The following is a 123,869-nucleotide window of genomic DNA, read 5'->3' on the forward strand; positions in this document are numbered from 1 at the left end:
GCCTGCCAATGCAGGAGACATGGGTGGGATCCCTGGTCTGTGCAGATACCATCTGCGTCAGAGCAGCTAACACCATGTACTGCAGCTGCTGAGCCTGCGCTCTAGAGCCTGGGAGCCACAACCGCTGAAGCCACCGCAATGAGAAGCCCTCGAACCGCAACTCAAAGGTAGCCCCTACTTGCCACGGCTAGAGAAAGGCCCCCGGAGCAATGGAGGCCTAGCACAACTAAAAATAAATGAACGCAATTATTTTTTAAAAAAAGAAAAGCATGGCTGATTGACCGACTGAAAAGGTACAGCGTGACAAATATGTTGCTTTAAATCTTCAGAGATGATTTTTCTCATAAATGATTATTTGCCTACAGATTTGTTTTCCCTTTCCTTTTGCTGTTCCAAACACCATCCATGCCTCGCATCTCTTGGCTGTAAGCAGAAGCATAGCGTTGGTGCCTGGAGACATTTATTTTCAAATACTCTTTTCCCACTAAGAGTCTCATTGCTGCTTGCTGTCTTCAGTCTCTGAGGCTTCAGGCCACAGCTGATTTGCTTGACTTTCTTTCCTTTGTTGGAGCGGTAGAAGTTCAAGGATATCAACTGCATTGCTATCAAAATGCTGTGATGAATTTTTCTTTATCTTTTTGTTACCTATTTTCATTGTGTTGTATTTTTTTAACGAACAGTTGCTAATTGCTCCTTGTTTTTGGCCCTCTGCCTTCTGAGCAGCGGAAATGGAGCTGGTGAAAGTCTTTCCGTTGCCCCTGGGGCTTCTGCAGGGTATTTGGACTTCCATTGAGGCTTTATGATAAAGCCAAGAAAGTGCATTTCCAGAGGGATGCTCCAGTCTCTTCTGTTTCCAGCAGGATTCAGGCATCACGGGGAGGAAATGTGGTGCAGGAAGGGAGGACACAGGCAGTGGGCCAAGGTGGATGGTCCCAGGGGGTCAGGTGACAGGGTTTCTTACCAGCTTTCAACTTCTGCACAAACTCCATCTCCAAGCATTTGGTTATGTTCTACAGTGTCTGTTTTTTTCCTACTCTGAGAGCTACCGGACTACCTTGCCTTGCATGGGCTTCATTTCATAGGAGGACCTTGTACCCTCCACCCCCAAAGGGTGGGCAATCAGCGGTCTCTCCTGGTGCGTGAAGCTCTGACTGGCCAGTAACTGACTTTTCCTATCTATTTAGGCTTCAGGGCACTTTAAGGATATGAACCTGACTCTGAAAGGCCACCAGCCTTCCCACCCTTTGCCCAAACTTTCTTCCCGAGCAGGGCTGGTTGGGGGCTTCAGGTGGCACCAGGTGCATGGGGGAGGCTCCCAAGCGCTGGCAGAGCCTGTTAATTAGTACATGAACACCCCAATGCTCCATTAGCCAGGCCAGGCATTTGGAACCTTCCCCTCCTGTGGCCCCTTCCTCCTAATGAGAGCTGGAAGAAGGACCCTCACAAAACACTGCCTCAGAATAATATTCCGCTTTGTCCCCACCAGTAACCAGGGCTGACAGGATCACTCTGTCCATTTCTCTTCTAATTAGCACAATTCCAGCATAGCCTGAGCCAGCAAACGGAGAAAAGCGATCAAAAGCGATCGGACAACCGTACCGAATCACAAACACAAAGAGGGCCATTCCCCGTAATTAGGTGAGACAATTCCTCAGTCTTTTCTCGGCTGGAGTTTGCCGCTAAGACTCTTGCTGTTTGGGTCCCAGCAACACAAGTTACATGTCTCCCTGGGACACTAATAAGCCCCAAATTGTCTTCCGCTTCACACAACTCTAGCCAGAAGACAGATTCAAGGGGAGGGGGCACAGGGAGGGGATAGGGGCTCTAAACGAGCAGCTGCCACAGTTTCCCCAGCTCCTAGAAGCAGACACTGGGGCTTCACAGAGGGAGTTGCCTTTGAGAGAACAGCCCTGGGGCCTGCCTGGTCCCTGAACTGGGGTCTCAAGCACTGAGAACTCCTGACCCTCAGGTGATGCCCATTCTGCCCTGTTTATTCCCCACCTTCTGCCTTTGGTCCCCATTTGGGCTTCTCATCCCTTCTCAATGGTGGCCTCATGGGCAGCTATAACTGGCACCGTTCCCAGAATGTTGAAGCCTTATGCAAGTTAGTTACCATTCCACTCTCAGCTCACGACCTGGAAGGGGCCTTCCCTTCCAGCAACCATCGCCTGTTTCCCCACTCCCGCCTGCTATCCCCATTCGCTCTGGTGGAAGGTCTCTGGTTTTTAAAACAGGAAAGTGGCCCATCGGCTGCCAGGGCAGGAAGCCACGACTGGCCATACTCCATGTGGCTCAGAGGTTGGCCATTTAATAACCAGAAACAGTTCCCCCAGGACTGCAGCCCATTACAGGGATTACTGGGGGGTGATACAGCCATGAACTTGGTCAGGGACAAAGGAATGTGGGGCAGAGTGGCAGTTGGAATCTCAATTAAACTCAAGCTCTGAGTTGAGTTGGACTCACACACGTTTTCATCTTTATCCTGCCCTCTGCGTTCTGTTTTGATCTATACTTCATGCTTCTGAAAGTGACCTCCAAAACCAGAAAACATTGAATTATCTAGAATCCAAGGAGCCAGAAAACTCAAAGAATCAAAGTTGCTTTGTTGTTTTTCCCCATTGTTTCTATCCCAGAAACAGGTAATGAGATGATTTGACTATTTAACTTTTGAGAGATGTCAAAGGATTGATGCAGATTTGTTCAGTCTCCTATAGTTTCTTTGGCTATAAACAGAACTGAGAACAGCATCTGGCACATAATAGATACTTAATAAGAATCTGTTGAAGGAATGATCTGCTATGATGCTCAGTGTTCACAGCCTTGTTGCTGGTCTAAAAGACACAGATGTGTATAACGGACTTTTGGACTCAGAGGGAGAGGGAGAGGGTGGGATGATTTGGGAGAATGGCATTCTAACATGTATACTATCATGTAAGAATTAAATCGCCAGTCTATGTCTGACGCAGGATACAGCATGCTTGGGGCTGGTGCATGGGGATGACCCAGAGAGATGTTATGGGGAGGGAGGTGGGAGGGGGGTTCATGTTTGGGAATGCATGTAAGAATTAAAGATTTTAAAATTTAAAAAAAAAAATATTCAATCAACTTCTATTATTTATCGAATTAACAACTGGAGGAAATCCTAAATTCATAACCAAATGTTACATAGGAGCTTTTTCCCTAATAAAATTATTCATGCATAAATTCTTGGGAAAAAAAAAATAAATAAAGTATAGTAAGAGCTTGGATTTGAGAGAGGAAAAATGAGCTTATCAAGTCACTTCTTTCTGAGCCTCAGTGTCCTCGGGACCGCTTCCATTTTAAAGAAGCAGGCTAGCATCATGGATAAGGGCAAGACGTGGATGTCAGGTTGCCTGGGTCCAAGTTTTATTTCTGCCATCTGCTGTCTATGTCGCTTTGGGTAAATTGCTTAAGCTGTCTGTGTCTCCATTTACTCATTTATGTAATGGGTCCAGTGCACCTAACTCCTCGGATTATTGTGGAGACTAAATTAGTACCTGTGAGTATTTAGAACAGTGCATGGCACATCTTACCCATGTTTAATTTTTTTATTATACCTGTAGATGTTAGAAATTGATCATCCTGGGACTTCCCTGGTGGTCCACTAGCTAAGAATCCCTGCTACCAATGCAGGTGGTCCCTGGGTTCGATCCCAGGTTGGGGAACTAGATCCCGCATGCCGCCACGAAGAGTTTACATCCCGCAACTAAGGAACTAAGATCTGGCACAACCAAAGAAATACTTTTTTTAGAAAAAAAAGTGATCATTCTTGCGGGGGAAATATGATTACTTTTGATTACCTTGAATAGCCAGCTAAGCTGAAAACCCACTTCTCAACTCTTCGGGAGAACAGATGGTTCACACCTCTCCTGCTCCATCCTTCAGCTCTCTGAAAAAGCCTGTGCCAGCGTGTTCCTGCAGGAAATACCACTGTTGACTGCACAGACAGTGGCCCCTAAGGACCAGATGTTGCCGATAAGCAAGGGAGGGGAGGGTATTCTTTGTGACCCTGGCGGATTTCCGAGCGGATGCTGAGCCTGGCATAAGCCCTGAGTCCCATGTCTCACCAGGCTTGGTGGGCCGAATGTAAGCTAAGCAGCCGTGGGACTCTAGTCACCGCACAGGGGTGCTCCTCCCCATTCTGCTCCGTCCTTGTCGCCTTTGCCCCCATTCTACCGCCCTTTCTCCAGAGGCTCCCTACCCAGAGCTGAGCCAGGTCCTCTTGGGCCTGAGCTCCCCAGCAGCCTCTGGGAGTCTATAGAGAGCAAACAGCCTGGCCTGACTGCATGGCCCGAGGCCTCAGGGTCAAGCAGGGCTAAAGGTCACATCCCAGGGCCTTCCCAGATGCACGCAAGCTGGCCCAAGCCAGCGGCTCCACACAAAGGAGCAGCTGAGAAGAGTCAAGTTGGAAAAGTCAGTGACTCGAGACTGAGTGGAAATGAGAAGCCGCGGGCAGGGCCAGGAGGGTATGTGGGGGTCAGAGCCTGAAGTGGTGTCTGAGGGACGGGGGGCGTGTGGGAAAGCAAGCCCCGAGTACGTCTTCCTTGGCTCCTGACCCCCTCCTCTGTCTCTGCTGCCGCCACCTCCATCAACCTTAACTGCTGACTGTCACCAGCCTTGCTCACCCAAACCAGCTGGCCCGAAGATCCCTCAAACCTGTCTCTATCAAGTATGTATGGTCTGTTCACATAATGAACTAGTTGGCAGCCACTTAGTAGGTTTGCAAAGATGTTATGGTATCATGGGAGAAATGATTCATCCAAAGAAGTGAAATAGCATGATATAAAATTATAAATGTGGCATGGTATTGAGTGTGTGGGGGAAGAAAATAGACCGAGGTTGGTAACAGTGCTTGCTGTCTGGTTGGAGGGTTATGAGTAATTTTCATTTTCTTCTCTGTTTTCCAAACTCCTTCCCAGAAGCTTGTATTGTTTCCATAGTATAGAAAGGAAAAAACCTCTAGAGCTGGGTGTACAGTCTAAAATGCCTTATCAGTTCAGGCTACTAACAAGCATGTGTGCACATGTACACACACACACACACTCAATTCATTAATGAGATTTCTTTATGGTAGTTATATTAAATCTTGTTTTTGAAAATGTCGATTTGTAAACCTCTTAAGTATTTACTAGGCACCTACCGAGCATCCAGTCCTGCCTTAGACTGTCCACTCCATCACATTTAGAGTGTGTAGAACGACGTTTTCCCTAACCAGCTCTGTGCCATGACCCATCCCTGTCCCATGACCCCATCCCCTCTCATTACACCACAGAGCTTTTGCTTTGGAACAGAAAGAGCTTCACTCAATAGGTGTTTGATCAGAACTGCAAAATGATTTTTTCTTCAGTCCCTTCTTACACTGAGAAAAATACATCTGATCTAATTTTGTTGTAGACCCTTTAAGCTGAATTTTCCCATTTCTGGGGCACACAAAACACTACTTCAGATGTTGCGTTTGTGAGCGTTTCATTCACTGCTTTCTTTCTGTTCACTTTCCTGTTCCCAATTGGGAGAGAACATAAAAAAAAGATGATTTAGAAGTCAGAGGAGTAGGTGTGGGTCAGGAAAGAGTCTGGAGTGACACCCATGTTCACAGCAGACCGAGGTACTGCTCCATTGAGAAAGGGAATGAAATCTTTCTGCAAGCTGGGATCTGAGGGACTCAAGGGATGTGAGGAGGTGGTTCTCACCTTTATGGGCAGACAAGTGTGTACATAAAGTCAGTTTCTCTACAAGATGAGATTCAGAGTCATGGAATTGATAAAAGATGAAAGCATCAGGGCCAGAGGATATAGAAAAATCGTAGAGAGGGACTTCCCTGATGGTCCATCCAGTGGCTAAGATTCTGTGCTCCAGAAACAGGGGGGCCCAAGCTCAATCCCTGGTCAAGGAACTAGATCCCACGTACCACAACAAAGATCAGAGATCCTGCATGCTGCAACTAAGACCCAGCAAAGCCTAATTAACTAATTACCTTTTAAAAATCATGGAGAAGAACAGACTTTGTCTCTGAGAAATGACTCACTCATCCCAGCCTCTGGCAGCCGGACTGTACAAGCCCAGGCACCTGACTAAGCCTTGGAGTGTCCAAAGGAGCCTTGCTCCTCATTTTCCTTCAGCAGAAATAGATGTCATGATGAGAATGAAAAATGTTGTGCCTGCCACACCCACGTCCTCCTCCACTTTGCCGGTATGTACACTTGTCCATCCTGTTTCCCAAAAGAGGGGCTACTTTCTGTCTATCTTGGGATGCAAAACAAAGGGAAAATGTCAGCCACGTGCAGCTGTGAACCCTGCCTAAGCGTTCCGTTAGCGCTGGGGCTTTCAGCTGTGTGGGCCAGACCTGATAGCCCTCTGAAGGAGAGGAGGAGCACTCCAGAACAGACAGCTGAAGCCCTTGTTACAACGTGAGGATTGCAGGGCAGGCGACACTTCACAACATCACCAAAGATTGATGCAAATTGGTTTGGTTCTGACCCTGTCACACCAGGAAGGATAATGATTCTAGCAGCGCCAGGCAGGGGAGGGGGCACATGGTGGGGGCCGGGAGAATTGGTGTCTCACTCTGCATCTTCATTAATGATCTGAAAGACAGGGGTAAACAGCATGTTAATGAAACCTACAGATGATTGGTGTTACAAATCCCAGAGAGGACAGAGAAATAGCACGGCAAGACCCAGAGAGCTTAGAAATATGGGCAGGAGATTGTCAAATGAGATTCGCCCTAGGAAAATGAAAGTCGACATGTCAAGAAGGGATGATGAAGGCACCTCTGGGTGGGGGACCACAAACACGAAGAGCAGAGATGGGTGGGTGGCAGGGTCAGGTGGGCTGAGAGGGGATGAGGTCTGGGGGTGCTGGGGAGACTGAGAAGCGGGCCTTGAGGACTCAGGAGATGGGTTCCCTTGTGTGTTCCTGGCAGGACTGACTACAGCAAGAAGATGGGCCAACGCTGTGTGCAGCGTGGGGGCCAGGCAGGTTGACCTGTGACCGCTCCTGTGTCTCCTGCAAAGCTGGGCTCTGACTTCACAGCCAGGAGCTGTGCTTATTTGCACTCGTCACTGAGGCTAGCAGTGCCATTCTGACCTGAATGATGACTGAAATGAGACAAGCCAAGACACATTTTTCCACTTTGCCCAGAATGATTGGGAATAGGATATTCAAGAGCAGAGGAAAGAAAAATGTCCCCCATCTTCAACTGTTTCCCATTCAATAAACACAGCTTGGAGGTATAATTCGCTTATATTAAGGACAAAAATCTTAAGGCTATATGCATACAATTCAATGAGGTTTTTTTTCCCCTTGAGCAAATCACTTAGCCTCACCAAGTCTTCCTTCCCTCCCTCAAATGGGTATAACTGGAGTTATATATGTCACAGCTGTCTTGTGAAGATTAAATGAGATAGAAGAGGTAAGGCCTCTGGTACACAGTAAGCACTCAGATATTGGTGATTATTATTATTGTTTGTTACCCTCCAATTTTATTCCCTAAGTTTTACTCTTCACTGCCCAGAGAAAAGATAACCTTCTTGAAATCAGGGACTGTCTTAAATTATTTTCCAGTGCATGGATACTGGGCGAAGCAATAAAACCGTCTTTGGGAGATTGAAATGCTAGAATCCTCTGACTGTTGTTTTTCCTTTTGCTCCGCTGCACAGCATGTGGGATCTTAGTCCCCCAACCAGGGATCAAACCTGCGCTCCCTGGACTGGAAGTTCAAGAGTCTTCACCACTGGACCGCCAGGGAAGTCCTAGAATTCTCTTTGAATATGAATAATTTTATTTTTACCCAACTCAGATTTACTTTCAATGAAATCTCTTTCTTCAAAATGGAATAACCGCCCCCCCCCAAAAAAAAAAGGAAAGAAAGAAACAAACAAAACCAAGTAAAATTCTGATATCACAGAGGTTTTTTGAGACAAAACATTCCCCCATGAGATTGTGCTAACAACACGTACAGTGTCTGGTGAAATTTTAAGCCAAAGGAAGAGATCCCAGGCTGATGATTAAGACTCCAATCGAGTTTGAACTAGGGTGGCTAACCATCCAGTTTGCTTGGGACTCTGGGGTTTCCCAGGACAAGGGACAGTCCCGCTAATGTGATGGGTGTTGACTCAAGTTTGAATCCAGGCTCTGCTTCTTGATAGGTTTGTGGCCTTGGGTAGGAGTCTTAGCCTTGTTGAACTTGGTTTTCTCTCCAGTTAAAGGGGGAACAAATTGTTGGAAGGATCAAATGAGGTACCATTTGATAGTATTAGCAATGTGTTTGATGCATAATAAAAGCCTGGTAAAAGTTGACATAAACTGTCAGAATATGTGTAAATAAAGTTTAAAATAGGCACAAACAAATCTACGATGGTAGAAATCAAAAGAGTGGTTACTCATGTCAAGAGCTAAAGGGAGGCTTCTGCAAGGCTGGAAACATCCTTGGAGGCAAATACTGAGTTTATAGTCTGTTTGAAGCAGGCATGATATTTGGGTTACCAAGAAGATAAGAAATTTAAAAAATTTTATTTTCTATGGGGTAAATTAAACCAAAAAACCCTGGGAACTTTACTTCTTCTTCCCTCTTCCTTATACCTTCTCCACCTTACAAACCAAAGGCTTCTGTTTCCCTAGGCTCCGCTGTCTTCCCAGCCTTCATTCATGTAGACACATTTCTGATGTCATTATCATATGGCCTTGATTTGAAAATCATGTTGTGATTCTTTGCTTGACTCTCTCCCTGCCTCCTCCCCCTCCTTTTTTTTGGGGGGGGGGCGGGGACATGCCACAGGATCTTATTTCCCCAACCAAGGATCAAAACTGTGCTCTCTGCAGTGGAAGTGTGGAGCCCTAACCGCTGGACCGTCAGGGAATTCCTTCTTTTCTGATATGAGCTTCTGTCCTCTCCACAGCCAGTGAGGGCACAGTTTCTCAAGAGAACTCTCAAAGCTGACTCCCTACCCCTACCTCAAAGGTTTCCCACTGCTGGGAAACTGGAGTCACCAAGTCCTGTGACCTTCAGGAAAACACAGGCTTTGCTAACTCCACTCTCAGGATACACCCAACAGAAGTGAGTGCTTTCTTGCACCAAAAGATGTGCAAGAATGTTGGCAGCAACTTTCTTCACATGAGTCAAAAACTGGCAGACACCTGAATGTCCATCAGTAGGAGAATGAATAAATTGTCATATATCCCTATAATGGAATGCCACTGATGATAAGAACAAAGTACTGTATTGCCTCACAGAATCACATAGATGGTTCTTGCCAACAAGAATGAGGACCCAATTAAGGCAGGCACAGAAGTGCATAGTGTATGATTCTACTTGTATGAAGTTCTAGAACTGGTAAAACTAACTTACGGTGGGAGAGGTCAGAATAGTGGTTACCTGGGGTATTGACTGGGAAGGGTTATGAGGAACCTTCTAGGGTGTTGGAAATATTCTCTATTTTGATCTGAGTAGTGGTTGCATAGATGTGTGACCATGTGTGTGTGTGAACACTCATCAAGCTGTACATTTTAATAGTTATGTGCTTTACTGTGTGTAAACTCAATTTAAACAAATGAATTTAGGGTCATCTGAGCCTCTAAAGGAAAACTGATGAAAGTTACCCTAGCCCTAGGGAGGTGATTTGGGCAATAACACAGGCGAATTATCTGACTTCTGGGCTATGGAGGCATAAGGAATGATAGAAGATGGTCAAAGTGTTCCTTTGGCAGCTGCCTTCCACGCTCCACCAGCAGCTGAGCATAGGGCTTTGAGGCTGTGGTCTGGAAGCCTCATCTGCGCCTTTGAGACAGGAGAGGGCTGTCAATCAAGTTCCTAGGGTCCCTGACACTTCGTTGCTTGGGCTCTTTTGTGAAGGAGCATCATTGTCTATGGCACAGGACCCCAACCTCTGGGATCTAATGCCCGATGATCTGAGGGGGAGCTTATGTAATAAAAATAGAAATAAAGTTCACAATAAATGTATGTGTTTAAATTATGCTGAAAGCACTCCTTGGCTCCACCCTGGTCCATGGAAAAATTGTCTTCCATGAACTCAGTGCCAAAAAGGTTGGGAACTGCTGCTCTACAGCCCTGTCTGTGGATTCAGTCCAGAGACCGTGGGCTGCTCCAGGGCCAGGACCTGGTCTGTGCATCGCTGTTGCACCAGACCCTGACACATCTTAGGCTTTCAGGGTGCCGCTGCCAAGTGGATGCCCAAATCCATTGCCTCCAATCACCTACGGCATTATTAAACTCTTCCCAGCTGGAAGTGACCCTGAGCTCAAAGCCAAAGATGTGCTTTCTGATACGTGGTTATTCAGGTGATCTTCCCTAAAAGAGCTGGCATCCAGGTAAGCTACAGGCATCCCTGACACGCTTTCATCCAGGACAGTTCCGGTTCTGCTAGAAAAGTCCTCCAGTTCTCTCTCTAACCAAGTTTTCCGGCAGCATCCACCCTGGACAAAGAGGCTTCTACCGCAGGTAACTGGAGTTCTCAGTGGTGTTGATGGCAGTCTCTCTGGGTTTGGTCTTCCCTTAAATGAAGGTTGGAAATGCTGGGTTGTTTGGTTCCTTGAAGAGATTTCTGTGCCATCCAAATACATAGCCATTAGCCACATGTAGCTCTTCTATTTAAATTAAAAATAAACAAAACTTAAAATCCAGGAAGGGGCTTCCCTGGCAGTCCTGTGGTGAAGTCCCCACACTTCCACTGCAGGAGACATGGGGCTGATCCCAGGGTTTGATCCCTGGTCGGGGAACTAAGATCCCACATGCCAAGGGATGGGGTCAAAATTTTTTTTCCAGGGAATTCTCTGGTTGTCCAGTGGTTAGGACTCCATGTTTTCACTGTCAAGGGTGTGGGTTCAATCACTGGTTGAGGAACTAACACCCTGCAACTGTGTAGCATGGCCAATAAATAAATAAGCACATTTTGAAAACCACATTTTCTTCCCAGCCTCAAACTACTGGTTATCAGCTTGTGGGAGCTAGAACCTGTCTGACATCTTATTTTCCCACTTAATTTACCTTGGATCTTGTTCAGACTGGTACATACAGTTTTCACAGCTATATATTATCCCACTCTATGGATGTGCCATAATTTATTTAACAAGTGCCTGTGATGGACATTTAGGTTGCTTCTAATCTTCTTCTACTACAAACGATGTTGTGATGAACAAATATTGTTGTATTTAAATCTTTGTGACTGAACAAATGTATCCTTAGACTAGATGTCTAGGGAGGGAAGTGCTTGCTCAAAGGCCATGTGCATTTTAAATTTTAATATTGTGTATGAATGTGTGTATTCAGTCGCTTCAGTCATGTCCAACTCCTTGTGACCCCATGGATTGTATAGCCCACCAGCCTTCTCTGTCCATGGGATTTTTCCCGGCAAGAATACTGGAGTAGGTTGCCAATTCCCTCCTCCAGGGGATCTTCCTGACCCTGGGATCAAATCCATGTCTCCTGTGTCTTCTGCATTGCAGGCAGATTCTTTACCACTGAGCCACTGGGGAAGCCTCAATATTATATATATGTATATGTACATATATTTAATATTTACTATACTGAGTATCTTTCACTTGATATATAATGTAATATGTTTCTGTACTGCCCCCTAAAGTGGTCTTCTCCCCACCCCCTTAGCAGTGCTGTTATCAGGCATACAGGTTTCCTGCAGAGTAACAGTGGCTCCTCTTGCAAGGGGGCTCCATTGCCTCCACACAGCCCACCCCACCTACCTCTCCTTCTCACTCCTTTTTTTATTTTTCTCTTTTTTTCTCACTGCTTGCTGCCAGAAGTGGTTGGCATTTACCCCAGCATTCACCCACCCCCCAGGTACCGGCCTAAAGTCTTTTGCTTCAGTGACTCACACCTCGTGGACTCTTTGCCACCCTCTCGTGAGGTAGCTACTATCATGACTCCCATCTTCCTGATGAGCAGCCTGAGACTTAGAGATCACTAACTTGTGCATGGTCACCTAGCTGGTTAGTAGCAGAGCTGGGGTGTAACCCCCGGACCGTCTCACTTCAAAGTCGGTGCTTCTTGGGAACTAAATGCTTCCCCAAACCCCTCCCCTGACACTGTGGGCTCCCCTCCCCATGTGGGTAGACACCCGCCTCTCTCCAGCGCCTTTGCCCCTGTGCCCTGAGCCCTCCAGCCCCGCTCACTCCCTCCTCCCTGGGGTCAAGGCACACAGCTCTCCCTGTGACCCTTCCTCCTCCACCAAGAAACAGTGCAGTTTCCTGCACCCTTGGCCTTGGGACTGTCGCACCTGACCAGCTGGGTCCGCCCAGGCCCCCAGGTGATCACCTTGGCCTACTGGGGGGCCGGGGAGGGAGAAAGCAACGGCTTCCATCACCTGACCCTACTCAGCCAATTCACGAAGACAAGATGTCAAGTTAATGAGCCTGTGGGCCTCTAATTAGCTGTCAATTACCTCAAATTAATCAACTCCTCGCCTAATTAAGCATTATCGGCAGGTGGGCACAAAGCAGACCATTGTGTGGGATCCCTGAGAAAGGCCCGGCTGGCAAACTTGGTTAGGATCAGCGCGGTGCACCACGCCTGCCCCCCCACTGCGTAGCACGGGGGCCCTCTGCCCACCACTGCCCCCCGGCACCGAGGCCCCGGGCACCTCCTGGGCGGCGGGGTGGACCGCGCGTCGTGAGAGGGAGGTGTAGAGCCTGGAGGCCGGAGGGATGTCTGCGGGGACGTGGGGCAGCGGGAGCCGTGTGACCGGGCAGGGGAAGGCCACGGCAAAGGAACAGCGGGTAGCAGGGCCAAGTGACAAGCTCCCGGCGTTCGCTGGAGCCAAGGCGAGGGCTGGGCCCAGAGCTGGGCAGACTGCAGGCCAGGTCAAGCCCAGAGTTCAGGCCTGGGTGGGCGGGCAGCTCCACTTCCGACAATCCTGGCCCTGCCCCTCTGGGCTCTGTGACCCCAGGAAGTGACTTCGCTTTGGTGAGCCACAGTTTCCATCACTAAAAAAAAAAAGAGAGAGAGAGAGAATAACTTTGTTAGATCTTCTCAGGCCTCTGTGAGGATTAAATGAGATTGTGCTGGTGAAGGCCTGCCAGGCAGTCAGCGCTCAGTGGATACATAGTAGTGACAGTGGAGGTGGGTGAACCGCTCAAGCTGCATGCTGTGTCCCCAGACCCTGAGCCCCCAGGCTGCAGCGCACCCCTGATACACGTGGAGCCCTGCCGAGGACGCACTGGGGCCTGGACGTTGGGATGTCCCGGCCGCCTGCTCGCCACCATCTCCCAGTGCCTTTGAGGGTGGGGGCCATACGGAGCTCAGCTGAGGTGACAAGTGTCTGACTAGTGGCCAGGAAACAGAGAGCATGTGTACGGACCCATCTCCCCTTGGGTCTTAGGGCTGCAAGCCCAGAGAAGAGGGTGTCTCCGTGCAGCCCCCAGGCACCAAACTCGTGCCCTGACCATGGTCCTGGAGGCCGAACTGGTACCCACTTCGCTTAACACAGGGCGGGGTGAGGCTGGGAGCTGGCTGGGTAGATCTCTACACCCACTGAGGGTCAAATGCCACCACACCCATGCCAGTTCTGTCCCCTCCCCCATTCCAACCATTTCTTGTCGTCAACCCACCGAAGTTCTCATCTGCTGTTGTTCTGTTGCTAGTCACATCTGACTCTCTGTGACCGCAAGGACTGCATGCAGCACGCCAGGCTCCTCTGCCCTTCACTGTCTCCCAGAATTTGCTCACGTTCATGTCCACTGAGTCAGTGATGCTATCTAACCATCTCATCCTCTGCCGCCTTCTTCTCCTTTTGCCTTCAATCTTTCTGGCACAGGACACCCTCTCCCTGCTTCCTGGGGTAACGGCCATCCTCAGTCTCGCCTGTGAAAGCTTGGTGATATCTTTCCCTTCACCGTTTAAATCAGTCATTTAGCAAACATTTATTGTGCCTACTAATTAAAGCTCGCCGTGTAAAGGGGAAATGGTTGGAAAAACACAAATCATCAATGCATGCACTAGAGATGTGAGGAACAGAAGGGAGCAAGGATTGGTTATGTACCTAATGTAATGCTAGCAGACGTGGCACAACCAGACATGGATGCCAGTGCTTCTGACTCCTGTCCACCAGGAGACATCAGGTCTGTGCCCAGGGTTGGGAGTGTTGATGGGGGGAGGCTGGTGGATGCGCCTGGGCAGGTGAGGCCTTCCAGACAAAGGGAAGCTGGAGCTGAAGCTTGAACAAGGCGATGTATTTCAGATGACGGGAACAGCATATGTAAAAGCCCAGAGGCGTGCAAAGGACATGGAGATTTCAGCAAACACTGGAGACCTCCTGAGTACCCTAGACCTGCAGCAGAGCCTCCAGAGGCACAGTGAGGAAGAGCAGGATCTCAGAGGGCCTTCAAATAGGGCCTTTCTAGTAGGGATTTGAAGACTTCCCTAAACTTTGGCCCCTCCTAAGAAAGAAAGAAAGTGAAGTCACTCAGTCGTGTCCAACTCTTTGTGACCCCATGGACTGTAGCCTGTCAGGTTCCTCCATCCATGGGATTTTCCAGGCAAGAATACTGGAGTGGGTTGCCAGTTTCTTCTCCAGGGGATCTACTTGACCCTGGGAACCGACCCAGGGAACCAACCTGGGTCTCCTGCACTGCAGTCAGACTCTTTACCGTCTGAGCCACCAGGGAAACCCCTGATCCCTCCTGCTGCTAACTCACTGCAGTCGTGTCAGACTCTGTGCGACCCCATAGACGGCAGCCCACGAGGCTCCCGCGTCCCTGGGATTCTCCAGGCAAGAACACTGGAGTGGGTTGCCATTTCCTTCTGCAATGCATGAAAGTGAAGTCGCTCAGTCGTATCCAACTCTTAGCGACCCCATGGACTGCAGCCAACCAGGCTCCTCCATCCATAAGATTTTTCAGGCAAGAGTACTGGAGTGGGGTGCCATTGCCGTCTCCGATGATCCCTCCTAGAGAAGCTGAATTCTGCAGGGATCGAATCCATAATTGAACCAAATGAAGCTGCTTGTGTGCCTCCAGAAGGAAACGGAAGCATCAGGGGAGTGGACCTTCCCCAAATCAGAGGAAACATACTGACTTTGTGGTCCACTTCCTGGGAGAAAGGCATGCTTCTCTCCCTTCTGTGTCCCAAAGCACCCAGAGGGGAGCCAGCACCCAGCCAGGCTTATGAATTACTGCAGAAAGTTATTGATTTCTCCCTATCACATACTGACATGTGCATGGATGCAGGGACTTGCATTAAGCCCAGACATATTTATCCCTCTGAAAAAATGTTCCATCTGGTGTGAGTGGAGGAGATATAAGTTTGGGAGGTGAAGGGCAGCCATGGGACTTAGACAGCCAGGCTGCAGGGAGGAGGAGGAAGCAGGAGTGTGTGGGAAAAGCCGAGGTTCCCATCTCTCTGGGGCCCATCCTATCCCAGATCCCACAAGGCCCCTGAACATCCTTGTGGTTCTTTCTAACTTAAGCAAGTTCGAGTATCTGTTCCTGCATTCCACCTAGCGTCCCCCACTCCAAAGCACCCTGACGTATCTGGCCTGGAACAACCAAAGAAGCCCCAGCCCCCAGGTGGAAAGGCATCTTCCAAACCAGCCAAGGCAGTGGTTCTGATGGAGCCACAGGCTCACCCAACTCCAGGGACACCCCACAGCGTCCGGCTGGCAGGTGGCTTTATTCCACAAACAGTGCAGGAGCCCAGTATGCAGCAGAGACAATGCATATATTATACCCACATGTACTGTTATGTTTAATGTTTTGTTGTTGTTTAGTCAATAAGTTGTGTCTGACGCTTTTGCGACCCCATGGATTGTAGCCCATCAGGCTCCTCTGTCCATGGGATTTCCCAGGCAAGAATACTGGAGTGGGTGGCCATTTTCTTCTCTGGGGGATTTTCCAGGGATTGAACCCACGGCTCCTGCCTTGGCAGGCGGCATTTATGTTTATGTTTATAAAGCTAGATAAAAACCAAATGAACACAAAAGTGTATAAAATAAAATGTAGGCTTCCCTCACACCCCTCTTCTCCAGTCCTCTGATTCCCTTCCCCACAATCAACCGCAGCCAGTTTTTCCATTACCCTTCCAGAAATTAAGATAGTTATATATACTTTTCTTACATATAAGTTATGTATACTGTTCTTATATATAAGATAGTTATATGTATCTTTTCTCTTTCACAAGTGGCAATAAAATAGACTATCGTGCAGCTTCCTATTCATGCTAATATTGTTCTTGGAGAGTGTTTCAGATCAGAGTGAGTAATAACAGCCCCGCAGTGTTCCACTGCCCAAATGTGTACTTTTCTTTTTTCTTTTTAAAGTTATACAAAATCATCACAGCCAAGAGGAGGCTATGGAGACATGAAGATTAGATGTCCTGTGACGAAAGGACAGGACACTGGAGTGGGTTGCCATTTCCTTCTCCAAAATATATATATAAGTATAGTGTTGTATATATATATATACTATACCAATGCCAGATGTTGACAATGTGGGAATTTTGGGTGTGGGGTTTACAAAAACTCTGTATAATATTCACAACTTCTCTGCATGGTTAAAACTGTTGTAAAAAAAAATGTTCATTTAAAAATCATTTTAAAACATACAGATAAGTATCACTTCATGTAAAAGCCTTACTGACCGCCTAACAGTGCTGGGTCGTGATGTAGGTTCCTCAGTCAGACAAATACAAGCACTTCCCGGAGAGAGAATGTCAATTGTTTCACGTTTCCATAGGACTGTGCCCCTGAAATGGTGGAACCACCCTAATGGCAGCCTGTCAGTTTACCACGGGGAAACGGAGGCTAGAGAAAGGGTGACGGGTGCCGCGTCACAGACTACCACCTCAAGCCCCACCCACGCGGGCACCGGGCCGGTTGGCACTCCGCTGCCCACCCTGGGTCAGCAGTGGGTCAGACGTCTTCCTGGGAGGTTATTTCATTTTAACAGGCTGACTCACAAGCTGAAGGAAAGACGCTCTAACGATGGGTGTCATGCACTGGTTAGCAGAGGGAGCCTCTTAGGACCCTTGGCATCCCTCCCCTTGCTGCCTTCGAGGAAGGTGGACTGAGCACGGGGTTCCCGGGGACACTGTGACAGCAGCCGTGCCTCGCGGGCCGGCGCCCTTCCCGGAGGGCTATCCGCGCCTTCACCGCTAGAGGGAGCCGCGAGCAGCCCCCACGGCGCCTGGCTGCCCTCCTTGGGCCCGGGCCGCTGCCGCCCAGGCTCCGCCAGCAGACAAGGCACCTGGTCCAGTCCTGCGGCATCAGGCTCTCTGCCGCCCCGATTCGGGGAGGTACCCAGCACCCTGAACCTCGCTGTGGGACCCACTCTCAGACCCCACCCACCTCTGAAAACCCTCCCGTGCTCAGTTCAGTTCAGTCGCTCAGCCGTGTCCGACTCTTTGCGACCCCTTGGACTGCAGCATGTCAGGCCTCCCTATCCATCACCAACTCACAGAGCTTGCTCAAACTCATATCCATCCAGTCGGTGATGCCATCCAACCATCTCATCCTCTGTCGTCCCTTTCTCCTCCTGCCCTCAATCGTTCCCAGCATCAGGGTCTTTTCCAATGAGTCAGCTCTTCGCATCAGGTGGCCAAAGTTTCAGCTTCAGCATCAGTCCTTCCAATGAACACTCAGGACTGACCTCCTTTAGGATGGACTGGTTGGATCTTGCAGTCCAAGGGATTCTCAAGAGCCTTCTCTGACTCCACAGTTCAAAAGCATCAATTCTTTGGCTTCTCTGGGGCTACTGTTCTCGTTTTATAAGTTAGGACCCAGAGAGGGTAACAGTCTTGCCCAGGGGCACCCAGCTAATATTTGTCAGAACCAGATTCCGAGGGGGTCTGGCCCTGACCTCCATGCCTCAGGAGTTCCCCTCCAAAGGGTGGCAAACATTCTCACTGTCTCCTTCTATCCCGATGGGGAAACCAAGGCACAGGGCAGTGCTAGGTAGGATGTGTTAATATACACTGTGTGTGTGGGTGGCCGGCCTGTCAAGGATAGACAGGAGGCTGAGGCCGGGAGGCCAGCCCCCTGACAGATGATCACCACAGGGGAGCCTGTGGAGGGCTGAGGGTGCCAGCCTGCCCAGGGTGGGGGGCGATGCTGGTGACTCGCTCCTGTGGATGGGTGCCAGCTGCGGCCTCGGGTGGGAGGCCAGATGCCCCACACGCTAATAACTTTCACTCACTGCCTGAGGGCTAATCCCATTACTGTCCTGGACCCCCTGGGACCACCCTCCCTAATCCCCTGCCTCCCTCTGGGAATGGTCCAAGGCCCTACCATGGGCCCTTGCCAACCTCAGTCATATGCAGACCTCGGGCCCTATCCATCACCTGTGCCCACCCATGCCCAGTTCCCATGGAGGTCCACCCTTCTCCACCTGCCTCTCCTGCCAGCCCTGCCCCTGCCTGCCAGTCCCCAAGCCACCTGCCCCAAATGGCCTCCAGCTGGGCTCCAGGTTTTGCGCTCCCTCCTTGCCCTTTCCAAGCAGGCTGCTGTTTTAGTTTCCCGTCAGGTGAGAGCCTGGGTCCACAGTGTTTTTACCTGTCACATGGAGACAGTAGCGCCCACTTCATCCTGTTGTTCTGACGATATGATGGGGTGCCATACAGCAAGTGTTTAGTTTACTGCAGTTCCTGGCTCAAGGGACACCACCAGTGTCAGTTGCCGATGTAATTAACATCAGTGGGATGGATATGTCAGCTACGCAAGGTGAGTGGACATGTTCTGTCATCGGAAGGAAGCTCCATGGCCGGGAGGCAGTTGTTAGAGGGAGGTCAATATGACCCAAGTGCCTAGTCCTCACTAGTGATAGGAGCCACTGTGTACACTGGGTACTGGGCTCTTTCTTTTCCTCTGCACCAAGTTAAACCTCTGCACCCCTTCATGAGGCAGGCCCTAGCCATACCTCCATTTTGCAGGTTGGAAGCTGAAGTTAAGAAACAGCTGGGAATTCCCTGGCGGTCCAGTGGTTAGGACCCTGCACTTTCACTGCCAATGGCCCAGGTTGGTTCCCTGGTTGAGGAACTAAGATCCCACAAGCCTCGTGTGCATGTTAGGCACTCAGTCGTGTCCAACTCTTGACAACTCCATGGACTGTAGCCCGCCAGGCTCCTCTGTCCATGAAATTCTCCAGGCAAGAATACTGGAGTGGCTTGCCAGTTCCTGCCTCGAGGGATGGACAAAAAAAAAAAAAAGAGAGAGAGAGAGAGGCAGTTATGAAGTGGTGGAGCTGGAATCAAACACAGCTCTGACTCCAGAATTCTCTGTAGCATTCTACTGCTTCTCAAGACCCTCTTCTAATGAGAGCTGATGTTAGAGAGACGCCCGGCCCCCAAAATGTAGTGGGCTTCCCTTTTGCCAGAAACACTGAAGGCGATGCTGAGGGCCAACCAGTCAGGAACCCTGAGGTTCCATGACAGGCCCCAGTCCCTGCAGTGTCCCCAGCCACCCGTTTCCAGGCCAGGTCAAGCCAGGTCCCTCCCCAGCCCTTGGTCCTCAGCCTCCCACTTCCCTACCTTCTGCTGCTCCTCATTTACATAAATTATCTCTCCCCAATTATCTATCCAGCTGTCCCAACCGTGATCTGTGAATGAATTAAAAACGGAATATAATTTAATAATGGCTGATTAGAAGGAGATTAGCTGTTATATAAAAAGGAAAAGCCAAGAGCCAGCTAGTTGCCCTTAATCTGAGCCAATACCATCGTTATTCAGGAAAGGCTACCCTGGCTGTCATCAGGTGAGAGAGACATGCAGACAAGGGTCAAGGGAGAGTCCAGGGGAGGCCAGACCACCCTAGAGAGAAGATCAAGGCACTAGGGGCTGGGAATTTGAGCTCCAGGCAACTCCTGTTACTTCCCTGGGCCTTGCTCCATTCTTCTAAGTGGGTTTGGGTGGTTTCTGGGGTCCCTTCTTGCTCTGAAGTCTAGATGCCCACAAATCAAGGCACTAGGATTCCCAAGGCAGCCTCTGCCCCCACAACAGACTCTGTTCAGCCCTCACTGGCATAAGAACTGGGGGTTCCGGAATCTGGTGTCTTCTAGGAACACATAGGAGCTGGGGTTAAAGACCTTTCCAGGAGGGTACCCTGTCTAGGGTAGATGGTAGAGAAGGGGCTGGGGTTGGTTGCGTCAGGAAGGCTCCATGAAGGAGAGACTGGCTGAGACAAAAGGGTGTCGGTGCCTAGCAGGGTCTCTGGCCCCCTTGCCCTCAGCTTAAGGACTGGATGTGTCTCTGAGACTCCCAATCATCCTTTCAGTCTCAGCTCATGAGCCCCTCCTCCAGGAAGCCTGTCCTGATCTCCCGAGCTTTGGGGTCTCCCCAGTGCTCCCATATTTGTCCATCAGAGCCCATAGCACATCTGCTTATGGGACATTATGTCCCCGTTTGTGAGTTCCTTGAGGGTGGAGACCAGCTTTTCATCTCTATGTCACCAGTGCCAGATACACAATTGTTGCCCAACAACATCACTGACTAAATAAAGATACCTCCTCCAGATCACCCTCATGTGAGTTCTGTGCTCCTCAAACACACTGTGATTATGCCTTTAAAAATAAAGCAAATCAGAGACTTCTCTAGTGGTGAAGTGGATAAGAATCCGCCTGCCAATACAGGGGGCAGGGGTTCGATCCCTGGTTCGGGAAAGTCCCACGTGCCACGGAGCAACTAAGCCCATATGCCATCACTACAGAGCCCATGCTCTAGGGCCCGTGAGCCACAACTACCAAGCCCACGTGCTGCAACTGCAGAAGCCCATGCGTCTAGAGCCTTTGCTCCACAGCAAGAGAAGCCACTGCAATGAGAAGTGTGAGAACGGCAATGAAGAGTAGCCCCTGCTCACTGCAGCTAGAGAAAGCCTGTGCAAAGCAATGACTACCCAGCACAGCTAAAACTTTTAAAAAATAATAAAAGAAAAAAATAAAGCAAGTCACCTATGGAGAAATAATATATTAATATACAAACAGTTTTAAGGATGGATGGATAGACAGAGGGCTTGGAGTCAGATTGCCCAGATATGAATCCCAATCCACCACTGATGACTGTGTGACCTTGGGCATGTGATTAATCTCTCTGTACCTCAGTTTCCTCATCTATACAATGGATGCATTTAATATTTCCCACCTCATAGGGTTTTTATGAGGATGACATGGATGGATAGAGAAAAGCACGGAAAACTGGGCAGTGAGCACTTAGTAAGTATTCACAGTGTTACCCCAGTAGCTCAAACAGTAACGAATCTGCCTGCAAAGCAGGAGACCAGGGTTCAGTCCCTGAGTTGGGAAGATCCTCTGGAGAGGAGAAGGGCAACCCACTCCAGTATTCTTGCCTGGAGAACCCCATGGACAGAGAAGCCCGGCGGACAACAGTCCGTGGGGTCACAAAGAGTCGGACACGACTGAGAGACTAACCCTTCATGGTGTTACAATGCGTGTCACGCTGGTTTTTGCCAGTGGTGGGATCTCTGAGCACAGGACTGGCCTTCTCATCTCTGTGGATGGTGTTGGATGGACAGACAGGCCTGCACGGGGCTAGCTCAGCAGTCCTGGCTGCTGCTTTCACACCGAAGGTTCTGAGGGGGCACACGCTGGCCAGGACCAACACGTTTCTCCCACCCTTGATGGGCAGTCTGTCTGCTCAGCGTCGGACCTGGAGTCCCAGCCCTTCCCGAAGAGGCTCTCAGCCTCACGAGCGAGCAACGTGGCCATGAGAGGGCTCCGACCCGGGGTTCTGGTCTGGGTCACAGGCCCCATGTCCTCTACATCAGAGGATGTCTGCCCGGCCTGAACTTGGCGTGGAGGGGCTCTGGGAAGACATGGGTGAGCTGACCAGGGAGAGAAGGCTGAAGAGTCCTCTGCAGCAGCTGACTCAGGGCATCAAGGAACAGATGACAAAGAGGGCATGGTCTCCAGGGCCAGAGCCAGGCACGGTGGATGCCAGAGATCGACTTTCTCAGAACATGAGGAGATGCAAAGTGTCTGCACGGCAGGTGTTTGCTGATTGACTATTCCAGAAATTGCCAGACCTGCTCGTTTATGAACACCTTGATTCCTCCTATGTGGGGAGGGGCCTGGGAATCTGTATATTTGACAAGACTTTAGGTAAAGTCTCATGAACAGGTGATTTCCTCCCCCACCTCCTCCCCAGGTCCAGGAGCTGCAGTGCCCTCTGGGGACAGGGGCTAACTGTGACCTCACCCTCCCCAGCACCCTCAGACAGCCCACCGAGCCCTCCACTGCACACACACACACAGCCGAGAACAACCTCCCTGGTGGGGCCCAGAACACATCCATCCATCCTGTGGCAGGAGGCCTCCCGGGGCCAGCCTGGGCTGTGGGATAATTTGATATTCAAATCCTGGCAAAGACCTGCTTCAAATTGCTGCAAATTAAGCTGATTTTGTCCCTCCGAATGAGGGATTTGCTCCTGTGGATCAACCCTTCCCAGGACTTGATGAGGTCAGGATTAGAGCCGGAGGGCCAGGGAGAAAAGCCTGAGGTGGGAGGCTGGAGGGCTGGTTGTTGGTGAGAGTGGGGGAGGCCGGCCCCTGCATGCCTGTCTCCTCAATCCTGGAGTCACGGAAGTTTCCCAGGGTCTCAGAACTCAGCTCTTTGCAGCGATGAGGGGGCCTCTGGGTCCCTGAGGGCCCGGCCTCGCTGCCATCCCCGTCACCCGCCATCCTCAAGAAGAATCCAGCCCTGTACCATTCCCAAAGTGGACTGCATCTCATCTTTCCAAGCTCCTGAGATCCAGGGCCCCAACTAAACGCCCCCATATCACTGATGAGTAAATGGAGGCTCCAAGAGGTAAGCTGAGGCTTCTCTGCCCTAAGACAAGCTGGGCTCAACCTCTGCCACCAACTTGCTGTGTGGTCTTGAGCAAAGGGTTATTCATGGTGCGTGCACAGTGCTAGGCTCAGCGGAAGCATATCAGTAAGCATCAGCTGAAGTTACAACCCACAGAGCCAAGGCGCCAAAGCTAGGAGGTGGCAGAACAGGGATTGGGACCCCAGCCACTCTGACCTGAAGCAGAGTCATCCCTGGCTTCTCCTGGAGGTCTATGCCAGCTCCTGACTGAGCCCCTCCTGACAGCCCCCCTTCCTGGAAGAACCTCATTTCCATCTGCTTTATCAAGGCCTGCACTGTATATTGCAGCCATTTCGAATTGCACCATTAAAGATTTTATGCTGGAGACGTTAAAATTAAAAAGATCTATGTGCAAAGAGTCACAACGAATTTAATCAACTTGATTTAATAGAAAACAGCAAATGGAATTTATGATGTTCCAAAAGACAAGGGAATTTTTTTTCAACCCAAAATAATAAAAAGCACTTTGTGGAAAACAGAAAGTGGGGTGGGGTGGGGGTGGGGGCTCCCCATCTGAGAGTTTATCAGAACCTAATCCGCGGGGAACAACCCCAGTCAGGGCTGTTTGCCCGCTAATCCCAGCTGCCATTAAAATATTAAAGATAAATCTAATCGTCTCTTTATCCAAAATAAGCGACTTTTGTGTGGGGAGAAAACATCTAACCCTTTGGGAGGAGAATTAGTCCTAATGCATCAAATGGAATTCGGTCCAGGCTGGGGCGAAATAGGGTTTAGAGGCAAATGAGATGGTAATAGAAATAAAACCCAGAATAACAAATTAAAAACCCTCATTTACACGAATTAAAAGGGCTCACAAAAGGGCTGGAAGCCCAGGCCTCCCGTCCTCATCCTCCAGGCCCACCGCCCCCTCCCTTGGTCTCACTCCCACCCCCTCAGCTGGTCACCCACCCACAGGCGCCCAGGAGAGGAGCCGTGGCCTGACCTCATCCTCTTGACTTGGGCCCCGAGCCTTTCTGCAGATGTCCCAGCTTCCCCCACAGAGCCCGAGCCCAGGCTGGGATCCTGAAGCCTCTGACTGAGTTAGGCATCACTCCACACCCCTGGCTGGGGATGGGGGTATGGTAGGGGGAGTAGGGAGGGAAGTGGGGGGTGGTCTGGGGTCAGACAGAGCTGGGCCCCTGTCCCAGTGATGCCCCTCACTACGTGGGGTCTTGGTTTAACTTCTTAAACTCCCCAGGACCCCCACCCCCTTAACTCAGGGGAAAATATGGATAATGCTAGTCTCCACCCTTCTGCAGCCCCTCGCCACGGCCTTGACTTCCTTGCTGCCCCCTGACCCAGCTCCTCTGGATTCAACAAGGTGACATCGGGACAGCCCTCACCTCTGACCCAAGGTGACCACTCAGTAGTAAACTCTTGTCAAACCCTTCTTCAAGGCTCCCTAGGCAGCTTGGCCACCTCCCTGCAGAGGGCAGGCCTGTGCCCCAGTCCCCCATGGGGAGGAAAGCTCAGCAGTGGGTCAGCCTGGAAGGCAGAGGGGTAGCCAGCAGCCAGTCAGAAGAACTAACTGGAGTCACCCCTGAGCTGTCGCTCGGGAGGGCTGAGGCCACACCAGATCTACAAGCTTCTCACTCAGCAGCTCTCTGTCCCCTAGGTGGTCCCAGGGTTGACCTGTGGTTCCTCCATCAGTGGGATTTGGGGGCTCTGACACGTGCCTCGCCCCACCTGGGACCCCCCTCCCCAGCTTTGGGTCCAGGTCTGAATTCCCCACTTAAAAATCATACTTTCTGCCTTCGTGGCAGGATGCTTATCAAAGGAGACACACTCAAATTAAAAAAAAAAAAAAGAATAAACAAAAAAAAGGAGACACACTCAAATGAAAAGAAGAAAAAAAAAAGACACACTCCCCTCTGGGGGGCTCTAGGGCCCCTGTGTGAGCCATCACCGACTTGACAGGTACAGACAAGCCCCCTTTCTGGGAGCTTCTTTGGACTGCAGAGGGGAAAAGGTGAGGAGGGGCTCTTATGCCTGAGGCATCCCCCCCACACACACATAGGAGGCCAGAACACATCTCTGACCTGCCCAGCCTTCTTAACAAATCCACTTGAACAGGAAACTCATGTTGACAGCATGTTATTACGGGATATTAAGTAGAATTGGATTGTGGGGCTAACCCTTTTGCTGGGTGACTTTCCGTGTTGTGTTGGCCTCCTCTCTGCACCCACCACAGTCCCTCCCCACTCTGGGGAGTCCTCGGATGGGGGCTGAGGGGGGTCTCTCTTTCTACTTTCTTTGACACCTACCCTCCCCCACCCTTGGACTCGGCCAAGTGGTGATTCTGAGCAATTGGAACGGACTGGAAGATATTTCTGGCCATGTGGGAGTAGGTGACCTTCTCCCCAGGACGACTGACTAGAAATGTGAGAAGGTGCTGGGTGGGATGGGATTTTTCCAGAGAGGTGTCCTAAAGCCTGAGGTCTGATGGACAAATGTGGAGGAAAGACAGAAACAGGTATAGGACTCGGGAGACGGGGGCCATTGCTGGAACCCGTTGTAGCACCCAGGGAAGGCGATGGGTTCTCAGAATAATACACACTTCTGGGTTAACACCTAGCGGACTTCCCTGGCGGTCTGGTGGTTCAGAATCCACCTGTCAATGCAGGAGACAGGTGTTCGATCCTTGGTCCAGAAACTAATCCCACATTCCGAGGGGCATCTGAGCCTGTGCGCCACAACCACTGAGCCCAGTACTGTAGAGCCCGTGCTTCACAAGAGAAGCCACTGCAATGAGAAGCTTGCCCACCACAATTAGATAGCAGCTCCACGCTCGCCTTAACCGGAGAAAGCCTGGGTGCAGCAATGAAGACCCAGCACAGCCAGTAAATAAATCAACAAACAGCACCATTATACAAGGTTGTTGTAAGGATTAGAAGTAAATACAACATTTGTGAGTGCCTACCATGTACCAGGCACCATGGCAAAGGGTTTATGCATGTTCCCTCATTTCCTCATAACCCTACAAAGTGGATTCTTAACTTATCCCCATTTTGCAAAAGAGGAAACTGAGGCTCCCAGAGGTCTCATAAATGCCTGAGACGGTACAGCTTGAGAGTGTTGAAGCCAGGGTCTGACCCCAGCCATCTGACTTCAGAACTGTGCTTTCAGCCATTGTACATAATAGCTCATATCAGTTGCGGTACTAGCCACTTACAACAAAATAGCCAACGTGTGGATTTTGGGGCCAGATGGCTGCTCAGATAGTGTAGGTGTTTGTCCACAATTCTTCCTTCCCTCTCTTCCCTTGTCAGGGCTTCCCTGGTTGGGGGAGATCATGGTCCCACTCCATTGCCTTTGGTCTTGACTATGTGACCAACTTCAGCCAATGGGGTGTTAGCCGACATGATGCAAGAAGAGGCTTTGAATGGCTTTGTGTGGTTTGGCTGCCTCTGTTCATCCTGAACTCTGCTAGAAGAGCAGGTAGCCACAGTCCCAGAAGGAGATGTATAAAACAGACCTGGAACCAACCCACAGTTCACAGCCAAGCCTAGCTGTGCCTGGACCCCAGGACCCAGAGCAAACGATAAGCCGTCTGAGCTGTTGTTACACCTTATTTGTAGAAGCCATGGAGCTGCCCTGCTCCGATCCCCCTTCAAGAAAGAACTTGCTGTGGAGGGGTAGGAGCGTGGTTAGCAGAGAGTCACCAGCTGTAGCCTTTTTCAGATCTGCTGCAGTGCTGCTCTTTTTCCCTGCCAGCTTTATTGAGATATAACTGACACATAACACCGTGTGAGTTTAAGGTGCATAGCATGTTAATTCAATACATTTATAATCTGCAAAATGATTACCACCATAGCATTCACTGCCACCTCCATCCCATCACATGGTTACCAGTTATTTTTTTGTGATGAGAGTATTTAAGATCTACTCGCTTAGTAACATTCAAGTACATGATCCAGAAATACTAGTTATAATCACTCACTGTAGTGTTTGAGTGACTGGGCATGCTGAACATAGGTCCTAGGGTCTAACCATTTCTGCCCAACTCAAGGCTCCTTTAAGGGGCAGTCTTTGCTCTGGAGCTCCCTGTTAGATTGTCTGAGACTTTGTCAGATCTTCACTGTGGTTTGAGACTCTTCCTGTCCAGTCCTGCTCCCCCTCTCCTTTACCTTTCACAGGTGTTACCCTCACCTCCATCCCCAATAAACCGTTGCATTCCTAACCCAGTCTCAGCTTCTGTTTTCTTAGAGTAATTGAACTGATATAGCCTTATTGCCACAAGACTTAATTCACCTGGATTCAAATACTGACTACACAGTTCACTAGCTGCCTGACCGTAACCATACGATGACTCAGTTTCCTCATCGGTAAAAAAAAGAAAAAACAGAAACACCCATCTCATAGCTTTTTTCTGAGTATTGCTAAGATAATCCATGTACAGTGCTGAGCACTCGATAAACGTTAACGGAGATCGCCAGAGGTAGTTGTAAATCTCAATAAATAAATGCTAGCTATCTATGAATGATGCACAGTAAAATATAAAAAACAGATATAAATCTAGGGCAGATCTTAAAAGACTGAAAAATGAGGAAGGTGGGCAGGTGAGTTGCAACTGTGGACAAGTATAAAGTAGAAAAAAGAATGCAAGCTTGCAAATGAGATGGTCAATATATTCTGGGCCATCATTTGTAACCAGAAAAAAGATTACCAGACTTCTGTGTGATCCTTCACCAGCTTCTAAATACTTTCATGCATATTTTCCTCCAAGAGCTCTCCAAGAAAGCCAGTTCAAGCATGACCATCTCCATTTTACAGGTAAAGGAACTGAAGCACAGAGATGCTAAGAGCTCACCCCATAGCACACAGTAAGTCCTGGAGGCAAGAGTGGAGCCATGTTTGCAGATCTACCTGCAAATAGCATGCTGGGAAAGCACCAGAACAAAAAAGTAAGGGGCTATCTCAACCACTACAAAAGTGATTCTAGGGTCTACCACTCAAGAAGGCATTTTAGATTGCACGGAAGAGGATCAAAAGAACATCAGCCTCTATGAGGTTGGAGAGGAGAGACAGATCCAAGAGAGGTTTTCATCTGTCAGGACTTGGAGATAAACCAGATCTCTGCTGTGATGACAAGCCCTTAAATTACCCCCCAACCCAGGTCAAAATATTTGATTTCAAATTCTTCTCTGTGATATCAGTGAAGAATCACTTCCAGCCTCTAGTAACAGAGACCCCCCCCCCCCACCAGTGACTCAGACACTGGTGGGTAGAGGGAGATGGAAATTTTTCTCTCTTTGTAAAAAAAGCTTGTTGGGGACAGAACAGGGCTGATATGGTAGCTCCTCAGTCTTCAGGTACACAGACTGCTATTATTCACTCCACTTTCCTAATGTTGCCTTCCATCCTCAGGGTCATCTTACAGCCCACAGCAACCACTGAAGCACTAGCCATCATGTCTGTATTCCAGAGAGGAAGTGGAAGAAAGGCAGAAAAAAACAAAAAAGGTATGTACAAAACATCTTAAGATTTCTGGTCATATTTCTTTGACTACAACTTTACCAAATGGACACTCTAAGCTGAAAAAAATAGGTTGAGAAATGTAGTGTTTTACCTATGGACATCACCACTCTGAATAAAATGTAATACCAAGGCAGAGGAGAGAATAGTAGGCAATATTAGTCTCAGCAATAGTAGGCAACTATTAGTCTCAGCTATACCCATAGAAACAGATTTTATTAGGAGAGCTGTCTCCAAAGTCCTGCTCTTTATAGTCCCATATTATTCATAGCTCAAATTTGACCCAAATTATATTGTTAAGGGAAATTAAGGTTCCCAGATAGGACTGTGTTGGGGTTAGGTCCTAAACCCACAATTTTAATAGCTTGGTTTCAGGTTTATAAACAACTCTGTCTGATTTGACCCAAAAAGGAATTTACCAGAATGATACTGAGTAGTTCAAAATTCCTCCAGGAGGCTTGGAATCTATAATCAATGCCCCAAAGCCTGTCACAGCACTGGTCTGGTGTAGAAGCCACTGCAGTTACTGCACTGCTTACTGGATCCTGAGTTGCTGGACCTCCCACTGCTGCTGCCACCAACCCTGAGCAAGGATCTGCTACAAACCCGTCACTCTGCAGCTCAAGTCTTGCTGCAACCTCATTGCTACCAGCGGAGATTCTCACACAGTTTTTGCTTCTTTGTGTCACGGGCTTTGGATTCAAAGTCCAGGGTGTTTGCTTCTGACTGGTACAGCCCAGGTCACATGGCCATGTTCTAGCTGCAAGGGAAGCTGGAAGGCAAGTATCTGGCATTTCCAGTTTTGTTGCAGAACTGGGGCTCTGTCTTCCACTAGGACTCATAAGTTGGGGAATTCTCCCAAATACGGATCAAGTTCAGATGGTGGGCAGCCCACAAAATTGTAAATGACTGGATTTACAGGATTTTGTAGAAGTTTCATGCAAACCTCACAATAACTCATAACCTTCCAAGAAAAATCCAAAAGGTATGGATTATATCATGGAGAACTAAAGGAAGGAATCCAGCCCAAGTGTTTGAGGTAAGATGCTCTTATTAGACCAAGGGTCTGGGGATTCACCAGCCTTGACCTCAGTAGCCCTTCTTAACCCCTTGAGGGTATCCCTTCCTTTTCTCTCTGGGGTAGGGGCAGAATGGTGGCTCAAAGCATTGCTGGGGCAACATTTGCCTCCCTATACCAAAGGTCCTTTCCTCTTCTTGAGGCTCTGGTTCCATCTTTAAGAAAACAAGAATACAGTGGATTTGGACTCTGATTAGCCCTTGGTAGCTGCAAATTCCTGGGGAGTTCACCTGGCCTCACTGAGGTTGCTTCCTCATTTGAAAATTGATACACATCTTTCTGGATAGTTGGGAGGATTTGTTGAGGCAGTGTGAAAAAGCCCAGAACTTAATAAAAAAAAGTTCATTGTGTATAACTTCAATGTGAATCAAAATCGCTCCTGTTTTTCCTCCTAGCATTAGCCCCTTACTGACCAGAGGGGATGGGATATCTGGTCCAATGTCTGATGACAGGAGGACGAGAGAGCTGGAGCTCGGGGATGCTGTCAGGACACTCTCAGGACGACTGTCCAGCACAACAAAAGACAAGGTTTACTCTCAGGGGTAAGCGCGAAATACACAAGAGCATTAAAAAAAGTGAAACACATTCATGGGTGACAGATTCATAATGGGATTATTGATTCAAATACAGATCCTTTCTCTTCCTTGTATTTTCCACCCTCCTCCCTCCAAAAATTGTTGCTGACGGCTGGGCAGTGACTCAGGGAAGCAGCTAGCAGGGGACAATGACTTGGCTGCAGCTGGTGCTAAAAACGACCAGCATCACAGCAAAAGAGGGAGATGGCATCGTCTCTCAACCTAATCTCCCTCCCTGAGACTTGGTGTCTTATATTTGTAACAAGGGGGAAAGAACTTGAGAAGTTGAGTGGATTAAATGCCATAAGGGGTCAGACACCCATTAATAATAGTGATAAGAATCATGATGTCTGGAGTCCCCAGGGCCAGACACCATGTTAAATGCTTTAAAAACAGCAGCTCCTTCAATCGTGGACTCAAACTCCATGAGGCTAGGGCTAGGTTTGTCTTGCTCCCTGCCATATTGTCATCTTGGAATCTTCCTGCAAGACGATAATAACAATCAATACTTCCAGGAACCTTCTATTGTAGCCTTATTTTGTATATTCATGGTATTACCTTACTCACTGTTCTTAGCACTGTACATTTCTAATCTTCATGACAGTTTTAAGGGGTAGGTACTACTATTATCCCCATTTTATGGACGAGGAAACTGAGGCACAGGAGGAAGACAGAAGCTGGGTAGATTTCCCAAGATCATCAAGTAAGTGATAGAGCTGGAGTCTGAATCCAGGAAATCTGGCTCTAGAGTCCATGCCCTTGACCCCTATGCTAACTCAAGGAGACAGAAGATGCTCACAGGTCCACTGTCTGGCTATTTTATAGGTAAAGCAATTGAAGCCAAGATGGAAGTTACTTGATTGGCTCAAAGTCACAGAGTTATTAGGTAACAGATCCAGGATGTGGATGCAGGGTGACTAAGCTAAATGTCTCTGAAAGGCATTTATTCCTCCAGCCCAAGCCCCGGGGGCCTGCCTTTCCCTATATCTTTCCCCCACTTCAGAGTCCACAAATGGTCTCAGTCTGGGTCTAGCCTCAGTAGGGCAGCTCAGAGACACTCCAACCAGGAGTCCTCCCAGAGTCCAGTTCCAAGGGGGGGGGGGGTGCTGGCTGCAGGCTGACCTGGGTCCTCCCTTCACTGCAGCTTCTAGCAAGTGTGCCTCTCAGAGGGCCTGGGGTTGTCCTTGTTCCCAGCCTCCTAGGGTGGGATGGAGACCATCTCACTGAGAGTGGGAACTAGCAGCTTCAGACACAGGTTTGGTCAAGAGATTTTTCATTCTCATCTCTTGGCAAGAGCCGAGTTTCCATCACTCACATGCTTGTTTTCCATCACTCATGTCCTTGCCCATTGGCTGGCATCTGGCTCATCGTGGATATCCTGTGATAAGTCAGGGATATGACAACTGCCATTTATGAAACATTCCCATTTATCCTCCCAGGGTAGGCTGGCATAGAAAGGAGGCCAAGAGAGGGATGGAGTCAAAAGAAAACAGCTTTTGACACCAGATTCATTTGATGTTGAGTCTGGCCTCTGCTACTTACTTGCTCCCAAGCTAGGGAGCTTGGGACAAGTCACCTAACCTTCCTGGAAACTTAAGTTTTCACATTCAAGAAATGAGGATAGAAATTCTTATCTGGAAGCAGAGCCACTGCTTTGCACAGCTCCAGGGGGCACCATTCACATGGTTGTCTGTGTGACTGGTACCACAAGGAATCCAACTCCATAGAATAAAGGTGAAGGATGCCTTTGAGACTGCATATCCCTGAGTCTACACCTTGCAAGTAAGAATAGCTATGACAGCTTCAAAATGTGGAACCAAGATGCTAATTGGGTTCTTGTGAAGACCTGATAACATGCTGTGTAAATGGACTCAGGAACATGGGTGCGCAGTAAGCAAGGCATTATTATGGGATAAGGAGGCAGTCATTAGAGTGAACAGTGCCTATTTCCCAGACAACCCCTGCAATGAGGGATGTCCCTGCCTAGTTCTGGCTCCTATGCGGACCAGGCCAGAGGAGATGAAGACCCACCTTCCAACAGGCCTGTTAGCAAGGCCTCAGCTTCCATATCCTATAAGGTTTCCTCTTACTTCTCAGATTGGCCTCATGGTGACCAGAGGGCACTGGATACTCTGGCGGTAGGCTGGGAGAGTGATGGGATTTCAGTCTATTTGGAAGTTTGCTGTTGACTAGCCCAGAAATCCTGAATGGAATTTCTCACCAGCCTTGTTTTCTAGGGTCTGCCCAAAGCAACTGACCCTATCTTTATTTCCCCTTGTAGAGTGCTTTCAAGTCAAGAAGCCCTTATTAAAAGCCTACTATATGCTATGCTAGGCACAGTGGAGAGGCAAGTATTAAATACCAAGGTGGACAGTCCTCAGCCGCAAAAAGCTCACAGAAGCATTAGCTGAGGAGATGGAGTGCAGGCACTCCAGGGTCCACGGTGCATGCATGCGTGTGTGTGTGTGTGTGTGTGTAGAATCACCTTCACTTAACACTTGGACCCAAAGGAGCCGTCCTCCCTGAAAGCAAGGAATCAGTAGCTCCACTGCCCACCTTTGGAATTCAGGCATTTCTTATTTCTCTGGATGAGGGGCCTGCCTGCCTAAAGCAGTATCCTGCTGCCTCTCATGGACCGGTTCCCTTTCAACTGGCCCAGTTGGGTGCATTTCTGCAGCTTCCAACACAGGAGTTAGGCAAGGGATCCCCTGTAGACTGGGAACAGAAGCTCACCTTTTGGTTGCCCCTCACACCCTCCTCCTTCCCTCCACATCAACAATGCTCTCCTCTTCATTTGTTTGCTCAGTGAACTCTGAGGTATAGCAGACCCTCTGACTTGGCCACCTGATTGACTGGGAACCCCTAGCTCCTAGCTCAGAGCTGGTAAGGGCTCAACACTTATTAGTTAAGGGAATGGATAGAAGAGCAAATCTTTGGGGCGAACTTCTTGCTTTATTCTAGGAAAGTGTTCAGATGTCCAGTGTCCTCCAGAAGAAGTCACCACCACTCCTCTTTACCTCCAGGGATGCCTACACCTGACCCCTTCATTCATTCATTCATTGGGGGATATTTACCGAGTAGCTCTTCTGAACTAGGCATTGTATCCCATGCTTTGGAGATCCCCACATCTCCCACTTCAAACCCCAGGCCCTTCCTTCTCCCCATTGTCACCACACAGCTTGCCCAGGACTCTTGGCCTTCCTTGCTCTTCCTTTTCCCCAGGGGTCCCATATCTGGGCTTCTTTGACCCTGCCAAACCTGAATGGGAGTTGAGGGAGGGAGGGAGCAGGGCTCCCAGTCTCCAGCATCTGCCCTCATCCCATCCTCCCACCCTACCCCAGGGACAGTCCAAGCTGGCTCTGCCCAGAATCCCCAGCCGTCCACCTCCTGGGACTGCCCTGAATCTTGTTGCCTCATCTCAGTCTCTGGGGGCCCCTGCCCATGGATGTCCTACAGAGCCCATCCGGTGCCCCGGCCCCCAGCGCCCTGGCCCCTCAGCGCTGCCTGCGGAGGGAGCTGCCAGCTTTTTGGAATTCCTAATCGCTCTTGGCCCCGGTGATTGGCTGCTCAGCTCTGACCCCACTTGGGCTGTCGCCTGGTTGGATAAAAGGGGAATCTCCTTGGGGCTCCAGAGCATTAGACATCGCAGGGGGCACCTGGGACCAACTTCGTGAAGCGGGGAGCCAGCCGGGGGGGTGGGGGGAGCACAAGGCTTGCGGCCTCGGCCCCTCCAAAGAGCCGAGAGATGACCGGGAAAGCGGGAGAAGCGCTGAGCAAGCCCAAAGCCGAGACAGTGGCCAAGAGTACCTCGGGGGGCGCCCCGGGCAGGTGCACCGGGTTTGGCATTCAGGAGATCCTGGGCTTGAACAAGGAGCCCCCCAGCTCCCACCCGCGTGCTACCCTCGACGGTCTGGCCCCCGGGCACTTGCTGGCTGCGCGCTCCGTGCTCAGTCCCGCAGGAGTGGGCGGCATGGGGCTACTGGGGCCCGGGGGGCTCCCCGGCTTCTACGCACAGCCCACCTTCCTGGAAGTGCTGTCCGACCCGCAGAGCGTCCACTTACAGCCGCTGGGCAGAGCGTCGGGGCCGCTGGACACCAGCCAGACGGCCAGTTCGGGTAGGTGAGGGTGAGGATGTGTGGCTTGCCCGACTGGGGTGAGAAGCGGGAACCTCACGCCGTCGGCTCTGGCTTGCATCGCCAGGCCTGCTCCTCCGGGTGCAGAAGTTGGTGCCAGGCCGAAGGGTCGCAGCGCGGACCTGGGGCCGACGCGCCCTTGACCAGGGGGCCGGGAAGATGCTCCCCGCGGTGGCCGGCTTTGGGCCCCCGCGTTTCCGGAAGCCGAGCTGTCCTGTCTGCGCGTTGAACCCTGTTCTGCGGCAGCGCCCAGTTGGGGCCCCACTGGAAAAGGGGCTTTGGGTGTCGGAGCCCGTGGGGCAGGCCGGGGGTCCCCCTTTTCTGCTCCACTTGGGCTGCGGCCTCTCAGAGGAACCACGCTCCTACAGCCCGATTCCGTTCCGGGCGTCAGCGCCCGGGGAAGCCGATGTCAGCTTCGGGCCCCAGCCCTGATGTCCAAAGTTGTCTTGTCCTTCTTCCTTCTCTCCGTTCCAACCCCCGACCCACCCACCCCGCACTGGTCAGCTGCGTTTGATTTTTCGCCTCTCGAGCTTCAGGACCACCTGGCCACCGCGGCAGCCCAAGCGGTCGGCATCCGCGATCCCACCTGAGCGTCACCTTATCCGGGATCCCGACCCTCGCGGGCTAGGGGGCCACCGAACCTCCGGGCCGCTTTCCCGGCCGCACCTCTCCGTCGGCTCGGCCCTCTGCCTCTGGTTCGCGCTCTTCGATTCCCCTGATTTTCCGCTCTCGTTTTATTTGTTTATTTTTATTAATATCTGGAGGGGCAACGAAAGTGGCGCGCCGCAGTCTCTCCAGATCCGAGCAGGGCCGCACGGTGCGGGCAGTGGCAAGGGGGCTGTGCCCGGGAAGCCCCTCTCTCTTTCCGGAGTCCGGCTCTCCGCGCCCCGGGCTCCGCTCCGAGGGGATGGGGGGGCCACCTTCTGCGCCCGGCGCCGGGTCTGCAAGCGCAAGGGAGGGCGCCGAGCCCCGAGCACCGCCGGAGGGGGACCCTGCGACCCGGGAGGCTGTCTCGCTCCCCCGCCGTCCGCGTCCCAGGCGTGTCTGGGCCTTTGCTTCTCTTACAACGAAATCTGTCCACCACCTCCGGATTCCGGCGCCGGCCTGGGTAGAAACAGCCTCGGCTTAGGGATGGGGTCGCCCTCGCCGAGGGCTTCCCGGGGAGACCGAGCAGGCCGGGCGGCTCCCCGAGGCCGCCGGGAGTGGGCCCCTCGCTGGGCTTCGGGAGCCCGACGCGCCCGGGGGTTGCCGTGCGCGCCCCCCTCCATTCGGCCGCCTGTACCTCCGCCCGCTTTTCAGATTCTGAAGATGTTTCCTCCAGCGACCGGAAAATGTCCAAATCGGCTTTGAACCAGACCAAGAAACGGAAGAAGCGGCGACACAGGTAAGGCCCCTGCAGCGCTTTCTGTCACCTTCGTGCTCACCCATCCCCTGCTGTCCCCAGTTCGGAGGATCGGGTCCCTCGGACCCGAATCTTGCCGGCTGTAGATCCGAGGTCCGCGGCTGTGCCGGGACGGGGAGGTCGGACTGGGAGACCAGGCGTGGTTTGGGGACATCCTCCCGGGGCCCTGGCGTCCGGCCATGCCGGGTGAGGATTAGGAGAGGCCGCCGAGGAAACCGCACGTTTCGGGCTTTCTCCTGCTTCTCCGGGAGAAAGGAGAGGCCTCAAATAGGGCCAAACCCTACCCAGAGAGGGGCTGGACACCCATATGTCATCCCCGCCTCGGCACATTGGTAGAGTCGCGCACATCACTGGGCGGGCAGGTCGGCTCTCGCCTCCCGCCCCAGCCGGTTCCTCTGCCCCCTGCTCGGTCCCCGGTTCCTCCCCGCTGTCGCTGTCAGCGCCACCAACCCCCTGTCTTTCTTCTCTCATCGCTGGCCAAATCTTGAGCGTGATATCCCCATGGATGGCAAATTTGCTTTCAGCCTCTGCTCCTCTGTGATCCCTAAGCCTCAGTTTCCTTGTCTGTAAAATGGGAGGAAGGAGTGAGTGGACTGGATGCCCCAGCCAGCCCTGGCTGGAGTGGAATGGGCTGCATTGCAGCATACAGACGAAAAAGAGAGGTTATTTGGCTTTGTTTTCCTTTAAATATTTTAGACACAGACATCACTTGCACAAAGTTGAAATTCAGTCCTGCAAAGTAATGCCCCTGCCCGAGACCCGCGTTCTCTTCCTGGCCTGCACCTCCGCTACCAATTCCTTGTATAAATTTATCAGGAGGGTTTCAAGAAATAAAGAAGTGAGAAACAAAAATTGACCAGACTTTCTGCCGGTGCTGCTTGCAGGTGCTACCCTGTGCTCGCCCTGGCCCTGTTTTCCCGCTTCTCTCTCTGTCCCTGTGCGGGTGGGCTCCCCATCCAGGGTTCCCTCCCGCCCTGCGGACATTTCCCCCTGGGGCGCTCTCCTTCTCCCCACCCACCTCATCCTCTTCTCCCCAGTTTGTTCTCATCCTCTTTGCACATTGTCTCTGGGTGCTTGTCTGCGTTTCTCTCTTCCTTCACCCCCGGAAACGACCCCACATTTCTAATCGGTTCTTCCTGACTTCTCAGACCCCTACAGGTTTCCACTTGAATGCGGGTGAACTTTGGCTCGGTTTCTTGGTGACCTCAGTTTGTTCCCTTCAGGCAGCTGTTTGGTTTTGTTTTGCTGTGTTTTATTGTGAACGGAAACGTTGTTTTTAGTCCTGATTCTGGGTCATTTTTTAATATTCATTGGTTCAACAAATATTCATTAAAACACCTCCTATGCACCCAACTCAGGCTGGTCCCAGGCTAGCAGGTTGGGGTGGGGGTGGGGGGTTGCATCGGTAATCCTGTCTGCCATTGGGCTGCCGGAGGGCAGGTGGGAGTCCGGCTGACCGGGTTCTGTGCTGCTGCCCGAATTGGGTTGGGGGAGGGATTCCCTGAGCAAGGAGAGCAAGGACAGTGTTTCTGCACAGCGGCATCTCCTTGTGTGGCACTTGGAGCTGGCTGACACACAGTCCAAAGTCCATCCTAAGGTTCTCAACCTTCTGTCCTCACTTGATACCCTCTCCCCTGGGGAAAACTTTGGGTGCTTCAGGTCCCCTAGGAGACAGGACAGCTGGTCAACTGCACTAGGTTTCAGGCTATTTCTAATGTGTGAGGGGAACAGGTCATTGGAGACAGGAGAATGGCTGGTGCCATTTTTAATTAGTAAAAAAAAATCTGAGCATCTCTCATTTGGGGAGTTCAGGTAAGAAACCTTGGAATCTGGTGATAAGAGATGAAGATCCCTTAACCTCCCAGAAACAGGGGGCTTGGAGGAGTTAGAGAGGGGAGTGGGGATGGAGTCTCTCCGATTTTCTTCTCTTTACCTGTGAGGCTCAGCTCTGATAGACTGGTCACGATGGGAAACTGAAGGGTCTGATAGGTTACTTCAGTCATGTCTGACTCTTTGCGACCCCCGTGGACTGAGTCCACCAGATTCTTCTGTTCATGGGATTTTCCAGGCAAGTCTGGGGAATCTGAGGCATCGTTTCATTTCGTTTCTTAATTCCTTTCTTTCTTTCTTTTTTTTTTAATAAGAGTTCTCCCAAGCAGAGTCTGGCACTCGAACTGCTGAACTGATCTGCCCTCATCTCTCTTCTTTGGCTTTGGCCAGGCCACAATAGATTTGGGTCTCATTTTTCCTAGTTTTGAAGAAGACGTACACGTTTTGATTGTTTATTTTGACTGTCTGTTCAGGGGCCCTTTCAGTAAGTGGCAGGAGAGAAATAGAAAGCAGCAGATCTTCAAAATTCTGAAGAATTAACTTTCTGTATACATAAGCATTCCATTCCCCCCAAGAGAATAGGAGCAACGATTTAGAATCAAACCAGTCATTTTCCATAAAGAGCAGAATCTTTCTCTCTCACACCTCCCCTATATCATCCTCCAGGATGCCAAAGCCGACACCGGCAGCAGGAATACCTGGGGTTTCCATCCGTACTTTTTCCTCAGGATGGGTGACATCAGGGGCTGCAGGGAGAGATTTTAACCTCCCCTCATACTGGCCCCAGGGTTCAAATCCCAGAGGCTCTACTTCAACCATTGTAGAAGCTGAGTCTGTAAAATCTGGACCGTATTACACCCCAGCTTGTTGAGGAAGGTGCAGGATAAAGGTCGCCTAGAACTTGGTGAAATTCAGGTTTGAAGAGAAGAATTTATGTTGGTAAGGGGGTGTGTAGTGCGTTTATTTGAGAAAGGGGGATTACGAACCCCCTAAATATCGGAGGTGGAAAACTGTGTGCTGGAGCATATCCATTTGCTAGCGGAGAGGATGTAGCTTTTACTGGACTCTTAAAGCAGTTTATGTTAATAACTCAAAATAGGTCAATGTAAACTGCTCTGCGGGGGTTGGGGGCTGTGTAGGTAGGCTCTCTTGGGATGACCTGAGTTAACTGCCCCTAAATGGGGCTCCCGCCGGGTGAGTGGCTGAACCTGGGTGTGGTGGGATGGTGGGAAGGTGGCCCTTGCCTTCCGGGCACCAGAAAGGACAGAGCACCCCCCCTTCCCTCCCTCCCTGCCCGTAAGACTCTGAGGGCAGCTCTCCTGAGCCAGCGAGCAGGGTGGGGTGAGGGGCTGGGAGGTGCGGTTAGTTCCCCACAGTAGAAACCCTGGGGCGGCAGCTGCATTTGACCTTCCGGTGAGTCTTTGAACTCTTAAGTACATTTTAAAAGATCAACTCTCCTGTCTGTGAGGGGAGCCCGGGGCGGCAGGTCCTGCCTGGGACTGAAGCACTTATTTACCTGGTGAGCCCTTCGTTCAGTGCCTGGGAGGAGGAATAGGGCCTTTCTGCAGTTTCCTAAAACTTGTGTCTTAACATCCTTCCCCCAAAGCACTTTCAGAAGATTCCCAGTATGAAATGTCCCCGAAGGCTGAAATAATGCCTAACCACTAGAAGGCAGTGTGGGCCCTCAAACTGGAATGAAGAAGAGTCCAGAGGGTGTCTGGGGATGGGGGCAGGAGAGAGGGACTGTATTTGATTGTACTGGCCCAGGCTGGGTTTGGAGGAGGAGATGGCAACCCACTCCAGTGTTCTTGCCTGGAAAATCCCAGGGACGGGGGAGCCTGGTGGGCTGCCGCCTATGGGGTCGCACAGAGTCAGACACGCCTGAAGCGACGTAGCAGCAGCAGCAGGAGCCGTAGGAGAGGGCTATTCTGTCCTCTCTGGGACAAACTCTTTCCATTTTCGGGATTTGCTGGGTTTGACTCTCTGGGTTTGCTCCCCTCAGGACAATCTTTACCTCCTACCAGCTAGAGGAGCTGGAGAAGGCATTCAATGAAGCCCACTACCCTGACGTCTATGCCCGGGAGATGCTGGCCATGAAAACGGAGCTGCCAGAAGACAGGATACAGGTAAAACAGCCCTGAGTCCCTCTCTCACATTTTCTTCACCCTCAGGGACATCGGCTGCCCCAGGGTCCCACACATCCCTCTCTCTCCCTCCTGCTCCAGTGTGTGCTTGTCTGTAACCACCTCCTCATGGAACAGTTCTTTTAAGCAGATATTAGCTGAATACCTACCACGTGAGATGGGGGCTGCTGGAGGGACGGGAGACTTGGCAGACAAGATGTGGCCTGTGGCTGCAGACTGTGGTCTTCCTGAGGAGTATGGCAGGCCATGAGGGGCACCTGTGGTTGCAGACGGAGTTCGGGGTGGGTCTAGGATTCTGAGCAGGGTCTCTTGGTGCGGCAGGTGTCTCCCAGGCGGTAAATGTCTGCTTCAAGGCCTAGGTGCCTGGGGGTGGAGGGGAGCTGCCTCCCCCATGAGGAAGACCTTGCCCCCTCCCTTCCTACCTACTCCCCACCGCCTCCATCCACCTGAGGCTCCTTACTTCTCACAACCCAGCAGCTGGTCCTGCCCAGGGCTCCTGCTCCTGGAGTCTCCTGGACCAGCCCAGGAGGTGCTCATTAAGTCGTTCCCCTCACCTCCTTACTGGAGAGTTTTGTGGAGAGCCAGCCCTGACTGGTTGGGGCTGTCCTCAGCTGTGCTGGGCACCAGGCCTCCTTTCAGCAACAGCAGGATCCTCCCAAGTCCAGGACTCCCCTTGGTGGACAGAAATGGGTTGCTTAATCATTCCTCCAGGAGGAAATGAAGTCTGATGATTCTCCAGACAGGGCCTCCATGAAGAGGAAGGGTGGCTGGGGTGGAAAAACATTTCCAGAAGATTTGAGGTTGCCATAGCTGATTCAAGACCTTGAATCAGAGCTGCGTCTGTCGGGACACCTGAGTGGCCCGGAGTAGTTGACCTGCCAAGGCTGGGAAAGGCAGGGAGGGTCCAGACTTCCTGAAACCCTTCTGCTCCAAATTTCCTCCTCTGTGTCTCCAGGTGTGATGTGTGTTTGGGGGCAGGGGGAGGAGTGGGGAGGGGACAAGTCCAGCGAAGGAACCAAATAAGGTGTGTAGGTTCTTTGTACTCCCTTACTGGAGAACCAGAGAATGGGGAATGAGGCGAGAGCTGCTTTTCCAGAAGAGCCTTCCTCTCCCCTGGAAGTCTGTTGGGAATTTAGACGGTGACACTAACAATAAGCTCAATTATTCATAAGCAGATTATCTGTTTGGTGTATTATCCATGGTGGCCTGGATCCATCATCCCCACCCAACTACGTTACAATGGGGAAAGGCTGGATGTTGATTTTGAATCCTCTGTGTGTGTGTAGGTGTGTGTGTGTGTGTAAGCCAAGACCCAATCCAATTCATATGTGGTGGTAACCCCTACCTGGCCTTTATTAGGGTAAAGCTGGTCCTTACAAGCAGCCAGGGTTGGTGAGGTTGCCAGACTTCCCCTTTGGTTGGTTGCACATTTGCACTATTGACCAGTAGAGTGGAACAGCTCATCTCCTGCAGTGGGTTGCCCTAAAATCTGGCCATGGTGGTGGTAGTGGTGGGTGGGAGAGTCCGAAGGCTGTAAGGAGAGCTTGCCCTCAGCTGTAACTGCATTGCTATAAACGCTCAGCCCGCAGACTCTAGACTTCTTAAAATTGTCTGAGGGGTTGCCTACAGGTTGATGTCTGAAATCACCAGCACCAGCATGGAGGAGCAAGGGTGTGGAGTACCTTAATTTCCTGGACTGCAAGGATTGACTGTGGAATCTGTGGCTATTGGTGAACCAAGGCAAGGGTCTCTGTAACTCTTCCAGCACTGCCTAGTTCTTTAGCTACATGCTGCCCCCAGAGGGTGCGAGTTATCAAATGGCCCAATCACCAAATATTTTGAGGCTTCCCAGGTGGCATTAGTGGTAAAAGAACCTGCCTCCCAAAGCAGGAGACTAAGAGACACGATACAGGTTTGATTCCTGGGTCGGGAAGATCCCCTGGAGAAGGGCATGGCAACCCACTCCAGTATTCTTGCCTGGAGAATCCCATGGGCAGAGGAGCCTGGTGGGCTACAGTCCATAGAGTCGCAAAGAGTCAGACACAATTGAAATGACTTAGCATGCATGCCCAACCAAATGTTTTTACCAAGTGGCCTGGGAAAGGACTTCACATCTATTAGTGACAACTATCTATCAAAGCTCCAACCCGCAGAGCAATTCCTGTGTGACTGGTGTTCTAAGTACAGGACGTGCGCAGGAGAGGCAGGGTGGTGCAGTGGTTAGGGACACCCACTCCAGAGTTATACCATCCTGGCCTCACCAGGTACCAGTTATTTGAATGGCTGTGGACAGGTCACACTTCACCAGCCTGCGCCTCCATTGCTCATCTGTAAAATGGGCATGACAGCAGCAGTTGCAGCTATGATGAAGTCGTGTGTGTTGTGTTTAGCAGAGGGCCCAGCGTGGGGCCTGGGTGTCCACCTGGGGCTGACCATTCCACCATTGGATGCACTCTACTGTTGCTGTTTGGTCATGTCCGAATCTTTTGTGACCCCATGGACTGTAGCGTGCCAGGCTCCTCTGTCCTCTACTATCTCTCGGAGTTCGCTCAAATTCATGTCCATTGAGTCGGTGGTACTATCTAACTATCTAATCCTCTGCCACCTTCTCCTTTTGCCATGAAAAGAAGGAAGGGGGAAGTTATTAGAGGCTCCAAGTCTGAAGTTAGACATCCTCAGGTGGAATGGAAAGGTTAAGGGACTGGATATTCAATCAAGGATCCAGATCTTAGTTCTGGCTCTGACACTGACCAGGTATGGCAGAAGCCAACTCACTTCCCATCTCTCATCTGTAAAAGGAAGAGGGGGAATCCCTCCCAGAGAGCCGTCTCCTCAGTGTCTCCTCTCCCATTCTGGCTCTGGGCTGCCATTGGTGGAACCTACCCAAGGAAGCCCTTGGATGTGTCTGAGACCTACTATCTAATGAGAACCCAGTGTAGATGTGAAAAGTCAGACATGTGCTATGCTTAGCCGCTTTCCAGACCTTTTTTCATCGCTTCTTCACAATTAGATGAGTTAGATGCTATTCTTATCCCCACTTTCTGGATGAGGTAACTGAGGGGCTGAGAGGTGAAGTAAGTGGTGGACTGGGATTCAAACCCAGTACCACTCAAGTACTATCTCAAGAGAGCAAATGAAGGTAAAGGGAGGACTTATCTACAGAAACTGGAATAATTAATGCCAATTGCAGTGATGAGGGGTCAGCCCCCTTAATAGTGGCTGATTTCCTCGACCTTTATGCTTTGAGGGCAAGCACTTCCCCCCTGTACATCTCTCTAAGTTGGGGTGAAGGGATAAGTTGCACTGTTAGGGGAAGAAGAGATTTCTAGTCTTCGTATTAGTTCAGTTCCGTTCAGTCACTCAGTCGTGTCCGACTCTTTGCAATCCCATGGACGGCAGGCATGCCAGTCTTCCCGGTCCATCACCAACTCCTGGAGCTTGCTCAAACTCATGTCCATTGAGTCAGTGATGCCATCCAACCACCTCATCCTCTGTCATCCCCTTCTCCTCCTGCCTTCAATCTTTCCCAGCATCAGGGTGTTCTCCAATGAGTCAGTTCTTCGCATCGGGTGGCCAAAGTATTGGAGTTTCAGCTTAGCATCATTACTTCCAGTGAATATTCAGGACTGATTTCCTTTAGGATGGAATTCATATCAGAGCCAGATGCAAAGTCCTTTCTGTGTCTCTGAGAAGTGCTAGGATGTGGCATTCTGGAAGCCCCCACCAGATGTCAGCCCTGGGGAAGAGGAAATGGTTTCCAGACTGAGTTTATTTCCTCTGTGGGCCATTCATTCTCAATTTTGATATGTTCACTTATGTGTTACTATATGTTTTCTGACAGAAGTTATACTTATTTAGAATGCCTATATTACAGACGTGCAAGTGAACAGAGCCATCTCACCTCCACTCTTAGCAACCTGGTATGTTTGGAAGGATGAGGTTTGGATTCTCTGACTAGCGCTGTTCCATTCTGTCTCTTTTAACGTGGTCCCTGCCCAAGGGTTGGGGAACAAAGTTTTAGAGGATTACATCCCAGAAGTTAATAGATAACCACATGGATGGGAAAAGACTGCAGTGTGTTTCAGCCTGGGAAATGGATTAGAAACACAGGGCAGCTTTCAACTGATTGATTGCTTTTTTTTACTTTATTTATATTAAAAAAAAAAAAAACTTTTGGCTGCACTGGGTTTTTGTTGAGGCATGCAGGCCCTTCAGGGCTTCCCTGGTGGCTCAGCATTAAAGAATCTTCCAGCAATGCAGGGGATGCAGGAGACTCAGGTTCAGTTCCTAGGTGAGGAAGATCCCTGGGAGGAGGGCATGACAACCCACTCCAGTATTCATGCCTGGAGAATCCCATGGACAGAGGAGCCTGGTGGGCTACAGTCCATGGGGTTGCAACGAGTTGGATATGACTGAAGTGACTGAGCATGCAGGCTCTTCTAGGGCTTACCCTGAGGCATGTGGGATTTTAGTTCCCCAATCATCCCTTGCATTGGAAGGCAGATTCTTAACCATTGGGCCACCCGGGAAGTCCCAGGGCAGCTTTTAAAAATTACTCATGCCAGAGACTTCCTTGATGGTCCAGTGGCTAAGACTCTGTTCTCCCAAAGCAGGAGGCCCAGGTGTGATTCCTGGTCAGAGAGCTAGATCCCACATGCTGCCACTAAGAAGCTGGTGCAGCCAAATAAATAAATAAATATTTAAAGTAAAATAAAATTACTTGTGCCAGCCTCCCACACTTAGCAATACTGATTTAACTGGTTTGGTGTGTGGCTATGGCATCTATTTTTTTTTTTTAATTTTTGGGTACACTGGGTCTTCATCGCTGCACAAGGGCTTTCTCTAGTTGTGACAAGCGGTGGCTATTCTTTTTTTTTTCTTTCTCAAATTTCTTGAATGCCTTTATTTTGAGAAACTAAAATTGAAAATATAACTTCAAGATTTCTAGACTATTGTATTATTTTTTCCTTTTAAAAAATGTATTTATTTTTAATTGGCGGGTAAGTGCTTTACAGTATTGTGTTGGTTTCTGCCATACATCAAGATGAATCAGCCATAGGTATACATATATCCCCTCCCTCTTGAACTTCTCTCCCACCTCCCACCCCATCCCCCTGCCCCAGGGGTTAGTCTTTAGCTGCCATGAGCAGGTTTCCCATTGCAGGGGGCTTCTCTTGTTCTGGAATCCAGGCTCTAGGGCGCAAGGGTTTCAGTTCTTGCAGCACATGGGTCAGTAGCTGTGGTGCACAGGCTTAGTTGCTCCGCAGCATGTGAGATCTTCCGGGGCCAGGGATTGAACCCTTGTCTCCTGCATTGGCAGGTGGATTCTTAACCACTGGACCACCAGGGAAGCCCTGTTTGTTTTTAAAGCTCTCCAGGTGACTGTATGTAACCAGTGTAAAAATGCTGGGTCAGAGGCTCAGGAAAAGTGTCTCTGCTTTAAGTGAGTTAATATGAGTGGAAGAAAGAGGAGTATTGAGTGACACAGTGGAATGACCTGTCCAGGAATTCAGGGAAGGATGCTCCCTGGGCCTGCCAGGAAACATAGGCCAAGCTGCCCTCTAGTGGACATCAGAGGCTACAGCAACGCCAAGCTTCTCTGAGCCTGAAGCTGGGACTGGAAAGGGTGTGCTGAAATATGTTGTCAGAAGTGCTGAGTGCGCGTGGAGTGCAAGGTCGTTAAATCACGCCAGCAACTAGCTCAGATTAATCAGCTTCCAGTCAGAGGAGAGGAGGGAAGGTAGGTGAATGTGTTGAAAACTGCCACGGGGCCAAAGAAGCAGGGCCTGATAGCCTGGGGCAAGGCAGGAGGGCGGGGCCTGGGGGTAGCCAGGGGGCCAGAATGTGCAGAATATCTATTATGCATGGTGTCTCCTTTAGGGGGTGACCATGGAGAAACCTCAGAGGGAAGGAAGCCTGGGCATGTTATCATGTGGGGCTAGAAGGCTGGGAGCTTGCAAGGACAAGAGATGCCCTGGTTACCCGCAAAGGGGACAGAGGGCTGATAGCCTGGCCGGCTTGAAGGGTGCCCTGGACCAGAAGAGCATCCCTCTGGCAAGAAGCCCTTTTATGGATCCGGTCCATCCATGAAGGCACGAGCTCTTGGGCCCCTCTCTGCTGGGTGTGGAGGCACCAGCTGTTGACAGCCAGAGGCCTCCTAGCTGGGCTCTCTGAGTGCTACCGGGGCACCACCTGTGAGAGGAAGCACACCAGGAAACCCAGGCTCTTCCTTGAGCTGGAAGACCTTCCCCACTCTCCCTTGCCTGGGACTCCCACGTTGGTGACCCTTGATGTCCCTTGTGAGCCCCTTCTCAGGCACTCGGAGGCCTGGAAGAGGAAGGCAGGGCTCTGATCCTTGCCAGGGTCTGCACACCGGTCCTCCTGAAGAGTTCCGACCTGACTGCCTTGGGCATGGAGTAGTGGCTTCTAGAAAGTGTGCAGTCTGGAAAGTAAGAGAGGAATTGAAGGAGGACTGTGGGTTTGCCAGAGCTAAGGGACCAAGCAGGAAACAGGGCCTAAATGAAGGAATCTCAAAGGTGGGAGATGAGAGGACCCGGCTTTATTGTGAAGACTGTCACTGAGCATTTGGTCATTTGTCCGTAGAATTCATCCAGCACCAGGCCAATGATTTCCAGTTCTTACAACATGCTGGGTGTTTCCCATGCACTATTCTATTGAATTTTTACAACAAACTTGCAAGGAAGTGGTATCATAGGGCAGACAAAGAATCAGAAGCTCAAAAAGGTTAAGAACATGCCCAAGTTCACAAAGGCAGTTGGAGGCAGAATAGAATTCTCCAGTCCAGGCCTTCAAGCTCCCTCTCATAGCCGTCTGCATAGGTGGTCTCTTACATTTGAGCCTCAGGGGTCTGGGATACATTACAAATGCGGAGGGTGTTGCAGGGGGCATCTGTTTGGCCCCTAGAGGGGAAGTCTAGTCTAGTGTTAGTCACTCAGTCGTGTCTGACTCTTTATGACCCCATGGACTGTACCCACTAGTCTCCTCTGTCCATGGAATTCTCCAGGCAAGAATAGCAGAGTGGGTTGCCGTTTCCTTCTCCAGGGGACCTTCCCAACACAGGGATCGAACCTGTGTCTCCTGCATTGCAGGCAGATTCTTCACTGTCTGAGCCACCAGGGAAGCCCCTAGAGGGGAAACTAGAGACTATCTGTATTAAAATCTTACAGCCTGGACGTTAATTCTGTCCCCCCCACCACACCTCCTGGGGTGGTGGTTGTTATTAGTTAGTCCAGCCTTGCTGCAGGGCCTGTCTTGGAAGAGGCCAGAGGAGCAAGTAATGCCACTAATGAACCTGCTCCCTGCACAGACTCGCACTGACTTTCTGTGCCTCCACTGAAATAATAATGAAAGTGAAAGTCGCTCAGTCCTGTCTGACTCTTTTCAACCTCATGGACTATACAGTCCACGGAATTCTCCAGGCCAGAATACTGGAGTGGGTAGCCTTTCCCTTCTCCAGGGGATCTTCCCGACCCAGGAATCGAACTGGGGTCTCCTGCATTGCAGGTGGATTCTTTACCAACTGAGCTATCAGGGAAACCAGAAGTAATAATAAGTAGCATCTGTTGATGCTAGGATGAGATGAGATGAGGATGAGATGGTTGGATGGCATCACCAACTCGATAGACATGAGTCTGAGCAAGCTCCAGGAGTTGGTGATGGACAGGAAGGCCCGGCGTGCTGCAGTCCATGGGGTTGCAAAGAGTTGGACACAACTGAACAACTGAACTAAGCATCTATTGAGCACCTTCTGTGGGACAAACACTGATTTTAGGCACCCCTCACTTATTTCATTAATCCCCGAAACAACCCAGAAAAGTAGATATTCTTATTTTATGCTTGAAGAGACTGAAACTGAGAGAAGGCAAGTAACTTGTCCAAGATGACTTAGCAATTTTGGGCACAGTTGGTAATTCCAGCTCAGGACTAACTTTCAATGCGTCCGGCAAATGTTTAAGTTCTGCATACATACTGGTTGCTTCCTGGAAAGGAAGAGAAAGGCAAATATGAAGAGTGGTTAGGGTTAATTCTAATTCCTTGTCCACTTCCCTCCAAGGCACCAATGCCACAGCTTCTCTGCCAACTGTCCTAAAGAGAAATTGTTTTGGCTGTCCAGGTTTCTTCCATAAATTGGAGCAGCATCTGGTATTCAAAGAGAGCCAGGCGTTTCAGGAACCCATAACCAAGGGTCCGAATGACTCCTGGATTGAAAGACCAGCTGGCGCCAACCCCTCTGGGACTGTCTGTGGACAAAATCTGATCCGCAGACTAGTTATTCATTTGTTCAGATCAGGAGACTGGGGAAAATGGTTCTGTTTACAGATCTCAGAAATGATCTAAACCCCAAGTCAGCACCCCCTTCTTTGGTGTTCCAGTAAAGATGCTGTTTTCATCTGAGAGCCCTGCCCCCTCTCTCAAGCTCATGGGATCCTGGGGAAGCCAGGGCAATGCATCTTTCCAGGCAGGGGCGGGTAGGGGGTGAGGGGGTGGTTAATGAGCATCTCTGCCTTTGCTTCCTCCATAATCCCTTCTTCAGGATACCTGATTCTAAACCGTGCTGAAACACACTTCTTCCATCAGTTTGTCATCAAAACTCATTCTTGGCAAAAACCAGATGGGACTTCATGCTCTTTATTCGTCCCTCATGCATATGTGTATGTTTTGCTGCAGAAATCAGAACTGATGGATTTTACTACGGGGAGGTGCTGCTGCTACTGAATGTTACAGAACATGTAGTATATGCACCTCATATTTTTTCTAAAATCCAAAACATTCTGGAGTCTGGCCCCCACCCCCCACCCCCGTGGGTTCCAGTGGCCTTGTTCTGTAATGCACTGTATTCAAGCAGGAAGGTCATCTCCTGCCCAGGAGGCAGAGGGTTACTTAAGATTCATCAAGATAGTCTTCTCAGCCTTCTGTGGTCAGACTCGGAATTCCACATTGGAATTCCATCACTAAGGGGTTCATGCTTTGCCGTCTTCTCTGTCAGGTGGATAAAACCAGAGGCCACATACACCTTTCTGTGGCTTATCCCTTTTAGATGCTTCCCCTGTGTGAAAATGTAGCTTAAGATACGTGGGTACCTGTAGAAGACCACCAAGCGCTAAGGGGGAAGAGGGGACAGGACAGAGGACAGAGGTCTCAGACAAACCGCAGGCCTTGGGTATTGCTGAGGGCCTGCTGGACAGGCAGGGCTGCTGGGGAGAGATATATGCACAACGCAGAGCCAGGCCAGGCGGAGGGCCGAGTTCCTCCGAACTCCATTGCGCACCGCTATGAGCTCCTTAGCGTCCAGAGCGCAGCCGTCTAGTAGACTTCCGGTGACATAGACCCATTCCTTGACCGGGTTCACTCAGTGCGGTGTGAGTCCAGACCCGGGTGGCGGGGAAGGCCTTGCGTTGGTTCCACAGCTTTCCAGGAGGTGTCAAACCCAGTGGTGGCAAGCGTGCGGCTCACTGGGGGCGACGCCACCCGGGGGACTCAGGAGTGGTCGTTTTCTAACAGGCGCGGGCGCCGGTCAGTGTGGGGTTGGAGGGGCCGGTGGGGGGGGCAGTCTGAGGCCGCATCGCTCCCATTTTTAGAAGTTCCTAGTTATTTACAAATGCGTAAATGCCCAAACAGGGTTCACACAATCAGGGTCAATGTAAAGGTGGGTACTGATCATGCGGTCTTTCCGCAAAGCGCCGGTGACCGCGGAGCCCTATGAGGACCGGCCGCGCGAGTGCGCGGCTGTGCGGCCGGGGCGCCCCCCTTGCTGGATGAAGCTGGACACGCTCCGCCGCACACCCCGGCCCTCCGGGAGCTGCCGCGGCGCTCACTCCGCCACCTGGCGGCGGCGGCGGCGGGAACCGCAGGGGAGCACGGATTTCGCGCCTCCCCCTACCCCTTACCCCCGCGCCCAGGCCTCCCCGCGGCCGAGGCAGCAAAGGGTTAAGCTGTCAGCGGCGCGATGTTAAACAGGTGTCAAAGGCGCCCCATATATCTGCAGATTGAAATCAAATTCTTCGCCGTATAAAAAGATAAATTACCCAGGCGCTGCCGCGCGTCCCACTCATCACGCCAGCGCCAGACGGCAAGCAATTTTTTTTTTTAATGTGCTAACGACCTAATCAAGCAATCAAGTCGGAGAAGATTGCAGAGTGACCGGGGCAGCCATCTGCCGGCGAGCCCCGCATTCATTTCCCGCGCCCCCGCGCGTGGAGAGGGAGCCGGGAAGGGAGCTGCCGGGAGGAAGGGGAGGGGGGAAAATCCTAAACAAATTAACACCCAATTTTCCCCGTCTAATTAGTTAAATGAGGAGTGTTTGGGGTCCCCCGGGGAGGGGGAGCGGCTCGCGGCGCGGTTCGCGCTGCCTCCCCTGCATTAATTAGTGCGGGTCAATGCCGCGGATCCCGGGAGGGCAGACGCTTTAATTTCCCGTGATATTTCAGTGCCTGAGGCCCATCGATTCAAACAGAAATTAACTTATTTTTCAATCAGCCCAGGGCTGCCCCTGGGGGTGACTCTTCTTTTGCCGCCTCCTGAATAGAGCTGGAGCAATTTTTCATCAAAAGCTGAAACCTCCGCCGCCCGGGGGGCGGGGGGCGGGGGCGGGGGCCCAGAGGGAGGGGCGGGGACCTGGTCCAGGCGAGGGAATGGAAATCGCCCAGGAAACTAATAGATTTTTCCGAACCCGCCTCTGCCCTCCCCTCCCCCCACCCCACCCTCTACTTCTGGGGTGCTTGGGCGTCTCACCACCACCACCATCCCCCAGGAGTCAGAGCCTGTGGAGCGGCTGTGAAGAGAACACGAGGGGGCCACCGGGACCCCAGGTCCTTCCTGCGTGCACCCGTCTCCCATGGGCTCTTCACCAGCTTGAGGGACAGTGCAGCTGGCCCTGGCCCTGACGCCTGTCAGCTGCCGGAAACCTCAGGAAAGCTGCTTGGGGGGACCAAGACATTTCTCCCTCCTCCAAGCAGGGCCGGGACCTGGGGATCGCCTCCAAAAACCCGGATGGGGTGTCGCTGATAGATCCAGCGAACCCCATGCTCATTCCCACCCTGCAGCAGGCAACTTCGGGGCCAGAGAAGCGACCGATAGCGGTTGTCTCTCACCGCGGTCTTCTAGGTCCCCACCTTTACCTGCTCTACTCTTCACACCAAAGAATTTTATCTTCCCTCCCTGACTGAGGTATGGCTGCCCAGCTCCTCCAAGGATCACTCAGGGTTAAAGTCCAAACCTGTGGAAAGTGGGTGAGAGGAGGCCCCACAGGGATTGACCAGGACAGGGCAGAGAAGGGAGGCTGACTCAGGCCCCCTGGGAGGATCCCCTGCCTGGGGCTCTGGGTAGGTTGAGGCTTCCTGACACCTGGATGAAATGCCTTCTGCTGCCTGAGTCCACAATCACCTTGCCTGCCTGGGACTGCCCTGGCCTCTGGAGTTCTGGTGTGGAGGAAGAGCCTGAACCAAAGGCACTGCTAATTCATCCCCTGAAAAGGACTCTGTCCCTCTGCAAGTCAGACAGGGATGCTGGAGGTGTGAACCCTTGCATGAGAGCTATGAGGCTCAGGTTTCTCAGCGGCAAACTGAGGACCACATGGGAACTGCCCAGCTCCAAGACCCAGTCCAGGAGGCATCCTATTGCATCACCCTAAACTGCTTTGATTGAAAAAAAAAAAATCATTTTGCCCATCATATTCTCGCAGAACTTGTATCTCACTCTGAACACCCTGAACCAAGAGGAACCTGAGGGGTACCGAGGGGTGGGTGAGCTTAAGTAAGGATGCCCTTACTTGGAGAAACCAAAGTCACCAGGTAATGGGGCCACTGGCAATCAAAGAGGTGTGGCCCTTAACTCCAGGCAGACACGGGTGTGGGTGTGTGTGTGGGGTGCTGGCCTCTGCCTCATAGAGGACGCCCCTGACCTGTTCCTCTGCACTAGCAGGTCTGGTTCCAGAACCGAAGAGCCAAGTGGAGGAAGCGGGAAAAGTGCTGGGGCCGAAGCAGCGTCATGGCTGAGTATGGACTCTACGGGGCCATGGTGCGCCACTCCATTCCCCTGCCGGAGTCCATCCTCAAGTCCGCCAAGGATGGCATCATGGACTCCTGCGCCCCGTGGCTGCTGGGTAAGAGCCCACACCCTCCCTGGGGTCCTGCCCCTGGGGCGAGGGGAGCGGGCTCCCGAGGACGGGACAGAGCCCTGGGGCAGGAATGCCTAGTGGGCACAGCAGCCTGGGGGGAGAGAGGCCCCAGGAAGCTGGCCTCCCAGTCTCCCTTGGCGGGGGGGCCTTCGAGGGCAGGCTGCACCCAGGGCTGGGTGTCTGCCCCTCGGTGCCTAGGACTCTCATTCTGTGGGTTCTGTCTCTCTGTGAGGAGGGGGTGGCTATTGCCCCAGGGGATGTATCCTATTCCCTTGCCAGAGCTGGGGCTGTGGTCAATGAAATAGCCCCTCTTGGGGGCCCCGAGGTCCCTTTGGCCATCATTCTGGCTTTGCCCAAAGGACTTCTTCCCCCTAAATCTCCCCACCTGCCAGTTTGTCTGGGGTTCGGAGATCTGGTATCCCAGAGGGAGGGCGGGGGAAGCAAGTGCTGTGCTGGTGAAGGGACAGACAGGATCCCCGGGGTGGGGGCCAGGAGCCCAGGGACATGGCCTGGAGGAGCCCTCTGCCGGGCCTGGTGGTCCGCCGCAGCCTCTGCCCCCACCCCCCCGGGACGCACGTGACATTGGTGTGTGTAGTAAGGCTTTCTGCTCGTCCTTAATTCTGGCCTCTCTCTATCTTTGCCGTTTTTTCAGTTCAAGATGGCTTTCCCAGGCGCTTTTCTAAACCCGAATACCAACAATTCTTTTTAGGGATGCACAAAAAGTCGCTGGAGGCGGCAGCCGAGTCAGGGAGGAAGCCCGAGGCGGAGCGCCAGGCGCTGCCCAAGCTCGACAAGACGGAGCCTGAGGAGCGGGGTTCCGAGCCCCCCGCTGCCATGTCCCAGGAGGAACTGAGGGAAAACAGCATCGCCGCGCTCCGAGCTAGAGCGCAGGAGCACAGCACCAAGATGCTGGGGACTGTGTCCGGCCCTGACGGCCTGGCCCGCAGCGCCGAGGAGCCGGAGCGAGAGGAGGCCGCGGACGAAGACAGGCCGGCGGAGAGGCTGAGTCCAGCGCGGCTCGAGGACGTGGCTTAGGCCAAGGGTGCGCGCAGACGCCGGAGCCCCAGACTCTGCTCTTCTCGGGGGCCTGTGGTGTTGGGAGGTGTTCTCCCAGGCGAGGCCTGGGCTCCGCAGGCCCTCCATGCACCACCCTCCGGGTGACTCCAGGCACAGCTCCGTTGTGGCTGAGGCTTTGGGCCACGCTGAGACATCCCTACCTGGTTCTGACCTGTCCAGCACCTTCCTCATCCTCACATCCCTGACTCAGAAGCCTTCTTGCTGCCCCAGACCACCCCCTCAGGCTGCTTCCACTCAGTTCTTGGGCTCCTCTCACTGTCTGAATCCACCTCTGGTCTCTTGCTCCAAAGCGCCCTCCTTCCCAGCTCTGTACCCACCGGGGGATTCTGTTCTGCTCGACCCAAAGCCCTCAGCTGCAAATACTGCCACTGCGGCCCCAGGGATGGAGAACCTGCTCTCCACGCTGGTGTCCGGAGCACCCCAGGCCCCCAGCAGAACTCTGCTCCCCCCTTCCGAAGTGTGGGTATCCTGTCCTGCCAGCCTCCGGGCACAACCTCTGCCCGCCCCCACCACTGGGGCCCAGATTCCAGACTATACTTGGAAAGCCTAGGCCTTGGGCCCCTCAGCCAGCCCTTCAGAGTCAGCGTCGGACACCCGCCCTCCCTGCAAAGATGCCAGGGTCACAGGGGAGCTGTGTACAGTACCTGCAGTGAGGCCAGGGTGGGCCCTGCAGCCACGGGGCACCTCTCACAGGTGCTCTAGCTATTGCACCTTTGGGAAGCCAAATCCTCCAGCCAGGACCCTTGGGTATGTGGTTCTGGAACATCCTAATCTCTGATACCCTGCCTGTGACCCTGACTTGCTGTGCAAGGCATCCTTCCCCTAGAGCTTCTTGCAAATTACTGGCTTGCTTGTGCCCTGGCTTGGAGCCACCCAATCCAGCTGTAAAATGAACACACAGGAAACCACAGATCTTGACTCAACTTGATCCAGGTCATTCCTGGAGTGGGCCTGGGGCTATAAATAGGCATCATGAGTTGATCACAAGAAGGGCTGAGAAAAGCTGAAAGGAGAGTAGAGGAGGAGCCAGTGTTAGACCCAAACTATAGGCACACACACCTTCAGGCCAGATGTGAGCCGCGGAGCGTGTTCTCTAGAGTCAAGCAGTGATGGTGTTGGAAGAGGGGACGGGGGTTTCTTCCTGTCTGCTGATGGGAGGACTCATCCATACTGATGGGGTCTTTGCAGCGGTCCCTTCCACCCCCAGGCCAGACACATCCCTCTCCCATGGATTTTTCTCTATCATCCCACCCACCTTTGCAGGGAATCCCTTGCAAGAGAAAGGCCTGAGACAGTGAGTTGGGATTTTAATTTCATATCAGAAGTTGATTTCTTATTCATTCCGTTCATGGACCTTTCCCCCAGTTCTTCTTGTCTTTGTCTCCCTTTGGTTTGAAGAGTTAGATGGTAGCCCCTGGTGTGTAAATAATGTACATAGAGTCAACAGAAAGAAACTTGATATTGAAGTGTTTGAAATATGGAACTGTAATAACTTCTAGGTATTCCAAACCTGTGATTTCTGTGCCATTTTCTGTAAAGATACAAATAAGAATAAAATTGATGTAAAAACAGCAGGGGAGGGATTCAGGAGTCCTCTGTGGATGAGCATAGTGTCTGTGTGTATGAGTGGTATAAAAAGTATTGGGTTGGCCAGAATGTTCGTTCAAACCCTGACCAAACATTTTAGCCTACCCAATAAATTGACGAAGTCAAGTTTAGGTCAAAATGACTAGATTCCTATTTTTAAATTACTACTACTGTAGAGGCACGGTGGCCTGCCTTTCTCCACTAAGCCAACATCACCATTTGTCACTGCAATATGGGACCCTCCTCCATTGCAGGCATAACTGGAATATCCCAGCCAGTGAGCCCCTAAATTATTACCTATGACTCTTCCCTGTTCCCCACACAACAGATTACATTGACCTTTCTCTCTGGTCCTTACTTACAAACAGCCCTAGTTCCTTCACATCTCAGGTGAGGCCCACAGCCCACCTTGGCCCGCAAGAGCACTGAGACCTTTCCTTTTGTGTACACACGTGCGCTTGAATATCTCACCTACAACTCAAACACTAAAACAACAATGAATGGAAAAGGCAGAGGCATCTGCAACTGAAAGTCAGATAAATATAGGCTAAATCCCTGGAGAGGAGAAGCGGCGTAAACAAGGGAAACAGCAAGGGGGAGAGTGCCTGAGATGGCTTGCAGACACCTGTGCCCCGCTATTCATCCGGATGATGTGTTGAGTGGAATTACAGGATGAGAGACTAGAGGGAGCAGACTTGGCTTACAGTTGAGCTTTTTGCTCAAGAAATCGTATAAGATTGTTTCAGATTGGCTCAGATGTGCAACTCCCTCCTCGGAAGAGGTTTTCCTGGCAGCCCGTCATCAAACCAGAATGACGGGGTGAGCGGTCCCTGCACCCGACTGGGCCCAGGTACAACCCCCGACCCTGAATCTGGAGCCTGGGGGGCACACGTGGGAGATCTCTGACTTTCATGTGCTGAAGGGAATGGCCAAGAGCCTGGCTTCAAATGCTGCCCACCCAGGGCTCCCCTAGGCACTCCCTTTCGAGATTCACTGCCACCCTGACTCTAGGTAAGCCTGCCCTCGTGACGCCCACCCCCCACATTCCTGCAGATGCACTTCTCATCTTTGCAGACCCTCCAGGCAGAGTCTACTACCTGTTCTCTCACATAACACTTGAAAAAGTCAGTCCTCCACTATGGCATTCTATGCACTGTGCTGTCATTTTTTTTTTAAAGCTTCAAAAAATTTTTTTATTGTGAAAAGGTTAAGCCATGACAAGCCCCAAAGCACCAGAATTAAGAAGATAATTTTTTTACACATAATTTTTTATACACATGCTTTTCATACAATAGTGAAAAAGTGAAAGTCGCTCAGTCGTGTCTGACTCTTTGTGACCCCATGGACTATACAGTCCATGGAATTCTCTAGGCCAGAATACTGGAGTGGGTATAGCCTTTCCCTTCTCCAGGGGAGGCTCCCAACCCAAGGATTGAACCCAGGTCTTCCGAATTGCAGGTGGATTCTTTAGCAACTGCGCTATGAGGGAAGCCCTTTTACCCAATAATAGGTTGATTTTCACAGGAATTAAAGTAATCTGAAAATCGGTGTTACTGACTGCAAAATAAGTATCCGGCTCTTAGACTCTCTCAAGGTGATCAGCCTTTTATGTGGCCAAAAGATGAGGCTTCTGATGTCTGTTCTGAGCCTGGATGGCAGGTCTCTGGCAGAGATTTCTCACTCATGCACTAATTTCTTATTTACAAGTGTATCTTCCCCTACAACAAAGGTATCTTACTCATTGTTTTTAAATATTTGTTTATTTGGCTGTGCTGGGTCTCAGTTGTGGCACGTGGGGTATAATTCTATGACCAGGGATCCAACCGGGGCCCCCTGTGTTGGGAATGTGGAGTCTTAGCCATTGGGCACCACTTATTCATCTTGTATCTCCAAACCCATCAAAGTATTACCTAACCCACTGTTGAATGAAAGAATGAATGTTCTTCCTCTAACTCACCCATTTATTTAATCATATTAAGACATTTACTGAGCATCAACTGTGTACCAAGCAGTGGGGCAAGGCACTGGGGATAAGGTGGTGGTTCCAGCAGTCCTATTTGAAGGGACGTGAGATTCAAAAATTGAGTGAGCCTAAGGTGGCTCAGCGGAGAAGGCGATGGCACCCCACTCCAGTACTCTTGCCTGGAAAATCCCATGGATGGAGGAGCCTGGTAGGCTGCAGTCCATGGGGTCTCGAAGAGTTGGTCATGACTGAGCGACTTCACTTTCTCTTTTCACTTTCATGCACTGGAGAAGGAAATGGCAACCCACTCCAGTGTTCTTGCCTGGAGAATCCCAGGGACAGGGGAGCCTGGTGGGCTGCCGTCTGTGGGGTCGCACAGGGTCGGACACGACTGAAGCGACAGCAGTAGCAGCAAGATGGCTCAGATGGTAAAGAATCCACCTGCAATGTAGGCGACGAGGGTTCGATCCCTGGGTTGGGAAGATCCCCTGGAGAAAGGAAAGACTACTCCAATATTCTTGCCTAGAGAAGGACAGAGGACTATGGTGGGCTACTGTCCATGGGGTCACAAAGAGTCAGACACGACTGAGTGACTAACTAAGAAACAAAAGTGCAAGTATCCTAAGGCATCAGAAGCTGGAGATAAGGAACCGTGAAAGATCACATCCACAGGGCTGGGATCAGTCAAGGTGTTCTCGTTCATGACGGGTTCTCCTGTGCTCTAAACTGAAATAAAAACATTGGCTCCTTTGGACTCATATTGTTTCAAGTTAGAAGCGAGGACAATGGCAGAGGTGTCAGATGAGCAGGAGAGAAGGGTGGTTGCACCACGGCAGCCTCCAGGAACTGGCGGGGGCAAGGGGAGGGGGCTTGGCAGCTGCTCCACCCTGAGTTAGATCTCGGGGACAAGTGGGACCCTCAAAGGCTTGGGAGCTGCCAGAAATCCTCCTGGATGACCACCCTAGGGAATTTACACTGGGAAGAGGCACACAGCTTTCTGCAGAAGGACATGCAAATAGGGCTCTGGGTAATCAAGGTGGGGAGAGGCCATGATGCCACAAAGGGAAAACAGAGGACAGGAAAGGACGGGCCTGAACAGCCGGGACCCTAGGGTGCAGGACCTAGAGTGCAGCACTGCGAGGTGTGACAGCACCCCAGGGGGGCCTTCTCCCAGAGAAGCCTGTGGAGCCTGGAAGGGAGATCTTACTCCAGGCTCCGCAGGCCCGAAAGGCTGCAGATAGACGGCTGCCTGCACAGAGCCAGGGTGATGAAAGGGCAGGAGGGGCTGATTTATGAGCACAGCCTGGAGCCGGGGAACAGGGCTGGCAGGGATAGATGAGGGGTCTGGCTGGCAAGGGGGGCCATCGGGGGGGTGCTTCCGAGGCCCAGTCCTGCATCCTGCAAGAAAGGGGCCATGATGGGGGATCTCCGGGACCCAGTCCATCCAGCTTCCTGCACCCCCAGCTCCCTGGGAGTCTTGGGGTCTTCCCCCTGCCCCCGCTGAAGCTGCAAGGCCTTCTCCCCTCAGGTGTGGCTGGTTCATCAATTGGAGCGAAGATGCCACACTAATGTGAGATGCTCAGCATCCTAGGAAAACAGGGAGAGGCTTCACGAGAACTCTGTATGTCGTCACTGTTTCTCTGTCCATCTAAAAATACTGTGTAAATCATTAACTTTAAAAAAAAAAAAAACAAAACTAGTTTGTTTTCTAGAGGGAAAAACAAGGCTCCTGAGGGTCAGAACAAGCGTGGGGGCTGCTGCTTTCTCTGTCTCTGACCCCGGGGCTCTGCTCACTCGGTATCACAGTTCCAGGCTCCCCAAGATCACACTCTGGGGACACTGGGTCAAGAGCACTGGCCTCAACAGCTTCCGTCTCCTGGTGCTTCCTTGCCACCTGTTTCTCCCTTGGGTCTCCCCTGTGTCCCCCCTCTGCCTGGCTGACCTTGACTGAGGACATAGTGAAGTCTCTGCTTAGTCACAGCCAAGCAGGTGCAGCATGCTCTGCTCCAGGAATTTCTCACTCAGACCAGTCTCCCCAGTATTGGCTCTTCTCCAAGGTAGATGGCCTCCTCCCCTCCCTGATTACTCCTCTCTGAGCCAAGGCCCCCTCTGATTCATCTCCCTGGCTCCACTCCCAACATGTCCATCTCAGGGAGGGGTCTGGAGGATGAGCTGGCCTTCCATGGAACTGGAGAATGGCACAAACTGTCCTATGTGCCCTCAAGCTGAAAGTGAAAGTTGCTCAGTTGTGTCTGACTCTTGGCATCCGACTCATGGTCTATATTCCACAGTAAATGGAATTCTCCAGGCCAGAATACTGCAGTGGGTAGCTTTTCCCTTCTCCAGGGGATCTTCCCAATGCAGGGATCGAACCCAGGTCTCCCTCATTGCAGGAGGATTCTTTACCAGCTGAGCCACAAGGGAAGCCCAAGAATACTGGAGTAGGTAGCCTATCCCTTCTCCAGCGGATCCTCCCAACCCAGGGGTCAAACCTAGGTCTCCCACACTGCAGGCGGACAATGAGAGATGAGAGGGGGAAAGAGGAAAAATTCTATTTCCTCCACACAGCCCTAGCGAGGGTGGACCAGAGCAGTTTTTATCTGCCCAGAAGTAGAAACAAGCTGAATCCAGGCTCAGCCAACAAAGTTTTGCAGTTGAGATGACACCACAGTAACTAAGTAAGTGGATACCTTTATGAATGAGAAAATAAGACAAGTGCTGAGCTAAATGGATAAAATAATAGATACAGGTGAGTCTTCTGGAACAAATGTGTCCTTTAGCAAGAGTGCCTCTCCCTCCTCCTCCACATCTCTGTCTTCCACAGTGACTTGTTCAGGAGTCCATCCACCTGTGGTTTCCACTCAGGAAGAGCAAGAGCCCAGGAAGGGGCTGGTGGACAGTGTGAAAGGTCGGTGCGGACTCAGGACCAGATCGATGGCCCTCCTTCATCTTCGGATCATCCCTGTCTGACTACAAGGCCCCATCACGCAGGCATGACAATTCCTGATGAGAAGAGTGCAACCTGAAAATGGGAAGAACATCAAAGTGCATCTGGAAGGCCTGGTTCTAGGGGCAGAAGCTCTTCTTCTTCTTTTTTTTTTTTTTTTTAATTTGGCTGCTCTGGATCTTAGTTGCAGCAGGCAGGATCTAGTAGTTCCCTGGCCAGGGATGGGACCCAGGCCCCTGAATGGGGAGTTTGGAGTCCTAACTGCTGGACCACTGGGGAAGTCCCCAAACTCTGCTACTTTCCTAACTTGCTCAAGCTTTGGTATACATCCATCTACACAACTGCAGCCTTGACAGTACTGAACAGGAATGCTGTGAAGAGCCAAAGAGATGATGAGATGGCTTGCATTAAACTCTATTTCTTTTTGAGTTAGGTTTATTGTTTTAGCTGTTACCAAAAAAAAATTTCCCACCTTCTGCTAACTTCTTGAACTGAATACCTCTTTCACTTTTTAAAACTGAAGTCTAGTTTATTTACAATGTTATGTATCTCATTCATTTTACTTTTTTCTTTATTAAATACTTAAAATGTACTTAATACACTTAACTATACTTATTACCTCAGGGAAGGCAATGGCACCCCACTCCAGTACTCTTGCCTGAAAAATCCATGGATGGAGGAGCCTGGTAGGCTACAGTCCATGGGGTCGCTAAGAGTTGGACATGACTGAGCGACTTCACTTTCACTTTTTACTTTCATGCATTGGAGAAGGAAATGGCAACCTACTCCAGTGTTCTTGCCTGGAGAATCCCAGGGATGGGGATGCCTGGTGGGCTGCTGTCTATGGGGTTGCACAGAGTCAGACACAACTGAAGTGACTTAGCAGCAGCAGCAGCATACTTAACACCTAAGATACTTTGTCATACATTTCTTAATTTTAGTATGTGGCATTCCAAAAGGCTTACATGTAGAGTTTTTCTTTTCAGTATTGCATATTTACTAAATCCCATTTTTTCCCTTCTGAATATTTTAAGTGTTTAAAAAGTTCCAAGTATATGGGATTTTTGTGGGATAAGAAATTATTGACTTCTAATTTTATTGTATTATGATCATAGATCATTATTTTCATTCTGTTGATCTTTTGGTATATATTGATACTTGGTTTAGGCTAATACGTGGCTAATTTTTGTAAATATTCCATGTATTATAAAACATATGTTTTCTCTCATTTTGGAGTGTAGTGTTCTATGTACTATTAGCTGAGCTGTTCAGACACATATGTTTTATTTTATTTTTGACACATATGTTTTAAAATTTGGCTGTGCCAGGTCTTAGTGGTGGCCTGCGGGACCTTTAGCTGTGGCATGTGGGATCTAATTCCCTGACCAGGGATCTAACCTGGGCCCCCGGAATGAGGAGTGCAGTCAGCCACTGGACCACCAGAGAAATCGCCAAATATTTTATATTACTCCTTTTTTTTTCTGTTAAAAACTTTGCACTCTGGTTGTGGATGTGCCAATTTCTCCTTGAAATTCTATCTTCTGTTCTTGCATTTGCTGACCCATGGTATATTCTCTGCCTGTGCATTCTGTAAGTCAATACGACAAGGTTCTCTCTTAAAGTGTTCTTCAGTCACTCAGTCACTCAGTCGTGTCTCTTTGCAATCCCATTGACTATAGCATGCCAGGCTTCCCTGTGCTTCGCTATCTCCCGGAGCTTGCTCAAACTCAAGTCCATTGAGTCAATGATGCCATCCAATCATCTCATCCTCTGTCGCTCCCTTCTCCTCCTGCCCTTAATCATTACCAGCATCAGGGTCTTTTCCAGTGAGTGAGCTCTTCATATCAGGTGTAAAGTGTAAAGGTCTGTAAAATGTGAATAACATGTTCACCTCTCAATCCTCTGGCTTCTGTGCAACCTTCCCCACTGCAAGTGGTCCCTGCCCCACCTGACTCCCCATTAGGATACTTCCTCCAATCCTGACATTGGGTTATCTTCTTGCACTTGTTTCATTTGGTTCTTGTCAATCCCCTCCAACCACTGGCACCCTCCTCTCCATTTCTGTCCTCTTTATCCAGAAATATCAAGCAAGCAGTGGAGGAGGAAAGATACGTGGCATGTACCAGCACTAGCTCTAGCCCAAGCTCCAGAGCTACAGCCAACAATAGAGCCTTTGGCAAGTCCAGAGCAGGGACCAGCTCCAGCCGCCGCCCTAACACCAAAGCCAGAGCTAGGGCCAGCGACAGGACAGAGCCAGTGCAGAGGCCCCACCAGTTCCTGGACCAGCTCGCACACCAGCTGCAGGGCTACATTCAGCCGTAGCTCCAGCTCCAGTACCAGTTACAGATGGAGAGTCAGTGCGAGCTGCCAGCTCTAGCATCAAATAAAGCCAAAGTTAGGACCGGCTCTAGGGTTTCCTGTAGCGATCTGAGCATATTACAGTTGCTTTAAAGACTTTGTCTAAAAGGTCCAATGTTTGGGCTTCCTCGGGGATGGTTTCTGCCCATTTTCCTCGGCTTTGAGTGGTCAAAATCCTGTTTCTTTGTTGAAAACTGAGCATTTGCATATTATAATATGCTAACCCTGGAAATCAGTTTCTCTCCCTTTCCCAGAGGTTACTGTTGTTGATTATTGAAGACTGCAGTCATCTGTTTAATAATTTCCCCCAACTATTTTTGTAAAGACTGTCATCTCAGGTCATGTGTGTTCATTTGAAGTCTCTGTTTGACTAGTATTTTCACAATTTTTACCAGAAGCTAAAAACAAACAACTCATCTCTTCCAGTCTTTATAGGCTGGCCCTTTGCTGTCCACTCCTGTAACACTTAGCGAGCAGCTTATAACTCTGCCTTAAACTTTACTTCTTGTTTCAACCAAGCCCAGTGATCAGCCAGGGGTGAAAGCTTCGGGTCTTCTCAGGTCTGTTTTAAACATGCATCCTGTCCTGGCCATGCGTGTAGCTTTCTAAATTCCTTAGTACACAGGGTCATTTTAGAATACTCCAATTTCTCGAAGAAACTTCCCGGCGTTTCTTCCCAGGCTTAGGTGGTCTATCGCAGTGAGTTGGCCAAATTGTTCATTCGGGTAATTCATTCCATTATTTTCTTTCAGTAATTGTTTTTCTTCTCACAGCATGTGGGATCTTAGTTCTCTGACCAGGGATCAAACCTGCGCCCCCTGCAGTGAAGTGCAGGCTATTAACCACTGTACCACCAAGGAAGTCCCTGAGCAGTGTTTTATATTTTCAGAATACAAAGCTTGCATCTCCTTGGTGAATTTTATTCTTTCTGATGTTATTGTAAATAAAATTGTTTTCTTAATTCTCACTTTGTGCATTGCCAGTATACAGAAATACAACCGATTTTTTGCATATGTATCCTGCAACCTTGTTGACTTTGATATATTTTGTGTAGTCTTTTTTCCTTAGGATTTTCTAAATATACCCTCATGTCATCTGCAAATAGCTTTATTTCTTGCTTTCTAACTTTGATGCCTTTTATTTTTCTTGACTAACTGCTCCAGCCAGAACCTCAATGATGAATAAGAGTGGTAAAAGCAGTCATTCTTGTCTTGTTCCTGATCTTAATGGGAAAGCTTTCAGTCTTTCACCAGCTGAGTATGATGTAGGGTTTTTATATATGTCTTTTATCATGTTTCGGAAATTTCCTTTCCTTCTAGTCTGTTTATCGAGTGCTTTTGTTATAAAAGAGGGTTGGATTTTATCAAATGCTTTTCCTGCACCAATTGCCAATTGAGATGATCATATGGTTTTTCCTCTTCACTCTACTGGTGTATTACATTGATTGATTTTCATATGAACTACCCTGCCATGCCTGGGCTAAATCTCTCTTGATCATGATGTATAATGCTTTCAATATATGGCTGGATTCTGTCCACTAGTATTTTGTTGAGAATTTTTACATCTATATTCATAAAGGATATTTGTTTGCAGTTTTCTTGTAACGTCTTTATATGGCTTTGGTGAAGGGGGATACAGACCTAATAGAATGAGTTAGGAAGTGTCCTTCTGCTTCTGTTTTCTGGAATATATTGAGGACTGATATGAAACACTGTTTAACTGTTTGGTAGAATTTACTAGTGAAGCCACTGGCCTTCAGATTATTGGCTAGGAGGTTTCTGATTACTGATTCAGTCACTTGTTACAGATCTATTCAGATTTTGCTTCTCCTTGAGTCAGTCTCGGGAGTTTGTGTGCTTCCAGGAATGCATGGGGAACAAAGCTCTCAGCAGGAGAAACTTGGCCCAGCCTGGCCCATCCCTGACGCAGAGGTCAATGGACTCCCAAGGACAGGGATGAGAATGCAGCCTTGCAGGCTCAGTATTTTGGACTTTAATGTAATGAGTAGCTAATCTGCATTTTTAAGGTCCCTCAGGCTGCTTTGTGGAAGATGTGGTTGGGTGAAGTGTCAGGGAGACCGGGGACGGGGCAGCCACAGTTGTCCCAGTGGAGATGCTGAGGGCAGGAGTGGACGTCAGATGTATTCTGACGTAGTGACAGACATAGTGATGGATTGGATATGGGTAAGGTCTGGAGGGTCTCAGGTCTCTAGCCTGAGCTTGGGGTTGACAGTGGACGCGCCATCCCCTGAGATGGGCAAGACAAATGCAGCAGGTGGGGGCGGGGCAGGGGCTCAGGAATTCTGCTTTGAACTGGAGATTCTTAAGTTATTTCAGGCTCTGGGCTGACCCCTCAACAGGAGTAAAAAGGAAAGGAAGCATCTTCCTCACAGGTTTCTTAAGAAAATGTGGCAGGAGCTGGGCTTCCCTTAAGCATGCAAGCTCTGCACAAATCCCTTCGCGAGTTCAGGACTGAATCTTGTCTATGTCCTCCTTTAATCCCTTGGGATCTGGCAGTTCTGGGCCTGGGGCCTGGTCTGAGCTGTCACTAGGTAAAAGTCTCTGCCCTGTCTTCAGACTTTCCCATGGAAACTGCTCCCAGAGGTATCTGACCTTCAAAACCCTTAACTACCCTCAGATGGGCAAATTCACTGGCCAGTTACCCAGCCTCACCCTGCCAGGGGTTTAAGGACAGTGTTCCCCAGCACATGTCCCCTAACTGAGCCCTATCCACACTTCCCTACCTCCTTGGCAGGGCAGTCTCGACAGCCCCCTAGTCCTGGGCTCCCTTTCAGCTAGCTTATTCTCCAGGCACGGGTTCTCCGGACAACTCCTTGTGTCTCCAGGACTTCCTTCCTGACCTAGCTTTAGCCCAGGCCCACGCATCATTCCAACACCTAGACAGGATGTCAGGAACAAGACAATGTTTCTGGAAAGGCAGTTTTTACAGAGGGCACCCAGCATTGCTCTTTGGCTTCCTGGGAGATTGTCCTCAGAACACAGAGCACACAGTTCCCTGTGGGCTGTGGCAGAGCAGAGACTGGTCTATCACCCTTCATCCCAAAGTGACTGGGGTGGTCCACAAGTGGGTGTGGTAGGTAAGCAGATACTTGATGGAGATGACAAAAGATTGCTTTTCTGCCCTGTCCCATGGCCCAGGACTCTTCAGAAGAGTGATGTATATAGGATAACATTTTTATGGGTTATCCACGTGGGTCTGTGTAGACCCCTGGACGGCAGAATGAAACCTAAGTTTGGGAAATCATCTGTCTGGCTTATTTTAAACATTTAAAATAAACACTTTGGTCCTCTTCATAAGGACACAATACCTGACTTTTCCTCATGCAGGTTTGTATCAATTCATCTACAACTCTCTGTAGCCACCATCTCTGAGATGGGTGATGGAAAAGCGTACAGTTTGCCCCTAAGAACAGCTTTCTCTTGGCAGAGTTTCTGCATGGGAGAACACTGGGTACTTGAGTATTAAGAACAGAGTGCGGGAAACATGTTTGAGGCAGAGGAACAAACTTGGTCTCTATAATAATCTGCTAGCAGCAGCAATTGTGAAAAACACTTAGGAGTTGGAGCTTATGAGGATGAAGTAAATCAGTGAGGCAAGGCTGTCACAGAAAGGCCGAGGGGAGCTCCTGCTATATTGAGAAAAGTCCAGAAATTAAACCAGAGAGGGAGTCCTCCCACACCCAAACCCCACAATTTAAAACATGCCCAAGGGGTGGGAGTCAGGGCACTCCTGAGGGAGACAGGCTTCCCCTTGGCCTAGGGGAGAGCTCTCCTCAGTTGGCGGGGTCTGAGGATGGACGTCCCCCAAGGCTAGCGGCGTCTGAACAGAGGCCAGAAGAGCACTCGGCAGGATATGGTTTGGGAGAGTCAAGTCTGGGAAGGTTCCTGAAGCAGACGCTGACCTTGACGGTCCGTTTCAGCCCCGAGAGAAGGGCTGCCATCGGCCTTCTTAGCACTGACATCCTGCAGGTTCCTACGGAGGCTTCACTGGGGACTGGGCACTCCAGGTGCCCACCCCAGAGTTCTCAGCCCCTCAGCACCTGGACACACTGCTTTAGTTCCCTCAAGGGGTGGAGCTGAGAATAGGCTCCAGGCCTCTGTGCCAGCTAAGCCATGGGGTGGGGGCGGGGGGGTGACCTTTTACCCGGGGCAGCGTTTCCCCACGTCTGGGATCATTTCCAGTGATATCAACAGGCATGAAATAACCTCATCTTATACAAAGGAAATCATCCCTTGTAGCCTTGTGGTTCTTATTCCATTTCCCCACATCTATTAAGGGGAAGAGTCTCAGTTGGGTGCTAGGGTGTCTGACTCCACAGTAACATCCCTTAACCTCCCTGTGTACAGATACCAAGTCTCATGTGTAGGCACAGTATTGGGCTGTCATTTCATAACACCATTTGTATTAATTTTTAGTTACTTTCTATTTATATTAAGTGTAAACTTTCCTTTAAAAATGCACTTAAGGAAATGAATTAACTTAAAAATATATTAGAAATTTATTTTCATCTGTGTTGAGATTAGAACAGCTGAAGGGCCGTTGAAGTTAGTGGCTAAGGGACAACTGGCAACTGGGGAGATGCCAGTGAACGACTAGGGGCAGAAGGCTCAGCACAGTGGAAAGTCCTGCTCTGGCCCTCCAGGGTCTCAAAGACAAGTCTGGAGAGTCAACTAAAAAGATCATCTTAGGGACCTCTCGGTGGTCCAGTGGTTAAGACCCGGCATGTCTACTGCGGGACATGGGTTTGATCCCTGGATGGGGAACAAAGATCCTGCATCCCACATGAATCCTGCATCCCACACGCTGTACTGTGTGGCCACAAAAAAGAAAAAAAAGATCATCTTATGATGAAGAAAGAGAAAATGGGAAAGCTGCAAGCTGAAAAAAAGGTTTATCTTTTAAAAAGTTATAAAATTTATATAGCTGGAAAGTCTCCTATGGCAAAACTGAAGTGATCTAAAAGACTGCTGGCTCTCTTGACTCCCAAGTCCAAGACATTCTTCCATTTCGACCCTTCATCTCTGGTTTTTATTTATTCATTTATTCATTCTTTATTTTTGGCTGTGCTGGGCCTTTACTGTTGTATGTGGGTTTTCTCTGGTTGTGATCAGGGGCTACTCTCTAGCTGTCGTGCATGGGTTTCTCATTGCACTGGCTTCTCCTGTTGTGGAGCACGGGCTCTAGAGCACAGGTTCAATGGCTGTGGTGCACAGACTCAGTTGTTCCACGGCATGTGGGATCTTCCCAGATCAGGGATTGTACCCACGTCTCCTGCACTGGCAGGCGGACTCTTTACCACTGAGCCACCAGGGGAAGCCCCGACCCTTCATCTCTTATAGATCCCACACTTGCACGTTTTCTTTAGAAAACATGATCTGAGGTTATACGTAAGTGATCAGCATTTCAAGTGTACAAAGCGGTGGCTGAGGTAGCAGGAGGCATGCCGGCAGGATGAGGGGTGTGGAGGTTCACACGTGGGCTGAGCCCACTGCCGCTGGCGTTCCCCACACTGTGAGGCAAACCTGGGGCTCCTTCCTTGCCCGCCAGCCCTCCTGGTCTCTCCTGGGGACCTGAACTCCTGAGCTTGGCTCTCCTTCTGGTGCCCAGCCTTGGCTTCATTCCACTTTGATCCTGGTCAGCTCCCACCTTCCGTCTCCACAGAGTCTCAGAACCAAGGAGTGAAACTACAAGAGACCATCACCACCGCACGGCGATCAGGCTGCCCTGGCTGTAATCGACCCCCTGCCCACTCTGCCATCCCCACTCCCCATTCCACGGGCCCCCTGTCAGGCCCAGTCTTGGGGTTCTTCCTGGTCCTCAGGCCATCCTGCGGGCACGGGTACCTTCTCGAGGCTGCGTCGGTGGCCCACGCTGATGAACGTCATGCCCAGCTGCTGGCCGATGCGGTACAGCTCGCTCTCCACCTCCTCAGTCAGGGCACTGGTGGCTTCATCAAGCACTGGGGACAGAACCCAGCAAGAGGATGTGGGGGCCTGCGGTCCACCCACCTCTGTGGCTCCTCCAGCCCACGCCCACCTCTGGCTGGGGCCTGATCAGAGGCTGAAAACTGCTCTGCCTTCCAGGAGCCCTGCCTTGGGGAGACCATGGGCCAAAGGAACAGAGGGTGAGGCTTCATGTGGGAAGCCACTGGCAGCAGCGGGACAAAATCCTTCAGCTTCCTATAGATGAATACCAGCCACTGCCTTGGACCTCTCAATCCGAGGAATCCTAGTTCCCTCGAGGATGTCAGTTCCTAGAAAAGTTCATACCTGCCATCCCTCTGCCAGGTACAGCTCGGGAGATGGCAGAATCTGAGGATCAAAATCAGAAGCCCTCTCAAGATTGCCTCCAGCTGCCACACTGGCTGAAAGCCTAAGACTCGGTAGTTTAATATATGGGGGCTTCCCAGATGGCTCAGTGGTGAAGAATCTGCCTGTGATGCAGGAGACTCGGGTTTGATCTCTGAATGGGAAGATCCCCTGGGAGGAGGAAATGGCAACTCACTCCAGTACTCTTGCCTGGAGAATCCCATGGACAGAGGAGCCTGGTGGGCTACAGTCCAAAGGGTCACAAAGAGTCAGACACAACTGAGCGGTTTTATATATATATACCTGAGGATTGCAAGCACTGCCGCCTCATGGGCAGAGTTCTGTTGTCCCCCTCGGCAGGGACAGACACCTGGCCAGGCACAGGTGTGCTCTCCTACCCATACCCATGACTCTCCAGGTGCACTTGAACAACACGCTGCTACACCTGTGAGCGCACACGGTACCTGGATGGCACACATGCCTACAGGGCGAACCTCACCTGCGTACTTCGGCTGCAGGTAGAAGAGCCGGGCAAAGGAGAGCCTCTGCATCTCTCCCGGGGACAGGACATCGTACCTGCAGAAAGGGAAGTGGAGAGGCCAGCTGGAGGAAGGAACATATAGCTTGGCTTCTGCACAAAATGTTCTGGGCAGGAAGAGGCTCTCACTGTAGACAGACTGTCCCAGCACTACCCCCACAACTTTCCCACCAGAGCCACACTGCCCACAAGAGACAAGGCCAAAACTCTGTATGCAAAGACATAAACCAGGCCCCTACTGGGCCAGCAACGCCCTGGGATTTGGGGTCAGGAGTCAGTTCATCCCTTGCCAGGACCCCTGGGAGCCACTGTCTTTGGGGGAGCTGTCTCTGGAGCACCCCAACCTCCTTCTTACCAGTTCCAATCGACCTGCTGGTCCAGACCCTTTGTCCTTGCAACCAAGCTGGACTGTAACACACCAGAGAAAACGATGGGTCAAATGGAAGGGCCCATCCCTGCCTCCTCCCATCCTGAGGACCGCCTCAGTCCCACCACATACATCTACCCCCAGCAGCGTAGCAAGTGGGGGCTGGGTGAGCAGTCTGCCCCAAGCAGAGAGGAGCAGTCCATCAGCTACTGTTTAGACTTGCTGGAGCGTGGGGACCAGAAAAAGCAACCTGACATGGTGTTACCATTGTTTTAAAAGTTGCTACAGAGTGAACGCTGCTTATTCCCCATACCTGGCCAACAGCTCCCGCTGCTGATTTATATGCCCACCCCTACTCCCCTCCCTTGCCCCAGGCTCAGACCTCCAGACCCTGGCCAGGACAGCAGGGCTGGCCCCACTGGGCTGGCACCTGTGTGGTCGGTGCTACCAGGTGGGCTTGGACCTCAGGGTCCATGCCCTCACTTACCAGGCCTGCCAGCTCCAAGAATCTCATGATCCTCTCATCATCAGTAGAACCTGCAAGACACAGAAGTCAGTGCCTCTGGGTGGCCAGAATGGATGGAGTGCATCACGACAGGGGGCGAGCAGAGGTGGGGCACCAGAATGGGGCCAGGGGTCTGAGCGACAGGTTACAGCACTTAATACACTAGGGAAGGGCCAGGGAAGGATGTGATCCATCCCTTCCCTCCCATGGGTGTCTCTCCTCTGCAAGGGGGAGACAGAACAAGATAAGGTCAAGGTACAGACCCTAAAACAGGAACCAGTCAGAGGAGGTGATGGAGGGGACCCAACCAGAAACCAGCAGCCTGGTGGGGGGCCTCCCCCAACAGGCAGAGAAGGAACAGTGGGATGGGGGACATGTCTCAAGGGGGCCCAGCTCACCTGAGTCTGGGTAGATCTCCTTCAGGGGATATATCACCTGATAAAACCACAGGGGCCTGGGGTAAGGGCCAAGGAGAGGTGGGACGGCACACAGCCCACCCTTGCTTGGAAACAGGAACCACCAGAGACCAGGCTCCTCTTCACCCGAGGAGAGGAAGAAGCATTCTAGCTGAGGAGCTGGGCTTACAGACAGCAGGGATGGCCCCATAATCCAAGGGGCTCAACAAATACATGCGATATTTGGCTTATGGCCCCCACAGGTTAGCCTGCCCCCGGAAGCTGCCCTGACCCTCAGATGTGAATATGAAACAGGAGCAGTCTGTCAGCTACCAGTTAGACCTGCTGGAGTGTGGGGACCAGAAAAAGCAACCTGATGTAGTGTTATCATTGTTTTAAAAGTTGCTACAGAGTGAACGCTGCTTGTTCCCCATACCTGGCCAACAGCTCCCACTGCTGATTTATATGCCCACCCCAACCCCCTGCCTCGCCCCAGGCTCAGACCTCCAGTCCCTGGCCAGGGACAGCAGGACCGGCCCCACTGGGCCAGCAACTGTGGTTGATGCTACCAGGTGGGCTTGGACCTAGGGGTCCTTGTCCTCACATGTTGGGCATGGTTCATTTATGTCCTGCCTGCTGTACCAGCTCTCTAGTGCTGAGACCTGTCACCCTACCAGGGCCATGTTGGGGGGGGCGGGGTGGGAGGAGTGGGCCCCGGGCTGACCTGCTCCCGAAGGGTCCCATCAGTGAAGAAAGGCTTTTGGGGCAGGAACAGCACCCCTTGGGGTCCAAAGTCCGCCAGCATCTGCACTGAGCCTGCAAGGCCCACAGAAACCTTTGTTTGGGCATCTTCCAAAAGGTAACTGCTCCTCACTCTCCTCCAAGAGGCTTGATCCTTACAGACAGATGCACACACATACCCACACGCACACATATGCACCCCAAACCCCCAGGCCAAGGCTGGCTCAGAGATGGGGCAGGCTGGTCCTCACCCCGTGCGCTGGCCCAGAGGCCGCCCAGAACCCGGAGCAAGGAGGTCTTGCCGGTGCCCGTGTTGCCTGTGATGAGCAGGCTCTGCCCCTCAGAGATCTTCAGACTCAGGTCCTTGATTAACGGTTTGTGAGAGGAGGGGGCGTAGATGCAGACCCGCTCGAGGAGGAAAGCTGCATCTGCTGGCTCTGTTGCTGGCTCTCCCGGGCCCCTGGGGTCCGAGAAGGGAGGAGATGAGGGGAAGATAAGCACTGTCAGTGCTGCTGGGAGTAGGGGAGCCCCTTCTCCTCGGGGGCAAATCACCTCTGGACTGGGGGAGGGGCTGCCATGGGCTCAATTGTGACCTCAGAAATCACATGCTGAAGTTCCAACCCTTGTACCTCAGAAGGTGACTGCATTTGGATATAGGGTCTTGAAAGGGGTGAAAGCGAAAGTCGCTCAGTTGTGTCTGACTCTGTGACCCCATGGACTACACAGTCCATGGAATTCTCCAGGCCAGAATACTGGAGTGGGTAGCCTTTCCCTTCTCCAGGGGATCTTCCCAACCCAGGGATCGGACCTCAGTTTTCCACATTGCAGGCGGATTCTTTACCAGCTGAGCCACAAGGGAAGCCCAAGAATACTGGAGTGGGTAGCCTATCCCTCCTCCAGTGGATCTTCCTGACCCAAGAACTGAACCAGGGTCTCCTGCATTGCAGGCGGATTCTTTACCAACTGAGCTCTAAGAGGTGAGTACATTCAAATGAGGCTGCGAGGGTAGGGCCCTAATCCTGCAGGACTGCTGTCCTTTTAAGAGGGAGAGACACACCAGGGGGTGAACAGCAGAGAAAACACCATGGAAGGACGCCGTGAGAAAACAGCCGCCTGCAAGTGAAGGAGCAAGGCCTGGGGAGAAACCAGTGCTGCCGCCACCTTGACCTTGGACTTCCAGCCTCCAGAACTATGAGGAAATAAACTTCTACTCTTTAAGCTACCCAGTGGGTAGCTATGGGTGTTCTATGGTAGCCCTGGCAAACTGACAGAGGTGGTCTGGGCACATGCTCCGTGGCAGGCTGGGCCAAGTCCTGCCCTTGACTGATCTTAATCAGTCTTACCAGCCAGGCACCATAGCGGTTATCCCCTCTTGGCAGATAAGGAAACTGAGTCTGGTGGCTAAGTAACTGCCTCAGGAGCACAGAGCTGCATCTGTCCAGTTCTAATGTCAAGAGGTTTTCACAGCATCACAGTGCGATTGAAGGTCAGAAGGGGAATGGAAATACTAACCCGTTCTGGAGTTTCTGGCTCTCCATTGACACCCATCTTCCCCACAGAACAGCAACTCCAGTTTCCTACAGTCCCTGCCCCAGTAGCCCACCCCGGTCCCTAGGTTCAGAGATGCATAAAGTTTTCATCCTTAACAGAGGCAACAGTTAAGGTGTTAGCTCCTAAGAAGAGAGTTGAGCATAGTTCTTCAAATTCAGCTTGTTTCCATTTTTTAAAGCTTACTCTGCGGCCTCCATCCAAACCACCTCCTATGAACTAGGGGACCCAATCCCCACAGCAACCCTAAAACAAAGGTTCCATGAACATGTTCCTTATGGATATGAAGATACTGAGAGCAGTTAGGTAATCTGTTCAAGCAAAGTGAGGATGCGAGACAAATCCTCGATGCCCAGAAAGGTCAGAAACATCCCAGAGCCTTCAAGGATACATGAATGAAGACACCTCTGGGCCTGTGCGGAGACAAAGAACAGACAGGCCCCAAGGAAAGGGGTGGGTGCAGCAGGGCTCCACAGGAGGAAGGGGAAGGAAAGGAAGAGGAGGGATTCTATTTGGAGTTTCATTAGCTCAGGCCCAGGCGGCTTGTGCACTTTGCTTTCGTCGGGTGGGAAGATGGTGTAAATGAACACAGATGCCGCAACAGCAGCACAGATGGTGAACATTTACAATGTGCCTGCACACGACACGGGTTTCTTTCATTTGCTCCGCCGGACTCTCCTGCCCAGCTGGGAAAGGACCAGGCTCCGGGGCGGTTCCGTGGCCCACATGGTCCATCACCGTGCTGCCGGCCCACGGCTTACCTGGCCAAGTCCCACTGGCTCTCATCCAGAAACTCCCCATCCTGTGACTTCGGGTTCATGTCCAGCAGGGTCTCCTGAAGCTCCCCGATCCTGGGCAAGAAGTGAAAGCCTGAGGAGGGTCTAGGGGCCCTGGTAAAGGCCTTCCTCCTTTCTTCCTCTCATGCCCACGAGTGTTTGGTGAGGTTTTTTCTGCTCTTTTATTTTCCCCTTGGCTACTTCTCCCAACGGCACACACCTTGCTCAGGACCCGGCGGGGCCAGAGGCAGCCTCACCTGTGTGTGTAGCCCGCCACGTCGGAGAGAGTGGTGGAGAGTTCGATGAGCTGGCTGAAGCAGTTGATGAGATACAAGCACACGAAGGCGTTCTGGGCAGGAGAGAGGGCAGAGAGCCCAGGCCTTGACTCCAAGGCCGAAGGGCAGGGGAGCAAGTGTGACCGGGGATTGGGGAGGCGTTCCCAGGAGGGAGGCTCACCTTGCTGACTAGGCTGCTGAGCTCTGTGGGGCTCAGGTCTCCGTAGACGCCACTGAAAATGGGGATTGCGATCACGATGTAGCTCAGGATGCTGCCCAGATAATCAAACATGTTGATGCCGACTGCAGAAGACACAAGAGAAACCCAGGGTGAGAGGCCCGGGCATTGAGCGTGTGTGCTCCAAGGAGAACAGGAGGCCAAGTGGTATCTCAAGTGATTTCCCAGATTCTCACTTTCCTGAGGACACTCACAGCAAAGGCAAACTGATCAGTGCAGAGAGGGAGGAGGGGCTTGTGTGGGGGGGGTGCCATAGACTATCCCCACCCCGTGGTTCCTGCCTCCGGACTCCCTGCACCTACTGCACAGCCATAGCTCCTTGGACATCAGGTCCCGCTGGGTCTGAAGGAGTCGCTGCAGCCTGCGGTCTGTCCTCATGTGCTCCACGTGACCAGCCCTGATGAGAAAGGCCAGGATGTCCACCGGGTCTAGAGAGCCTCTGCCAGACTCCTCACACTCCCCTTTCGGGACCAGGCCCACCCAAGTGATCTTTCCTGCAGACCGTTTTGGCCACTAGCAGTCAGCCATTGCTGCATTCATTCAACCTGGTACTGCCTGTGCCAAGAACAGGAACTCTATAGCGTGGGCAGACCTGGTTCAAATTCTGGCTCTGGCCAGTGACTAGCTGGGTAACACTGACAGGTTATTAAGCCTCTGAGTCTCAGTTTACTCATCTAAGAGATGGAGCTTATAATACCTATGTAATAGGCTAATGTGAAAATTTCTGAATTTAAGGTGCCAGACATATGAGTGGCTCCTGATAAAAAACTGTTATTAAACAAATATACACTGAGCAGTCACTAGGTGGCAGGCTTGGTGCTAGTCAGCCAGACAGAGGTGGATAAAACAGCCCGGCAGGCAAATACATGCCTTCTTCACCTGGAACATATGGAAAGTGTTACATAAGCCGTGCGTCTGCAGGTCTATGGAAGCAAACAGGCCTGATCACTAAGGGAGTCTGGGAAGGCGCCCAGGAGACGGTGACTTCACGCTTCAAGGATGGGCAGAAATTCTCCAAGCAGAAAGGTTAGGGGAGGACAGAGGAGTTTCAGATTTAGCATCAAGCACAGAAAGGCTGCAGGACGACAAACTCAGAGCCCTAAGAACCAACCTGCTTGCCCCAGGGCCCAAAGCTTCATGAGCAGAGGTTGCAAAATCCAGAAACAATTTAGCACAGGCCCGGCTATACCTTTGCCAACAAAGGTCCGTCTAGTCAAGGCTATGGTTTTCCCAGTAGTCATATGTGGATGTGAGTTGGACTGTGAAGAAAGCTGAGCGCCGAAGAATTGATGCTTTTGAACTGTGGTGTTGGAAAAGACTCTTGAGAGTCCCTTAGACTGCAAGGAGATCCAACCAGTCCATTCTAAAGGAGATCAGTCCTGGGTGTTCTTTGGAAGGAATGATGCTAAAGCTGAAACTCCAGTACTTTGGCCACCTCATGCGAAGAGTTGACTCAATGGAAAAGACTCTGATGCTGGGAGAGATTGGGGGCAGGAGGAGAAGGGGACGAGAGAGGATGAGATGGCTGTTTGGCATCACCGACTCGAAGGACATGAGTTTGAGTGAACTCCGGGAGTTGGTGATGGACAGGGAGGCCTGGCGTGCTGCGATTCATGGGGTCGCAGGGAGTCGGACATGACTGAGAGACTGAACTAACAGCTATACCTGCTCCCCACAACAAACCTCTTTCAGGCATGCTGAATGCATGCTAAGTTGCTTCAATTGTGTCCGACTCTTTGCGACCCTATGGACTGTAGCCTGCCAGGCTCCCCTGCCCACGGAATTCTCCAGGCAAGAATACTGGAGTGGGTTGCCATGCCCTCCTCCAGGGGATCCTCCCGACCCAGGGATCGAACCCACACCTCTTGCATCTCTTGCACTGAAAGGTGGGCTCTTTACCACTAGCATCACCTGGGAAGCCCTCAACCTCTCTCATAGATTCCTGAAACTTTTGGTGCCCCAGAAGTGGTGGCAGCTACAAACTGTAGCAGAGATGGACAGAAGAGCAAAGTCCTGGGGCTATTAGATCCATGTGATCCAAGGACAAACTTCCATTCCTTAAACACAAACCTCTGGGCCCTTACTATCAATCCAAACAAGAGTCCAGAGTCCTTACAGCAGGCAGAGTTCAGGGACCTGCCGTGGCCACAGGGGAAGGAATGGGATTTCACAACACAGCTGTCGGGACAGAGTCTGTGGGGAGAGAGTCTTCTAATCTGAGAGGCTCCACTCCCTCCCATGCTACAGAGACGCAAGATGAGCTGTGGACGTCACTGGGCTTCGGGCACTGGTGGAAAGCCACTTTTTTACAGACAGAAAAGCAGAGGCAATGCCTTATAGTCATCAGCCAAGAGGATGAAGCAAGCACTCATTTCACTCTAAAACAAATTCTGCCCCATGCTACACCACGAGGAGAAAGGACTTGTTTCAGAAGCAAAGCCACGGACAGAAGGATGAGGCAGACGAGGACAGTGAGACACGGGGAGAGGGTCACGGCCAAGTGTGAGGATGCCTGGCCTTGGCAATGGTAGGAGGGTGGTATGATTCACTTTGCCTTCTCTGCCATCTATCTCCCCGATCAGTTCTGATGAGGCAGACAGGCAACTATCTCTAGGACTCACCTGAAAAAAGCAGCAGGCTCAGCATTCACCCGGATCTGCATGTGCTTGAACCTGGGCAGACCAGAGGTAAATGTGTGCTGACGGTGGGCAGGACTGGGCTCTCTCCTTTCAGAGTCCTGGATCAACAGGACCTCCAGGCAAAGAGGAACATGGGTCCCCTTCAACATTGTGGCTGCTTCAGCCCAACCCTTCCCTGAACTGTCACAGGGTGGGAAATCCCAGGCCTGGGTGGGGTGGCAGGAGTCCAGTGGACAGGGCAGCCCCTCGCCTTGCTCCAGAGAGGACAGGTGCATGACTACCACCGCCCCTCCTTCTCCCAGGGCCGGGTCTGAAGGAGGCGGCCAGGAAGCACAGAGCAGGGCACAGATCCACGGGCTGACTTGAATGAGGGCGTCTGGAACAGAAGCATGTGAGAAGGCCAAGGGATGACGGTGACGAGGGCCAACCAGTCATCGTTCTCACTGCTGCTCATGTATCATCTCATTAATTCCCCTTATAATTCTCTCCATCGGGGACAGTACCATCTCCATTCTAGAGATGAGAAGATGGAAGTTTAGAGGTTAAAGACCTCCCCCAAGAGCACGGCTAGTGACTGGCATAACTGGGATTTAAATTCAGGCAGCCTTTTTCCAGATCCCATTCCTTATGCCTTATGCTCAGCCCAGAAACCCCCGAGCAAGGGAGACATACCTGAAATCCCCCTCCAGCTTCTCCTGCTGCACCAGCTTTGCCACAATGGGACTCATCAACACTCTGTTCACCACGGTTCCCAGGATGAAATACCCGAAGATGCTCACAGGCCCGAGCCAGCTGGTGCTGAAAGGCGGAGAGAGGGAGGGTGTGGAGAGGGACATATACCCGCAGGACTTGGCCCTGACTCCTGCCCCAGTTCTGGGCAGCCCGTCCCATCTCAGAGCCCCGTGGGGCCTCTGCTCCTACGTGGGGGCACCGAATACCTGGACAGTGACACATTACAGGGCCAAAGGGAGGGCCAGGGTCCGAACACACAAGATGAGTAGACTTCTTGGGGTGCAGGTGGGAAGGAGGGAAGACCTCTCTGGACCCTGACCCGGGAGAGCAGACTCCCCTCTGGCATGTGAGTGCTGGACTCGGGGGAACCAGCAAGCAGGGGAGGCTGGGGGGCATGCCAGCAAGAGGAGAGGCTTCACCTCCGGAAGCACTGGTAGGTGTAGTAGACGAGGGTGAAGGGAGAGATGATCAGCTTGCTGGCCATGCTGCTGAGTTGCCGACAGAACCGCTCCACGTCCTGGCTGATACGCTGGTCCCTGGAGCCAACGACATACAGTGACTGGACCCAGGGAGCTGGGCTCTGGGGTGAGAGCTAAGGCAGTTCCAGGTTACCTCTTATTCTGACCTTGCCTTGCAACGACTCCGTGGGAAGAGGGACCCAGATAAGGGCTGGTCTCCTAAACGCAATGAGACCCTTAGGATCTTCAAACAAGGTTGTGGAAAGTGGCTTCTTAAGGCACTTCAGTCTACCCCTCAGAAAAAAAATGGCAACTGAAAGGTCCAGCACCTGAGTGGCCTGAGCTGGCTCCGAGCAGAGCCAAAGAAGAACTTGAGGGTGGGTGACCCGAGTTTCTGGATGATCAGGAAAGCTATCTGGCTTATCTCACTCCTCCCAACCTCTCCCTCATGAACCGGAGCCCGCCCCCATTTTAGCTATGTGGCTGTGGAAGCTCTGTATGGGTTCAGCCATGGAGAAGATGCCTAGAAGAAAAAGTCAAGAAGCATCACGGTGGGACTTCTCTGGTGCTCCAGTGGTTGAGAATCCACCAGTTTCTCTGGTTCCATCCGCAGTCAGGGAACTGAAATCCCACATACCACAGGGTGACTAAGCTCGCATGCCTCAACTGAGACCCCACGGAGTCAAATAAATAAATAAAGAAGAAGCATCAGGGCCTTCCAAGAGCCTTTGCTGCAAAGCTCTGCATAAGCTGAGGAAAGGTTACCTCAAGCAATGAAGAGCTTCGAAGGGTGGTGAGTGCGGAGGAAATGAGTGTGAAGACAGACTCCATACGTCTCATCCCAACACCAAGGCCACAATGACTCCAAACTCCCAGAGAGGCGTGAGCTTGGGCAAATCCCTTGCATTCTCTGGGCCTCAGTTCCCTCACCTGTAAGGGGACCCGGGGCTCAGTGAACCTAAGAGGGGTGATAGAATGGGGACTGGCATCCCAGACTGAGTCCTAGACAGCAGCAATTTTTTACTGGTAAAAATCAGAGCGTCGGTTTTCTTGCTTTTTTCTAGCAAGGACTTTTATCTCGGTCTTCAGAGGGTGCCTTGTTTGGAGGCCCAGGATATGAAATGGACAAAAGGGAGCTGCTCTTGGCCTCTTCTTTCACCTTCCCGTCCTCAGGTGTGCAGAGCACCCGCCCCCTATGGCTCCGGGCAATGACATTTGCAGATAACTGCAGATGACCTCATGGGGGTCCCAGCAGGGCCTCTCCTGGGATGAGTCAGCCCAGATGGATGAACCCCATAGAGGATGGCCCAGACTGACAGGGGGCGCCTACGGGTTATCGACGTCATCACGAAGCACGTTGAGGGTGTAGTACACGCGGCTGCGGAAGTAGAGGCGGTGGAGGTGCTCCGTGAGGTCCTTCCTCCAGCTCACATACAGCAGGTTGCAGGTGAACTGGTCGAAGCTCTTGAGCTGAGCAGTGGGGGAGACAAGGGGAAGGGAGAGATGTATAATTCTTCCTGCAAGCGTCAGCTCCCAGCTCAGGCTGGCAGAAAGCCTCTGCTGACCAGTCCCAGCCCAAAGGCTGTCCACTCAGCACTAGGGCCTGTTAAAGCCTCAAGTCATGGGATTCCTCCCTTCCTCATTCACTCATGTGTTCAATCCTTCACCAAGGACCAGCCCCCACGTGCTTCTGGAGATTGGGGACAGTATTTTCTCTTCCATTTATGTTCTTATTTTTCTGTCCCCCCAAACCTGGAACGGGGTTCTATATACACAGGTGCTTACTTAGAAGACCCAACAGAAGTGCCGAAGTGTGATGAGAAGTGCCTTCCCCAAGAAAACAGGTAGTGAAGCCTGACAGCATTAGGCTTGAGTCCTAGCAGAACCCTGACTCTCATCATTTACAGAGCCTCTGTATGCTAAGCACGAGGGAGGTAACAGTGAGTTCACAGTCTAGTGAAAAAACAGTCCAAAGGGTATAAGGGGTGTTAGAGCAGAGGTAAACTCAAAAGGATTAACAGGACTTCCCTGGTGGGCCAATGGCTAAGACTCTAAGCTCCCAAAGCAGGGGTCCCCAGGTTCGATCCCTGGTCAGGGAACTAAGATCTCACATGCCTCATGGTGCAGCAAAAAAAAAAAAAAAGATTAGTAATTCAAAGGGGTGGAGTTGGGTGGAGGAAACAGGAAAGAAAAGTTGAGGATGTTCTGAAGGAGGTGATAGCAGAGGAATCCTGAAAAGTCAGCAGGCATTAAGCAAGTGAATGAGGGGTGGGGAGAGGAGGCCGTTCTGTGAGGAAGCAGCAGGTGCCAAGGCTGGGTGATGTGACAAGTGCCAGGCTCAGTCACAGCCTCAGTGCGTGAGGACAGCAGTGGCTCTGGCTGCTGGGCCCGGTTTTCAGAGGGTCTGAGCTCCCTGAGGCAAGACTTCTGGGAACAGAAGCGACAATGATCTTTTCTGTTAAATGCTGAATTAAACCAGAACCCTGTGGCCGAGCCCCAAGAGCTTGAAACAGTTGCGGCATTGGTCTCACGTGGGCCAACGGGCAAGATCAATGCCCTGCCTAGAGTTCTGACCCCACGTTCCCAGAAGAGGGAGGGAACTCACACGCACAGCTTGGTTTCTGCTTCCTGATGGCTAAGTCCCACCAGGCACTGGACAGACATCATACTAGGCTGGAGAAGAGAGATGTGGGGAGAAGACCTTACCACGGAATTGAGGACGATGAGCACAACAGACAGGAACGTCAGTGTCTTAAATCCATTTAAGTCTTTGTTTCCTAGGACTCCAAAGTATTGACTGGGGATCAAGCCAACCCGGTAGATCACCAGTTGTTCTGGCGGGAGGGGGAGGAGTCAGGAATCAGTAACGAGGGGGGAGAAAAGTCAGAGGAAGGCTTCTTCTTGTATCTTTGTGTAATCAACACCCCGCAGAAGGAAAAGGACCCCACGAGCTTGGGCTCATTCACTCACCCAGTAGGGCCACACACAAAAGGGTCAGGAACATCAAGGCATTCTGTGATGACCAAGAGGGAAACAAAACCTTCTGTATCTGCAGGAACCGCCGGAGAAATTGCACATCTAACCTGGGTCTGAAGAAGAGAAGCAGAGAGAAACCTAAGAGAACAACAGAGGCTTAGAGAGCAGTGACTAAACTTATCTACACCTGTTGTGGGTTGGGGCTGAGGCCACACAAAAAGAATGTTTTACAAATGCTGAAGTCGGTAGGCTGGGAACAGACCAGGGGATTAAAAAGGCATTTCTTTAAGCTGACAAATGCTATGAAAGGTTAGGACTTCCCTGGTGGCTCAAACGGTAAAGCGTCTGCCTACAATGCGGGAGACCCGGGTTCATGGTAACCCACTGCAGTATTCTTGCCTGGAAAATCCCATGGATGGAGAAGTCTGGTAGGCTACAGGCCATGGAGTCCCAAAGAGTTGGACACGACTGAGAGATTTCACTTTCACTTTCACTATGAAAGGTTATTTACCAAAAACCTATAGCTAAATTAATAAAGAAATTTTAGCCACAAGACAAGGAAACCCGCTACATCCATTCTCAAATAAGACCTCCAAATCAAAAACTAAAAAGCAGGAAAACTCACAACTTTAACTTAGAATTAAGTATTTTTGTTCAACATTGTGCCATAGATTCAAAGACTTGGAGAGTGGAAAATAAGATAATAAAATTTGCAGACTGGAAAATAAACAAGGTAATGAAATCTACGCATACAAGAAATTCCTGTGTCAGGAAGACAGGAAATCCACAGAAAAGTGGGAAGAGGACATAAAAAAAAGGGGAAATGCAAATACTTAAAAGAGGAAAGTTAACACAATGGAATACCGCCGTACACTGATTAAGTTGATACACATTAGAAAACCCAAACAATACCAAACCCTGGATGGGTGGGGGTCGATGGCTGAGGGGAAACAGGAACCTTAGGCAGTGGTGTTGGGACACTGGGTGTGGTCACTCCGGAGAACAAATTTAGCAGGATTAAGTGTGACCAAGCATCCTACCCTGGGATGAACAATCCAAAGAAAAATCTAAGCAATCTAAGTGTCCATCACTAGGAGAACGTATAAGTAAACTGCGGTCTCAAGACCGAAGCACCACCCAGCACTCAGAAGTGAAAACTAGATTACTATAGCATGCATGATCTCAAAAACACAATGTTGAATAAAAAGTTTTTTAAAAATCACAGCATATTATGCAGTTGGAAAGTAGCTGTATCTTTTCCCCAAACAGCCCCGAGTAAGACGTCCCAAGGCCCGGCCCTCTTCCCCAGCCGCCCTGCTAACCTGCCGCCAGGCCGGGGTGCGGGCCCCGGGATCGCCATGAACAGGAATCTGACCGACGCGGGAGCGGGGCAGCTCCCGGGTCAGCTCCGGGCAGAGTCCGAAGAGCGCGCTGCCAGCCGAAGAGGGGCGCGGCCCCAATTGGGGGCGGGGCCTGGACCCTGCTACCACAGAGACGGGCGGATAGAGAGGAAGGCGCCGGGCGACGCAGCCTCTGCCGGAAGCGACAGACTTCTCTAAAAGAACCAGAGCGCTGTCTGTCGACCCGGCGCCTAGAGCGCCCTCTCCTGGATATGGACAGTTTCCCCTTACGCAAGAAGCGGAGAGTGTGACCGAAGTATTTTTAACTCGAATTATACAGGAACCAGAGATCAAATTGTCAACATCCGTTGGATCATCGGAAAAGGAAGAGTTCCAGAAAAACATTTACTTCTGCTTTATTGATTACGCCAAAGCCTTTGACTGTGTGAATCACAAACTGGAAAATTCTGCAAGAGATGGGAATACCAGACCACCTGACAGGCCCCCTGAGAAATCTGTATGCAGGTCAAGAAGCAACAGGTAGAACTGTACATGGAACAACAGACTGGTTTCAAATCGGGAAAGGAGTGGGTCAAGGCTGTTTATTGTCACCCTGCTTATTTAACTTACATGCAGAGTACATCATGAGAAACGTTGGGCTGGATGAAGCACAAGCTAGAATCAAGATTGCCAGGAAAAATATCAATAACCTCAGATATAAAGGCGATACCACCCTAAAAAGCCTCTTGATGAAAGTGAAAGACGAGAGTGAAAAAGCTGGCTTAAAACTCAACATTCAGAAAACTAAGATCATGGCATCTGGTCCCATCACTTCATGGCAAATAGATGGGGAAACAATGGAAACAGTGACAGATTTTATTTTGGGGGGCTCCAAAATTACTGCAGATGGTGACTGCAGCCATGAAATTAAAAGATGCTTGCTCCTTGGACGAAAAGTTATAACCAACTTAGCGTATTAAAAAGCAGAGACATTACTTTACCAACAATGTCTGTCTAGTCAAACTATGGTTTTTCCAGTAGTCATGTATGGATGTGAGTTGGACTGTAAAGAAAGCTGAGCATGGAAGAATTGATGCCTTTGAACTGTGGTGTTGGAGAAGACTCTTGAGAGTCCAAGAAGGAGATCCAACCAGTTAATGCTAAGGGAAATCAGTCCTGAATGTTCATTGGAAGGACTGATGCTAAAGCTGAAACTCCAATACTTTGGCCACCTGATATGAAGAACTGACTCATTGGAAAAGACCCTGATGCTGGGAAAGACTGAAAGCAGGAAGAGAAAGGGATGACAGAAGATGAGATGGTTGGATGGCATCATCGACTCAATGGATGTGAGTCTGAATAAGCTCCCAGAGTTGGTGATGGACAGAGAAGCCTGGTGTGCTACAGTCCATGGGGTCTCAAAGAGCTGGACACAACTGAGCGACTGAACTGAAGTGATACATGTTTCACTGGAGAGGGGAAAGGCTAGCCTCTCCAGTATTCTGGCCTGGAAAATTCCATGGACTGTATAGTGCATGGGGTTGCAAAGAGTCGGACATGACTGAGTGACTTTCACTTCACTTCATACATGTTTCATACATTCTCCCAAAGACACCAGAATGGCTTTTTTTTTTTTTGACCATGCTGTGCAGTGAGGACTTCAGGGATCTTAGTTCTCCCACCAGGAATTGAACCTGTGCTCACACAGTGACAGTGTGGAATGCTAACCACTGGATTTTCAGGGAATTGCCTAGAATTATCTTTTAACAATTTCAGTTAGAATAAAATCCAAATGTTTCTATGGCACAAGTGATCAGGTCTTCTCACCTTGGTCTTTTTTATTGGCCACTTAATTTTGGTCTCAGGGTTTTTGCCTGGATCATTCTTCTCCCTAGCCTAAAGCTTTCCATGACTGGCTCATTCTCATCATTAGTCCAATAGGATGTCAGCTGCTCACTCTATGCTGTCCTTGCCCCGACATTCACTATTACAATATACTTTTATTGTCTTCATGATAGTTATCCCTGTCTGAAATCATCTTGTTTCTTTGCTCTATTGTTTGTCTTCCTTTAGAAGAATACATTTCATTGAGCAGGAACTCTGTCTTGCTCATTGATGTATTCCCAGTACCTCAAACACTGCTGAGGTAAGTGCTTAATAAATATTTGTTAAATGTCGAATGAATGAAATGCTTGTCAACTGGCTGGTGATGAGCAGCATGATCTCCCAGGGCCCTAAGTTTGAATCTAGATGTACCCTCCCCTCTTCCTTCAGTCCTTAAGTGTCAACTATATTCCAAACACTCAACAAGATACATGTATCACCTGTCTTCTTGGAGTTGACAGTCTAGCTGGGGAGGTCAACCAGCTGACAGTATCACCTGTCTTTGTGAAGTGCTGTGACAAAGGAACCATACAGCAAGTTTTCTCAGCTTTGGCATTATTGACTTTTGGGGCCTGGTAGTTCTTTCTCGGCGGAGTAGAGAGACTGTCCTGTGTATGGTAGGATGCTGAGCCGTATCTCTGGCTTCTACTCACTAGATTCCAGCAGCACTACCCCAGATCCAGTTGTGCCAACCAAGACTGTCTCCAGACATTGCCAAATGTCCCTTGTACGGTGGGGGTGGAAAGGAGCAAAACCCTAGCCTTGTCTCACCCCCCTACCCTCAGCACTGAAAACCAATGTCTCAGAGCCATAGAGAGGGCCATCTGGCTCATGATGGAGAAAAGGGGAGAGAAGAAAACCAAGTGATTCCTAGACATGGCAAGAGCATGACTTAGTCTCAAGTGTGATTTCCTAAGTATGTCTTTGTTACTCCGAAAATAAAACGTCAGGAGACAGTTTCTGAAAAATTAATAAGGCAACCAAAGTATCAAGGCAAACAACCTCAACCTACTAGGAAAACCCCTGTTTACAGCTCTCGTCGCCTTTCACCCTCAAAAGTATTCTGGTTTGGTGTTTGTCCCAGGGCCCCTTAACACTGTTTATTACTTTAAACTTTACAGAATGCTCTAAACATCACAGCATTCATTAATATTTCTATTTATATTTCAAAATTATCTTTTAAGTAATTTCCAGCACTTTAAATTCTAGTAGGGTAGTGGAAACCTAATGAAACAACAAAATTGAAACAAATAATTTTTTAATATCAGATACCTCTGTTAAAATTTCCCATTGTAACTGTGACATTTCCTTTTTTTTTTTTTTACTGTTTTTTTTTTTTTTTAATAAAGACCCAAATAAGGTCCACACATTGTCGTCAATTGATATGTCTTCTAAAACTCTTGATCTCCTCCATCACCTTAAACTAACCACATTTATCTCTCTCCTGTTTGCAGAAACATCCAGCTGGTTTTTCCAGTTGAATTCTTGCTGCTGTTCTAATCCAGCTCCTACATGACAGCCAGGGCAGACTGCCAAAAACAGATCAACACCTTGCTTAAAACCCTTCAGTGGTGTCCATAGTGCATGGACTTATCTCTGGGCTTTCTATTTTGTTCCATTGATCTATAAACCAATACAATATTGTAAAGTAATTAACCTCCAATTAAAATAAATAAATTTATATTAAAAAAAAAAAACCTTCAATGGTTCTAAAGTCTCTAGTCCCCTGGCTCCGCTATCCACTCCAAACTTTTAAGGCACCAAGAGACAACCTTGTCCCCTCCTGTTAATTTCTCTTCCTTCTGTCTCCACTGTAATGTCTCTTCTCAGAAAAGTCCTCTCCAACTGCCTTCTCTAAGAAGGACTCTTATTCCTTCCCATAACAACCCATTTTTTCTCCTTAAGACACTTACTGAAGCTTGGTATTATATTTTCATTTTGTGTGTTTACTTCATTAATGCCTCTCTCCACAGACTGTCAGCTTCAGGAGGACAGGGACCACGTCCACTGCATTCACCATTGTCCAGAAGCACTCTGTAAGGACACTGTAAATCTTTGTTGAACAAAGTTAAGCAAGACAGTCCCTGACCTCACAAGGCGCATGGGCCACTGTCTCATACTGTTTACTAGGACGATTGCCAGTCTTGGGGCTGCTTTCTCTCTCATACAAAGACAAAGGGAGACAAATTGGTTAAAGGGGAAAAAAAGGTAATTAATTTGGTAATAAGTACAAAGCCTCAGATGATGACGTGGTTTCACTCCCAGGACTTCTCCTATGGATACGGGAGCACAAAGGGTTAGTCTGGAAGATGTTTCTGCGGTGTGGTAAGGTGACAGCAAAACCCTAGAAACAAACAGAATTCCCACCAGAGAAGGAAAGGGTGTAAGACGCAGTCACTTTGTGGAATACACTTTGCAGCCCTTAACAAGGATGAGAGAGGCTACAGGGCCACAGTGGTTCAGAACACGGACTTCTGAGCCAAATTATGTGGCTTCAAATCCCTGCTCTACCACTTACTATCTGTGTGACCTTGGGCAAGTGGCCTCCGTTTTCTTCTCTGTGAAGTGGACTGATAACCATTCTGACATCAGAGATCTCTGGGCAAGTATCTAAACAGGACCTGGTAGCGATCAGAGCTAAATGCTATATTACATAGCCATGTGGGAGAAATGCCCATGTTATATTGTCTCATTCATTTTTAATTCTGGTTTAATTGAAAAATTTAAAACACACATGATAAAAAATGTCCACACAGGATAGGGCATATTGTGAAAAATAATATGTTTACTTTTCCTGCTCCAGAGGAAATGACTGTTCACACCTTCCTAGGAATCTTTACAAAAATGTTTCATGCATAGGCAAACTTATATGTGTGATTATTTTTCACACACACACACACACACACACACCCCTACATTTTCCTTTTGAAGCTTGCTTTTTAGGTTTCACAGTATATCTTGGAGATGCTTCCATACCACACAGACCCCCCCATCATTTCTTCCCACTGCATAATATTCCACTATGTATAGAAATTATTTATCCAGTTTCCTATTGCTGGATATTTGCTATTACATAGAATGTTGCAATGAATATTCTTGGATATAGCCAAAATATTAGTAATTTAAAAAGATGGCATATTTCATATTTTGTTTGAAAAAAATCATATTTGTGTGTGCATGAGCATACATCTATTTAAAATTATTAGAATCTGTAGGAATTAGGAATATTAGAAATGGCGAGCACAAAAGACAGTTTGAACTAAAGAGCCTGTGTGTTTAAAGTGGGTTCTTTTTTAAAAAAATGTGACTGGCACAGTAAAACCTTCCCAGAGGTTGTCTCTCAATACAGAAAAAACTACTTCTTTCATCTTCTGACCCTGCCAGTTCCTGGTTCACAACTCAGTAACAGAGTTCTTCCTTCCTGTCTCCCTGCCAGCCTGCCTGTTCATCTTCATGTCCTGTAACACCCAGCCCAGTGCGTGGCACAGGGGTGTTCAGTAAACAGTTCTGGAATGAATGAAGTGACTCTTCTGACCCCAGTTTGCCTGTATATAAAATTAGGATGGAAAAGTGGACTCATGGCCATCCTGGGAAATTACTGAGCAATGTGGGCACTCTTGAAAAAGATGAAACAGTGTGTAAAAATACTCAAAAATAGCCTCTCAATCTGAAATTTGTTCTATGGGCTGACCAGGTCAAAACAGCCCTCAGCGTAGCTGGTTCAAAGGCTCATGGCAGCTTCCCCCCGAGCCAGCCTGTTAAATGTATTCCCAGACAAAAGGAGGACAAAGCAGGAGGGATAAAGCTGTTAGCAAGCAGAGCCCTGCAGTAGATCTTTCAGATCCAAAACCATCTGGGCCTGTCTCCGCTCCAGAAGGAAATCATTTCGGAAAGATTTATCCCCTGAGCTGTACATCTGTTAGAAAGTCGAAGCTTTCATATTAGAAATCACTCAAGGACTCCCTGAGTGTAGAGTAGTCTTAAAGGAGTGAGGAGCTGAGACTGACAAAAATGATAATTCATTCAGCATTCAATGAATATTTACTGAGCACCTACTCTGTATGTGCCAGGCATTGTTTCACGTGCTAGAGATACAGCCATTTCAAAGCCCCTGTCTTGAAGACCTGAAACAGATGCATATAATAAACCAAAAAAGAAAAGAAAAATGACGTTAGATATGCCAGAGTGTTAAGAAAACTCTAGCAGGTGTTACAGGTTGAATCCTTTGGGACGCACACCTTGAGATGTTTAGCACCTCAAAATGTTCTAGAATCACCTCTAAGGAAGTGAGTGGAAGGGAGCAAGATTGGGCAGAGGTGGAAATCAAGCTGAGAAGCAGCCCCAATGCCAGGCTCAGCAGACTCCGCGGGGAGCTCCAGAGCTAAAAGGGCCCATCTCCGTGCATCACTTCCTTTCCACTTGGCCCCATTTCTTTCCTGGATGTGGGCTACCTAGGGAAGGTCACGACCTTGGGCGAGCCCACTCTGTGGCTGAGCCGATTCTTGAAGGGACTGATAGCTCAAGGCTGTCTGATGACTACTCAGAGCAGCTGGGGTTATAGTCCTTCCTTAAGGAAGGAACTCGGGGCTGCAAGTCTCTGTGACCACCACACAGAGTGTGGGAGGACAGAGAGGGACTGGGGTGGCAGTGCTCCTTGGGAAAGAGTGGTCAAGGAAGGCCTCTCTGGCAGGTTCTTTCTTTCTTTCTCGATCATGCTGAGTTAGTTCCCCAGCCAGGGTTCGAACCCATACCCCTGCTTTGGGAATGTGGAGTCTTCACCAGACCACTGGGGAAGTCCCTCTCTGGCAGGTTTAAAGAGCAATCCTGAGTGAAATGAAGGAAGGAGCCATGAGGATTCTGAGGGAAATGGAATGGAAGTAGGGAGCCAGCTGGGAGGCAAATCTGGTATTTCAAGACATTTTTTTGTTGTCACTACCAGGGGGATGCTACTGGCCTCTACTGGGTGGACACTAGGGATGTTGGTAAGCATCCTACAATAATGCACAGGACAGCTCCCTACAACAAAGAATTACCCGCTCCAAAATGTCCAAAGTGGGACTTCCCTGGTGGTCCAGGGGTTAGGACTCCACACTCCCAAGGAAGTGGGGCCTGGGCTCATTCGTTGGTCGGGGAACTGGATCCCACATGCCTCAACTGAGAGTTCACACGCAGGTAACTAAAGACCACAACTAAAGATCCCAAGTGCTGCGTCTGAGACTCAGCGCAAATAAATCAATAAATGCTTAGAAAAAAAAAGGTCCACAGTGCCGAAGCTGAGAAATCTTTCTTTAGAGAAAGTGACAACTATTGAATTGGGGATGTATTTTGAAAGTAAAGCCAACAAGGAATGTGGATGTAGGGAATGAGAGAAAGAGGAACTGAGTGATTCATCAGAATGAACAATGGTAGCATTTACTGAGATGAGGAACTCTGGGAAGAACAGATTCTGGGTGGAGAGCAGGCGGATAATTCAAGAGTTTGTGTATCAACAGGTTAAATCTGAGATGCCTGTTGAATACTCAATGGTGATTTTTTAGAAAAATATTTTAATTTTTTATTTGTTAAAGTTATTTATTTTTGGTTGTACTGGGTCTTCGCTGTTACGCGTGGGCTCAGTTGCAGTGATCAGGGGCTACTCTTCGTTGTGGTGTTCGGGCTTCTCCGTGTGGAGGCTTCTCTTGTTGTGGAGTCACAGGCTCTAGGCGCGTGGGCTTCCATAGTTGTAGCACTCGGGCTCAGTAGCTGGGGCACATGGGCTTTAGCTGCCTGCAGCAGGTGGAATCTTCCTAGACCAGGGATCGAACTCAGGTCTCTTGCATTGGCAGGTGGGTTCTTATCCACTGCGCCCCCCAGGGAAGTCCTCAATGGTTATGTTATTTATGCAGTTGGCTGTTTGAGTCTGGAGCTCAGGGAAGATGTCTGAACTGGAAGCTCTAGATGTTTGGTCATCAGAAGAAAGGCAGAATTTTAAGTCAGCAGATTGCAAGAGATCATCTAAGGAGTGAATGTAGATTGAAAGAAGAGGTCAGAGGACTGAGCTCGACGGGAATCCCACATTCAGTTGAGGAACCTGGAGAGGGAGAGGGAGAGCCAGCCACTGAGTTGGAGAAGGAGCAGGAAGGAGGTAGAACCAGGTGAGCCTGGGGTCCTGGAAGCCAAGGAAAGCAAGCCCTTCCAGAAGCATGGCTGGACCAGCTGCATTGAATACTGCTGAAGGGATGCAAGTGAGATGAGAATTGCCCACTGGGCTTGCATTGTGGAGCTTGTCAGTGACCTTAACAAAAACAGGCTCCATGAAGCGGGTTCAGGAAAGAGAAGGAGGTAATAAAAACAGAAGCAGGGGTTACAGGCAATTCTTTCAAAGAGTTATGCCCTAAAAGAGGAACAGATAATACACCAGTAGTTAGAGGAAAATATGGAGTCAAAGTAAGATATTATAACTTGTTTGTAGGCTTAAGGGAAGATCTAGTGGAAGGGGAAAACACTTGATGCTAACTTCATTTGCATACTCGCTACATTTCAGGAGCTGCATTAGGCATTTTATATGGATTATTTAATTTAACCTGTGCATCAAACCAATGAGATAGACCATGTTGTTTCCCCCATTTCAGAGAAGTCAAAACTTGGGCAAGGAGAGGATGGTTTGGTTACATGGTCATGCTCACATGGCTAGCAAGCCAGAGAACTTGAATGTAACGAGGATGTCTGGCTCTGGAGCCCGAGTTCTCATGTTCTTCTTCATCTGAATTCATCTTTTGCTGCAGATTTTAACCACTGGCTAAAGTTTATTATCTTTTGTTTCCTCCTCCAGAGGAAAACAGAACTATCCACCCTGAAGCTGATCTCCTGGGTTTTGCATCTGGCTGTTCGCACCCCTAAGCCCCTCTGCTCCTGGAGCAACTTTCAGTCTATCATAGCCCACCCCAACCATCACACCCTATGGTGTCTACTTGTCAATCTCCTGCGGTGAAACAGGAGCTCCTCAAGGACAAGGGCTGAGTCCAGTTTGTCTAATTCATTTTTCTCGTCCTGGTTGGCACGACAAGCCCCCAAACAATAAATATTTGTCAAGGAATTAAATGGGTGTATTGGATGTTGACTGAATGAATGTAAAACTTACTAAGAATATTGGAAGCTATCAGACATTTGAATGTGGGCATCTAAATTTACAAGCTGGATATGTACGCAAGTTTTCTCAAAAGTCAGAGGAGTGGGGGTTTGAGGGTGAGGATGCTTTTTAAGAAGGCTGCTCTTCCATACGGGGCTTCCCTTGTGGCTCAGTTGGTAAAGAATTTGCCTGCAATGCAGGAGACTTCATTTCGATTCCTGGGTCGGGAAGATCCACTGGAGAAAGGAAAGGCTACTCACCCTGGTATTCTGGCTTGGGGAATTCCATGAACTGTATAGTCTGTGGGGTCGCAAAGTGTCGGACACGACTGATCGACTTACTTCCCCCGTTTCCATACTAGTAGCGTGTTGAGATGGAGTCCGAGTGTCAGTACAGGAGGTTTGTTCCCTTTCCGAAGAATTCCGGGGTCTTACAGTTGGAAGGCCAGAGAATAAAGCAACTTGGATTCCAGTCCACATTCCCCGCCCCCTTACCATCTGGATAGGATTGGCAGACAAAATATTGCATGAAATATTTGATATTTGCTATACTAAAAAAAATATTCTAAATAAATAATTATATGAAATTAAACTTTAACTAGGCTCCTATGTTTATTTCATCAGTCTGGCAGCCTTCCAGCTGGTGACCTTGGCCAAGCTGCATAAGAATCTCTTGAGCTGTCTCTGTATCTACAAAATGGAGAAATCTGAGCTTTCTTAATTGTCAAGAAAATTAAATAGGGTCTTCGAGTAGAGTACTTAACACAGCAAATGGCACATAGTAAATGCCTAATATATGAGCTAGTTGACTTCACAACATTAATTTCCTTCTCTTTTAGTGCATTAAAATCTAATCCATCAAATTAGGTTTATGCCCAGCTTCTCAGAAATGTATCAGTTAAGTGGTCACTTAACGTGAATTTGGGCAGCTGGCTGGGATGGTGAGGGATGGAGACTTCTAGATTCAGTCCTGGGCCCCAGAGAGGGTTAATGGAGGATCCAAATTCTCATTCCGCCATTGATTTATCAGAATTTGGAGTTCCCCCAAATCATCACACCAGTAAAAGAAAGATGTGATTCTTCTAGAAACCAGTAGGAGGCGGAGTGTGCACATTTTGGGATAGAACTGTGATCCAGCAGGATCCCTAAACAGCACAAGAAGCAGGTTTTCACGTTCCATTTAGAGGACAATGGAGGGCCTGAGAAAGCCCTGGGGAGGATACTGGCCAAAGGGCATTAGTGAGGCCCCCAAACCAAGTAAATCAGTCTATAGAGAACCAGCCCCTCAGAGCAGATTTCTACCCTGTGTAGAAAAAGAGTTTGTATGTTGAAAGACACCTAAAAGCCAAAAGCAGGTGACAGACAAAAAGAAAAAAATTGCAAATTGTATAACAAAGAATTCCAGAATGCATAAAGATCTCCCAGTTCAGTTCAGTGGCTCAGTCGTGTCCGACTCTTGGCAACCCCATGGACTGCAGCACGCCAGGCTTCCCTGTCCATCACTACTCTTGGAGCTTGCTCAAACTCATGTTCATCAAGTCAGCGATGCCCATCAACTGTTAAATCAAACTGTTACAGATCTCCCATCAACTGTTAAATCAAAAACAGCAACAACAAAAAAGAAAAATGGATAACAGACAATCCACATAGGAAATGCAAATAGTCAATAAATGTATAAAAAGAAGATTAATCTCTCTAGTAACAGGGAATACGAATTGAAACAATATTGCAGGGAGTTTTCGCCTTACTTGTCTACGGTTATTAAGGGGAATAGCCTAATATTCATTGAATCCCTTTTCTGTGCCAGGCGTTGTGCTGATAGCTCCCTAAACATTAACTCAGCACTTAATTTGTACAGAAACCTTGAGAAGCAGAAACAAACAGTATTCCTTTTTACTATAGAAAACAGCAGCTCAGAAAGGTTAGTAACTTGCCTGGAGTTCACTCAGCTCCTAAGGGCAGAGCAGGGCTCAGACCCAGGCTTCCTTCCTCTCCCGACACTGGTTTTTCTAGGACTTCGGTCCAGGCACTATCTCATGCTTGAATACGGTGCTTTGGGGAAACTGAACCCCAAGCAACCAGAGAAGAATGGAAAAGTAAAAACAAACAGAAAACCTGAGAAAATCTAACAGCCTTGTAAGTAGGGCTGGTGAAGCAGATTGGAAAGTGGGGTTTTGGGGAAAGAATGAGTTTGGGAGTTTGAGTTTGGAAGGGCCGGCTGGGGGGCAGGGAACCAGTGGCTGGCCTCAATTTTAAGCAGGATGGAGTCTGGCTGGCCTGAAGTTTCACAGCCTCAGAGACTGGAACCCAAGGAATCTGTTTGCCGTCCACTGCATGCTGAGTTGTAAATTCTCATTTCTAAACCTTCCAGGCCGCTGGAGTCCGCGACTCCCTCCCCCATCTCGCACCTGCTGGCAGGGAGGCTCCGTGAATGGACAAGTTCCCTGAATTCTTGCCCCTTCCCCCAGCTTTTACATAGCCAAGCCCTGGGACAAAAGGCGCCCGGGGCCTGGGGCTCCTTCTCCAGGCCCTTGCCAGCTCCGGGGAGTGCCAGACGGCTGGAGCCACTCCTCATCACACCATTTACATTTTTTACAGCCTCCCTCCTAGCCCCCACCCCCTGTTCCCTCAGGGCCACGGCCAGGGCCACAGGTCCCCCAGGCCCCAGGGGTCTTCTCACAGTTCCCTGGAGGTTGAGGGCATTGGCCCGTGAAACACACAGCCAGGGCCGCAGAAATACAGATGGGGCTCCATGCTGGGCCCACATCCTAGAATCCTGGGCTGAAGGTGCAGCCCTTTGCTCCGGACAGTTTATCCCCTCCGCCCAGTAGCAGCGGCTGGAATTTGCTTCCCTGGGCCTTGCAAGCCTGATTCCAGGCCCCACAAGGTGACTTCCCTGTAGGATACTGGTCCCTATCTTTCTTGCATGACTCCCTAATCCACTGATAATGCAGCTATTATTTATTGAGCACCTACAGTGTGCCAGGGACAGTGCTAATTGCCTTTGCCTCTGTTCCTTCATTTAATTCTCACAACAACTCAAGATGAAAGAAGTGTGGACTCTATTTTCCAGATGAGGAAAAAGGTTCTCAGAGAGGACAGGCTCATCCCAGGCCTCTACTTGGTCAGCTGCCAACCAACAGTCAGCAGTAGTGCCCGGATGTGAACTCACACCCCTCACCTTGACTGTGAGTCTGAGGACCAATCGGGCAACTCCTTCCTCCGACTCTCTTATACAATCCCCCCATCCCTGCTGTTTACCTGTTAACCAGCTGGCGAAGGGAAAGGCTACCCACTCCAGTATTCTGGCCTGGCGAACTCCATGGACTATAGTCCATGGGGTCGCAAAGAGTCGGCAACGACTGAGCAACTTTCACAGCTGGCTCTGAAGTCTGCCAAGACATCCTTCTGATCTTTCCTGATCCTCAGGACGGGCCCCACTGGGCTCCCCTTGCCCTCCAAGGTGGCCGGTACAGAAGCCCACATTTTGTTTCAGACAGTAGTTTGGTAGGGCAGGCCAGGACAAAGGAGAGTTATTTCTCACTTCTGTGCAAGGCCCTGTGGAGACTCAGGCCTGCCTCTGTTTTTGCGGCTCCCTGACCCTCTCCATCTCATGCAGGCCCTGCCCTTGTGGACTGAGCCAAGCTTCCGACAAAACCAGTGCTACCTGCTTCTGACTGCCATGTTGCACATCTTCTAAGAGCCCCCCACAGTGCTTCCCACTTCCTAGGATATGGGCCAGCACATCAAAAGACACCCTGAAGGAAAAGGAATGAAAACTCTGGCCCCTGGCCACCTCCCACCTCAGACAGAAAAGCTGAAAGACAGCCACAGAGGTGGCCCTGGTTTCGGTTAGCCCAGCCAGTTCTCAGCGCCCTCAAAGGGCCGAGCAGTCCTGTCCCTTAAAGGACTCAGAAGCCACTTCAGCCGCAATTCTCTGCATGTATCTAGCAAATGACAACACAAAGTGCTTCCTTCATTCATTTACTAAAACCCAAGAGAAATACATAAGTATATAAATACTTCTCTCCATACTATGTTCTCTGATTAAGCAATTCCATTTTGTGAATCTTATGGAAATGTTTGTACAATGTGTGCAAACCTGTCTCCTGCATGTTTTTTTGTAATAGTGAAAAAGTGGAAGCAACCTGTGTCCAGTTCCAACGAATTGATTAAATACTTTATTGTACCTTCCTACAATCAAATATTGTGCAGCCGCTAGAAGGTGTGAGCTAATTTTATATGTACCCACCAGGAACGTGACCCATGACATATTGTTGGGTGAAAAGAAGCATGTAGCAGAACAATACATAAATGGACATTTCATTTTTGTCTTAAAAATGTATTTATTAAGGTGGAAAGTAGATAGATAATTTTTTAATTTGAGGATTTAGGACAGTGGTTCTCACATTAACTGCACATTGGCATACCCAGGAATTAACAAGATCCAGAGGCGCAGGTTCACTCCAGACCATGTGTTATATATCACAGTCTCTTGAGGAGGGAGGCAGTTTTTTAACCTCCCCAGGTGATTCCAATGAGCAGCCAACTTGGGAGACACTACCTTAAAAAAACAGAAAGAAGGAAATGTTGACTCAGAAAGGAAAATGAAGCTGTAAACTTTTTACATTAAATCTACATAGATATTACCTACTCTGCTCTTTCTGGGGAAAGAAGGAGATTGGACTGCCTTGAATCATCACTAACCTTCTGTAAACAATGGATTAGTTGAGTTTAGCCCTGAACGATATCAAACTTTTTGAGGACACAGGTGTTACAGAAGTTGACCACTTCAGGAGATTTTATCTCCAAGGGCAGAAGGAAGGTTATGCGCTCACCTTGCCGCACTGTGGGCCTTGTTAGTAAACGGGGACACAAATGAAGCACTTAACACAGTGCCCGACACGGTGGAGGTGCTTAATAAGTGGTAGCTTATTCGTTTTCAGGAATGGAAAGAGCTCAGAGATGATCTTTGTGCCTACTGAATTCTAGGCAAATGTACATTGTGTCCTGCGATCCTTCCAAACAAGCCTCTGAGGCCAACTTTCACATCCCCATTTTAAAGAGGAGGAAGCCAGGGCTGATTGGGATTGGCATCTTGTAAAGAACCTGCCTGCCAGTGCAGGAGATGCAAGAGATGCAGGTTTGATCCCTGGGTTGGAAAGATCCCCTGGAGAAGGGAATGCCTATCCACTCCAGTATTCTTGCCTGAAGAATTCCACGGACAGAGGAGCCTGGCGGGCTACAGTCCATGAGGTCGCAAGGAGATGGATGTGACTAAACACACACACACACACACACACACACACACACACACACAAGAATTAAAAGCCAGTTGTGCCCAACTGTATATTCTACTTTGCTTCCCACCCTCTGTCCCTTATTAGGGACCTTTGGGGCAGGGGTTTAATTGTGACTAGGTTTCTCATGTTTAGACTCTCAGGCAGGGAGTGTGTGGTCAAGTTATCTGGGATTACTCCGCTTAGAGATGACAGGACACCTTAAAAGACTATGCCCGAAAGTGGTTCTGGAAGGCCTGAAGTTGAAAGCCACACAATGAAAGAAAAGTTCTATCTCTGAGCCTGAAAGGAGATGTTAAGGGCTTACCGTATTTGCTCTGCACAGCAGACAGATCCAGGCAGAAGACCCCTCCCATGTCCTACCCAAATCTTCCATCCACTCCTCTCTCAGAGCAGCTGCTTGAATCTGGTTTTCACACCAGTGTTTCCTGGCCTGGCAGGCAAGTTTATCTTCCCACCTCAGAGGATTTGGTGCTATTCCTGTTCTTTTTTACTTCCCTTGAAAGAAGGGTGCTTTTGGGCTTTGCCCTATTCTCTTCTTCCCTCTTTTCATGCCAGTTGAATCAAATATTCAAACCCAGGGATTTGGGACTTGCCTGATGGTCCAGTAGCTAAGGCTTTGTGCTCCTAATGCAGGGGGCCTAGCGTTTAATTCCTGGTCAGGGAACTAGATCTCACTTGGTGTAACTCAAAGATCTCGTGTGCTGCAATGATTGAAGATCCCATGTGTCACAACTAACACCCGGTGCAGCCAAATAAATAAATAAACTTAAAAAAAAAAAGAAACCAAAGAAAAAAAAAGCAGGGATTTATTGAGTATCTACCATAACATCAATCCTGAAGAGTGTGCCTTAGATTATCAAGTACTCCCTCCACTTGGAATCTCTGCTCTATCATCCTTGTCTCCCAGGCAGCAAAGCTCCCATGCCACCTCCTCCAGGAAGACTTCACGGATCTCAGCTGTTTCATGTCCTGATGGCATTTGCACATCTTTCTGGCATGGCTTCCCATATGCTGTATTTGGTTCATGGATATTTGTATGTATGACTTCCCCCATAGACTGAGCATTTCCTTGAAGGCAGAAACAATCTCTTCTTTATCTTTGTATTCTTCAAGCACCTAACTCAGTGCTTGGCATATTAAGGAAAAAAATTTGCACAACTGTTTGCTTATTATACTCTTTCCCCTCAAAAAGGATTTTAAGTGACTTACTGAAATACATAAAGAATAGCAGAAGTAGGGCTTAAGAAAAGCAAGGGTAAAGAAATCATGGAATGAGAGCTAATAATAATAACAAAAATAATATGTGAGTACTTACTATTGCAGAGGATTGTTCTGAATGATTTACATGCATCATCTCATTTAATCTTTTTTTAGGTTTTTTTTTTAATGTGGGCCATTTAAAGAAATTAATTAATGGTTGCGATGGGTCTGTTGCTGCATGTGGGCTTTCTCTAGTTGTGGCGAGTGGGGGCTACTCTTCCTTGCAGCTCTCAGGCTTCTCATTGAGGTGGCTTCTCTTGTTGTGAAGCATGGGGTCCTGATGTGTTGGGCTCAGCAGGTGCAATGTAGGAGCTAAGTTGCTCTGTGGGATTTTCTGGACCAAGGATGGAACCAGCGTCTCCTGCACTGGCAGGTGGATTCCTATCCACTGTACCACCATGGAAGTCCTGATGTGGACCATTTAAAAAGTCTTTATTGAATTTTTTGCAATATTGTTTCTGTTTTGGTTGTTTGGCTGTGAAGCTTGTGGGATCTTAGCTCCTTAAGAAGGTGAAGTCCTCACCACTGAACCGGCAGGGAAGTCCCACCTCATTTACTCTTTATAATAATCCTACGAAGTGATTACTATTATAATTATTTCACATTGAGGAAACAGAGAGGCAGAGAGGTTAAGTTACTTGCCCAAGTTCACTCAGTGGGATGTGAACACTGGAAATGTGGTTCCAGTCGTGCTCAGAACCACAGCCTTCAGAATACCACCCACAGGCATTCTGTAAGTAGGACTGGGTTCGGAATCTGGCTCTCAGGTTTCTAGCAACCAAAGCTAAGAAGGAAAGGCATTTGGTGACAGGACTGATTGTATATATTGAAAACGGTAAACCAGATCCTTGGAAGAAATGCAGCTTTTTGTAACCTTGATCCTGACAGAACTCCTCAAGCAGACACTGCTTTCCAAACTTTATTAGCCTTCCATGGGTAAAAAAATCATTGAACTCCCCAATATAGGTATTTTTGTTTATATTTACACAGGTGCACTGAGGAACTGATATATCATGTGCATTGTGAAACAAACATAGAAACTGATGAGAATGATAGAAAATACAATAACACATGGAAATACTGCTGAGGATCATCTTGCTCGGTCCCTGGGTAGACACAGGCCCCTCAGGGGCTCCCTGGTACAGTAGGTGGGTCTATGGGATGGGTCTTGGCAAGAGACAACACTGGCTGAACTCCATCACCATTTCTTTTAACAACCAAATCATGATGCAGAAAATGTATTTCAGTGACAGCAGTTCTAGAGGGACCGAAGTAATGTGGTCCAAATGAGTACATCTCTGATTGACTGGTTCAATCTAGTCATAGCTATTTTATTAACTACGTATATGTGCTGTGTGTGCTGTGTTAGTTGCTCAGTTGTGTCTGACTCTTTGTGACCCAATGGATTGGGGACTGCCAGGCTCTTCCATCCATGGGATTCTCCAGGCAAGAATACTGGAGTGGGTTGCCATGCCCTCCTCCAGGGGATCTTCCCAACCCAGGAATCAAACCAAATCCTGCATTGCAGGCGGATTCTTTACCAGCTGAGCTACCAGGAAGTCTTCCTTAGTGGCTCAGATGGTAAAGAGTCCACCTGCAATGTGAGAGACCCATGTTCAATCCCTGGGTCAGGAAGATCCTCTGGAGAAGGGAATGGCAAGCCACTCCATTATTCTTGCCTGGAAAATCCCATGGATGGAGGACCCTGGTGGGCCCCAATCCATGGGGTCACAAAGAGTCTGACATGACTGAACGACTAACACACTCACTACCAGGGAAGCCCAACTATGTATATAACTAATATTATATAAGTTATTATATATAACTAATATTAACTGAGCCTTTTCTGTATGACAGTCATTGTACTAGATGCTTTACTCGTGATTCCCCCATTTAATTCTTCTTACAATCCTTTGAAGTGATTATCACTACAATTATTTTGCAGAGTAGGAAGCTGAGGATGAGAGGTTAATATTTTCATGGGATACACCTGGGGATTAAACTTGCATTTATTAGACTCTGAAGCCAATGCTCTTAATCATTTTCTCTACAGCCTCAGAAAATTGAATATAAATGGTTTTAAACGGTAGTTTCCCCCTTTTACAATTTTTTTTTTAATTCACCACAAGAATACATCCTTGTGGTAAAAAAATGCAAACAAAGCTGAAGTGTGCTAAGTCAAAAAGCCACTTCTTTCCACAAACAAAACTCACCCAGGGTTTCCATTAGTCCACCCTTTCTAAAGTCTTCTAGACCGCTTTCTACTCACTGAACATGTATATATAGATATCAATTTTGCAAAAGTAGGATCAGAACATTTATTTTACTCCAAACTCCTTCTTTAACGTGGCTATCTTTCCAGGGTGGTTCATGCAGATGTATTCACATATTCGGAGCAGGTAACACAATTGACTACTCCTCTCTTCTTAAAATATTCTCTCTGGATTTTTCTTTCCACCTCTTTGCATTTTTCCTCTGCCTGACTCTAAAGTCCCTTTTCTTTCTCTCCTTTTCCTCCCCTTCTTATTCTTCTCCATGGACTCTAGAGCTCATCTATCTATATGCTAACAACTTCCAGACTTACTTCACTCCTTACCTGGAAAAGGGCAATTTTCTCTGGCTTCAACTTGCGTTGTTACTAATGTTAAGCCTATTGGAGAATGTATATGTGCATTTGCTTATACTGGCAAAAAGAAACTCTGGAAGGGAACTAGTGAAAGGGGCTACCTAATGTGTGGTGGTGGGGAATAGAGGGGACTGGGAATAAATTAACCAAGATCTAGGGTACCAGGCTTGAAATATGAACAGAATAATTGGGAGAACTTGGATTTGGCCTTTGGCCTTGTCTCCCCTTTATTGATGAAACAGAGGTGACAGAAAAAAAATTGTAATGAACTTGCAGGGAGAGGATGCAAACTCTTGAAACCTTGCCTGAGGCCTAGCTGTACAGTGTGGTACCTGTGCCTGTTCTCTTTGGGGTAGAGGAGGGGTAAGTTATCCATAGGGCTTCTTCCCTGTCCAGGTAAATTCCTCAAGGGCACCTAGCAAAAGCCCTGTAAATAAAGCAGGCATCAATCCAGTGACTTAGCCTACACTTGGCAAGCTCTGCTCCTGGCTAAGGACAGGGCTGCCTGCCCTCTGCCTAAAAGGAAATGCTGTGTGCAGGTAAGTTTCCTTCCCCTTTTCTTCCATAAAGTGATACTTCCTTTGTCAAGAACAGATATTCAACCTTTCTATTATAAAACTTACTAAACACATCAATTATAGTATGGTAAAATGAACCCCTGATTCAATAATTATTGATATCTTGCCATATATTCTTTACTCTTTTTTTTTTTTCAATTAGGTAGTAAAAGATCAGTGCTTTAATGGGAAATGGTATGGGCTGGGGATATGCTTTCTTCTTCTTTTCCTCTGATTGTTAAAGCGCAAATACCTGAAGGCCTACCATTTCACCCCTAAATTCTTATATACATATCTGAAATTTTAGGACATTTTCTTACTATTATTATCTCTAACAAATTTAACATTAATTCCTTGGGTTGTTACCCATTCCTTAGAATATGCTAATATCCAGCCTATATTCAAATTTACCACAGAACGAAATGACTTTCAAGCCATAAAGGGAAATTCCCTGGAGAACCAGTAGTTAGGACTCTGCTATTTCACTGCTGAAGGCCGAGGTTTGATCCCTGGTTGGGGAACTAAGGTCCCTCAAACCTCCCAGCCAGGCCAAAAAAGGGGGGAAAAATGCTAGATTTTGCTATTGCTAAGACACTTCAGTGGTGCCCGACTCTGTGCGACCCCATAGATGGCAGCCCACCAGGCCTCCCTGTCCCTGGGATTCTCCAGGCAAGAACACTGGAGTGGGTTGACATTTCCTTCTCCAATGCATGAAAGCGAAAAGTGAAAGTGAAGTCGCTCAGTCGTGTCCTACCCTCAGCGACCCCATGGACTGCAGCCTTCCAGGCTCCTCCATCCATGGGATTTTCCAGGCAAGAGTACTGGAGTGGGGTGCCATTGCCTTCTCCAAATGCTAGATTGGAGTTGCAAATAAAACCAGATAAGCTAACATTAGCCCTACAGCACAGGTTTCTGAGAAATGCTGGTGCCCAGGAGTGAGGGGTTTTCCTTGTGAAAAGCAGCTAATAACATTTCTTCTTACTGAGCACTTACTGTGAACCTCCCCCGGGGCTATGGCTTCTGACCGGAAGACACATTAGCTCTTTGTGTGTCTTCACAGTCTAGCTTAGTCGGTAAAGAATCTGCCTGCAGCGCAGGAGACCCGAGTTCTATCCCTGGGTTGGGAAGAGCCCCTGGAGAAGGAAATGGCAACCCACTCCAGTATCCTTGCCTGGAAAATCTCGTGGACAGAGGAGCATGGTGAGCTGCAGTCCATGGGGTCCCAAAGGGTCGGGCATGACTGAGCAACTAACACACAGTACTGAAAATAATGCCCATGTAGAGGCTCCGCTGATTGATCATCATATCTCCCTGGTTGGTAAAGCTTTCTTGGCTGCCAAGGGGTGACGTCACTGTTTAATTCAATCATTTGAACAAAGTCGATGTTATTATCTCTGTTTTATAGAGGAGGGAATCGGAGGGTCAGATTTGTCCCTAACTAGGAAGTAGAGGAGCTGAGATTGATCTCAGGTTGGTCTGACTCCAGAGTCATGAGTGGTCATCTGTCTTGGTCATCACCAAGGAACTCTGGTAGGAGTAGTAAGGGCCTGAGACGTGGATAGAGTCCTGGGCAAAGAGAGGGTGAAAGAGAATGGAAGAGGAGGGGAAGAAGAAAAGACAGAAAGGGACAAAGAAAGGAAGTTTACGAAGTCATGGAATAAAACTAGCAGCCGTTGGATCCAGAGCCACAGTAGATAGTGCAAACAGGTGTTTGTTCCTGTGAGATGAATGAGAAGCTTTTGAATCTCCACCCTCAAACTCTTGAGTCAGGTCCGTAGACACCACTGTGTCCTCAGAGCTAGCCCAGGACCTGGCCCATGCAAGGAGCTCAAATACATGTTGAATGAATGATAGTGCATGAATGAATGTGTGAGTAGGTAATAGAATGAATGATGGTCTACTATGTAAATTATTTAATAAGGCACTGAGTGGCTGAATTAATTAAATGGCAGACGGATGAATTCTTTAAATCTCCATAGAAGGAGAATGAGGAGGGAAGACAGCTAAATCTAAAGCAGCATTATGTTCAGGGCATTTTTATCATGAGATCTGTGCTAAGAACCTCATAAGCAGTTTTTCATTTAATCCTCAGAGCAAACTCTGTGGTATTATTTTCATTCTTTAAGTGAGGAATTAGGCTTGAAGATGTGAGAAGACTCGTTCAAGGGATGCAGCCAAAGAGCTGGAAATTCAACTCGGCCATTATACCCCAAAGCTCAGGCTTTTCACTACACAATGAGTGCTCAATCAATATTACTTCACTCAGTACAGGACTTGTTTTTTGTAGCTGATGCCGAAACAGGTGAACCCCCACTTATACAACCCTTGGAAAGCTGTACATTTAAATACAGGTAATTACTTAGCTCATTATGTAAACGAAGCTTTTCTATTGTGTGTTCCTTTATACGTGAAGGATTGCCTTGAACTCATCTGTTTCCTAACTCTGAATTTTGTTCAAAGCAAGGTACATAGTAACTCAAGATGTCTACTTGGAGGAGTTTGTTTAATTACTGCTGGGAATCCGGAATTTTTGGTGTTTGGATAACTTATGACCAGGCCCTTAATTTTGTGGCACCTCATCTTCATGGTTTAAATAAAGGTAAATTAAAATGTACCTTATCCAGAATCCATTAAAGACAAGACACATTCAATATATGAAAAAATAAACAGATTTCTTCAGGATAAAAAAAAACCACCCTAAGCCAAGTCCAATTATGAACCACAAACTCAGAAAAAAATATTTCTATCATAGACTATGAACTGTCTTTGTACAAAACTCTCTTTAATCAGTAAGAAAAGGTCTATAACCAAATAGCAAACTGGGCAAAGGAAACATAAATGGCTCTTAAATATATGAAAAATGTTCTCCTTTACTCAAAAAAAAAAAGTATATTAAAACTATACTGATGGACTAATTTTTCACTTATTAGATTGGCAAAGATAAAAAAATGTGATAACACACTATGCTTAAGGGGAGGGAGAATATACTTTTTTGTTTTGCAAGAAATAAGCTGGTGTTACTTCTACGAAGAGAAATTTGGCAAAATCTATCTAGATTACTCTACATGTATATTTTGAAGGTATAGTTACATATATGCAAAATTATATATGTGCAAGGCTACCATTGTAGCATGGTTGAAGAGCAAAAGAAGGAGATGATCTTACGATTCATCAGTAGAGGACTGGATAATATATAATGTTTATTTACAAAATGGAGTTCATGCTACATCTAGATATGTGCTAATATATTTCCCAACGTCCACATGAGTCTATAGAACTCGTGAAATGTATCCAGTTTTAACTGAGATATGCTTTAAATGGAAAATGCACACTGGATTTGGAAGACTTGTTATTAAAAAAATGAATGACATATCTCAATAATTTTTCACATTGATTTCCTGTCAAAATGATAACATCTCAGATATGCTGGTTTAAATAAAATTTACTGTTAATATTAATTTCATTTATTCCTTTTTTAAAAAAAGTTTTTATTGAATTTTATTGAATTTGCTTCCTGTTTAGGTTTTGGTTTTTCAGCTACATGGCATGTGAAAGCCTGACCAGAGATCGAACCCATACCCCCCTGCATTGGAAGGCAAGATCTTAACCACTGCACCACCAGGTAAGTCCCTCACTTGTCCCTTTTAAGGCCTTCCCTGGTGGGTCAGACGGTAGGTAAAGAATCCACCTGCAATTCGAGAGACCTGGGTTGGGAAGATCCCCTGGAGGAGGGCATGGCAACCCATTCCAGTATTCCTGCTTGGAGAATCCCCATGGACAGAGGAGCCTGGCCGGCTACAGTCCATGGGATCGCAGAGAGTCAGACAAGACAACACAGTTCCTTTTAACTTTTCAAATGTGGCTACTAGACAGTATAAAAGGAATGTGTGCCTGTCTTTATATTTTATTGAACAGTGGTGGCTCTGGGTAAAAAATTAAAGTGAGAAAAACCAGGGCATAAGAGTATTTAGCATACTACATTTATGCTTTAAAGAAAGGACAAAAGTGCTGAGAGATTTGCTTCTTTATACATATTTCTGGAATGATACCCTAGAAACGATGATATTGGCTGCTTCTAGAAACAGAAACTGTCGATAGAGGACAAGGCTGCAATTTGAATCTTGAGTCCTTTAGTAAATTCCTGAATCAACATTTACAAGCATTTTGAATAATATACAGTGATACAGTAGTCCTCCCCCCCCCAGCCCATGTCAACCCCCACCCCAGCCCCATTCCAAGATCCCCAGTGGATGCCTGAAACCATGGAGGGGAACTAACCCTCTGTAAACTGTTCTCCCGATACCATCCAGATGGGTAAAGTATACATTGTGCATATGCTGATCAGAGGAATGAGTCACTCACTTCCTAGGTGAGACAGAGCAGGACCAACAGTGGGGTGATGAGCGATTTCATCATGCTACTCATGAATGCTTGCTTCTAGAAGTTTTCATTTAATATTTTTGCACTGCAGTTGACCTCAGGTGGCTCAGACAGTAAAGAATCCACCTGCAAATTCGGGAGACCTGGGTTCGATCCCTGGGTTGGGAAGATCCCCTGGAGGAGGGCATGGCAACACACTCCAGTATTTTTGCCTGGAGAATCCCCATGGACAGAGGAGCCTGGAGGGCTACAGTCCACGTGGTCGCAAAGAGTCTGAGGACTAAGAACAACACAACTGAAATGGAAAAAAGCAAAAGTGTTGATAAGGAGGGACTACTGTATTATTCTTTGGATGTTATATATGTATATAATATACATTATGTACATGTATAATATATATTCATCAAAAGTAGCTTAAAATATTTAATGTAGAATAAAAATATGCACGGAGAGGCTAGAAAAATAGGCAAGTATATATTCATAGAAAATGCTGAAAATGTGCAGGAAAAGAACTGGCAGTTCTTTCAGTTTGTATAGTGAGGAGAGTGTGTTATGGACGAAAGGGAGAACTTACTCTGTTTTTTTGTTCTGTACTATTAGGGTCTTTTGTAAAGACAGAGTTTAATTTGTGTAGGTCTAAGAAAAGAAACTAGATTAGAAAGAAGATGTTCACAAGATGTTCAGATAATGAGATTATAGGTAATTTTTTCTTCCTACTACTTTACTTTTAAGATTCTCCCAATTATTCTATATTTTCCCAATTAGTCTATAAAGACTCTTACTTAATTTGGTAGTGGAAGCACCAGCAAACCTTTGAATCAGTATGGTTTCTTTTTAAAAAATACTTTTAAAGATTATATTGGCCTTTTAGAGAATTTTAAATTATCTTCATTGTCTTTCTAAATAATAGCAAGGAATGCAGACTCCTTATAAAATGTCAAATGACACAAAGCTAAGCGGAAAGAAAAAGCATCTCGTAATTCCATCTTCTTCTGCAAAATCACCACTGCTTTCTGAAAGTTTTAAAATATTGCTTTTATGTTAAGCCACTGGAGAGGCTGAGAACTCAAATATACTTGCTTTGTGCCAAGTAGAGTCTTAAAAGCTTTTAATTTATCTTGTTGAGTATACCTAACAACTTTGGGGGTAAATGTCCCAATAACCACTGAATCAGGGCTCTGAGGTTTAAAACAACTTGTCTAAAGCCATGTGAGAAAGGAAATAGCAATCTACTCCAGTATTCTTGCCTGGAAAAATCCCAATCCATGGGATGGCAAAACAGTTGGACACAACTGGGCTACTCAACAGCTACTGTAGTATAGGGGCAGGGTTGGCATTCAAATCCAAGTCCAGGAGCGTCTAAACCACAGCCTCAGGCGATTGCCATCATGGTGGGTGGGGCTGGGGTGATTAAGTTCCCGGGACAGGACCTGAGTTCACTTCTGTGGCCCCCGCATCCAGCCTTCCTGAGGATGGACATTTGATAAAGGATGTTTGACTTAGGTGATAAGTGTAGGGTTCATGATTGGCAGAGGAGAAAATGTTAATAGTGGAGCTGGGGCATAACCGACCCTGGAGGGCGTTTTACAGTGGTAGCGGGGGTAGGGCGATAAAGAGAGGTGGGTGGAACGGAAGCCTGGGAGAAGCTGCTGGCCCCAGCACTCCAAAGGGTTAAGGCCGGGCAGGAAAGCCCCTGGGGGGAGCTACCACTAAAGGCTGCAATCTGGCCGCCCTCACCTCCCCCACCAGCGGGGGAACTGGACGGGCGGATAGGACTAGCTCCTCCGGGATTATCTGAGGCCTCTGGGCTGAGGTGAGCTGCGGGGAGGGACGGAAGCCCCAGGTACCACACGCTCCTACCTGCCTCCGGGGCTCAGAAAGCCTGGTCTATCCTGGGATAGGGGCCCTGACCCTGGACGGAAGCATCTTTAGTACAGGCACATTTTGGGAGTGAGAGGTGTTGAGCCTCAAGGCAGGGGGATGCTCAGAGCGAGGTGGGGATGGAGGCCTTTCTGGAAGGGAAGAGGGCCTGCACCAAAGTGGGGGCAGTGAGTTCTCCAGCCTCCCCCGTCTCGTGGGGCCAGGGATGGGGGAGCTGCCTCATGGAAGAGATGCATCCTGGGGGTTCAGGGAGCCCCAAGTTCTCTAATCAATCAGTTTCCCCAAGGCCTCAGCTTCACTCTCGCCCCCCTCCCCCTCTTAGCCTGGCCGCAGATTCTTCTTTTCCTTAGGTCTTTCTGTCTAAACCTTCTCCTCCCCTCCCCTCCCCCCAAACTCTTTGGAAATCTTTCAACTTTCTTTCAAGTTTTCCCTGGGCAGTTTGGGGTCTGTTTCAGAGCTAGGTCAGGGTGCTTTAACACCCCCAGCTGGGTAGAGAGGCTGACACAATAGCTGCTATCACTTTACCATTGGAAGTGACCCCCGAATTTGCACTTCTTTCATCTTGGGACCAGAGCCCTTGAGGGTGGGCGATTTCCTGGGGGGGAGTGGCTTAAGCCGCTTCTCCACCAGCCAGTTGGCTGAAGACAGTCCATGCTCAATGGTCCACCACGGATATGACACCAGTTCTGGAGTGAGCGTGGTGCTCAGCTGGGCACGCTGCCCTCAGGGTGACTTAAATGTCCCAAGCTGGAAGGTGGAGAGAGAAGTGGACGCCCCCTGGGCTCTGGGCCACCCTCGAGGTCAGTAAACTAGGAAGTTTCCTCTAAATTAGTAAGAGTGGGTGCCTCATGCTGTTTGGAGGCCCCAGGGGAGTGAGGGGGTGGCCTTGGGACACCAAAGGGCCCAAGGGGTCAAAGAGTGACTCTGAAGATGCTGCGGGTACGTGTGTGTTTGTGTGTGTAAGTGTCTGTGTGAGTGGAGAGGGGAGGGGAGGCATTGTTTCAAGTTCTCCTTCTCCCCACCCCCACCTCCAGCCCTTCCCCACCCCCACTCGCCTGCCTGTCTCCCCTCCCCAGGCCTTAGCCCCTCCCTTGATGCCCCCAGCTCCCCCCCACCCGGGGGCCTCCTGGTGGCTGGAACCGCTGCCCATTCACCTTCCCTTCCAGACACGTGATCCACTAGAGCCCCTGGCCTTAGGAACTCCTGAGGCGTGGTTGATGGGGAGGCCTGAGGCCCACCTTGGTGCCCTCAGGCACTCCTGCTGCCCTTGGTGGTGGGAGGTTCCTTGGGAAGTCACAGTTGTGGGACTTGCCTGCCACTGGGCAGTTCCCTGTGGCTCCCTCATGCCCCACGGGGCCTCCTGGCCACTGGGGGAGAAACCAAGATGGCTGGCGCTCCCTTGAGCCAGGGGCGTAGCCTGGGCGGCTGGGTCAGCATGAGCAGGGGGACTGAAGGGCAGGCAGGAGAGGCGGGGAGCCAGGCCGGGGGAGATGCTAGTCTTACAGAGGCCTGCCTGTGTGGCTCCCTTCATGCTTGTCGGGCTTGCTTTATGAAGGGTGGGGGTCCTTGGTGAGCCAGTGTGAACTCCGGGGAGAGGTTGGCAGGGAGGGTGTCTGTTCTAGGTGCCAGACTTGCCAGCACTGTCTGCACCTCTCTCAGCCCTGCTCAGAGCGCTGGCTCACTCCTTCTAAAATGTAAGGGACAGAGGCCAAACCTGAGCTTGAGACCCTCTCTGCCTGAAATAAGGAGATGGGGGTGGTGGGGGAGGAAAGCAGGCCTTGGTGAAGGCGAGGCTTTGAATCGCCTGCAGAAGCTACCTGTGTCCAGTCATCCATTCCTTGGCTCCAGAGCCATTCTTGGGTGTCAGAGATGCTGGCTAGATGTTTCTGTTTCCTCCCCTTCCAACCTCAAGCCAGGGGAGCCTGTGTAGCCGAAGAGGCTTTGCCTCCTTGGTTTCACGCCTTTTCAGATTCCTTCTAATAATGGTGGGGCCAGGGGAGGCCAGCTGGGCAGAGCCCCTAGATTAGCTCTCACTTTCTGCACCTTATTCTATGAACGCACCTGGTAATCGCCAGCTCTGCTTGGCCTTGTATATCCAAGGAGCCATCTCCGGAAAGACTGGTGCACCTGAACCCCATCAACTAATTGTCTACTTAAGTATGATTAAGCCTCCCTCTTCGGCCTCTGCCTTTCCCCGCTGCCCCCTTCTCTGCTGGTCCAGACCCACCTGAGCTGTGAGGGTGCAGCTCCTCTTCGGGGAGCTACATTTTCTCTGCAAGCTTTAGAGGAAAAAAGAAGTAGGGTATTACCTACTCACACCTCCTCTTACCTCTTTGAGGAAGAGAAAGGAATGAGCTAGGGTGGAATGGGGTGGGGCTGGGCTGGGGCTGGGTAGGTAGGGTGGGACAGGGGAGGGAGGGGGGTGGGGTTTGCACAGGAAGAAGTGTGATATACCTGGACGTGCTGGAGGGTATCTGGACCCTGCTGCGGGAGTTCAGGCAAGTCAACTTTACCTTCCTGGACCTCAGTTTCCTTATCTGTAAAATGGCCAGATTTGTCTGAAAGCCCCAAGAATCCATGTGTTTCTGTATCCTTTAGGTAATGACCATTTCTGGCCCTGTATTTCCCTGGTTGGTGGAATTACAGTGGTTTTGAGGGGAGCTCTGGAGTCAGATTGCTTAGGTTTTGTAGTTTTAATAGCTTGTGGTCTTGAGAGTGTTATTTAATTTAACCCCCAAGCCTCTGTTTCTCTTAAGTGTGAACTAAGAGTAGCCATCCTGGTGAAGGTGCAGGTGTGATGGAGTTGTAGGTCCTGTGGAGGGAAAGTGAGAACCACATATAAATAAAATTACTTCTGTAAAGCCTGAAGTCCAAACGCTCATCCAATGCAAAGCCCATGGTCAAGGTAACATTGTGCCCTGTTCTCCACATGGGAAGAATCACCCACACGATTTAATTGTCCCCTCTTTCTTGTTGAGATTTTGGTTGAATTACCTAAATGCACATAGTAAGCAGTAGGTAATGGTGGTTATTTTCATAATTTTGTTTGGAAAGTAGCAGAGAGCTTATTTATATGCGTCTGTATAGCAGCATTTACAAGTGATATGCAAGAAAAACAAAACCCCCAGCATCTTTGTTGTCTGCCAGAATGAAAAAGCTCTTCTGTGTGTACAGTTTGTTCCTCAAGGCTCAATTTTTTATCGAATATGGAAGTGTTCTTGCTGAAGTTTATCTCCTAAGTAAAAAAAAAAAAAATAAAGTTTTTTAAAAAGTAAATATGAAGTATATAAAAGATCAACAGATTAAAAGCTCAATTCCAGGGTCAAATAATATGGTACAAATAGAAATTCAGTGACAGGTTAGACCAGATTTGTCACAAGAACATTAAAAAAAATCTACAGGCAAGAAATTTTCATTACCAGTTTTTAAAAAGCTTTCTTTTTTATGGTTATCAAGTAAAATTCTGGTGGTAAGCCTTTGGTTCTTTAAAAACTTTTTTCACCTTTACTGAACCATAATTCACACTCAAACATATCCTTTATAAGAATGCAAGACAGAATCCTTTTAGGTGTGCAGTGAGCTGGCAAATGTGTATGCCCACACACAATTTTTAAACCCAAAGCTCATATAAAGGAATTTATTAAACTCTAAGAACAGAGATCTGAGAAAGGTTAATGGTTTCCTTTTTAATTTCAAAAAGTGTCCACAAAGGAATATTACTCTGTTTTGCAAAACACAGAAAACTTACCAGTAATTAGGAGGATTAGTTTGTCCTGAGAGGTGACTGGCATTTTAAACCCCAGTAGATGAATCACGGGTCCTAAAGAGCATCTGGTTTCAACTATTGGCTGCATCTCTTAGGTCGCCTGGGGCAAATTGGGCAAAGGAGCCTCGTTTTGACTGTCTCAGTTTTTTCACCTGTAAATTGGGGGTAATGGTAGTTCCCACCTTAAAGTTCAACTGCCAGGATTGGGACAGTGCATGGCAAATAGTAAACCTTCCTTATCGGATCTCTGTCAGCACAAGGGCTAAGCTGCTGCTGACTCTTTGAAAAGACCATCTCTGTCTCAGGGCAGCAGTTCTAAACTTGGTCTTGGGCCCCTTGTGTGCTCTTAAACACTGAAGACCCTGAAGAGCTTTTGTTTATATAGCTTACATTGGTCAATGTACATTACATTCAAAATTAAAACTTAGACATTTAGAAAAGATTGCTTTTAATATTATTAAAAAGAAAAAACCTGTTACATGGTAATGAATAATAGTTTTCATGAAAAGAGACTTTTCTAGATCAAAGTGTCTAGCAAGCACAAGTGCATCTTTTAGGGTTCTCACGTCTCTGTAATATCTGGTTTAACAGAAGATAAGTAGATGCTCATCTGTCTCTACATTTAATCTGTGGTGATACGTTATTTCGGTAGAAGCATATGAAGAAAATCCAACTTCATCCAGATACAGATGGACAGAGGGACAGGGGAAGGTCTTTTAACTTCAGTGTATGTAGAATCTTAGCTCCCCAACCAGGGATTGAACCCAGGCCACAGAGGTGAAAAACATCAAGTCCTAACCACTGGACCTTAGGAAATTTCTCTAGAAAGAGTATTTTGATAGCTTTTTTCAGTGGATATTTTTTGACAACTATACCCAAATTTAACAAGTGGTAGTTCTTCAAACCTTAGTTATAATGCAGAATCTGAAACCATATTCAGGAACTTTGGTACCCTATTGTATTAAAATCCTTTGCTTTCTTTTATACTTTGAAATGATCTTTTAACTGTGCCAGAAAGAAAAGAAAGAAAGTCGTTCAGTCATGTCTGACTCTTTGTGACCCCATGGACTGTAGCCTACCAGGCTCTTCAGTCCATGGGATTTTCCAGGCAAGAATACTGGAGTGGGTTGCCATTTCCTTCTCCAGGGGATCTTCCAGACCCAGGGATTGAACCCAGGTCTCCCGCATTGTAGGCAGACACTTTACCATCTGAGCCACCAGGGAAGTCTGGTTATTTGGGAAAGGGGGTTCATTGAGTAACACAGACCTTCAAATGCTGACCATTCCATTACATAATCTAAAAAGTTAGATGTGTTAGTGTCACCACTGTCCCCATCAGAAAAATCTTTAGGTATTGCGAAGCTGTCAAGCTCACTGTAGTGGATACAGGTTTTTCAAAATTCTAATTTTCATATGAAAGCTCAAAAATTTTCACTGACCATAAAGTTTTCCTTGAAGTGACGGGCTCACCTTATTCACTTTTGAGAAAAATACCTGTCAAATACATCCAAGTCTAAACAACTAATGCCACTTAATTTTTCTTTCAAGTTAAAAAATGTTATTGTATGAAAACCATCTAGTTCATCGTGCAGCCCAAGCGACTGTCACTCATTCATTATACACCAGTGTGCGGCAGAGATGCTGCATGTGTTTAAGGCTTGTGATTAAAAAAATAATCATCTTTGCTGCATCAAGGACATTGTGAAGCGGTATTAGCTTTCTTTTTCCCAACTGTGACTGCATGGTGGTGAAGAACATAGTGATTTCTAGTTTGATTCATGCTGAGGTACTACTGTTTTACTCCAATGTTAACACAATTGCAAAAATCATATCTTAGTGTTGTTATCTTAGTATTATTATGAAAAGAGTTTAACTTGAAGCCCCTCTGAAAATCTCAGGGAACCCCAAGGGTCCATGGACTATACTTTGATACTTGTACTATATAATATGTATAATACTAGAAATGTCGTCGCTCAGTCGTGTCTGAATCCTTTGTGACCCTATAGATGATAGCCTACTAGGCGTCTCTGTTCATGGGATTTTTCAGGCAAGAATACTGGAGTGGGTTGCTATTTTCCTTCTCCAGGGGCTCTTCTCAATCCAGGGACTGAACTCAAGTCTCCTGTGTCTTCTGCATTGTGGATGGATTCTTTACCTGTTGAGCCATCAGAGAATTCCCCGTAATACTAGATAATACTCTAATATATAAGACCTAGCACTTTCGTAGTACTTTACTATGTGCCAGGCACTTTTCTAAGGATGAATATATATATATGTGCATTAGTTAGTTAGTGAAGCCGGTCAGTCGTGTCTGACTCTTTGCCACCCCATGGACTGTAGCCTACCAGGCTTCTCCGTCCATGGGATTCTCCAGGCAAGAATACTGGAGTGGGTTACCATTTCCTTCTCCAGGGGATCTTCCTGACCCAGGGATCGAACCCGGGTCTTCCACATTGCAGGCAGACGCTTTAACCTCTGAGCCACACATATATGTGCATATGTATGTTTGTGTGTATATATATATATGTACACACAGACACACACCCATGTATTGCCGTTTTTTACTCTGCCTCATTTATACACACAACAAATCTATAAGGTGCATTCTTTTATTGTCTCCCTTTTAACAGAAAAGGAACCAGAAGCACAGAGAGGTTGATGACTTGCTCAAGCTAATAGCAGAACCAGGATTCAAAGCCATTCTCCAAGATCGAGCTCTTCCTTTATATCACTGGGTAATTAAACAAACCCCAGGTGGCACGTAGCCATTTTCTTCCAAAGAGGAATGGGAGTAGACAGGTAGTATCTGGAGGGAGAGGGCGCAGGAGTGTCATCCAGGTACCCGTTCTGACCTCTGACCTCTCCCCTTTGCCCTGCTAGGATGACCTCTCGGGAGCAGCTGGTGCAGCACGTGCTGCAGGAGCTGCAGGAGGCGGTGGAGTCAGAGGGCCTGGAGGGTCTCGTCGGTGCTGCTCTGGAGGCCAAGCAGGTCCTGTCCTCCTTTGCTCTCCCCACCCGCCGTGGTGGGGGGCCCGGCCCCCAGGTGCTGGAGGTGGACTCGGTGGCCCTGAGCCTGTATCCGGAGGATGCGCCCCGGAACATGCTGCCGCTGGTGTGCCAGGGCGAGGGCAGCCTGCTCTTCGAGGCGGCCAGCCTGCTGCTGTGGGGCGACGCGGGCCTCAGCCTGGAGCTGCGGGCTCGCACGGTGGTGGAGATGCTGCTGCACCGCCACTACTACCTCCAGGGCATGATCGACTCCAAGGTGATGCTGCAGGCGGTGCGCTACTCCCTGCGCTCCGAGGAGTCCCCGGAGATGACCAGCCTGCCGTCCGCCACGCTCGAGGCCATCTTCGACGCGGACGTCAAGGCCACCTGCTTTCCCAGCAGCTTCTCCAACGTGTGGCACTTGTACGCCCTCGCCTCGGTGGTCCAGCGCAACATCTATTCCATCTACCCGCTGCGCAACCTCAAGATCCGGCCGTACTTTAACCGTGTCATCCGCCCGCGCCGCTGCGACCACACGCCCGCCACGCTGCACATCATGTGGGCCGGCCAGCCGCTCAGTGGCCACCTCTTCCGCCACCAGTATTTTGCGCCCGTGGTGGGGCTGGAGGAGGTGGAGGCCGAGAGCGCCCACCCCGGCCCGGCTCCGCTGCCCCCGCCTGCCAAGACCTTGGAGCTGCTCAACCGCGAGCCCGGCCTCAGCTACTCGCACCTGGGAGAGCGCTCCAGCGTCACCAAGAGCACCTTCTACCGCTGGCGGCGGCAGTCCCAGGAGCACCGGCAGAAGGTGGCCACTCGCTTCTCGGCCAAGCACTTCCTGCAGGACAGCTTCCACCGCGGGGGCGTCGTGCCGCTGCAGCAGTTCCTGCAGAGGTTCCCCGAGATCTCCCGGTCCACCTATTACGCCTGGAAGCACGAGCTCGTGGGTTCTGGCGCCTGCCAGGCCCTGACCCCCACAGAGGAGCTGGCCAACCTGCCGGAGCGGCAGGTTACCGAGGGGCTGGGATGCTCCTCGACGGCCGCGTCCAGCCCTGGCATGGTCTTCATGCAGCGGGCCAAATTGTACCTGGAGCACTGCATTGCCCTGAATACGCTGGTACCCTACCGCTGCTTCAAACGCCGCTTCCCGGGCATCTCCCGGTCCACCTACTACAACTGGCGCCGAAAAGCTCTCCGAAGGAACCCCAGCTTCAAGCCAGTGCCGGCCCTCTCGGAGTCTGGGCCTCCCCAGCCAGTGCCGGTGGGCGAAAAGGCCTTGCTTCCTTGGAAGGGTGGTGAGGTGGGAGAGGGGGAAGCGAAAGCCACGGGTGGGGGCCCACCCGCACCGCGGGCGTTCCTGTCCCTGAGGGTGCCATTGTCCCGCTGGCAGAGGCGTCTGCGCAGAGTGGCCCGCAAGCAGGTGCTTGGTGGGCACCTCCCTTTCTGTCGCTTCCGCCTCCGCTACCCGAGCTTGTCACCTTCCTCCTTTTGGGTCTGGAAGAGTCTGGCCCGGAGCTGGCCCAGAAGCCTGTCCAAGCTCCAGATCCGGGCCCCCACCTTGAGCAGAGGGAGCAGGAAGGAGGCAGAGGAGAAAGAAGCTGGCAGGAAAGTGACAGCTGCTGTGGCCCCCCCTGCAGGGACCCGGCTGATGGCAGCTTCTCCAGGGGAGGATCCAAGGCAGGCCCCAGGAGGGCCTTCCAGAGAGGGGCCCTTGCAAGAGGGGCCCACTGCCCAGGGTCGGCCCCCCAGTGGGTCCCTGTCCAGCCACCCTGTGGGGACAGCAGCAGCGGCAGGGGGCCGGGATGGCCAGGTGCTGGTGATGGACATGCTGGCCAACACGAAGTTCAAGGCCCAGGCCAAGCTGTTCCTGCAGAAGCGCTTCCAGTCCAAGAGCTTCCCCTCCTACAAGGAATTCAGCACCCTCTTCCCCCTCACTGCCCGCTCTACCTACTACATGTGGAAACGCGCCCTCTATGATGGCCTCACCCTGGTGGACGGCTGATGGGGAGGTGTGCAAGGGGCTGGGAGGAAGGAGGACCACTTGGGAGAAGGTCAGAGGCCTGAGTTGCCCCCTGGCTTGGCCAGGATCCCTTTTGCCCCCACAGTGTCTACAGTGACTCTGAGGGCAGCTTTGTGTTGTTTCCCAGCTCCAGGGCAGAGAGAGCCAGAGACCAGCCGTCTGGCCTCCTGTAGACAGCTGCAGGGCCAGGGATGCTGTCTCCAGTTGTTTACCATTCTTATTTTTATTATCGCATCTTGGTTTTTTTAGTCTTTTGATTTAAGTGAGTTGGCTGGGCCCCCTTGCTCGTGTTGGAAGCTCTATGTATGTGGGGACCCGAAGGGAGGTTGGTTAGCTACAGCTGCTTTCAGCTTTTCCCAGGGACAAAGGGAATATTGTAGCATGGCCATCTGTCCCACTGGGCAGAATATATGCCTTCAGTTTCTTTTGGGGGTTGGCACCCTCTTTACTCAAAGATGTTTCCCAAACCAGTGTTAGAGATCAGATGTGGAGCAGGTCATAACTTCTGCTTGGTGCCCGTAAGGGAGAGGGTGCCAGGCTCCGTATGAGCAGAAGCAGAGATGAAGAGGGACCGAGGTTGACCTCTAGGGGAAGGTCCTGAGCCTGATCACTGAGGGCTGGTCTGTTCATTGCGAGGAGTTTGGTAAAGGGCTGGGGGAGAGAGCCTTGGGTCTCTGCTTGCTGGTGCTTGGTGCATCTGCTGTGGACCCCTCAGCCCTTGGGGACCCTCATTTTTCTGTTGAGCTCCACAGAGCCCATGCCCCGTCTCCAGTGAGAGACCACTCAGGGGGCAGGCAGGTGAGAGACTGACTTTGCATTGTCCGAAAGTGAAGTTGGAAAACCAAAGAAATAAAGTGATGTGGTGCTCACAGCCCGTGGTGTCTGGTATTTGTTTTTGCTCTAAGTGACTGCTCCTCCCCACATTCCCTTTGATTTAAGGGGACTGAGAATGACCACTTCTTTTCCCAGGTCCAAGATTTGGAGGACAGAGGGAATTACTCTGGGGTTTCTGCTTAGAATTAGATGTTGACCTTGGGTGTTCTTCCAGCTGGGAACAGGGCTTTGGCTGCCTGGAGAGAGATTTCCCAACAAATGGGAGTTGTTTAGTTGTTCAGTAATGTCTGACTCTTTTGTGACTTTGTGAACTATAGCCTGCCAAGCTCCTCTGTCCGTGGAATTCTCTAGTCAAGAATACTGGAGTGAGTGGGTTGCCATTTCCCTCTCCAAGGTATCTTCCTGACTCAGGGATCAAACTCGTGTCTCCTGCATTGGCAGGCAGATTCTTTACCTCTGAGCCACCTGGGAAGCCCCAACAATGGGAGAGAACTGGCCAACTCAGTATGCTCAGAGGCCAGGCCAGCGTGAGTGTCAAGTCAGTGTCAGGCTTCTTTAGTCTTTGAAATGCACCCAAGCAGGCTAGGTCCAGTCGCAGGTGAGGAAACCAAGCCTCAGCGTGGTTCGCTTGCATGCCCCCTCCAGCGGGGCTGAGTATTAAGGCCAGACTTTTGCTTGTTGCAGTGCCATGTCCCTGGGGAAGAAGTTCCCTTTGGCCCTTTCTCCTTGTGTCTAGGTATTCCGCAGTAGCTGTCATCCTCCTGGTCTTGGGGAGTCATTCTTGGTTTTGCTATTTTTCACCCCCACATCAGTGCATCAGCGAGTCCCATTGACTCTAAAGTATGCCCAGAACCCTCCCCTTCATGCTGCTGCCCCACCATCTCTCCTGGTCCACATCTCAGGTTCTCCCTGGCTCCTCCTTCCACTCCTGCCTTATACAATCCATGCTCCAGAGGGCAACCAGAGAGATCTGAAAGCGAAGTTGGGTTCTGTCACTTTTCTATCTGAAAGATGTCAGCGGCTTCCCTTCACTCTTAGAATTCCTTGCATTGCCTTACACAGTCCTTGCTTCATAAACTGGTCCCTCTGTTGTCCTTACCACCACATACAGCCACGCTGGCCGTCTCTGATCTTGAATGTGCTGTGCTTACTCTTGCTTTAAGGGCCTTTGCATCTGTTCCTTTGGACTCTGCGCTCTGCCTGGAGTGCTTTGCCCTGTTATCTTTACAGGGCACGCTCCCTAACATTCAGATCTGAGTCACTGCCCCACATTCCATCTACATTCTCTGCTGCTGCTAAGTCGCTTCAGTCATGTCTGATTCTGTGCGACCCCATAGACGGCAGCCTGCCAGGCTCCCCCGTCCCTGGGATTCTCCAGGCAAGAATACTGGAGTGGGTTGCCATTTCCTTCTCCAATGCATGGAAGTGAAGAGTGAAAGTGAAGTCGCTCAGTTGTGTCTGACTCTTAGTGACCCCATGGACTGCAGCCCACCAGGCTCCTCCATCCATGGGATTTTCTAGGCAAGAGTACTGGAGTGGGGTGCCATTGCCTTCTCCACATTCTCTACATGGTGCTTATTCCCATCTGTTTTTGTTGTTTATTTACTTACTTGATTATCTTAACGGTATAAACCCCATGAAAAGCAGGGCTTTCCCTGGCCTGGTTTATACCACCATATCCCCAGCAGGTAGATTAGTTTCTGACCCACAGTAGGCACTAGTTTGTTGAAAGAAGGAATGAATGAAGGCAATGGGACCACTGTGATGTCTCACTGTTACTCTTCAGCTGCTTTTTTTTTTTTTTAAATCAAACTGAGTCCTATTTCTCATTGACCATTTTTTTTTTCCATCCCTGCAGTGCCCACCTCATCTAGGCCAGTGACTTTGCTCTCATCTGATTTTTGAATGGTTTCCAAATGGATTCTGCCTCCACTCGGACTATCCCATTTCAGCCTCCCTGACAAAGCCCAGAGTGACCTCAGTTTGACTTGCTACTGCATTTCCCATTACCCTTAGCACAAAACCCAGGCTCTGAGCCCCTACCACCTCTAGGCTTATCTTTCCCCACTGACCCCTCTTGCCATAGCCCTGGCGCACACAGCCTCTGGTCCCCCTGTTGCCCTTACCACCCCTGCTTGGCCTTGCCCCCTGCTGCTTTTCCAGGAACCACGCAGCATTGTCATGGCATGGCCATTGTTATCTCTCTCACCCTGTGGAGTCTCTACTGAACCCCCAGGGTCGGTGTAGTCCCTTAAAGAAGGGACTGGACACGTGAGGTTCCTACCTGACCTGTAATGACCACCTGTAGCCAGCAGGTGGCACTCTGGTGCAACAGGAGACAAAATCTCTTGTGTTCCTTGTTTCCAACTCCAGTTTACCACTCTTAACTGCTGTAGCTGTCAGAAGGTGGCACCAACGTCCATCCTGAGAACTGCCTTGGCTGAGGACGTTGGATTCTCCTGTTTGCTCCCTTCCTAAACCCTCGATCAGAGCAGATCTGATGCCTGGAGCAGCGTCTCACAAGGAGGAGTAAAAATCACCTGGATCTCTCCCTGGGGGAGTATGGATTCCAGGGCCCTACCTGGACCTACTGATTCTAATCTTAGACATCAGAGAAGCAGTAATATGCACAGGAGAGAGCTTTTCAACTTTGCTGTGCCTCACTTTCTCCATCTGTAAAGTAGGGATTGTAGTAATACCTGCAATATTGCATGTTGCACACAGTAATGCTCGGTGAGGGTTTGTTAAGCAACAATGATGTCCAACTTCAGAACCCCTGGGAATCTAATTCCTGTTTTCTAGGATGAAGCTAATGCCCAAGGAGGTTCTTGCTCAAGTTAGCCTCTAGATTAAAAACACTCCTGTCCCAAGACAGGAAGGTCCCTTTGTCAGAGGCCAGCAATGAGCCTAAATCTACAGGGAGACATTTTAGCTTCTCTTGGAAAAAAATTAAGAAAAATGATTTGTCAATATTTATTGATTTTGAAAAGGTTTTGTTAAGTGTGGTTCAATTACTCTTCTGTAGAAAATCTGCTTCCTTTATAATCTGCTTGCTGCTGCTAAGTCACTTCAGTCGTGTCCGACTCTGTGTGACCCCATAGATGTCAGCCCACCAGGCTCTCCTGCCCCTGGGATTCTCCAGGCAAGAACACTGGAGTGGGTTGCCATTTCCTTCTCCAATGCATGAAAGTAAAAAGTGAAAGTGAAGTCGCTCAGTCATGTCCAGCTCTTAGCGACCCCATGGACTGCAGCCTACCAGGCTCCTCCATCCATGGGATTTTCCAGGCAAGAGTACTGGAGTGGGGTGCCATTGCCTTCTCCGATAATCTGCTTAGAAAGGCAGAAATACCTAAGCAGTGGCCATGTTTGCTAAGAATACTTCATGCTGATTCTGAAGTTGACATTTGTTGAAATTATTTGCTGGGTTTGTTTTTTTTTTTGGCACCACTTTCTATATCAGAGGCAAAGGTGGAAAGGAATTCCAGTGAGTGAACAATGTTTGAATAAAGGGAGAAAACAGAATATGTGAGGTTAGCTTTTCACAGTCTGTACTGTTGTAACAATGGGTTCTAAAATTTTGATTATAAAAGCTTTACCTTAAAAAGGCAATCAGTTGAAACATGAATAATTTAACAAAATTTAAGTATCCATCTATTTCCCCCCCTGTCAGGGGGCAGGAGTCCTGCGTTTTAGTGGAGACGATCTTTTTTTTTTTTTTTTTTTTTGGAGACGATATTATTTAGCTTGATGCTCAAGGTTGCTCCTCAAATATTTCCGAAGTCCAGCGGCACTCAGGCCCTTGGGTGGCTCGTGGGCCCTGAGCATCACCTCATATCTCACGCCTCCTGGCTGTTCCATTTTTGCCTCATTCTCACCAGCTGCCAAGCTGGACTCTTCCCCCTGCTCCACCATGTGCTCTTCTCTCAGCAGTTTTTACCATGGTTGCTACCAGCGCCAGGTGATCAGATGCCCTGGCCAGAAAGCTGGGTGTGCATCACCCTAGAGTTTCCTCTCCCCAACATCGCCATCTCGGGCTTCCCTGGTGGCTCAGGTGGTAAAAATCTGCCTGTAATGCAGGAGGCAGGGATTCGATCCCTGGGTTGGGAAGAGCCCCTGGGGAAAGAAATGGCAACCCACTCCAGTATTCTTGCCTGGAGAATTCTATGGACAGAGGAACTTGGTGGGCTACAGTCCAGGGGGGTCGCAAAGAGTCGGATTCGACGGAGTGACTACCACTTTCACTTTTCACATCTTCGTCTCAGTGGGACCATAGGAATGTTGCAAGCTTTTCATATTTCCACACTGCTGGGTTATCACAAGAAAGAGAATTTGATTGGTTCAGGCCATCCTCATCCTTTCCTCTGAGTGCAGGTCACATCTGAGGCCTCTCAAGTCTGATCCAATTGCCTGTGCTTGAAGGGCTGGATCAGCCTTGCTCGCCAGAGGGGTCTGGCAGATGTCACAGGCTCCTCTCCAGCAACCCATGATAGGCTGAGCCCTGTGCTGTAAGCTGAGGATACAGAAACATTTGGTCTCGACTCTTGTCCTAGCAAAGTCTTCTGTTTACTGGCAGCTGAGATGTGACTCACACTTTCATATGCACACAGTGGGGTTACAAGGGAGCGTGAGCTGGCTTTGGCATTTCATAGCTCACTCTGAACCACTCCCAGCTTGAAGCTTCCTACGGCCACCTCTTCTCCAGGAAATGTAGGCTGCCTGGGGATCTTGGAATGCCTCAATTACTCCTCAAAAGACGCTGGATACTGGTTGTAAAAACTCGCCCCAGTTTGGTGACTGCCACAGGGCGACTAGAACCTGAAGGACAGGCTCCCTGCCACAAGGCAGTTGTTAAGGTGGGGTTGGAAGACTCTGGAGTACAGGTGAGGGGAACCTTCTCATGCCCTTCCTAGCCCAGCATGCCTGTGGGTTGTCTCTGGCAGGTTCCTGAATATTCCCCTTACTGGTTGATCTCATGGAAAGGGAGGAGGAAGCTTTCAGGGAGATGAGAAGCAGCTGAAAGCAGGTTTAACGGTATAAAAAAATTTTTTTCCATGGAAAATGACTTTGAAAATAGCATGAAATCCGCTTAGCTCTAGCGGCTCCTCCCTGCCAGGCAGGGAGAGAGCTGGAGGGGGACCAAGAGGGTGAAGCCAGGAGAGCTGGGGATTGACAGCTGCTGGTGGATGACCCTCCCACCTGAGGACTCCAGGGGATGGCAGAGGGGGAGACTGCTGGAGGTCCTCCCCAAACCTCACCTGGGCTAGACTGCAGCTCCCAGGTTGCAGGCTGGGGGGAGGCCAGCATCAGGGAGGAGGGAAGGCACAGGCTGTAAGGAGTCAGGGAGGTGCTTGGGGAGGGCCTGAGTGCCTTTGCGTTCTGAACCTCCCAGCCCAGTCTGGCTCAGAAAGATTAATGCAATTTTGTGGCTTGGGTATGTTGACAGTAAGTCAAGCTCAGTTTCTAGGCCTTCTGACTTTGGGCAGAGTTATCTGTTGTCATTTAAGAGAGAATTGAGGGACGGCGAGTGGGTATAGCTAGGCAGAGAGTCAGACACGGCTTAGTGACTAAACAACACCCTGTTGTCATTTAATACAGTACTAAGGGGAGGTGAGAGGGTATAGCTAGGCTGCATTGCAGTACCCAGGACAGGGACTGGTGGCTGTGGAGACTTCAGACCTCACCTTTGTGGCAACAGGAGGGAGGCTGGTATCTTAGGGAGATCAAATATTTCATTCATTCATTCGGTCCCCACTTGTTGAGGCCTGGAGGCAAGGGAGAGGAAGGATGAAAAGTTAAGACCTAGTGCCCCTTGGAGGTGTTTAGAAACACTGACCATCCAGTCGGTTCTCCATCCCAAGTTGAAAGGTTCTCAGAAGTCTGGTAAGTGTTGTTGCTCAGTCACTCAGTCGTGTGTGACTCTTTGCAACCCTATGGACTGCAGCACGCCAGGCTTCCCTGTCCTTTACCATCTCCCGGAGCTTGCTCAAACTCATGTCCATTGAGTCCGTGATGCCATCCAACCATCTAGTCCTCTGTCATCCCCTTCTTCTCCTGCCTTCAATCTTTCCCAGCATCAGGGTCTTTTCCAATGAGCTGGCTCTTCGAATCAGATGACCATAGTATTGGAGCTTCAGCCTCAGGACCAGTCCTTCCAGTGAATATTCAGGATTGATTTCCTTTAAGATTGACTACTTTGATCTCCTTGCAGTCCAAAGGACTCTCAAGAGTCTTCTCCAACACCACAGTTCAAAAGCATCAATTCAGTGCTCAGCCTTCTTTATGGTCCAACTCTCACATCCATACATGGCTATTGGAAAACCATAGCTTTGACTAGATGGACCTTTTGTTGGCAAAGTAATGTCTCTGCTTTTTAATACACTGTCTAGGTTGGTCATAGCTTTTCTTCTAAGGGGCAAGCATCTTTTAATTTCAAGGCTGCAATCACCATCTGCAGTGATTTTGGAGCCCAAGAAAATAAAGTCTGTCACTGTTCCCACTGTTTCTCCATCTATTTGCCATGAAGTGATGGGACCAGATGCCATGATCTTAGTTTTTTGAATATTGAGTTTTAAGCCAGCTTTTTTACTCTCCTTGTTTACCTAGTAAGTGTAGTTTGCAATTTTATCTCTTGGTTCAGGATCTTAGAGGATAATTTCAATTCATTTTACTAGAGAGATAAAGACAGAAGTAAAAGATATTTACAATGATAATTTGCCACTGAAAGGCAGATATCTCAATGCAATAAGGCTTTGGTTTTTAAAGTCAGTCCCTCAAACTAGGGACTTGGTATGGACTTGTTATGAACTGTGAAAGAGGTGGGCAGTGATGTTATAGAGGTACAAGGGAGCAAGCTTGTCTCTACTTGAGGATTGGAGAAAGATTTCTGAAAAAGCCTCTTAAAAGGCTCATGTACTCCATAGTGGGTGAGTAGGGGAGGAAGGGTCTGAGGACAATGATAATTCTCAAGCTGGGAAAACTCTGAAGAGAGCAGGCCTTCCTTTTTTTTTTTTTTTTTTTTAGTTGATGGATAATTGCTTTACAGAACTTTTTGTTTTCTGTCAAACCTCAACATGAATCAGCCATCAGTTCAGTTCAGTTGCTTAGTCATGTCTGACTGTTTGCGACCCTATGGACTGCAGCACACCAGGCTTTCTTGTCCAGCACCAAATCCTGGAGCTTGCTCAAACTCATGTCCATCGAGTCAGTGATGCCATCCAATCATCTCATCCTCTGTTGTCCCCTTCTCCTCCTGCCTTCAATCTTTCCCAGTATCAGGGTCTTTTCTAATGAGTCAGTTCTTCGCATCAGGTGGCCAGAGTATTGGAGCTTCAGCTTCAGCATCAGTCCTTCCAATGAATATTCAGGACTGACTTCCTTTAGGATAGACTGGTTTGATCTCCTTGCTGTGCAAGGGACTCTCAAGAGTCTTCTCCAAAACCACAGTTCAAAAGCATCAATTCTTTGGTGCTCAGCTTTCTTTATAGTCCAACTCTCAGATCCATACATGACTATTGGAAAAACCATAGCTTTGGCTGCTGCTGCTGCTGCTAAGTCATTTCAGTCGTGTCCGACTCTGTGCGACCCCATAGACGGCAGCCCACCAGACTCCCCCTTCCCTGGGTGCCGGGAGCCAGCACGGGAGATCCCACCCATGACAAGGTCATGTGGAAGAGAACTGTTAAGCAAGGCTTCAGGACTTGAGGGGCTCCCTAGACTTTCTCAGGCATCTACCCCAAAACCAGAGTCTGTCTGCCTTATTGTATTATGCCCATCACCAATGCTCTTGACATTAACAGGGGGCTATCCCTGACCACTTTCTCTGGAGAAAATCAGCTTAGGGCTCTAGCTAATAA

General features: G+C 49.4%; 3 protein-coding genes across 11 annotated transcripts; 2 read left to right on the top strand and 1 right to left on the bottom strand.

Annotated features, from left to right (window-relative positions):
- Positions 1 to 33,727: 33,727 nt before the first annotated feature.
- VSX2 (visual system homeobox 2) lies at positions 33,728 to 54,271 on the top strand. Its single transcript, XM_015097179.3, has 5 exons — positions 33,728 to 34,097; positions 35,415 to 35,499; positions 39,350 to 39,473; positions 51,432 to 51,612; positions 52,337 to 54,271. Exons 1-5 carry the CDS (start codon positions 33,728 to 33,730, stop codon positions 52,660 to 52,662), a joined length of 1,086 nt encoding a protein of 361 aa, XP_014952665.2. The 3' UTR covers positions 52,663 to 54,271.
- Positions 54,272 to 58,929: 4,658 nt separating this feature from the next.
- ABCD4 (ATP binding cassette subfamily D member 4) lies at positions 58,930 to 81,538 on the bottom strand. Of its 9 annotated transcripts, none has more exons than XM_042252765.2 (19): positions 81,399 to 81,538; positions 80,071 to 80,189; positions 79,807 to 79,934; positions 78,431 to 78,570; positions 77,062 to 77,178; positions 76,583 to 76,708; positions 75,893 to 75,943; positions 73,574 to 73,668; positions 73,215 to 73,336; positions 73,016 to 73,107; positions 72,744 to 72,833; positions 70,686 to 70,894; positions 70,418 to 70,509; positions 69,697 to 69,733; positions 69,281 to 69,330; positions 68,782 to 68,834; positions 68,388 to 68,464; positions 67,424 to 67,539; positions 58,930 to 59,276 (listed from the first exon to the last, which is right to left on the bottom strand). In XM_042252765.2, exons 1-19 carry the CDS (start codon positions 81,434 to 81,436, stop codon positions 59,238 to 59,240), a joined length of 1,791 nt encoding a protein of 596 aa, XP_042108699.1. In that variant the 5' UTR covers positions 81,437 to 81,538; the 3' UTR covers positions 58,930 to 59,237. The 9 variants fall into 9 exon arrangements, with proteins under 9 accessions (XP_042108699.1, XP_004010834.2, XP_042108700.1 ...); XM_004010785.6 differs by lacking the exon at positions 58,930 to 59,276 and adding an exon at positions 66,055 to 67,264; XM_042252766.2 differs by lacking the exons at positions 58,930 to 59,276; positions 75,893 to 75,943 and adding an exon at positions 66,055 to 67,264.
- A 31,269-nt stretch (positions 81,539 to 112,807) lies between these two features.
- Positions 112,808 to 116,042, top strand: VRTN (vertebrae development associated). The gene is made up of 2 exons (XM_015096767.3): positions 112,808 to 112,915; positions 113,061 to 116,042. The coding sequence occupies exon 2, from the start codon at positions 113,062 to 113,064 to the stop codon at positions 115,162 to 115,164; it is 2,103 nt and encodes a 700-aa protein (XP_014952253.3). The 5' UTR covers positions 112,808 to 112,915; position 113,061; the 3' UTR covers positions 115,165 to 116,042.
- The last annotated feature ends 7,827 nt before the right edge of the window (positions 116,043 to 123,869 follow it).

This window comes from Ovis aries, chromosome 7 (assembly GCF_016772045.2).
Source record: "Ovis aries strain OAR_USU_Benz2616 breed Rambouillet chromosome 7, ARS-UI_Ramb_v3.0, whole genome shotgun sequence".
Lineage (NCBI taxonomy): Eukaryota > Metazoa > Chordata > Mammalia > Artiodactyla > Bovidae > Ovis > Ovis aries.

What these genes read in the sequence shown, in the direction of transcription:
- VSX2 (XM_015097179.3), top strand. Translation starts at nt 33,728, where the DNA reads ATGACCGGGAAAGCGGGAGAAGCGCTGAGCAAGCCCAAAGCCGAGACA. An exon ending in TGCCAGAAGACAGGATACAG is followed by an intron (nt 39,474 to 51,431) that starts GTAAAACAGCCC and finishes CTGCACTAGCAG; the next exon opens with GTCTGGTTCCAGAACCGAAG. An exon ending in CTGCGCCCCGTGGCTGCTGG is followed by an intron (nt 51,613 to 52,336) that starts GTAAGAGCCCAC and finishes AATTCTTTTTAG; the next exon opens with GGATGCACAAAAAGTCGCTG.
- ABCD4 (XM_060418335.1), bottom strand. Translation starts at nt 81,436, where the DNA reads ATGGCGATCCCGGGGCCCGCACCCCGGCCTGGCGGCAG. An exon ending in GCACCCCGGCCTGGCGGCAG is followed by an intron (nt 80,190 to 81,398) that starts GTTAGCAGGGCG and finishes TCTCTTCTTCAG; the next exon opens with ACCCAGGTTAGATGTGCAAT. An exon ending in CAGCAGGTCGATTGGAACTG is followed by an intron (nt 68,465 to 68,781) that starts GTAAGAAGGAGG and finishes CCCTTTCTGCAG; the next exon opens with GTACGATGTCCTGTCCCCGG.
- VRTN (XM_015096767.3), top strand. Translation starts at nt 113,062, where the DNA reads ATGACCTCTCGGGAGCAGCTGGTGCAGCACGTGCTGCAGGAGCTGCAG.